Source organism: Macrotis lagotis, chromosome 7, assembly GCF_037893015.1.
Source record: "Macrotis lagotis isolate mMagLag1 chromosome 7, bilby.v1.9.chrom.fasta, whole genome shotgun sequence".
Classification (NCBI taxonomy): Eukaryota; Metazoa; Chordata; class Mammalia; order Peramelemorphia; family Peramelidae; genus Macrotis; species Macrotis lagotis.
This window is the reverse complement of record NC_133664.1, coordinates 215,719,495-215,848,553: the sequence shown is the minus strand read 5'-3', so window position 1 is coordinate 215,848,553 and position 129,059 is coordinate 215,719,495. Positions and strand designations below refer to the sequence as shown.

The 129,059-nt window shown below is 33.9% G+C and overlaps 1 protein-coding gene across 1 annotated transcript; it reads right to left on the bottom strand.

The window, feature by feature from the left end:
• Nucleotides 1-35,795: 35,795 nt before the first annotated feature.
• Nucleotides 35,796-127,672, bottom strand: SYT10 (synaptotagmin 10). The gene is given in 7 exon segments (XM_074195333.1): nucleotides 35,796-35,919; nucleotides 50,344-50,473; nucleotides 56,224-56,351; nucleotides 56,354-56,397; nucleotides 60,906-61,026; nucleotides 93,681-94,248; nucleotides 127,260-127,672. Coding segments are annotated over 7 exon segments (1,479 nt in total). The 3' UTR covers nucleotides 35,796-35,844.
• Nucleotides 127,673-129,059: the final 1,387 nt, after the last annotated feature.

Here is a 129,059-nt window from a genome sequence, read left to right as displayed (position 1 = left end):
CCATAATCCAGAGGAAAATACTGTGGAGTCAGATTGTAGATAAAAGCATACTATTTTCACTTATTAATACTTGTTATTTTATTTTTTCTCATGTTTTTTTTCCCTTTAGCTCTGATTCTTCTTTAATAACATGACTATTCCAGAGATATGTTAAACATGATTATAAATGCATAGCCTGTATTTCTTTGCTGTCATGGGAAGGAGAAAGGGAAAGAAGGAAGACAGAAAAATGTGGAACTCAAAAACTTAAAAATAGATGGTTGCAATAGATGCACCTTTGCATGCAATTGAAAAAACAAACTAACATTCAGAAAATAAAATTCTACTATTAGTGGAATTACATAAATGAATGTATTTCAGACTCTTTATCTAGTGATCTTCTGTCTACACATCAAGATAAATCAAGGGGCGGCTAGGTGGCACAGTGGATAGAGCACTGACCCTGGAGTCAGGAGTATCTGAGTTCAAATCCAGCCTCAGACACTTAATAATTACCCAGCTGTGTGGCCTTGGAAAAGCCAGTTAACCCCATTTGCCTTGCAAAAACCTTAAAAAAAAAAGATAATCCAAGACTCCTTAGAAGATGCAAAAACTAAAATAACCTTGTTATATTTTTTGGTTCAATTAAGAATTGTCTCCCTAAATTTATAGTAAGAATGATTTCCTTTGTATAAAACATTTACTGAAAGAGAAGATCTTTCTTAGACAAAGAAACCCTAATGAAACCTAAATGTACTTAATGCATTGATGATGGGGTTGGGCTAGGGGAGAGGGCAATGGTTTCCATTTTCTGGGGATTTACAATTTACTTGGGAAACATGTATGCCTGTAGAGCTCTGGCTTAGTTTTAACCATTCATTTCCATTGAGTTTAATAGGGATAGGTGAGTCTTTTCCTAAATGTCATTTAGAAGGATGTTGGGAAGTTTAAAATCCCTATGTAGTCTACTAGAATGAAACAGTTTCAGTTTCAGTACATTAGGATATTGCTTGACAGAGATTTTTATATTCCTCATTCATTAGAATATTACGTGAGCTGGGGTCTTTACATAGAAATGAGCATTCCTCATCCTTTACCCAAAAGAACTATCACAAATCTGTTTGTTTGGGTTTTTTTTTTGAGGAATACATTCTTGAAAAGAATAAGCATATTCAAGTTGAAATAAAGTAGTTGACATGGAACTCAATGATTTCATTCCAATTGGAATAAATTCCCGTGGACATGACTGCTGGTATAAGAAAGTACCTCTTCTTAGGTGACTTTTTCACTTTAACCAGATTAATTAATAAATAAATACCCTGAATCACAGCCTCTTTGTGGAATGGTTTCCATATATAGGGAAACCTTATATTCCTGTAGAGCACTAACCTTTTCTCAGTGGAAAGGAAGGTACAAGACTGATTCATTTATACTGAGAAGTATTGCATTAGGTGAGTCTTTTTCTATACATCACAATATAGACTTAAAAGAAAACCTTCAAGAAGAACCCTATCTAGTCTACTGGAAATCAAGCAATGACTTCAGATTATTAGCATATTACTTTAATAAAGGCACTTTTGCTAAAATCTTTATGGTTTAGTATATTTTGCTTTGTCTCAACTTAATTCAGTGAATCATTAAGTAGAATGCAAGTAGATCTTAAAAAGGTTGTCCATGATCCTTTAAACAGTAGGATCGTAGCTAGTCTATTCGGTTTTATTGAACACATTCTTGAAGAGGTTTCACATGTTCAAGCTGAAGTAAACTTAGAATCCCTGAATCACACCAAAATCTCTCTCTCTCTCTCTGTAGAATGACTTTCATTTATAGGGAAATCTTGTATCTCTGTAGAACACTGTTTTTTTTTTTTTTAAGAAAAAGCAAGATACAGAACTCCTATGCTGCAATTCAATATTAGGGGAGGTTAAATCTCTATATGCCACACTGCTACATAAAAAGAAAATTGCACACCCCAAAGAAGATAAGGTCTTGTAGTATTCCTTGGCAAAGAGACTTTTACTATTAATCCTCATGGTTCAGTGCATTTTGGTTGTGATTCAACTACATTCAATAGATTCCTGTAAACATTCTAGAAAACAGAAACCACAAGAAAAGTAAATTCAGCTACCAAATAAGGTACAAGCAATAAGATAAATGAGCTCAGAAAAAAGGAGAAAAAACAACAAAATAATATAATAAAAACTGACCTTTTTTCTACCATTTTGGTTCTGTTTCTCAAATTTTAGAAAGGAATTTCTTAAAACCCATGAAAGGTTGAATTGAAATAATTTTCCAGCTAAAGACAACTTAAAATGTCATCAGGAAAAGTGTTGCACCAGGGTGAGAATGGAGCTCAGACCAGTACCAGCACAGACCAGGTCCTGGCAAATGAGAAGTAGGCCTTGGGAGTGACTGAATCAGAAGCATCTGATGCTGCTTCCAGATCTCTCAATCCACAGACAATAAAGGGAATGAACAAATGGTCAGAAGGAAATTACAGGGGTCTCTGCTAGCACTGGAAAAGCAGAACTCTTGCTTTGCCCATACTTAGGTCCAGATCACAGTCTTGCATGACAGAGCTAGGGCAAGGAAAAACAGTACACCAGAGTTTACAGCCATAGAGGATCAGGGCAGAAAGGAGTACTTATGATCTCTCACAGACCAGATTAAAGACCATGAGAGAAGTAAAGATACCTCTTATTGGAAGACCAGAAGCAAAGGCCTGAGAGGAGTAAAAACATCTCTTATTGGAAGAACTGAAAACTTACAGGTACCTAGATTTAGCTCTGAAAACAATTGCTTGAAGCTTGTGGCAGTGCACCTTCCACCCGAGAAGTAGAGCCCTATTTTAGCAAAAATTTTGAAGTGTATAAATAGACTGGAAATCAAACAGAAAAATATTCTGATGCTAGAAAGTTACTAAGGTAACAAGGAAGATCAAAATATGACAGTAAAGTTAAAACTTACGCATCCAAAGCATCCAAGAAAAATTCATATTGTTCTCAGGTCTTAGATGAACTCAAAAAAGGATTTTGAAAATCAAGAGAGGTGGAGTAAAAATTAGGAAGAGAAATTAGATTGATAAAAGAAAGTCATGGAAAAACAAGTCAACATCTTGTTAAAGGAGGTACAAAAAAATTCTGAAGTAATGAACACTTAAAAAAACACAATAGTTCAAGTGGTAAAAATCTAAAAATCCAATGAGAAGAATGCCTGAAAAATAGAATTGGTCAATTGTGAATAAAGGCAAAAAAGCTCACTGAAGAATAATTCCTTAAAAGTTAGATTTAGGCAAGTGGAAGTTAAGGATTTTATAAGACATCAAGAAACAAAACAAAATAAAAATAATGAAAAAATAGAAGAAAATGTGAAATAGCTCATTGGAAAAAAAATTGTCCTAGAGGAAGGATAATTTAAGAGTCATTGGATTGCCTGAAAAATCAGAATAAAAAAAAGACATCATCTTTAAAGAAATTATCCAGAAATTGGAGGGTAAAGAAGAAATTGAAAAAATCCACCAATCACCTCCTGAAAGAAATCCCCAGAAGAAAACTCCCAGGAATATTACAGCCAAATTTCAGTGCTTAAATTCTCTAAGGAAAAAATACTGCAAGTATCCAGAAGGAAAGAATTCAAGTATCATGGAGTCAACAGTACTATAACACAAGATTTGATAGGTTCTACCTTAAAGGATTGGTAGGCTTGGAATGTGCTTTAGAAATGGGCAAAGGAGCTAAGATTGCAACCAAGAATTCAGTAAAAGTGAGTATAATTCTTCAGGGGGAAAAAAGGAATATTCAATGAAATACTTTTTGAGTATTCCTGATGAAAAATCCAATGCTGAATAGCCTTGTTAGGAAAGAAGAATCAGAACAAAAGGGGAAAATCACAAGGAAAAAAACCAATTTTAAAAAGTGAAAATAGTATTCTTTGATCTGCATCAGACTCCATAGTTTGTCCTTTGGATGTGGATAGTATTTTCATCATAAGTCTTTTAGAATTGTCATTGTTGTATTGCTAAGAAGAGTTAAGTCTAGCATAATTGATACTCACAGTGTTGCTGTTAGTGTATACAGTGCTCTCCTGAGTCTGCTTACTTCACTCAGCATCAGTTAATGTGGGCTTTTACAGGTTTTTCTGAAAACTATTGGTTTATCATTTCTTACAGAACCATAACATTTATTACTTTCACTTCCATTTCCAATTTTTTGTCACCACAAAAAAAAAAACCGGCTATGAATATATAGAAGACTGGGTCAAATTTATCAAAATAAGAGGCAGTTTTCAGATGAAGTAATTAAAGCTATCTATAACTGCTTGGAAAAAATGCTCCAAAATACTTTTGATTAGAGAAATGCACATCAAAGCAATTCTGAGTTACTACCTCACACCTATTAGGCTAAAAGGACAGAAAATGAAATGACAGGAGAGGATATGGGAAAATTGAGAGATCAATTCACTGTTGGTGGAGTTGTGAACTAATTCAACCATTCTTTGGGACTATGCCCAAAAAGATTATGAAATATGCATACCCTTTAACCCAGCAATACCACTCTAAGGCCTATACAATAATAGGGAAGTTTGGAAGGGAAAATTTTGTGTGGAAAGTGAACTGAGTTTGGGACATATTAAGATTAAGATGTCTATAGGATATATAGCTCAACAATCAGTTGGAATTCAAGTCTAAAAATCAGCAGATATGTAGAGGTAGTTAAGTAGATTTGAGAATCATCAGCATAGAGATGGACATTCAGTCCAGGTAAACTGATGAAATCAAGTAAAAGAGGCAAAAGTAAAATAAAGGAAGAGTGATGGAGAATGAGAAGAAATGAATAGATAAATAGGAAGAGAACCAGGTCCTGAGTGGTGATGAAGATTAAGGGTTTAGAAAAGGAAATTATAGGTGGCAATTAAGAGATCAGTAGTAACTTTGGAGAAAGAATTTTCTTCTTCAATTCAAAGCCAAATTGCAAAAAGTTAAGAAGAGAGTGAGAAGAAAGGAAATGACAATAGATGGCCTTCTCAAAGTATTCAGGCAGAAAAGAGAAGAAAACTAGGAGATATGAGGGGGTTTTTTGTTTGTTTTTTGAAAATGGTAGACATGGGCTTGTTTATTTAGAGTAGTCACTGGCAGAAAGGGAAAATTGAAGATAAATAAAAGATGCTCTTGAAGGTCACTGGCAACTGTTTTTGCCCCATTCACAGATCCAGGACAGACTGAGGAGACTAAAGAACTAGTGCTGGCTCTAAGAGTTGTACCAAGAAAAGAGTAAGTCCAAAAATCAGGCAGCCTTATTTTTACTATATCTCAGAAGCAAAGCAATGGTCAATCTATTAGAGCTTCCCAGTTAGGTGATTAAATCCAATGTTATGTTGTTGAAATCCAATCCCAGGTCAGAAATTGACAAAGCTCAAATCTGGGGGTGGAATCAGACATTTTTAAGAATTGAAAATTTGCAGATCCTCAGCCTAAACTATTCCTTAGATCCTGGAAAAGCACAAATTTCAAGTCCTAAAAATTGCACCAACATGCACTGACCATGTGGGGGTTATACCAAGAATATAGGGCTGCTTCAACATTAGGAAAACTACCAGCATAATTAACCATATCAATAACAAAATCAACAGAAATAAGTATTATTTTAGTAGATACAGAAAAGCCTTTGAGAAAAATACAACATTCATTACTATTCACTAGAAAGCAAAGGAATAAAAGTTTACTATAAAATCTAAAACTACTAGCAAACAGTATCTGTAATGGGAATAAACTTTCAAGTAAAATCAAGGGTGAATCAAGGATACCCATTATCACCACTATCGTTCAATATTGTACTGGAAGTGCTAGCTAGAACAGTAAGAGAAGAAAAAGAAATTTGAAGGCAGTAATGAGGAAACAAGACTATCAAACAATAATTGATGGTATACTAAGAAAACCCAAGAGAATCAAGTAAAAAAATTAGTGGAAATAATTAAGTTAGAAAAGTTATAAGATACAAAATAAATCCAAATAAGGCACCTGCATTTATATATATATATATATATATATATATATATATATATATTGTCAAAAATATTCAGCAATAAGTAATAGGAATAGAAATTCCATTTAAAATAACCGAAGACAATATAAAATACTTAGGAATCATCCTGCCAAGACAAGGTTAGGAACTATGTGAATACAATTAAAAACATTTTTCAAAGTCAGATCTAAACAATGTAAAAATATTAATTGCTCATGGGGGGACTAAATTGAGAAGTGAAAGAAAAATGAAGAATGAGACCCCCACAAAAACACACATGCATACATATAAAATCTCTATATAGCTATAAGTGAATGTATTTGTCCTTTGGACTTGGTCAATGTGGAAATTTGTTTTCCTTAACTTTGTCATTTGTTTTAAAAAAGGAGTGAAAGGGGAAAGGATCTGATAAAAGAGAGAGTAGAGTGAGGAAAACAGAGGTCAAAAGAAAAATATTGGTGAAGAGGGTAAAGGAGAAAGTAGAGAGTAAACAAGGGGAAGATACAGAAGAAAGAAAAGTCAGTAATCATAACTGAATGGGAATGGGATGAACTCTCCCATAAAAAAAGAAGCAGATAGGAGAGTAGATTAAAAACCAGAATCCTACAATATATTGTTTACAAGAAACACATCTGAAGCAAAGAGATGCACATAGGGTAAATGTAAAAGGGTGGAGTAGAATACATTATATTTCAGCTAAAGTAAAAAAAAAACAGCAATCTTGATCTCAAAGGAAACACAAAAATAAATCTAAATAAAAGGGATAAAGAAGAAAATTACATTTCCTAAAAGTTACCATACACAATGAAGTAATATCAATTTTAAGCATATATGTTCCAGGAGTCTTAGAGAAGAAGCTGAGTTATAGGAAAGCATAGACAGCAAAGGGAACCTCAACATCCCTCCCTCAGTATTAGTTAAATTTAATTTAAAATAAACAAGAAAGAAATTAAGGAAGTCAATAGAATTTGTAATATTCTTTCATCAAGAGTCATTTGCTGTTATCCCTGCTATTCTGTTTATATTGAAAAGGTATTCTTTTCAAGAAATAACATATTCTTAGTAGAATTAGATGGAAAACAATGAAGTCACTGGGACATATTCAAACCTTACAAATCATAGAATGTGTTGTTTAATTTGAGTATTAAAGAGAATGATTTGAAGAATAGCTTGTGCAGTTTCATTCCTTTTTGTAGTTTTTCTGCTGAAATAAGCCTATCTAGAATTTCTTCAATATGAACACTTAAAGTGGGAAGAACACTATTAGCTCAAGATGTGTTTATTCCAAAATATTCCATGAATTTCCATACATAGAACCTTTCAGTGTTTTCCTTTGATCCTTGCCTATTGAATATATTTCTCATACATTGCCATAAAATATTTCCATTACTAATACCATTACTGAAAGCTATCACTTATTTGAAGAAAGAAAGAAGAAAGAAAAGAGTCCCTAAAGAGTCTATTTAGTCTTAACCTAATACAATGAATAGACTAGTCAGATTTTGGAAAGTCAAAGAATTTCTCTAAATACTGCACAATGCTGTAGATTTCTCAGGGGAATGTTTCATAAGGAAACATTGTCTGCTTGTAGAGCTTTAGAGTAGCTTGAAAGGAAAACCAGATATTCAAATGACATTGAGGCTTAGGCAAATTGGACTATATCTGTCTTATAGAGTAAATCAACCAGCAGCTATCCCAAATAGTATTGGAATGCTTTCAAGATGAGACCTAAACAAATCTCACCAATAAAAGAGTGAAACAAGTTCTTAACTCAAAATAGAGTGGAAGATCCATAAAAATTTGTCCTTTTGGGGGTCAAGGGGAAATATGACCCAGTATTGGAGGGAGAATAGGAAGGCCAGCCAGAGGCTCTTAGTCACAGTACATCTCAGGTCCTGGCTCAGCAAGTCAGCTTGAAAACAAGCCAGCAAAAAGGATCACAACCCCAGACAAAGTATGAGCCCTGGGAACTCTGAGGCAACAAGCAGGACTGGGTTGGGAGTAAACCATTGCACAGGCAAAGCCTAAGCAAAAAAGGAGGAAAGAAACCTCTGCTTAGGCAACACCTGGGTTGCTTAGTCAACACCTTGGCAAGTAATAAGCCAGGGACCAGATCCTGGTTCCAGCACAAATAACTTGGGATTATACTCCCTATAACTCAGGAATAGAGATCAATTATTAAAATGAGCAAAAATATTCAAAAAGAGTGCTAACTATAGAAAGTTACTATTCAGATAGGACTGATAAAAATGTTATCTTAGAAGAAGAAACCAGTGACATTGTCTACAAATGAAATCTCAAAGAGTTTCTGAATTGGTTTCAAATGCAAAATGTTATGGAAGAGTTTAAAAAGCATTTTTAAAAATAGAGAAGAGAGGAAGAAAAAATGAAAAAAATAAATGAGTTATGCAGGAGAATTATGAAAAATTGACTTAAAGATTCACTTAAAAATTGACTTTAAAAGTAAAAATGGTCAACTGGAAAAAGAATGTAACTCATTAGAAAATAAAATTGAAGAACTGGAAAAGAAAACCACTCATTTAAAGTAAATTTATCCACCTGGAAAAGGAAACACAAAAGCTAATTAAAACCTTAAAAATTAGAATCATACAAATAGAAACTAATGTCTCCATAAATCACCAGGATTTCATCAAGCAAACTCAAAGGCTCTAAAAATTTAAGAAATGTATAGTAATTTTTAGGAAAAACAAATGACTTGGAAAATAATGTCTATTTCTCCCTGAAATTCATTAAAAGTTTTCACTTAGTGTTTGGATGTTATGACATTTAGTGACTTCATAAATAGTATTAATATTAATAAATTATTTATGGAACATTTCATTAAAATGTAGCTTCTTTATTTCTTTTCTTTTTGCTGTTACTTTGAGATCATGATTACTATCTCTTCCTTTTTTAAAAAAAAATCAGAATATAAAAATTTTGCTCCAGAATTTTAGAATATTATATGTAACCTTTTCCCTGTAAATTGTATTCTGTTCTCTAATCCATATTACTAGCTTCTTTCATTTCCATTTATCCTAAATTTATATACTCTTCTTTCTCTTTATTTTTTTGCTTTAAAATTGTTTCTTCCCTAAATCTACCTCCCTTTTATTTTTCTTCTCCTTCTTCTCCTTGCCTTTTCTTACTCTTCATTGCTATCTGAAATTTATTCATTTAATCCAACTCTGTGTTTATTCCATTCTTTAATCAATTTACCTGCCAAAATGCATACAAGAATTATATGAACAAAATTATAAAACACTTTTCTCTCAAATAAAAATAGACCTTAACAATTAGAGAAACTTTAATTTTCCATCAGCCTCCATGAGTAGTCTGAGAATAAAATAAAAATGACAATGCTATCTAAATTACTTTACTTATTCAGTGTCATATCAAAGTAGCAAAAATTATTTTAAAGAGCTAGAAGAAATAGTAATCAATTGGAGGAACAAAAAGTCAAGAATATCAATGGAATTGATTTTTCAAAATGAAGAAAGGTGACCTTGTAGTGACAGATCTCAAACTATTATATAAAGCACTAATCAATCATCAAAACAATCTGGTACTGCATAAGAAATAAAGTAGTTGATCAATAGGATCAATACACAGAATTCACATACACAGAGGATATGACCATAGTAACTTAGTCTTTGATAAATTCAATGAACCAGACTGTTGGGGCAAGAACTCACTAGTCAATTAAAAGAAACTTCTAGGAAAACTGTAAAGCATTCTGACAGAAACTAAGAATAGATCAACATCTCATATCATGTACCTAGATAAATTCAAAATGAATACATGATTTAAACATAAACATTTACATAAATAAATTTGGGGGAAATTATCTGTCAAATCTATTAACAAGGATAGAGTTCATAACCAAATAAGAAATAGAGAGGATCAAAGGAAGTAAAATGAATAATTTTGATTGAATTACAGTGTTTTTCATTTTTAACTAACAAAACAAGTGCAAATATAGTTAGAAGTAGAATATTATTTAAAAATTGTAAGTTTTTTTGAAAAAAAAGTCAAATTTCTTAAATATACACAGGAAACTGAACTAAATTTATAAAGTTAAGAGCCATCTCTCAACTGACAAATGTACAAATGATATGAACAGGCAAATTTCGAAAAACCAAAAGTATCAAGTCACATTAAAAATGCTCTGAATCACTAATAATTAGAGAAACACAAAGTAAGCCAATTCTGAGGCACCATCTCATACCCACAAGGCTGACTAACCTGAGAGAAAAAGACAATGATAAATTCTAGAGGAGATGTGGGAAAATGGGTACACAAATGCTTGTTGGTAGAGTAGGGAGCTGGTCCAACCCTTCTAGAGAACAGTGCCCAAAGGGCTATAAAACTGTGTGCTCCTTGACCTAGTAATTTAACTATTAGGTTTGCATCCCAAAGAGATCAAAGTACCCATCTATATAAAAATGTTTATTGCAGCTCTTTTTGTGATAGCAAAAAATTGGAAATTGAAGAAATGCCCATCAATTGGGGAATAGTTGAATGAGTTGTATATGTTTGTGATGGAATATTATCATGTTGGAAGAAATGAATGAAAGGAAAGACTTCAGAAAAACCTTGTATGTACTAACTCAAAGTGGAGTAAGCAGAACATTGTCCATAATATCAACTATAAAAGTAGCACCAATCAACTGTGAGAGATTTGGCTACTCTTAACAAAATACTGATTCACAATAATTCCAAAGGACTCATTATGAGAAATGCTGGAGCTGATGATAACAAAGACATCAGGGAGGTGATGCCATGACAAACACATGAACTGGATTTGAGTGAGGGTTGCTGTGCTGTCACCAGTCTCACTTTCTCTTCCAGAACCAATGTATCAGTGGCCAAATATGGATCAGGACAACTGGAGATGTGAAGAAATTAGGGATAAGTGATTTGCCCAAGGTCACACAACTAGGATGTGTCAAATTTCTAAGGCTGGAATTGAACTCCCATACTTCTGACTGCAGGGCCAGTACTCTATCCACTCCACCACCAAGCTGTCACTCCTTGGGATGGCTAGGCTTTGAGGTGTAGGATGGCTGCCATGGTGGACTTGGTAACCTAGGGTGCAAGACTAGGTGGAGCCACTGCTGGTGCATATCTTGGTGGTAGTAGCAAATATTCAAATGAGAACTTTGAAGGCTGAAGAGGAGAAGGGTTCCATGTGAATATCAATTGAACATGGGTCAGTCCATCCTGAGTCCATTCCAAAGGGATGAGAGATGGCTTCCATTACCCTCAGTCAATCAAAAGGGAGTTGGGTTCAGATCCCTGAATCTGGAGAGGCATAGATGGCACAGAGAAGCATCCAGTATGGTGGTGCAACCAATCCCAAAGAAGCTGGTGGTTGCCCCAGGGGGAGTTCTTTGGAAAGCATCATGTTTCAGGAGGCATCTGGTGGACAAAGATGGAAATTCTGAGAAGAATGTACTGACAATTAACCTATAGATATAGGTTAGGATATGGAAGGTTGTCACATATTAACATCACAAAGCACAGATTAGTGTTTTGACCAGCAAAGCTGATGTGCTGGGGTGGCCTCATTGATAGAGAGAAATTGAAACCATTTAAGGCCAAGAGACTCTCACAGTAGCAAGATCTTTTTCAATAATCCTAGTTCCTAAAGATTGGACCCTGGGATGAAATGATTCTGGTAAAGGTAAGTAAGAAAGATGCCTTACAAAGCATACCCCTCCCTATGATAAACATAATTGTGTAACTCATGCCTCCAATTATTTGGTTGATTGATGTGGTCATCTTTATTATAAAGGACTGTAAATAGTTTATACTTGGACTTCCAGCCAGGATGGTGGAGAGAAGACAGGCAGAGTTCTAAAGTCCATCTTTCCCCATCAATGATATGAAACAAACCTCTTAACAGAAATCTGATCCACAAAACCCTGAAAGAAAAGGCAAGAGGAAGAACATCTACCTCAGGATTTGCTTTCTGTGGTCCTGGGTGAGTCCAGGGTGCAGAGGGCAGAGTAGCTGCAGATCAGCCTGATTAGCAGTGGGGTTGGAGCCCCAGGAGCCTGAGGGCCCAAAAGCCGGACCTGATTGATCAGAGGGGCTAGAGCCTGGTCAACCACTTGGGCAGGGTGGGGGGGGGCTTGGATCAACTAGGGAGCAGAGGCATTGGTGTTGGTGCGGACCATCTGGAGCTTGCTGACGGGGCTGGGAAGAGAGTTCCAGTACAGGAGAGCTGCAGACATCATCCCTGGGCTTCTCTGGTTGGAGGAACTCTGAGTCCATGCCTCCATTACTACTGAAGTCCCTTCACAGAACAAACACAGTTACAAACTACTTCTGCCCCAGGCACAGGTTTGTGAGTGGAAGAACCAACTCAGCTGACAATAGGGAGAGGGATGACCTCACCCCAGGGTAAAGCCCACCACAGATTGAAGACAAAAGGATTTAACACCTTCAATCACTCACTCCAGAATAAGGGAGTAGACCTCAAACAAAGTCACAGAAACTCCAGAGAAAGCAACCAGCACCTCCTGCTGGCTGGCTGAGGGTATTGCACTCAGTGAGTAAAGCCTCAAGGGATCCCAACACCAAACCTCTGTGGACCAGCCCCTCCCCAATTCAAGGTCTTAGCAAAATGAAGAAAGGTCAGCGGAAAGGAGGATCCATAGAAAAATTCTTGGAAGGAATAGACCCTAACTCAGAGAGACCTAGAACCTCTGAGGAGAGGTCTCCAGCACAGAAAGACTTCCTTGAAGAAATAAGGAAGGAGTTTAAAAATCAATTGGAAAATCTGGGAAAAGAAACCCAAGAGAAGATTGACACCTTGCAACAAGAATACAAGTCATTGGAAAATACAATTGGACAAATTCAAAATGAGAATATTTCTCTCAGATCCTCAATTGGGCAAATGCAAAAAGAAAATAATTCTCACAAAACCTCAGTTGGTCAAATGGAAAGCTCTTTCAAAAATAGAATCAACTGGACTTCCGGCCAAGATAGCGGAGAGAAGACAGGCACAGTTCTAAAGTCTCCTGATCTCTTCCCCATCTATCACATGAAACAAACCTCTTAAAAGAAATCTGACCCACAAAACCCAGAAAGAAAAGCCAGGAGAAAGAACATCTACCTTAGGATTTGTCTCTGGCAGCAGCTTTGGCCGAATTCAGGTAGGTGAGTCTGGTCTCAGAGGGAGGATCAGCCCAGGATCAGCCAGATTAACAGCTGAATTGGAACCAGGAGTTGGAGGGCCCGAGAGCCAGACCTGCTGGATCAGAGGTGGGGCTGGACAACAGGGGCTTGGGTTGGTGGGGGAGCAGAGCCGCTGGTGTTGGTGCTGTCCCCCTGGAGCTTGGGGACAAGGCTGGGGGGAGAGTTCTGGTGCAGGATAGCTGCAGACACCATCCCTGGGCTCCTTGGGTCTGAGGAACTCTGAGTCCATGCCTCCATTGCTGCTGAGGCCTCTTCCCAAACAAACAAATGCAAAATACTTTTGCCTCAGGCCCAGGTGTGTGAGCAGAAGAACCAGCCCAGTGAGGAATGACCTTAGGCCAGGGTAAAGCCCACCATTGATTGAAGGCAAAAGAATTCAATAGCTCTAATTCCCTCCCTCAAGCAAAGTGAGAAGGCCTCGCAACCAAGGTCACAGACACCCCAGAGAGGGCAACCAGCACCTCCTACTGGCCAGCCAGAGAAACTGCACTCAGTAAAGCCTTTAGAGATCCCAAGCTCAGGTGAACCAGCCCCACCCCCAACTCAAAGTCTTACCAAAATGAAGAAGGGTCAGCAGAAAGGTGGATCCATAGAAAAATTCCTGGAAGGGAAAGACCCTAACTCAGAGAGACCTGGAACCTCTGAGGAGAATACAATCTGGTCTCCAGCACAGAAAGACTTCCTTGAAGAAATAATGAAGGAGCTTAAAAATTTGGGAGAGACAATTAATACCTTGCAACAAGAAAACAAAACCTTAGAAAGTACAATTGGACAAATACAAAAGGAGAATAAATCTCTCAGATCATCAATTGGACAATTACAAAATCAGAATAATTCTCTCAGATCCTCAAATGAGCAAATGCAAAAAGAAATTAACTCTCTCAAAACCTCAATTGGTCAAATGGAAAGCTCTTTCAAAAGTGGAATTGACCAATTGGAAAAGGAGTTGCAAAAGGTTAATGAAGAAAACTCCTCCCCCCAAAAAAGAATGGAGTCTACAGAAACTAATGGTTCCACGAGACAGCGGCTAGAGTTTTTCTGAATCTTTGAATATCAGAGTGCCAGATCTTTAGGATCCTCTAAAGTATCTCAGCAAGGATGCAAAGGATCTCAGAGCCTTAGGGTATCCTAATCCATGTTAGTTTTACACTGATACTGTGACCACATTGACTTTTGCTCCTACCTAAGGCTTTTAGTGATCCTCTATGGGTTTGTAACTACTGTGGAGATTTCTTTGGGAACAGTTTTGCTCTCTCTGGACAGTGAGTCCTACAGGATACATGTGTTTCTGATCCTTGTCTGTTTAAAGTGGGAGATTTATTTTGTTGTACTTGTACAAATGTAGGTTCCTGGCTCATTTTTGCATGGAATTTGGGGATGGATGAAGATATTGTGTTTTTAAATTATATTTCTTTTATTTCTTGGTGTTATGTGAGTTTCAATATTTTGTTGGAGTAGATTTAGAAGAACTGGGCATTCTGTGTTCATTCTGGAAGCTATCTTGGCCAGAAATCCTAAACAGGTTTAGTTCTAATATCGCTCCAGAGCATCATAAAATCTTTTGGCATGTAACTTATTCCAGATTGTCCTTATTACAATGGAACTGGAGCAAGTTATTATTTATCTTTACTCAGTATTATCATTATCATATATATATATATATACATATATATATGTATATATATATATATATATATATATATATATATATATATATAAAATTATAAAACTAGATCCTATCTCCTTGAATAATGGTTGAGATTTTAGGAGTATGAATCATACTGATCCATAATAACTCTAAAAAGCTTAGGAGTTGGCTTATTCAGCCTCCAGAATAAGAAGAGTCTTTAGGTAAAAAGCAAAAACAGCATTATATCTAACAGTAATAACAGCTAGTTGATACAAAATTAACTCCATGGATTGCCATCATCTAATTTTTTTTTTTCCGCAAGGCAATGGGGTTAAGTGGCTTGCCGAAGGCCACACAGCTAGATAATTATTAAGTGTCTGAGGCTGGATTTGAATTCAGGTACTCCTGACTCCAGGGCTAGTGCTCTATCCACTGTGCCACCTAGCCAGCCCCATTATCTACTTCTAATGGAAAATTTTGTATTACAATAGCTAAATTGGCTTTAAATAATGTCATCTGGAGTTTTTCTGGGTCTGCTCACTTCACTCAGCATCAATTCATACAAGTCTTTCCAGGCTTTTCTGAAGTCTCATCCTTCATGGTTTCTAACAGAAAAAGAGTACTCCATCTCATTCATAATAGGCTCACTCATTCCCCAATTGATGGATCTTCTCTAAATTTCCATTATTTTGACCACCACAAAAAAGAGCTGTTACAAATATTTTTGTACATGTGGGTTTTTTTTACCTTTTTTGTGATCTCTTTGAGATCTAGTAGTGTGGTATTGTTGGATTAAAGGCCATGCCATTCTAACATAGTTCCAAATAGTGCTCTAGAATGGTTAGATAAGTTCACAAATCTACCAACAATGTGTTAGTGTTCCAGTTTTTCAATATCCCCTGCAACATTGAACAGTTACCTTTTTTGTCAAATTGGCCTATCTGTTAGGTATGAGGTTTGCGTTTCTCTAATCAATAATGATTTACAGCATTTTAATAAGACTATAGATAATTTTCATTGATTTATCTGAAAATTAACTTCATATCCTTTAACCATTTATCAGTTGAGAAATAACTTGTATTCTTATGCATTTTACTCTGTTCTCCATAAATTTTAGAGATGAGTCTTTTATCAGAAAACTTAACTGTAAAAATTGTTTCCCAACTTATTGCATTCCATATCATCTTGGATGCTCAGTATTATTTGTGCAAAACCATTTCAATTTAATGTAATTAAAATTATCCATTTTGTCTTTTATAATGTTCTCTATCTTTTCTTTGTTTTAAACTGTCCCCCTTTCCATAGATCTGTCAGTTATAGTATCACTTTTTATGTCTAGATTCTATACCCATTTTATCCTTCTCTTGGTATAGGATATGAGATTTTGGTCTATGCCAGCATGCAATCTTCCAGTTTTCCCAGTAGATTTTATTAAGGTGGAATACTTATCCCATAAGTTGATCTTTGGGTTCATCTAACCATAGATTATTATAGTCATTTACTACTGTTTCTTTTGTACCTAATCTCTTCCACTAATCCACCCTTCTGTTTCTTAGAGAGTACAAAACAGTTTTGATGACTGATGCTTTATAATTTAATTTTAGATCTGATATGAATAGGCCATCTTCTTTTGCAATTTTTCATGAATTCTTTGATATTCTTCAACTTTTATTCCTCCATAAGAATTTAATTACTATTTTTTAATCCAATAAAGTAATTTTTTGGTAGTTTGATTGGCATGGTGCTGAATAAGTAATTTAATTTAAGAAGAATTGTCATTTTAAATAATAGCTCAACCTATCCACCAGCAATTGACATTTGTCCAATTATTTAGATCTTATTTATTTGTGTGAAAAGTGTTTTATGATTATTTTCATATAGTTTTTGGGTTTGTCTTGGTAGTTAGACTCCCAAGTATTTTATGTTGTCTACAGTTACTTTAAATACAATTTCTCTATAATTTTGCAGTTGTATCTTTTGGTAATATATAGAAATACTGATGATTTATGTGGTTTATTTTGTTTCTTGCTACTTTGTTAAAGTTGTTGTTTCAAGTAGTTTTTTTAAGTGATTCTCTAGGTATGCCATCCTGTCATCTGCAAAGAGTAAGAGTTTTATTTCTTCATTATTTATTTTAATCCCTTTAATCCCTTTTTTTCTTATTGTTAGAGTTAACATTTCTAATACTATTTTGAATAACAGTGATGATCCTTGTTACTCTGATCTTACTGGGAATGCTTCTAGCTTATCCTCATTAACTATAATGCTTGTAGATGGTTTTAGATAGATACTGCTTATGATTTTAAGGAAAGCTTTATTTATTCCTATGCTTTCTAATGTTTTTAAAAGAAATGGGTCCTGTATATTTTTAAAAGTTTTTTCAGCATCTATTGAAATAATAATATGATTTCTGTTAGTTTTGTTACTGATATGGTCAGTTATGCTGATAGTTTTCCTAATATTGAACCAACCCTGCATTACTGATAAAACTTCTGTCTGATTATATGTCATCCTAGTGATAACTTGCTGCAAGATCTTAGGTAATATTTTATTTAAAATTTTTACATCAATATTCATTATGGAAATTGGTCTATAATTTCTTTCTCTGTTTTGACTCTTCCTGGTTTAGGTATCAGCACCATATTGGTGTCGCTGAAGGATTTTGGCAGAACTCCACTTAGTTTTTCGAATAATTTATATAGAATTAAAATTAACTGTTCTTTAAATGTTTGGTAAAATATCAAACAGTTATAAACAACACATTGTAGGATTATGGTTTTTAATCTACTCTTCCATTTATATGCATTTTATGGGAGAGTTCATCCCATTCATATTCACAGTTATAATATTTTTACTTTACTACCCTTAATCCTATCTCCCCTCCATTTGAAATTCTCTTTCTCCTTTCTCCATATCCTTCTTCACCAGTGAGATGAATACTGCCTCTTTCAATATCCCCCCTTCTATCATTCTTACTCCCTTGTCTTTCCTTTCCCCCCCTTCTTCCTTCCTTCTCTTCTATCAGTCCCTCCTTTCCTTCATCCCCCTTTCCCCTTTTAATTCATGTAGCTAAATTTCTAAATTCAACAGTATATATGCATCCCCTCCTTGAGCCAAATCCAATGAGAGTAAGATTAAGGCAATTCTACTTCCATCCTTTCTTTCCCTATACTGTAACAGATCCTTTGTGTGTCTCTTTTTTTAAATTTATTTTTATTTTTATTTGAATTTTACAATTTTCCCCCTAATCTCACTTCCACCCCACACAGGAGGCAGTCTGATAGTCTTCTTTACATTGTTTCCATGCTATACATTGATCAAAATTGAATGTTTTAAGAGAGAAATCAGATCTTTAAGGAAAAAATAAAATATAAGAGATAGTAAAATTACATAAGATAACTTTTTTAAAAAACTAAAAGTCTTTGGTCATTGTTTAAACTCCACAATTCTTTCTTTGGAAATAGATAGTATTCTCCATTGTAGATGCCCTAAAATTGTCCCTGATTGTTGCACTGATGAAATTAACAAGTCTATTAAGATTGATCATCACCCCCATGTTGCTGTTATGGTATACAATGTTCTTTTGGTTCTGCTCATCTTGCTCAGTATCAGTTCATGCAAATCCTTCCAGGTTTCTCTGAATTCCCATCCTTCATGGTTTCTAATAGAACAATAATGTTCCATAACATACATATACCACAATTTGCTTAGCCATTCCCCCATTGTTGAACATTCACTCAATTGCCAGTTCTTTGCCACCACAAACAGAGCTGCAATGAATATTTTTGTACAAGTGATGTTTTTACCCTTTTTCATCATCTCATCAGAGTATAGACCCAGTAGTGGTATTGCTATATCAAAGGGTACACACATTTTTGTTGCCCTTTGGGCGTAATTCCAAATTGCTCTTCAGAAAGGTTGAATAAGTTCACAGTTCCACCAACAATATATTAGTGTCCCAGATTTCCCACATCCCTTCCAACATTGATCATTGTCCTTTCTGGCCATATTGGCCAGTCTGAGAGGTATGAGGTGGTACCTCAGAGATGTTTTAATTTGCATTTATCTAATCAGCAAGGATTTAGAGCTATTATTCATATGACTGTGGATTGCTTTGATTTTCTCATCTGTAAATTGCCTCAGTATATCCTCTGGCCAATTATCAGTTGGGGTATAGCTTGGTTTTTTAATAAATTTGACAGAGTTCTCTATATATTTTAGAAATGATTCCTTTCTCAGAGGTAGTAGTTGTAAAAATGCTTTCCCAATTTACTACATTTCTTTTATCTTGGATACAGTGGTTTGTTTGTGCAAAACTTTTTAAATTTAATGTAATCCAAATTGTGTTAATTCAATTGATTTAATTTATTAAATTAAATGTATGAAACTAAATAAATAAATTAAATAATTAATTGATTAATTTAATGTAATCAAAATTATCTAGTTTGTTTTTAATGATGTTCTTCATCTCTTTCTTGGTCCTAAACTGTCCTTTTCCATAGATCTGAGAGGTAAACTATTCCTTGATCTCCTAGTTTGCTTAAAATACTGTCTTTAATCTTTAAATCTTTACCTATCTTGATCATATCTTGGTATAGGGGTATAGACCAATATGAGATGCTGGTCTAATCCAAGTTTCTGTCATACTAACTTCCAATTTTCCCAACAGTTTTTAATCAAAGAGAGAGTTTTTATCCCAGAAGCTAGGCTCTTTAGATTTATCAAGTAGCAGATTACTGTAATATATTGCTATAATAATTTCCTGTTATCTCTTTTGCACCCAGTCTATTCCTCTGATCCATCACACTATTTCTTAGCTATTCCAGACAGTTTTGATGTCTGATGCTTTATGATATAATTTTAGATCTGGTAGTACTAAGCCATGTTCTTTTCCATTTTTTTTTTCACTAAATCCCTGGAAATTCTTGACTTATTTCTCCATATGAATTTACTTACTTTTTTCCTAACTCATTAAAGTAACTTTTTGGAATTTTGATTGGTAGGACATTGAATAAGTAGTTTAATGTAGGTAGAATTGTCATTTCTATAATATTAGTTCGGCCTATCCATGAGTACTTGGTATTTGCCCAGTTATTTAAAGCCGATTTTGTGTGAGAAATATTTTGTAGTTGTTTTCATAGAATTTCTGAGCCTGCCTTGGAAGGTAAATTCCCAAGAATTTTATATTGTCTGAAATAATTTTCAATGGGATTTCTCTTTCTAGTTGTTGCTGCTGTATCTTGCTAGTAATATATAGAAATGCTGAAAATTTATGAGGGTTTATTTTTATATCCTGCAACTTTGTTAAAGTTGCTAATTATTTCTAGTAGTTGTTAAGATGATTTTTTAGTATTCTCTAGGTATGCCATCATGTCATCTGCAAAGAGTGAGAGGTTTGTTTCTTCCTTCCCAATTCTAATTTCTTTGATTTCTTGTTCTCTTATTGCTGAAGTTAATATTTCTAACACAATATTGAATAGTCATGGTGATAATGGGCATTCTTGTTTCACCCCTGATCTTACTGGGAATGTCTCTAGCTTATCCCTATTGCACATAATTTGTTTGATGGTTTCAGATAGATACTGCTAATCATTTGAAGGAACAATTCATTTATACCTATGTTCTCTAGAGGTTTTAGTAGAAATGGGTGCTGTATTTTGTCAAAGGCTTTTGTCAAAGGCTTTTTCATCATGATTTGTGATAGGTTTTGTTATTGATATAGTTAATTAAACTATCAGTTTTCCTAATATTGAGCCAACCCTGCATTCCTGGAATAAATCCTGCTTGGTCATAGTGTATTATCCTAGTGACAACTGGCAGTAATCACTTTGCTAAGATTTTATTAAGATTTTTGCATTTATATTCATTGGGGAGATAGGTCAATATTTTTCTTTCTCTTCCTGGTTTAAGTATCAGCACCATATTGGTGTCATAGAAAGAGTTAGGCAGAGTTCCATCTTCACCTATTTTTCCAGAGTTTATATAGAATTGTAACCAATTATTCCTTAAATGCTTGATATAATTCACTTCTGAATCCATCTTGTCCCGGATATTTATTTTATTTTTTTTTAGTTTTTGCAAGGCAATGGGGTTAAGTGGCTTGCCCAAGGCCACATGGCTAGGTAATTAGTTAAGTGTCTGAGGCTGGATTTGAACTCAGGTACTCCTTGACTCCAAGGCCAGTGCTCTATCCACTGTGCCACCTAGCCACCCCTCCCGGATATTTTTTCTTAAGAAGTTCAATAATGGCTTGTTGAATTTCTTTTTTCTGAGATAGGGTTGTTTAGGTATTTAATCTCCTCTTCATTTAACCTGGGCAACTTATATTTTTGTAAATATTCATTAGATTGTCAAATGTATTGGCATAGAGTTGGGCAAAATAATTCCAAATTGTTATTTTAATTTCCTCTTCGTTGGTGGTGAGTTTACCTTTTATGATACTAGCAATTTGGTTTTCTTCTTTCTTTTTTTGTAATCAAATTGACCAGAGGTTTATCAATTTTGTTAGTTTTTTTCATTAAACGAGCTCTTGGTTTTATTTTTTAGTTCAATAGTTTTCTTGTTTTCAGTTTTTTAATTTCTCCTTTAATTCTTAGAATTTCTAATTTGTATTTAATTGGGGCTTTTTAATTTGTTCTTTCTCTAATTTTTTAGTTGCATGTTTAGTTCATTGATTTCCTCTTTCTCTAATTTATTCATGTAAGTATTTAAAGATATAATATATATCCTCTGATAACTTTCTTAGCTGTATCTCATAAGTTTTGGTATATTCTCTCATTATTGTCATTATCTAGGATGAAATCATTAATCCTTTCTATAATTTGTTGTTTGATCCACTCATTCTTTAAAATGAGGTTATTTAGTTTCCAAATGAGGTTATTTTAGTTTTACTTCTATCTCTCCATGGCCCATTATTGCATTGTGATCTGAGAAGGAAGTATTCACTATTTTTGTTTTTCAGTGTTTAATTATAAGGTTTTTATGCTCTAGTACATGGTCAATTTTTGTATAAGTGCCATGTACTACAGAAAAAAAGTATATTCCCTTCTATCCCCATTCAGGTTTCTCCAAAGGTCTTTCATGTCTAGGTTTTCTAATATTCTATTTGCCTCCTTAACTTCCTTCTTGTTTATTTTATGGTTAGATCTATGTAAATCTGAGAGCAGGAACTTGAGGTCTCCTATCAGTAGAATTTTGCTGTAGAATTTTGCTGACTATGTCTTCCTGTAACTCATTCAACTTCTCCTCTAAGAATTTGGATGCCATACCACTTGGTGCATACATATTTAATACTGAAATGCTTCTTTGTCTATGGTACCTTTTAGAATGATATAGTTTCCTTCTTTATCTCTTTTAATTAGATATATTTTTGCAGCTGCTTTTTTTTGAGATAATGATTGCTACCCTTTATTTTTCCACTTCAGCTGAAGTAAAATTTTGTTTTTACCTTTTACCTTTTACCTTTACTCTATATATATCTCTCTTCATCAATGGAGTTTCTTGTAAGAAGCATATTGTAGCATCCTGATTTTTAATCCACTCTTCTTTTTGCTTGCATTTTATGGGAGAGTTCATCAAATTCACATTCAAAAAATAATTCTTTATTGCTCTCCATGCTATCTTTCCTCTGTATTTTCCTCTTTTTTTCACTTTATCTATCCCCAGTATTTTGTTTTTGAATACCACCACCTTGTATCCAATACCCCTCCCCTTTCTTTCCCCTTTTCCTTTGCCCCTTCTTCCTTCCCTTCCTTCTGTTAGTTTCTCTTTTCCTCCCCTCTCCCCCCTTTCCCCTCTTAATACTTGAAAGGTAAGGTAAGTTTCTTAACTGTGTGTATCTTCCCTTTAAGCCAAATCTGATGAGAGTAAGATTCAGGTGGTTCTCACCTCCTCCCTTCTTCCCTTCTATTGCAATAGGTCCTTTGTACCTCTTAATGTAATTTGATTTACCCAATTCAATCTCCTCCATCCTCCCATCTCTTTACTGCCCCCCCCCATTTAAGGAAATTTCTTTTTTAAATTATTCTAACAGAGTCACAGATAAGACAATAAGAGGATGAGTGCTCATTATTTCTGGCTAAGTATATTCTCTCTAACTGAGTTACACTTCTGGAGAGTTATGTGAATCTTTCTCCCAGGTGGGGATATAGCCAGTTTCATCTTACTGGATATCAGTTTTTTTCCCCTTTACCCATTTTTTTACCTTTTCTTGTGTCTCTTGAGTTTCCTATTTGATGTCCAAATATTCTATTTAGCTCTGGTCTTTTCATCAGGAAAAATTGGAAGTCTCCTATTTTGTTAAATGTTCATCTTTTCCCCTGAAAGAGAAGGCTCAGTTTTGCTGGGTAGTGAATTTTTGACTGCATTCCATGCTCCCTTGCTTTTCAGAATATTGCATTCCAGGCCCCTCAATCCCTTCATGTTGATGCAGCCAGGTCTTGTGTAATCCTTACTGTGGCTCCTTGGTATCTAAATTGTTTCTTTCTGTCCACATTCAGGATTTTCTCTTTTATCTGATAGTTCTGAAACTTTGCCACAATATTCCTTGGCTTTTCATTTTGTGATATCTTCCAGGAAGGGATTGATGTATTCATTTGGCCCTCTGGTTCTGTGATATTAAGATAATTTTCTATCACTAAATCCCATAATATTGAATCCAGTTTTTTTCTCTTCAATGTTTTCAGGAAGCCCAATGATTCTTAAGGTGTTTCAGCCAGATCTATTCTCAAGGTCAGTGGTTGTGCTTATAAGGTATTTTACAATTTCTGCTATTTTTTTTGGCTTTGTTTAATAGATTCTTTTTTTCAGTGAAGGATTTAGATTTATTTATTTTATATTATTAAAGTAGTTTTTGTTTCCCTATCATAAGTCCACCAGAGAAGTTGCTTCAATATTGTTCCCACAGTTGCTGTTACTAACTGTACCTCGTTATTTCTCTCCACTCTCATTTATTGTGTTCTCTCTCTCTCCTTTCATCCTGGCCCTATCCAAAAGTGTGGTGAATCTGAGTACCCTCTCCCTCGATCTTCTCTCTCCTATAACCTATTCCTCTTTTCCCTCTCCTCATTCCCCTTTATCTCATCCCTTTCTTCTTATTTTTCTCTAGGGTAAGATAAATTTCTATACCCTATCTGTTATTTCCTCTCTGAGCCATTTCTGATGAGAATGAAGGCTAACTCATTCCCCCTTGCCTTCCCTCTTTCCACTCCATTGAAAAAACTTTTTCTTGACTCTTATGTGAAATTTCTTAGCTTCTTCTTCTTCTTCATCTCCTTTTCCTTCCTCCCAGTACTTTCCATTATCACCCATTGACTCCATCTTTTTACTACATTATAGCATTATATTCTGCTTCTTTCTATGTCCTGTCTATATATGCTCCTTCTAACAGTTCTTATAAATGAGAAAGTTCATATGAGTTATCAACATCTTCTTCCTATGTAGGAATACAAACAGTTCAATATCATTAAGTTCCTCATAGCTAGTTCTTCTCTTCCACTCCCTCTAAGGTTCACCAGAGTCCTGTATTTGGAGATAAAACTTTCTGTTCAGTTCTTGTTGTTTCAATAGGAAAGTTTGAAAGTCCCATGTTTCATTGAAAGTACATCTTTTTTCCCTGAAAGAGGATGTTCAGTTTTTCTGGGTAGTTGATTCTCGGTTGTAAACCAAGATCTTTTGCCTTGCAGAATATCATATTCCAATCCCTACGAGCCCTTAATGAAGATGCTGCTGAGTCTTGTGTAATTCTGACTATGGAGCCTCAGTAGTTGAATTGTTTGTTTCTGGCAGCTTTGAGAATTTTCTCTTTGATTTGGGAATTTTGGAATTTGGCTATAATATTCCTGGAGGTTTTTCTTTTTGGATCTCTTTCAGGAGGTCACTGGTGAATTCTCTCAATTTCTATTTTATCCTCTGCTTCTAGGATCTTACTGCAATTTTGCTGTCTTATTTCTTGAAAAATGAAGTCCAGACTCTTCTGATCATGGCTTTTAGATAGCCCAATAATTTTTAAATTATTTCTTCTGGATTTGTTTTTGAGGTCAGTTGTTTTTGAGATATTTTACATTTTCTTCTAATTTTTGCCTTTTTTTGGGAAGAGTTTCATTTCTTCCTGATTTCTTTTTTTTAGGTTTTTTTTTTTTTTGCAAGGCAAATGGGGTTAAGTGGCTTGCCCAAGGCCACACAACTAGGTAATTAGTGTCTGAGACCGGATTTGAACCCAGGTACTCCTGACTCCAAGGCCAGTGCTTTATCCACTACACCACTTAGCCGCCCCTCTTCCTGATTTCTTGCAAAGTCATCAGTTTCCTTTAGTTCCATTCTGCATTTGAAGGAGTTATTTTCTTCAGAGAGCTTTTTTATCTCCTTTTCCAGCTGGCCAATTCTGCTTTTTAAGGCATTCTTCTCCTCATTTGCATTTTTTCTTTTTCAATTAGGCCTAAACTGGCTTTTAACATATTATTTTCTTCGTTATTATTTTTTTTTTGCATATCTTTCACCAGGCTATTGATTTGGTTTTCATGATGTTTCTGCATTGCTGTCATTTCACCTCCCAATTTTCCCTCCATCACCCTTAATTGCTTTTCAAAGACGTTTTGAGCTCATCCATAGTCTGAGCCCATTTTCTATTTCTCTTGGAGGTTTTGGATATGGAAGCTTCGATTTTGTCATCATCTGAGTATATGTTTTTATCTTCGTGGGACTAAAGTCATTCTCTATGGTCAGATTCTTCTCTTTCTGTTGTTTACTCATTTCCTCACCCCAAGACCATTCTTCAAAGGCTTTGGGTTTTTTTGGGGGGTGGGGCACACCACTGGGACCTTTATTCCTCCAAGGTCTTATTCTCTCTTGCCTGTGCTTTGATATGTAGATGGACTCCGTACTTCCCCCTGCCCAGGAGCTATAAGGGATATCCTGTTATCCTAGTATGGAAGCCTAAACTGCAACCTTGATCTGAGTGTAGGCAAACAGCAGAGTCCTACCCTGAGGGAGAGCAGAGAAATCTCTGCAGTCTTCCCTGACCCCTTACCCTCTCTGGGGATACAGACTGTTTTCTCCAGATTCTCACTGCAGATTCTGTGGCTTGTGCTCCCTCATTCCACACTCATTCTGGTGTAGCAGAGTTCTCTCACTACTCCTTTGAGCTGTTGGCAGTGGTCTCTGGACTGGGCTGCACTGTACTGTGGCCTTGGCTTTTTTTCCAACCCCTGGTCCTGGTGAAACACACCTTTCCTGTGGAACTGTTATCTTGGACTGGGAAAATGTATCACTCAGTCTTTCTGTGGGTTCTGTCCCTCTTAATTTTGACTAGAGTCATCATTTGTTGGTTTTTGGAGTTTGGAGGGGAAGGAGTTCCTGGGTAATGCTGCCTTCATACTGCCAGAAACTCCTTCCTGATTTCTTTTAAGAAGTTTTCTGGGCTGGAAGCCAATTCATATTCTCCTCAGAAGTCCTAGATCTCTCTGAGTTAGGATATTTTCCTTCACGGTTGTTTTTTTTTTAAGGTTTTTTTTTTGCAAGGCAAATGGAGTTAAGTGGCTTGCCCAAGGCTACACAGCTAGGTAATTATTAAGTGTCTAAGACTGGATTTGAACCCAGGTACTCCTGACTCCATGGCCAGTGCTTCATCCACTGCACCACCTAGCCACCCCTCAAGGTTGTTTTCTATGGACCCCCCTTTCCACTTTCTTCATTTTCCTAAAATCTTGTGTTGGGGGAGGGGCTGGTTCAGAGATCTTTGTTGTTGAAAATCCTAGAGGCTTAGCTCACTGGGCCAGCAAACAGGTGGTGCTGGTTGCTTTCTCTGGTGTGTTTGTGACCTTGATTTGAGGCCTTATCCCTTGGCCTGGAGGTGGTGGGAAGGTGCATCTGGATACTGTTATACTTGAAAAATTTGGGCTGGGCCTTGCAGCTAGCTAGTTAATCTCCCTATTCTGCTGAGGGAACTCTGATGCCTATGCCTGAGCCTGGGTATGAGGTGGGGGTGGGGGGGCTGTTACTGTATTTGTTTTTGGAAGAGGGCTCCATTGAAAACATGGAGGCCATGGCCCCAACCCTAGCAGATTGTTGTCCAGCAGCATTCTGCAACTCTCTGTGATGGAACTTCCCCTCCAGCCAGGGGCTGGACCTCTCTGGACCTCTGCTCCCACAGTCAAAGCATCTGTGGCTGATCTTAGGTTGGCTCTCTGCTTCACTGCACTGCCCCTGGGCTGGCTCTCTGCTCTCTGCCCCTGGCTCACTCATGCTCCCCTGAGAGAGACATTTTGGTGGAAAAGGTAGAAAAGTTTCCATTTAGTTCTGGTCTTTTTGTTACGAAGTCTTCAGTTAATTAAATGTCCATTTTTTTTTTCTATTTAGGATTATACATTTTTACTCTTTGAAGAATAATGTCCCCAGTATCTTTTAACTCTAGTGTCTTCTCAGTTGTTATCATTTCCTGTTTATCATGTATATAATTTGCTTTGTATACCTGGGAATCTACCTGTCAAGGCAGACTCAAAAGCTTTTTAAAAACAATTGCAAAACACTTCTCACACAAATAAAATCGGACTTAAATAACTGGGCAAATATCAACTGCTCATGGATAGGCCAAGCAAATATAGTAAAAATTACAGTTCTACCAAAATTAAACTACTTGTTTAGCCTTACCAATCAAAATTCCAAAAAATTACTTTAATGAGTTAGAAAAAATTGTGAGTAAATTCATAAGGAGAAATAAAAAATATAGAATCTCCAATGATTTAATGAAAAAAAGTGCAAAAGAAGGTGGCAGTCTGCTGTTTTATAAACCCAGAGTCCAGATATTGGGATAAAAACCTCTGTCTTTGATAAAACTTTTGGGATAATTGGAAGTTAGTATGGAAGAAATTTGGATTAGACCAACGCCTCACACCCTATACCAAGATAAGATCCAAATGGATACAAGATCTAGACATAAAAACAATAATATAAGCAAACTAGAAGGTCAAGGGGGTAGTTTACCTGTCAGATCTATGGAAAGGGAAGCAGTTTATGACCAAGGAAGAGATGGAGAACATCATTAAAAACAAACTAGATAATTTTGATTACATAAATTAACAAGGTTTTGCACAGAGAAAACCACTGTTACCAAGATCAAAAGAAATTTAGTAAATTGAGAAACAATTTTTGCAACTAGTGCTTCTGACAAAGGACTCATCTCTAAAATATACAGAGAACTGAGTCAATTTTCTTTTAAAAAAAGACAAGCCATTTCCCAATAGACAAATGGTCAAAGGATATGCAAATGCAATTTAAAGATGAAGAAATCAAAGCAATCCATAATCATATGAAAAATTGCTCTAAATCACTAATTATTAGAGAAATGCAAATTAAAACATCTCTGAGGTACTACCTCACACCTTTCAGACTGGCCAATATGACCAGAAAGGACAATGATCAATGTTGGAAAGGATGTGGGAAATCTGGGACACTAATACATTGTTGGTGGAGTTGTGAATTCATCCAACGTTTCTGGAGAACAATTTGGAATTATGCCCAAAGGGCAATAAAAATGTGCATGCCCTTTGATCCAGTAATACCACTACTGGATCTATACCCTGAAGAGATCATGAAAAAGGATAAAAACATCACCTCTACAAAAATGTTCTTAGTAGCTCTGTTTGTGGTGGCAAAGAAATGGAAACTGAGGGAATGTCCTTCAATTGGGGAATGGCTTAAAAAACTGTGGTATATGTATATGATGGAACACTAATGTTCTATTAGAACCCAGGAGGGATGGACATTCAGGGAAGCCTGGAAGGATTTGCATGAACTGATACTGAGTGAGATGAGCAGAACCAGAAGAACACTGTACATCCTAACAGCAACATGGGAGTGATGATCAACCTTAATGGACTTGCTCATATCAACAGGGCAACAATCAGGCACAATTTTGGGGTATCTGTGATGGAGAATGCCATCTGTATCCTGAAAAAGAATTGTGGAGTTTGAACAAAGACCAAGGATTATTACCTTTAAAAATAAAATGATGTCTTATTATATAATTCTGCTATATCTCATAGTATATATTTATTCTTGAAGGATATGATTTCTTTCTCATCACATTTAACTTAGATCAAATGTATGCTATAGGAATGATGTAAAGAATAGCAAACTGCCTTCTGTGCGGGGGGGGAATGAGATTGAGAGAAAAATTGTAAAACTCAAAATAAATAAAACCTTTATAAAATTAAAAAAATTACTTTGTACAAATTTGTTTGTTGCCTTCTCCAGTGAATTCCTTTTGGACAGAAATTGTCTTTTGCCCCTTTTTATAGCTCCAGCTTTTAGCACAATACCTGACACACTGTAGACACTTAATAAGTATTGGTTGCTCAAATGACAGAATGAATACCAAAGAATAACATGGTCCTACAGGAATGATGACTTATTTGCTAAAATTCACACCAAACTGATGAAGATGCCTAGGATATCAAAGCAGATGGTTTTAGTTCTGAGTCAAACCTCAGAGGCACAAAAGAAATTTGCCTTGGATATTCAGAAAATCTACCTACTATCATAAGCCAACAAAATCATTAGAATAAATCATTAGAATAGCTAGCACAATTTGAAAATTCTTTCCTTGGACAAGTTGTGGTTATGTTTTGGCTATGATGTGAGGAAAGAGATGGAGGGGGTGAGGAGATGAAAGGAAATGATGTAGAATTTGGAGAACTCTAATTTTCCTTTGCTTCTGTTTTCTCCATCAGAGAGGTCTTCAGTTTGTAAAAGGATAGAACAAAAATTAAAAAGATACTGAAATTAAAGAAAGTAAGGAGATCATAAGATCATAGTGAGAAAATTTCCTCACTTGAGAAATATAGAAGCAATAAGTTCATAAAGGGACTTTAGAGACCATGAAGGGGATTAAAATAGCTATAAGTGAGAGATCATATGTCCAGTTATTTAAGAGCTCTAGTCCAAATCCTTCTTTTTATGATGAGAAAAATCAAAGTCTAGGCAGTTTAATTAACTTAAGTTCTACAGGAAATAAGCCTCAGGGGCCTCTGACCTATAATTCAAAGTAGGTTCCTTCAAGCTAACTGGCCAGATGAATTTGAATGCATTGACTTAAAAGAAATATGTAGGATGTGAAATCTATTGTAGAACTGGAGACAAGACAATATCATGATTTTTAAAATTGAAAAGAAGACCTTCAATTCATAGCCTTATGAACTTAAGTTCATTTCCAGGAAAAATTCTAGAATGAATTAAAAAAGCAATAGTTTATAAACATATGACCCAGAAGAAGGGGCTAGGTGGATATTGAAGATAGGGCCATGGAAGTCTAAAACAGAGCTCTCAACATTGACTTTTAGAAAACACAGTACAAGTCATTGCTTCAGGGACTCCTTCAGTTTCTTTTTAGACTTCTGCAACTCCTATCTGTAGAAAAGAGTCTGCCCACAGCTAATTCCCTCAGGGCAATGAGCCACTGTACTATTGCTGTTAGAAGTGAAGAGATAAATTGGGACTTTCTAAAACACCAATGGAAATTCCCCAGTCTTTGCTTCAAAGCAGGAAGTCATTAAGATAAAGTGACTTCCATAGTTTGAGACACCCACCCAGTCTGAGAGTCCAGAGTACGCATAACTTGGTCTTTTTATTGACCCTAGTTAAGTAAGATGAGTCAGAGAAGACCAATCAAGTTTTATTGGGAAAGGAAACTTCATCAGGGAAGTTGAAACCAAAGGAAGTTGTGTGGGGCCCCCTTTCCACAATAATTTCCCTCCTTAATAATGGCTGTGGTTAGAGTCTGGTGGTTTGTTATTCTCAAGGCTCTTGTATTCTCTGAGGGAAGATGGTAGTCAAGGCCGTGGTGACAGTTTGACCTGCTTATTGTCTCTGCTGAATATCCAGCTGTTTTAGCTAGTATCAGAGATGACAAGTTATGGCCTTGTGAAGTTTGAAAAAGTATATCCAAGGTATACAGTTAAGAGTTTTAAACAGCTGGGAAAAGTAAATTTGATTTATGTGAAACTTAGATGCATCTTCCAAATTATCTGTTTGTTAGCAGCCACCTAATTTTTTAATAATATAAAAAATCCAACTAAATCATGTCTCATTTCAATAATGGTCAAATTAGATTAGGCTTTCACCTTGAAAATTATATTATGAATCTTTTAGGGGAGGATTTGAGTAGATATTATTTGGCTATTAAGGAAACTCAACCTCAGTAAATAAGAAAGTTTCTCCCCACCTCAAAAAGAAGTAAATAGTAAGAGTGAAACTGTATTTATTTTTTTTCAGATGCAGAGTTCTGAAGTAAGAATAAAAATGAATTCCTAAAAATGTAAATTATAAGCAATTTGACAATAAATATAGGGTGAAAAGTCATTCATTATGAAAAAAAGGAGCTCAAATAAGTTTACTTTTTTCTAAAACATTGGTTCAGAAAGTGATCAATGGAATTTTATACAATTATAAAATAATTACACAATTTTAAAAGAATGTGGATTCATAACTTATCTGTAAATTTAGTCCTGCAATATGATATAATGTAGTGACATGACATCACATCTCTATATACAAAAGTATCAGAAATTTAATTCTGATGAAATTACCTTGTAAAAAATTAAAACTCCAAAGGAAAAAACTCTTCAGGAAGCCTATGGAATAAACTATTCAGATATTTGAGTTACTAAAGTTTATTGAATAAAGTATTCGGTAACTGTCCCTGAAAACTAAAACTAAACACTTTCAGCATTCTTTTTCTGATATAATTTACTCATTCCTTCCCCCACCCCCACCTCTTTTTCCTTGACACATGTTGATAGTGACTCAGAGGCTTAAAAATGAACAACATATCCTATCATTTTAATTATGTGCCCTCTTCCTTCTTCAGCTTTAAGTATCCAAATGAATCTATCCCTGAAATTAGGTATATAATCAATTTACCTATAATATATATATATATATATATATATACATATATATGTATGTATAAAATGCATCTATGCTGTTGTTTACATTCTGCATCTATTTTTCATCCTTGTTAAGGAAATGACCTGACTTTAAATCTTGATTTGAGCCTCTGCAATGTAACTTTCCTTTCAAGTGGAAGAAGTAATTATAGCTAGGGAATGTGTATGTGAGTATCTATGCATAATCACATACATATATATTTAAGATGGCACCTTATATCATGGCACCATTATGCTTCTGAATTAAAATATTATTTGTCCGACCATGTTATAAAAATCTGACACTGGAGTTTCTTCTTCATTGTCTTCCAAAGTATGAACTGTTCTCAAAATATTGTTCATTTTTTCTTATCTTTCTTTCTGAACTTTCTGACCATCTTAGATCTAACTTATTATAGAAAGAATTAACTTGTGCATAGTGATTAGTGTAAAGTTGATGTGGGGGATGTTTTTTTAATACTAGGAACAGAGAAACAAGTGCCTGCTTATGGCAAAAACCGGTCATGCCAACAATTATTTTTATCTTCATACAACACCCAGCATTGTGCCTTGCATAAAATATTTACTTCATAAATTATGTTGAATTGAATATAATTTATAGATGATAAAGAAATTGAACCAGAATAGAAATAAATGATTAGATTGTTTTCCATCAGAAAGGAGGGGAAAGGGGCAGCTAGGTGGCATAGTGGATAAAGTACCAGCCTTGGAGTCAAGAGTACCTGGGTTCAAATCCGATCTCAGACACTTAATAATTACCTAGCTGTGTGGCCTTGGGCAAGCCGCTTAGCTCTGTTTGCCTTGCAAAAACCTAAAAAAAAAAAAGAAAAAAAAGAAAGGAGGGGAGAGGGAAGATAGTGAGGGAGAAAAATGTGAAACTCAAAACCTTGAAAAAATGATTGTTGAAAACCATTGTATGTAGTTGGGAGACTAAATAGATAAATAAAATATTAAAAAATAATCAAACCTAAAAAAAGGAATAGGAATAATGAAATGAAAAAGAATGGGAAGTAAAATGGCTGAACTCCCAAGAATTAAGATTTTAAGTTTCTTCAAGGAATTCTTTCTTTGCTGGAGACCAGATCATATTATCCTCAGAGGTTCTAGGTCTCTCTGAGTTAAGGTCTTTTCCTTCTAGGAATTTTTCTATGGAGCCCCTTTCTCCTGGCCTTTCTTCATTTTACTAAGACCTTATGTTCTTAGGTTGGCGAGGGGCTGGTTCATAGAGGTTTAGTAGTGAGATTCCTAGAGCCTTTACTCACTGGGTTTAGTAACTCCAAGAGGGCTGGCCAGAAGGCCATGTTGTTTGTTTTCTCTGGAGTGTCTGTGACCTTAATTTGAGGCCTCTCCCTTAACTTGGAGGGCGTGGATGAAGTTGTTGAGTATTTTTATCTTTGATCAATGATGGATTTTATCCTTGGGCAAGGTAATTGCTCTCCCTATTCACAGCTGAGGAAAGTCTTCTGATCAGAGCCTGGGGCAGAGGTGGGCTGTAATGGTGTTTGTTCTGGGAAGAGATTTCAGCTGAAATGAAGCACTTGGCACTCTCCCTCCAGCTCTGCCAGCACCTTCAGTGCCACAACCAATGCCTCTGCTCCCTAGTTGGCCGATCAGGCTTACCTTGATTTTAGGCTTTCAGGCTCTAGTCCATCCTGCTGATCAGGATAGTTGAGCTCTCAGACTCTCGCCCACCCCATCTCCGATCAGACAGGTCATGCTTTCAGGGTCTCAGGATCTCTCAGTATCTTGCCTGCCCCACTGCTGATCAGGCTATTCAACTTCTCAGGCTCTGAGTCTGTTCTGTGGTTCTGGCAGAGCCCAGCTCACCCATGATCCAGGAGGACAAACCTTGAGGTAATCTTCTCCTGGTTTCTCTTTTTGGGTTTTGTGGATCAGATTTCTGTTAAGAGGTTTGTTTCATATTATTTATGAGGGAAGTTCAGGAGATTAGCATTGTGCCTGTCTCCTCTCGGCCATCTTGGCCAGAAGTCCTTTTTGCCAATTTAAAATATTTGTTTCACACACAAAAAAGGTTTCTAAATGTAAACATTATGTAAACATTAGACTCAATCACTGTGACTACACAAAATGCTGTTTTAGCGTCTACAAGTTAGTCAAGTATTTTGAATATTTTTTATTTTGAATAAGAAAACTGAAGGGAACATATTTATACAATATATATATATGTATTAGGCCAGCACAACAATTTTCAATGTTTTATTGGCAAAACTAAGGTCATAATTCAAAGACTATTTTTAATGCATATAGTTATATATGTATATAAATATGTATGTGTATAAATATATATGTGTGTATATATGTACATGTGTATACTACACACACATACATATATATATATATATACATATATACACACATATATTTCTATAATCATACTTTCCAATATATAGATGTATTCTAAGTGAACTGGTCAGGGAATATATCAAGGCAATTTCAAGGTGTGTGTGTGTATGTGTGTGTGTTGGGGGGAATGTGTGTGTGTATGTCTATGTGTGTATTAATGCTTAGAAAATATTTTATCTTTATTATGGGTAAGACTCAGTTCTTCTGGCTTACATTAGTTAGTTGAATCATGCTTTTCCTCATTTTTTTACTATTTGTTTCTTCTTCCAATCAATTTGTAGTAGTGAAAATTCAATATTTGTGATGATCATGAAATATTATATTTATTGAACACATCTGAAAAATATTATGAGAGTACTACTCCTTAGGCCCCAGATATCAAAGAAACATCATTGGTAGCCAAATTCATGTTCTTCATATAGTTAAAATAACCACCATGAAAGGACCATAGAACTGGGGCCTGTATAGTTACTCTTTTTTTTCCTTTTTTTTGATACTGATGGTCCATTTCTATAATGTATTTTAAAAAGTTACTTTCTTCATAACAAAGAAGAAAAGTACATAGTTCATTTGCTGTTTTGGTATTAAAAATCACCATCATCATTTGTACATTCATAGAAAAGAGAGGGTACAGACAGCATTGTGAGAACTTTGTTCTAAAATTATATCCTATATACCCATAGATATGTAGTTATATTACAAAAAAATTCACATTAAATTCAATGAGCACTTTAAAAGAGTGATTTAAAAGGCAAATAATTTTTTATTTAATTCGGCAGCAAAAATATTAATCTTAAATTTATATCTTGCTAGTTCTTTTTAAAAAAATCTTCAAATACCTTCATTTCTTGTTATCAAGTAATAATCTTAAAGTCAGCTTTCTAGCTGAAACAGAACCAAACTCCACAAGAAATTAAAAAATTTCTACAGAATGGATGAATTTTTTAGTATAATAGTATAATGACAGAAAAACTGCAGGAGATAATCTTTTTTTTCTAAGGCAATGGGGTTAAGTGACTTGCCCAAGGTCACACTGCTAGGTAATTAAGTGTCTGAGGCCAGATTTGAACTTGGGTCCTCCTGCTCCAGGAGATAACTATCTTGAAAATTTCCCAATAGACTCCAAGCTTCCATTATTTATTAGTGGAGAGAAAACAAAATGAGAATATATGACATCAGAAGTAGAAAGGACTATAATGAAGAATTTTCTCTTAAAACTTGAAGGACAAGGGAACATGCATATATAAGAAAGTTTAAGTGACTTGTCTATGTTCACTCAATGAACATTGTCCATAAAATTGCAGAATCTAGAAATCTAACTTTTATACTACTTTTAACAATAACAATATTAGTTATGTATTATACTAAATGAGAATTTATTATTTGCATTTGATATACATTTGGTGTACATTCAAGGATAACTTCTAGAAGGATAAGTTCTAGAAATACCATTTAGACTAAGGATATGATTCTTTAACAATAATAATAACATAGTAATAAACATAATAAGGAAGTTTTTCTATCTCTATATGAAATATTAAAATATTATAATCAGCAAGACAAAGGTAAAATAGAAAGAGAAACAACATTATTTTAATCCAAAACTATGCATATGGTTCAGATGAGGATGCCAAACCAACTGTTTTTGTGATTTGATGAAAATATTCTCTTGGGTACTGACAATGTTAACTTTATCTTGAAGATACTAAGATGTGGAAGGTGATTTTTTGAGAGATGAACAGGATCCATGACTATCAAAGCTAGTAGCCTGCCCAGGTAACTGAAAGATAGAAAATTCAAATAACTTGACAATATTCTGAAATATAGTTATTAGATTTTGCTATTGTTAGATACTGATTTTTTACCTTAAATCTGATACTATGTATACATGCAACATGGCCCTCTAGGAACTTTTAGTTTGAAGTACATTAGGTACATATATACCATAATTTAGAATACACAAAAAGCACAAATAACAAGATAGAACACTGACCCTGGAGTCAGGAGGAAAGGAGTACAAATTCAACCCTAGACACTTAACATTTCCTAGCTGTGGGGCCCTTGGCAAGTCATGTAAACCCAACTGCCTCACAAAAAAGCGCTAAAAATTGGTGCAGATATGGTGCTTGGTATGAATTTTTCTCATATTTTATAAATAGTTTTTTTACTCAGAGTAGTTACTATGGAAAGAAAATTGCTTAGAATGAAGTTTGATAGGAAAAAAGTGGACAAGTAAGTGAGTCAATAAATGCTTGCTAATTGATTGATAGTATCAAAATATCTGCATATAGTCACTTCTGAGTGATTAATTTTTGTCCTTGGCCATAATATTGTAACAATTAATAAAAGTGATAAACTGTGATAATAAACACAAATATAATGAACAATTTTAATAGTTCAAAACTTTTCAAGATTCCATAAGATATCTTTGGGAAAAGAAGCAACATAACATGTAGAACTTTATATTTTATCTCTCTGCCTTTCCCTCAGAGACTCATCTCATGAGTAGATAGTATTTTTAGAGAAGAGGAAAAATCAGAAAAGCTGGTTGATACACAAAAAAGGCTCCCCAAATATGTGTAATGCATAAGGTTTCTGACCTCTACAAAGAGGTGACTTGGGGTATCTTATCTTAAATATTCATTGGTGTCTCTCTAGAGCTTTATAATTTTGTTACATTTACTTTTGATTTTTTTGATGTGTTATTCTTTCCATTTGTCTTGTTTTAGTTAATGTGTTTATTATTTTCCTAATTCACTTTGCATAAGTTCATATAGATATTCTATGCTTCTTCATAGTCATTGCATACATCATTAAAACAGCAATATTCTATTACAACTATGTACTGTAATTTATTTAGGTATTCCCCACTTAATTGGCATCTCCTTTGTTTTTAATTCTTAGCTGTCACAGAATGTGCTATTATAAATAATTTGAAGTAAATTTTCTTATTAATGGTTTCAGTGCAAGATCTAAAAACCACATTACAAAGCAATAAAAGAATGAGCAATAGAAAAGACTGGGTACTCAGTATTTAAAAGTATATGTATGACCACAGTAATCCAACTACTGGGGCTAGAACTCATTATTTATGGAAAAGTGATTAGAAAACTAGAAAGCATTCCGACTAAAACTAGGCATAGATCACAAATACAATATATACCAAGTGAAAGCTAAAATGGGTATATGATTTAGAAATATATGTAATATCATAAGACAATTAGAATAGCATGGAAAAAGTATCTATCTATGCATTTATCTATGCATAAAAGAAGTATTCATGATCATATAAGAGAAAGACTCATGGGAAGCTAAATGGATAATTTTAATTACATTAAATTTGAAAGGTTTTGTACTAACAAAACAATATGGCCCAAATAAGAAGGAAAACACAATACAGGAGAAAATATTTATAACATTTCTTTGATAAAGGTGACATTTCTCAAATTTATAGGGAATTGAGCTAAATTTGTGACAATTAAAAACTATTTACCAAATGATAAATGGTTAAAAGATATGAACAGATATGAAGAAATAAAAATATCTATAGTCACATAAAATGCTTTGAATCATTAATAATTAGAGAAATGCAAAGTAAAACAACTCTGAGGTACCACTTCACACTCATCTGTTTGACTAACAAGAAAGAAAAGGAAATTGACAAATGCTAAAGGATATATAGGAAAATGGGTATACTATTGCAGGATTCATGGAGCTATGAAGTGGTCTAAACATGCGGGAAGAATAATTTGGAACTATACTCAATTGACTACAAACTTGTACCATAACTCATTACCAGGTATATATTTTAAAAGATCAAGAAAACAAAAAGGAGCCATTTATAAACAAAAATATTTATAATGCTCTTTTTGTGATGCCAACTGAGAAAATGCCCACCAGTTGGGGAATGAATAATTGTAGTATATTCTTGTGATGGAATACTCTTGGACTGTCAGAAATGATGAAGGGGATGGTTTCAGAAACACCTAGGAAGACATATAATCTGATGAAAAATGATGTTAACACAACAAGAGCAATAAGTAACAATAATCAACTGTGAAGCGTTTAGCTACTCTGATCAAAAAACAAGTGACAATTCCAAAGGACTCATGATGGAAAACACTACCCCCTACCAGAGGGTGTACTGATAAACATGGAGCATAGAGCAAAATTCTTTGAATTTTTTCTTCTTTTAAATTTTTATTTTCCTCAGTTTCACAGAAATAAAAAATAACATTCATTTTAAACATTTTATAATTTATTGCCAACAAGCCCAGCAGTAAGAGAGACAGAAAGAGAAATTCCATTTAAAATAACTGCAGACAATATGAAATACTTATAAGTCATCATACCAACCCAAATTCACATAAAGTAAGAGTTCATCAAATGGAAAATATCAGTGATTCATGGGAGGCCAACCCAGTATGATAAAAATGACAATTCTACTTAAACTTTTATTTCAGTGCCATACCAAACAATCTTCCAAAAATTATTTTATAGAGCTAATAAAAATAATAATAATTCATTTGAAGAAAAAAATTCAGGAATATTAGAGGAATTAATAAAGGTAAATACAAAGGAAGGTGGCCTAGCCATATCAAATTTCAGACCATATTATAAAGTGGTAATCATCAACTTTCTTTGATTAAGAAAGATAATGGGAAATGCGTGGAACAATTAGGTACATAAGACAGAGTAATATATGACCATAGTAATCTAGTATTTGGTAAATCCAAACTGCTGGGGAAACAAGAAAATAGTATGTCAGAAACAAAGTATAGATCTACATCTTATACCACACACACACACACACACACACACACACACACACACACACACCCCTATAGAGTTCAAAATGGGCTCATGATTTACATAAAAAGTGTGATGCCATAAGCAAATTATGAGGAAATGAAACAATTTAGTTGACAGAACTATAAATAAAGAAAGAACTTATAACAAAACAAACAAAAAGAGCATTATGAGCTTTAAAATGAATAATTTTGAATATATTCAGTTACAAAGTTTTTTGCACATACAAAAACAATGCAAGCACAATCAGAAGGAAAGCAGAAAACTGCAAAACAATTTTTATAGCAAGTGGAAAAACTTTATTTCTAGGAAATGGAAACAAATTTATAAGAATGTAAGTCACTCCCCAACTGCTAAATGGTCACATTTCAGAAAAAAGAAATCAAAGTTATCTATAGACATATACTCATATAAAAATGTTCTAGAGCACTATTGGTTAAAGAAATGCAAATTAAAACAACTCTGAGATGTCATCTCATTTATCAAATTATCTAATATAATAGAAAAAAAACTGATAAATGTTGAAGTGGAGGTGGGGGAAAGGGACACTAATGCACTCTTGTTAGAGTTATGAACTGATTCAACTATTCTGTAGAGCAATTTGAAAGTATAACCAGTTTGGAACTTTCTGTTCATTTAAGAATTCTCTTTTCTTAAAAAAAAAAGATCCATCCTACTCATCATTTCTTATAGCACAAAAGTATTCCATCACAATGATATACCACAACCTGTTTAGTCATTCTGCCTCTGATGAACATTCCTTCAATTTCCAATTCTTTATCAACACAAAGAGCTGGTATGAACTTTTGGTAAAAATAGGTCTTTTCCCCTTTTCTTTGATTTCTTTGGGATACAGATCTCATTAGAAGTAATGCTAGGTCAAAGGGTTATGCAGAAGTTTATAACAGTTTGCTCTCTAGAGTGCTGGATCAATTCACAACTCCACCAATAGTTCATGTCTGTCTCTATTTTTTTATATCTCACCCCAATATTTGTCTTCTACTTTTCTGTCCTATTAGCTAATTTTACAGGTATGAGGTGGAGCCTCAGAGTTGTTGTAATCTGCATTTCTCTCATCATGACCATCTGGTATCTCATGACTATCTGAAACTGTTTGTAACTTAATTATCAATTAGGGAATGACTCATGTTCTTACAAATTTGATTCAATTCTTCATATTTTTGAGAAATGAGAGTTTTATCAGAGAAACTTCTTGTAAACCCCCCCATTACCTGATTTCCTTCTAATCTTGATTACATTGTTTTATTTGTGCAAAACCTTTTTAATTTAATATAATCCAAACTATCCATTTATACCTGTTAATACCAATCCATCTACTTCTTCTTTGGTCATAAATTCTTCCCAGATCCACAAATTTGGCAGGTAAACCATTCCATGCTCCTCTAATTTGCTTATGATATCACCTTTTATGTGCAATGAATGTATTTTTTTTTATCATACCATTACATGTTTGAAATATTGGGTTTTGTCAAACTGTTTTCTGGTTTTTACAACAATTTTTTCTCAAATAATTTCTTGTATAAAAATCTAGTATCCTGGAAGCTTGCAAATAATAGATTACTATAGATTTACTACTTAGTATTCTGTAGATATCCAGTACTCCGTTTCTTAGCCAGGACTAGATTACTTGATAATGAACACTTTGTTTAAGCTTAAGATTAGGTATTGCTTAACTACCTCCCTTTACATTTTTTACCCCACTGGTTCCCTATTTTATAAAATAATTTTTTGAAAATAATTAATTTTGGAAATATTATCATTTTTATTATATTGGTTCAGCCATTCCATGAGCAACTGATATTTCTCCAATTGTTTAAATTTAACTTTATTTGCAGGAAGTATTTATAATTCTGTTCAAATAATTTATGACACTGTTTTGTGGGTGAGCTCCCAAGTATTTTATATTGTCTGCAGTTAGTTTAAATGAAATTTCTCTATTTCTTTCTGTTGGATCTTAAAGGATACAAATATATCAATATATCTTTGTGTCTGTCCTTCACTTTCTTTTCTGTTTATTTAGTTTATATTTTACAATAATCTTCTTGTGAGAGTAATCATAGACTCCCTCCCCCCCCCAAAATGTGAAACCTCAAGAATAGAGAGAAAAAAAATAAAAAAGTGTACTTCAGTCTGTGTTCAGATTCCAATGGCTCTGTCTCTGGGATGAGTTGCCTTTCCCATCACAGCCTCCAGAGAAGTTGCTTCAAAATTTTTCCCACAGTTGTTATCACTAACTGTATTTCCCTCTACTCTATTCCTCCCCACTCTCATCTATTCCATTCTCTCTCTCCTTTCATCTTGGCCATGTCCAAAAGTGTATTGTATCTGAGTACTTTCTCCCACAATTTTCCCTCTTTTCTATCACCTACTCTTCCCTTCCCTCCCCCCATTCCCCCTTATCCCATCCCTTTCCTCTCCTTTTTCTCTAGGGTAAGATAGATTTCTATACTCTATTAAGTGTGTATGTTATTTCCTCTCTGAGCCATTTCTGATGAGGATGTAGGTTCACTCATTCCCCCTCACCTTCCCCTGTTCCACTCCATTGTCAAAGTTTTATTTTGATCTTATATGAAATATCTTAGACCCTTCTTCATCTCCTTTTATCTTCCTCCTCGTACTTTCCTTTATCATGCATTGACTCCATTTTTATTATACCATTATATTCAGCTCCTTCTTGTGCCCTGTCTATATATGCTCCTTCTAGCTGCTCTTATGAATAAGAAAGTTCATATAAGATATCAGTATCTTCCTCCTATGCAGGAATACAAACAGTTCAACATCATTAAGTTCCTCATAATTAGTCCTCCTCATCCACCCCTTCTATAGTTCACTTGAGTCCTACTTGGAGATCAAATTTTCTGTTCAGCTCTGATTGTTTCATTAGGAAAGTTTGAAAGTCCCCTGTTTCATTGAAAGTCCATTTTTTCCCCTGAAAGAGGATGTTTAGTTTTGCTGGGTAATTGATTATCAGCTGTAAATCAAGATCTTTTGCCTTTCAGAATATCATATTCCAAAACCCCTATGAGCCAGATCCTGTATAATCCTGACTATAGAGCCATGGTAGTTGAATTGCTTGTTTGTGGCAGTTTTTAGTATTTTCTCTTTGACTTGGGAGTTTGGGAGTTTGGCTATAATATTCCTGGAAGTTTTTCTTTTGGAATCTCCTTCAGGAGGTGATTGGTGAATTCACACAGTTTCTATTTTATCCTCTCCTTTTAGGATCTCAGGGCAATTTTGCTGTATTGCTTGAAAAATGAAGTCTAGGCTCTTTTCCTGGTCATGACTTTCAGGTAGTCCAATAATTTTTGCATTATTTCTCTTGGATCTGTTTTCAAAGTCAGTTGTTTTTCCAATGAGTTATTTCACATTTTCTTCTAATTTTTTTTATTCAGTTTTATTTATTCCTGCATTCTCACAAAATCATTGATTTCATTTAGTTTCATTCTGCATTTGAAGGAGTTATTTTCTTCAGAGAACTTTTTTATCTCCTTTTCCATCTGGTGAGTTCTGCTTTTTTAAGGCATTCTTCTCATCATTTGCTTATTTGTGTTGCTTTTTCCATTTGGCCCAAACTGGTTTTTAACATATCATTTTTTCAGTATTTTTTTGTATTTCTTTCACCAAGTTGCTGACTTGGTTTTTATTATTTATCTGCATTGCTCCCATTTCTCTTCCCAATTTTTCCTCTACCTCCCTTAATTGCTTTTCAAAGTCTTTTTTGAGCTCATTCATAGCCTGTGCTCAGTTTCAATTTCTCTTGGAGCTTTGATTATGTCATCATCTGAGTATGTATTTTGGTCCTCTGATGGGATTAAAGTAATTTTCTATAGTCTGATTCTTCTTTTTCTGTTGTTTGCTCATTTCCTCAGCCTGTGACTGAGTTACCACACTTCCAAGGCTTTTGGGGGGTTTTGGGGACAACCCACAGGGATCTTAATTCCTCCAAGGTCTTATGAGAGACTCTCTTGCTTGTGTTCAGGCCCTCCCCTCTACCCTGGAGCTGTGAGGATGGTCCCTTCTTGGCTATGGTGATTGGGAGGCCCAAACTGAAACCTGTATCTGCGTGTGGGCAAACAGCTGAGTCCTGCCCCAGGGAGAGCAGAGAGATATCTGCAGTCTTCCCCAACCCCCTTACCATCTATGGTCTGAGAGCTTTGGACCTGCTGGGTGGCTCTGGCATCTCCTGCTGCAGGTTCTCACTCCAGGGCTGCTCTGAGGTGGCAGTTCTACCCTGCACTCACTCTGGTGTGACAGAGTTCTTTCACTACTCCTTCCAGCTATTCCCGATGATAAAACTTCCCCCTCTGCCACAGACCCAGGCACCTGATCCAGTTATTTTGTGCTGTGGCTATGACTGTGCTGCAGCTTTTCCCAACCCCCAGTCCTGGTGGAACAGTCCTGTCCTGGAGATATTCTAAATTGTCTTGGTCTGGGAAATTGTATTACTCAGTCTTTCTGTGGGTTCTACCCCTCTAGATTTTGGCTAGAGTCATAATTTGATGGTTTTTGGAGTTTTTTGAGGATTGAGTTTCCAGGAATTCCTGCCTTCACACTGCCATCTTGGCTCTGCCCCCTGTTCTTCATTTTCAAAGATTATGACATCAAGGAGTTGATGCCATGACATGCATATGAATTGGATTTGAGTGAAGGGGTGGCTGTGCTAAGTCACCAATATCACTTTCTCCTCCAGAGCCATCTGGTTCCAGTGGCCAGATATGGATCAGGATGACTAGAGATGGCCCTGGGATGTGAGGCAATCAGGGTAAAGTGACTTGTCCAAGGTCACACAACTAGTATAAGTCAAGGGTCTGAGGTTGATTCAAACTCCTGTCCTCCTGACTCCAAGGCCAATGCTCTATCCATTGTATCATCTAGCTATCCTTTATATCTATACAGATTTATATGACTATATATATATATATATATATATATATATATATATATATATGTAGAGAGAGAGAGAGAGAGAGAGAGAGAGAGAGAGAGAGAGAGAGAGAGAAAGATAAGTGCTAATGAATTAGGTGGGTTTGTAGACCTAGCAGAATACTATATGGTTTTGATATATACATATATATATATATTATAGTTTATATACATATATATATATATACATATATATATATATATATATATATATATATATATATTATAGTTTGAGGTCTGGAAGTGCCACTTTCCCTTTTTCCTTATTTCTTCCTATCATTTCACTTGAAATTTTAGATCTCTTGAATATTTGATAGAATTCTGTCACGATTTTAACAAATTTTATGAAGTATCTTTTTGGTAATTTTATTGGTATAACATTAAAATTTAAATTAATTTTCATAGTATTGTCATTTTAATTACAATAGCACAACCTAGCTATGAGGAATGAATATTACCCCAATATTTTTTTAACTTTCTTTAAACAGTGCTAATTTATACAGATTTCTTGAGTGTATTAGAAAACTGATCCCTAGATATTTTATGCTTTTGTAGTTATTTGGAAGGGGATTTTTCTTTCTATTATCACTTATATTTTGTTGCCACTATATAGATAGGCTGTTAATTTTTGAGGATTTATTTTACAACTTTTCTTTGTATAAGTCTTTTTGTTGAATCCATAAGGAAATCTAAGTAAACCATTATATGATCAGCAAATAAGTATAGTTTTATCTCCTCTTTATTTTTATTCCTTAAATCTCTTCTCTGTTGTTATTGTCATTGATAATGTTTCCAAAACAAAATCAAATAATAGGAAGACAACATAATTGGTCATATTAAAACCTCAAACATCCAAAATGAAAATCAGGATGTTTTTAGAAAACCTGGACAGACAGACATAAACTGTTTTGAAGTGAAAAAAGCAGAACCAGGAGAACACTGCACACAGAAACAGTAATAGTAGAGGATGACAGCTATTTCAATGAATGCAAGAAAAGCATTTGACAAAGTACAAATCTTTTATACTTTTAAAGAATCATAACCCAAAACTACAAATATCAGTATGTAGGAAACTTTTTTTTTAAATCATAAAAGCATCTATCTATAACCAAAGGCAAGTATTTTATGTACCACTGTTATTTGGGAGATTTTTGGGGGGAAGGGGTTTTTTCAATTTTTTAGAATAATTTCTGAAATATAGGAATCAATTGATTTTAAAGTTTGATAAAATTCTCCTGTCAATCCATCTAGACCAGATTCTTTTTCCTTTGAAAGTTCCTTTATAGTTAGATCAATTTTCTTTTTGGAAATTGAGTTAATTAAGTTCTTCACCTGGTTTTCTGATAGTTTGGATATTTTATATTGTTTAAGATATTCCTCCCTTGGGAGGCTAGGTGGCACCAGTGGATAGAGCTCTGGCCCTGGAGTCAGGAGTAACTGAGTTCAAATCTAGCCTCAGACACTTAATAATTACCTAGCTGTGTGACCTTGGGCAAGCCACTTAACCCCATTGCCTTGCAAAAAAATGCTAATAAAAAAAGATATTCCTCTCTTTATTTTGTGTTCTGTTTTGCTAGTATATATATATATATATATATATATATATATATATATATATATATATATATATGTATAACCACAAAAGTCACTTTCCCTTCATTGCTAGTCCTTATTTGACCCCAAAACATTATTTCTTCTGGTCTTTCTGAGAATTAGTCTTACCATACTGAAGAGTTATGGTTTTAAAAAACTATGTATATTTCTTGACACAGCAACATCACTACTACTAGGTCTGTTCCCTAAAGAGATTAGAGGGAAAAAAAAGAAAAAGGATTTATGTATACATAAATGTTATAGAAGCACTTTTTTGTGGTGGTAAAAAAAAAATGGGAAATTGACCAGCATATTCATCAATTGGGGAATTACTGAAGAAGCTGATTGTGTTGGAGCACTATTGTGCTATAAGAAAAGATGATCAGGGGGCAGCTAGGTGGTGCAGTGGATAGAGCACCAGCCTCTGAAGTCAGGCCATCACTTCGGACCTCAGTTCAAATCCCAGCTGAGACACTTCATAATCCCCTAGCTGTGTGACTTTGGGCGAGTCACTTAACCCCATTGCCTACAATGTCAAAAATAAATGAAGTTTTTACTTCTTTCAGGAGATGATCAATGGTTTTGGACTATCAAGACAATTTTCCTTCTTGATTTCCTAAAAGATGATATCTTGGTTCTTTTTTCCCCATGACTCCCAGTTAGTTCAATAATCTTAATGTTATCTGTCCTGGATCAATGTTCTGGTTCAGTTGTTTTTCCAATGAGATACTTCACATTTTCTTCTAGATTTTCATTCTTTTTGTTTTATTTTATTTTAAAAGTAAAATTAAACAACTGGAAAATAAAATTAACTGACTGGAAAAGGAAACAAAAATGCTAACTGAAGGAAATAAAAACCAAAATACTAGAATTGGACAAATTGAAATGAATGTCTGTGAGACACAAAGATTTCATCAAACAACACCGAAAGGCTGAAAAAAAACAAGAAAATATGAAGTATCTTTTGGGAAAAATGTCTGACCTGGTAAATAGATCCAGAAGTGATAATTTGTGAATTATTGGTCTACCTGGAAGCAATGATCCGAAAAAGAGCCTGGACAATATTAATGCAGGAAATATCATGGGAAAACTGTCCTAATACCCTAGATTAAGAAGATAAATTAGTCCTTGGAAGAATTCAAAGATCACCGCCAGAAAGAGACCCCCAAAAATAAAAATTCCAAGGAATATTATAGCCAAATTCCAAAATTCTCAAGAAAAGAAGAAGAAGGATTGGAGGGCCTAGAATATAATATTTTGGAGAGCAAAGGAGCTTGGATTACAGCCAAGAATCAATTACCCTGAAAAATTCAACATTCTTCTGTGATTTTATGGGGGGAAAAATGGCTTTTCAGTGTAATAGAGGATTTTCAAACTTACCTGATAAAAAGAACAGAACTGAACAGAAAATTTGACCTTCAAATACAAGACTCAAGAGATGCATAAAAAAATAAATAGAAAGGGGGGAATGTTAGTTAACTCTTGAGAACTGTAATTCTTTTAGGACAAAGAGTGTGGGTATAAACTGTTTATGATGTGATTATACATTTAGCTCTTGAGTGATTTTGCTTTACAGGATACTTTAGCTCATGAAGATTTTATTTCTATAGAGGATACTAGAAAGAGGCTGGGACATAAATTGATTACAATTTGATGATACATATGGCTTTTGAGAGCTGCATTTTTATTGAGTCAGTGTACTTGGACAAAGTATAATTGGGTATAGGATGTGGAATGTTTCTTACAAATCAATCAATCAATCAACCCATGGGAATTATTTTTCTATAAGGACAACATAAAAGGAGTATATAGGATGTGGGTGCAAAACAGGTTTAAAACAATCAAGACGTGAAAAAAAGGATCATACTAGGAGAAGGCAAGGCATTAGAGGATAAATAATATCACAAGGAGAGGCACAAAAAGCTATTAAAGTAGAGGGAAAGGAGGGTGTGAGCACTGAGTAAATCTTACATTCAATATATTTGGCCTGAAGAGGAAATGATATACATTCCCAATCGAGTTTAAAATTAATCCTACTTTTTAGGGGAAAGGGGGTGGGAAGTAATGAGAAAAGGGAAGAAGAGACTAATAAAAGGGGGGGCAAAAGTAAAAGTAAAGGTAAAGATAAAGATAATAGTTAAAGGGGAAAGGGAGAAAGAAAGGGAAAAGGGATGATCAAGAGTAAGCAATCAGAAGTAAAACCTTGGTAAGGAAGGATAAGGGGAAAGGAAAGAAAAGTATAAGTAGGGGAAGATAGCAAGGAGGGAAATAGAGTTAATAATAACTGTAAATGTGAATGGGATTTTTTTTCCTTTCTCATGGTTTTCCTCCCTTTATTCTAATTCCTCTTTCTCAACGTGAATAATATGGAAATATATTAAACAGAGATCCCACTGCTAATCATATACACCAGGAAGGTCAACTATGCAAAATAAAATTCCTTAACACAAAAAATATTTACATCAGTTCTTTTTGTAGTATCAATTTGTCTTACCCTATTTATTATAAATGTACCATTTATGAATGTATCATTGTTTCTTACCCTCTGAATAATTAAAATTATTCTTGTAGTTTTACTTTCAAAGATAAATAAATTTCTATACATCATAAGAATCCATCAATTAATGAAATTTAAGTTTTCCTTGAGTAAATCAAATTTATTATAATGGAATTAACATATCAAAATTTAATTCACAGCAAATCCACAAACTTAAGGATTCTAAAGTGTAATATATAGTATCAGCTTTGTAATGCCAGAAAAAATTAAAAATAATTAAAAACATATATTAAACATGTATGTACATATGCAACTTTTACCAGATTGTTTGTTGCCATGGGGAAGAGGGAATGAAGGGAAGTGTAGGAAAATATGGAACTCATAAACTTGCAAATGGATGAATGTTGAAAATCATCTTGGCATGTAATTGGAAAAATGAAAAGAAATACATCATAGGATTGAAACTTCAGAAAAGCCTGGAAAGACTTCTATGAACTGATGCTCAGTGAAGTGAACAGTCAGAAGAACACCATGCACACTAATAGCAACATTGTGTGATAATCAACTATGATGTACTTGCTCTCAGCAGTACAATAATCAAAGACAATTCTAAAAGACATGTGATAGAAAATGTTATCAACATTCAGAGAAAGAGCTATGGCAACTGAATGTTGACCAAAGCTTAATTTTTTTCAATTTTTAAAATTTGTTTTATATATTATTTTCCCTTTCATAGTTTTTTCCTTTTTGATTTTATTAACATGATTAACTACAACATGATTAATATGCATTTATATTTAACATAATTATAAAAATATTACCTATATTAGATTGATTTCTATCAGGGGAAGTAAGGAGGGGAGGGAGAGAGGGAGAAAAGTATGAAACTCAAAACCTTATAAAAACGATAGTTGAAAACTATCTTTGCAAGTAATTGGAAATATAAATAAGTACAATATTAAAAAAGAATTATACTAAGAAAAGAACTAAAATATCTTTATTTTTTCTCAAAAAACCTACTACTTAGAATATGTACCAAGAAGGTTAACTATGGAAAATAAAATTCCTTACACACAATAATATTTATAGCAATGCTTTTTTACAGTATTCAAATCACTGGAAACAAAGTAGATACCCCTCCCATAGGGAATGACTAAACAACTTTTTTTGTACATGAAACATAATGGAGTAATATTTTGAAATCAGAGACAATGGGGTAGCTAGATGAAACAGTGAATAGAATGCTGACCCAAGAGACAAGAGGACCTGAGTTCAAATTCAACCTCAGGTATTTACTAGCAGTGGGACTCTGGAGAACACTTAAATCTGTTTGTCTCAGTTTTTTCCACTGTGAAATGAATAGTACATATTTATAACATTTGCTACTGAAGAGAATTAATCTGGGGGATCACTTAAACTCAGGAATTAATTTTGAGGGCAAATAGAACTAAATCCAATTGGATGTCTGTCCTGTCTTCCATCAATACAGTGAGCTCCTGAGATTTGGGGGAACCACCAATTCATCTAAGGAAGGTTAAACCAGATCAGGTCATAAATGCAACTGCTTGAAATTTCTGGGCCAATCAACAAATATATCAAGTCTGTATGTGGTGTCTGTAGTGTACTTTGAACCGGTAAAGATAGGAAGATCCAATCTCAACACACAGAAGGAAACATTTTTCTACCACCTTTGCTTCCTTCCTTCCTTTTTCCTCAAGGTAACAAACAATCTGGTAAAAATTGCACATGTACATTTATGTTTAATATATATTTTAAATTATGTTTAAATTTTTCTGGCATTAGAAAGCTGATACTATACGTTACATTTTAGAATCCTTAAAAAAAACAGAGAAGCATGGAAGAACTATATGGATTGATGCAAAGTGGACAATGTGCCAAGAAAACAATTGTAACGCATTGTAAATGGAAATAATAATAGTAATAAGGAAAATTGAATGATGCACAATTGTGATGATGAAGCTTGATCTCAAAGAAGGAAAGTGAGAATGCATTGATCTAATTTGCAGATGCTAGAGATTATGAATTTGGGATACTTATTACAATGTCAGACTTAGTAAACACACTGCTTAGTTTTGCTGAACTTTTTTCTGCTTTTAAATGATTTATTATAAAGAAATTGTTATAAAATAGAGAAAAATAGGAAATGCAGGAGATCTTTAAAAAAATTAACAATTTTAAAAAACAAAACCAGTAAGCATTCCCCCAAAAGGGAATGATATAAATATGTCTAAACAAATTTTATTTAATCTCATTGCATAATTCCACAAAAATTCAACAATAGGTATTACCAAAAAAAAAAAAAAGAAACCACACAGATTAGAGTCTTAAAAGTAGACTTACTTCTAGCAATAGATGCCAGTGAGTTATTGGTTTTCTTTGATAGGTGAGCATTTCATTCCAATGATCTCGTCCAAGACCTTCAGCATCCAGTCCCGTCCTACATACTCCAATTACTTCATTGTGTCCTACCCTATGGATAATTAAGATTATGCTTTTAGTTTTATTTTCAAAGGTGAATGTACAAATCAATTAATAAAAACTAAAATTTTGTTTTACTAAGCCTAGTTTATTGTAATAGTATTGCTTTATTAAAATTTATTAATTTTTGATTAATACCAAATCCACAAACTTAAGGATTCTAAAATGAAATATACTATCTACTTTGTAATGCCAGAAAAATCATTAATGAGTAATATATTATACACACATCCTTGTACTTTTACCTAAATTATGTATACTTTCAAAAATTTATGAGAAATGCAAGCACATAATATAAGAATCCTCAAAATTATTTCCCTGGAAAAGATATTAGTGAGTTTAATGATATAAATATAATCTGATTTCTTCCCATAGAAATAATGTTAGAAATTAATATGAATGCCACATTGAACAAATTTATTCACATTAAATAATATTTACATATTATTGCATATATGCTTGTATAAATGTATATCTATATTCATCTGCATAATTATCCCTTTCATATTGTGAGGGGTTGGGAGCACAGCATCCCCACAATCTGAATAATCCATGTAAATTTTTTTTTTGATCTTCCCTTTGCTCTAGAGGAGGAGTTTTGCTTTCTTTTTTCTTTTTTTTCTTTTTTCTTTTATGGGGTGTTAACAGTTTTTTATTATAAAATTAGGGTTAAGTATTTGGTCATAGGCTCTGTATCATATGCTGACCTCTGCAATTCTGTGGCTTCTGCAAAACTGCCTCAAAATTCTCATTTTATTTCTTATGCTGATCCATAATATATCAAAACTGTGATGAGTTAAGTTACAATGTGAAAGGAATAACTACGTTTCATATTTATATATATGCATATATTTTAAAATATGATACACAACATATACTATTGGTGTATATACAAGTATTATATTTTTATATTATATCTATATAAAATAAATTTCATAGAGATCAAATCAATCAGTCAAAGTCATGAAGGATCAAACCCATTTTATGCAATTTTATTTAATACAATAACATTTCACAGTAAACATATGTATGTTATATAATGGGAGCAGGAAAAAAGCAAAGCATTCTAAATAGGGGAAACACCATAAACAAAGGTACAGAGGTACCAGACCTTTTGGTGGACTGTAAGCAGGTCAATTTTTCTGGAATGGAGGGCAGTTTGTGTAGGAGAATCATGAAGCATCTGTTATGTTGACTTTAAAGGACCTTAAATTCTGGGCCAAAAAATATGTGTTTAATTTGCAAGTAGTGGTCTAAAGATAAACAAAATGACATTAAGGTGGGGCAGAGCCAAGATGGCAGCATGAGAACAGCCTTTCCTAGGAGCTCTCTCCAAAATATTTCAAAAACCTTAAAATTATGACTCTAACTAAATTTTTGAGAGAACCCACAGAAAGATCCAGTGAAGCAATTCTCCATCCCATGGTAACATGGAAGGTTGAGGGAAGGCTCTATTCTATGGGGTTGGAGGGGGCAGCAGCACAGCCAGGATCATCATGCTGAAGTGAAAGAGCTCTAGCCTTCTGGGAACAGCCTGTGGGGAGCCTAGATCCCTGGGAGTGCCAGCTCCTAGCAGCAGAAGCAGTCACCTGATCTGCCAAGCCAGGGAACACCAAGCCCAACTTGGAAGATCAGGAAGGAAACTTCTGCCAGAGTGAGTGGGAACCAGCATGGCCCTCAGCACAACCTCAGGGTAGGGGTAGCCCTCAGGGTAGCCCAGATCCCAGGAAATGGAAGCAGGCCCCTCAGAACCACCCAGCAGGGAGCTGCTGGGCAACTGCTCCCAGAGTGCAGCCCATGAAAGGTAAGGGTATGTGGAGAGACTATTTTGATCTCTTCTCTGTTTCTGGGACAAGACTCTGGTGCTTTGTCCATATTCAGACCTTGGTTGCAGTCTGGGGCCCCCATTGCCATAGAGCAGGGATCTTCCTCACAGCTCCAGGGCAGGGGGTGTGCTTGTGGTCATCCACAGAGCAAAGCATAGGCCAGGAGAGCAGACCTTGGAGAAACTGAGATCCTTGTGGGGATGTCCCAATAAAACTGAAAAGCTCAGGAAGCACCCCCCCCCCCCAAATTAGGGCACAGGCTGGGGCAATGTATAAACAGAAAAAAAGGAACCTGACCATAGACAGTTACTTTGGCCCCATGGAAGATCAAAACACACATTGGGAAGATGACAAAGTCCAAGCTTCTGTATCCCAAACCTCCAAGAAATATAGGAGTTGGGCTCAGGATATGACAGAATTCAAATCAGATTTTGAAAATAAAGTGAGGGAGATAGAGGAAAAATTAAGAAGAGAAATGAGGGAGTTGCAGGAAAAAAAACATGAAAACCAAATCAGCAGCTTAGTCAAGGAGATCCCCCAAAAATGCTGAAAAAGAATAATATGTTAAAAATGAGTTTAGGTCAAATGGAAAAAGCAGTCCAAAAAGTTAATGAGGAGAATAATGCCTTAAAAAGAAGAATTGGTCAGATGGAAAAGAAGATAGGAAAGCTCTTTGAAACAACTCCTTCAAATGTAAAATAAAGCTAAAGGAAGCTGATGACTTTGAGAGGAATCAAGAAACAATAAAACAATTACAAAGAGTGAAAAACTAGAAGAAAACATGAAATATCTCATTGAAAAAACAATTGATCTGTAATATAGATCCAGAAAAGACAATTTAAAAATTATTGAAATACCTGAAAGTCATGATCAGGAAAAAAGCCTTGACTTCATTTTTAAAGAATTTATACAGGAAAATAGCCCTCATAGTCTAGAAGCAGAGGGCAAAATAGAAATTGAGACAATCCCTTGATTTCCTGAAATAAATCCCCACCCCCAAATAACCCTCAGAAATATTATAGCCAAGTTCCCCAGAACTCCTAAGTTAAAGAGAATATTACAAGCAGCCAGAAGGAAACAGTTCAAATATTGTGGAGCTACAGTCAGGATTACACAGGAGTTAGCCGTGTCTATTAAGGGCTTGTAGGGCTTGGAATACAATATTACAAAAGGCAAAAAAAGCTTGGAATGCAACCAAGAATCAACTATACAGCAAAACTGAACATCCTCTTCCAGGGGAAAAGATGGACTTTCAGGGAAAGAGGGGAATTTCAAATGTTCCTGCTGAAGTGGCCAGAGTTGAACAGAAAGTTTGATCTTTAAGTACAGGACTCAGGTGAAGCATAGAAAGGGTAGGTGAGAAAGGTAAATGATAGGGATTTAAAGATGAACTCTGTGTTTTCCTGCATGGGAAGATTATACTAATAACTCATTAAACTTTTCATTTATTAGAGTAGTTAGAAGGTGCTTTTTATAGATGAGGCACAGGAGGAAGCTCCATTTTAAAAATGGAGTCAATGGGTGAAAAGGAAATGTACTGGGGGGAAAAAGGGAAAGGAGAGGTAGAATAGACTAAGATATTTCATGTAAAAGAGTCAAGAAATGTGGTATGGAAGGGGGAAGGTGAGGGAGAATGAGAGAGCCTACATTCTCATTGTAAATGACTCAGAGAGGAAACAACATACATACTTAATAGGGCATAGAAATCTAGAAGAAAAAAGAGAGAAAGGAGATGGAAGAAAGGGAACAGGAAGAAGGGAGGGGATTTTTGATGGTAGAGGAGAGGGTAGATCATGGGAGAGGATAGTCAGACATAATACATTTCATTTTTCACTTTATGCAAAGTGGTGGGACTGGGTGGTATGTCTGGGACCAAGGGGCTAGGTGGTTACTGGGTCTCTGGGGTAGGATGTAGGCTGGCAGCACTTTGACCCCAGGGCTGAAGCTCTGCCTGCTGTGCCACTCAGTTTTCCCACAACATACTTTTGAAGAATGACAGAGTGAAAGGAGAGAGAAAATAACAATAAGTGGGAGTGGGGAGGAATGGATGGAGGGAATTACCATCAGCAACAGCAACTGTGGAAAAATATGGAAGTAACTTCCCTGATGGATCTCTGATAAAGAATGTAATACACCCCAGAGATAGACTTGATGGTATTGGAAAACAGACTGAAGCACATTTTCCTCTTTCTTTCACTTTATTTCTCATGAGGTTTTTTATTTTTGTGGGGGAAGGGGAGGATCATGTTTACTCTTACAACAAGACTATTTTAGTAATGTGTAAATAAATAAAAATGTAAATTAAAAAATTTTAAATTTTAAAAAATGGCATTAAGGTTAGTTTGGCAGTTTATAGAATGAATTAAAGTCTTATTCCTACTACTTACTTTTTGTTCCTTATTGTCAGAGAGGATTTGTGTTTATGACCTCATTTTGCAGAGCAGAAAAAATAAACTCCAAGGGAAGTAACTTGGCTCAACATATAACTATGAGGTAGCTTCTAGCACAGTGCTTTCCCCAGTCACCAATATGGTCTAGAATTACTGCTGTTAGTTTTCTTTCTTTTTTTGGGAGGGGAGGGGAGGGCAAGGCAATGGGATTCAGTAACTTGTAGATAATTATTAAGTGTCTGAAGCTGGATTTGAATTAAGGTCCTCTGGATTCCAGAACTTGTACTCTATCTGCTATGCTCCAGTTGCCCCACTACCATTAGTTATTTTTAAAGTATGATTTTTGTTTATTTAGTTTATATTATAATTTTATTAGAAGAGTAAACATAAATCCCCCCCCAAGAATATGAGACACCTCAAGAATAGTAAGAGAGAGAGAAAAAAGGCTGCTGATTTGGTTTTCATGATTTTTCTGCATCACACTAATTTCTCCTCCCAGTTTTTCCTCTACCTCCCTTAATTGCTTTTCAAAGTATTTTTTGAGTTCATCCATAGTTTGAGCCCATTTTCTATTTCTCTTGGAGGTTTTGGATACAGAAGCTTCAATTTTGTTGTCATCTGAGTATGTGTTTTTATCTTCATGGGACTAAATTAATTTTCTATGGTCATATTCTTCTTTTTCTGTTGTTGACTCATTTCCTCAGCCCAAGACTAATTTACAGCACTTCCAAGGCTTTGGGCTTTTTTTGGGGGGGAACACCCTCCTGGGACCTTTATTCCTCCAAGGTATTATGTTTTCTTGCCTGTGCTTTGATATGTAGTTGACCACAGGCACTTCCCTTTGCCCTGGAGCTGTGAGGAGGGTCCCTGTTATCTTAGTATGGAAGGCCAAACTGAAAGCTGCATCTGAGTGTGGGTAAACTGCAAGGTCCTGCTCCAGGGAGAGCAGAGAGATGTCTGGAGTCTCTCCTGACCCCCTTAACAGCTGTGGGCTGTGCTCTGGAGATGCAGGCTGGTTTCTCCTGATTCTTGCTGCAGGTTCTGCCACTGGTGCTCCTCACTTCACACTCATTCTGGTGTAGCAGCGTTCTCTCACCACCCCTTCAAGCTGTTCCCGGTGATCCCTGGACTGGGCAGTGCTGGGCTGCACTGCAGCCAGGGCTTTTTTTCCAACTCCTGGTCCTGATGAATCAGACCTTTCCCACAGAGCTTCAGTCTTTCTGTGGGTTCTATCCCTCTAAATTTTGGCTAGAGTCATAATTTGATGGCTTTTGGAGTTTGAGGGTAAAAGAGTTCCCAGGAAATGCTGCCTTCATGCTGCCATCTTGAATCCTGCCCCACTGACATTAGTCTTCAAAAAAACTTTTGCATGTGTGCACATGTGTCTAATATTTCACTAAATATACTTACAATCGAAAACATTGTGATAATAGAAAATGAACCTAAAAATCCACATACCTAAATGCAAATAATGCATTTGAAATGATGCATCTGAAAAGACTGTTTACACAGTAAGATAAACTTACCTATCATAATCCATGACAGCAATCAAGAGGCTGACTTGGTCCACATTCTCAGGAGGAATGTCAAAAATGATGGCCTCATTATAAATGGGATTTAAGGTATTTTTTTTAGTGGTTGTTTTTTTTTTTTTTTCAATCTTCGACCCTCACACATTAAGGACACTTTTACATATGGATCTGAAAGTAAAAAAAAAAAATTGTTAAGCAGTTAGAAAATTCCAAATAAATTGCAGTTCAGAACTGTGAACATAAGTTAATATTTGCTAGAAAAGAATGTACTTCATCAAAAAACTTAGAATTTCTATTCTTATTGTCTATGAGATATAGTTGACCAAGTAAAGGTGGGTCTGAATCAGGAAATCCTGGACTTGAATCTGGCCACTAACACAGTAGTAACATTGGTAATGACTGAACAATAAAAATGACCAATATAACATATAAAGTTGCTTTGAGCAACTTTTTAATTCTGTAAGTTACGACCCAATTACTACCTGAATTATTAGAGGAAATTTCATACTAAGTTCTCCAGATTGAAAAATTTATAAGTCAGGCTGGGGTAAAATTGGTGGCAGTTATTTTAGGTTGGGGTAATTTATTATATGAAATATTTTAACTTTAATTAATCAGGTTTAATGGATCCTAGAATTTCTTTGATCTGGCTAGTTTTGACAAAGAGGGAAGAATATTTGTTTTTACCCAAGAAATGTATCTTGTAGCTGTTTTATTTTTTCTTTTTAGAAAATTTTGACTTCTGTAGGAACAGATTTTTGATCTAATAGTATGTTAATATGACAAAATTTATGAATTTATAAATAATATAAATTTAAAAATAAATTTATAAATAAACTTATAAAATTATTATAATTATTTAATTTGTTACTTGGTTATTTCATTTGACCTTCATTTTCAAAGAAGACAATTTAATTCTCAGAAGATGTAATCTGAATATAGATGCATGTGGCACTACTCTCTCTGGGGGGGGCAATTGCATATAGGAAGAGGGAATGAGATAGAGATAAAAAGAGCAAGGGAGGGGCATAGGGGAAGAAAAATGCATGCATGGAGGAGAAGCCAGCTCTCTTAATGTTCCCGATTTCCAGTTCATCTCTCTAGAAATTTTGGTAAAATGATGAGATGATATGCCATCTTGTTCCCATTCTCTCTGTGTATTTCTGACATATTAAAAATCTATATAATTTCTCCAATTTCAGTTTGCTATATTTGCTTGGATGAATGGATTTATTTGCTATTCATCATTTGTGATAGTCTTGTTTTATAACCTGATCTAAATAGGAAAGGGGTAACCTGATAGATTTAAGTTGGAGGAAACTCTTCCCTCTGAGGGATAATAACTTAGGGTAGCTTTATTCTGAAACTATGTAGTCCTATAGCAGTAAAATTTAGGGGAATAGATATTATAGTATGCTAATCCTTATAGAGACTAGAAAAAGAACACAGGGGACTTAAGTCTTGAGGAATCTGGGATTTGCATCAACAACTATCATATTGACTCTCCTCTGCCCCTCAGCGACAGTCTAGACTCTGATTATTTCATCCGTGCATCATCATAGTTGTATGTTTATATATTTTTTTCTAATTTACATGGTAACATATTACTTATTTGTGGGACTTGTCCAGGTACACATGCCACATAACCCAATTTGAACCTGGTGGATAAAGTATGACCTATGAAGTATAATTGGAAATGAGTTCCTTCCAGTGCCACATACACTAATTTTAAAGTTTAACTACTTCTGGTCACATATTTTCCCTGTCCCTTTCAGCATGTTATATCAGTGATAAAAGAACTGACTCTGTAACATGAAGCACCGATCCTTTGGCCTCATGATAGCAGTAGAGGGAAGGGGCTTTATCATACATGTTTGGCCACAGAGGCACTAAGAACTGCAAGCTCCATAAATGTTAAAATGGTTGATACTACCTTCTGAAGTTTAATCTTTCACTCCCAGAAAAGTGTGGGACTTAACATTGGAGAGGGAGGATATTTTCTTTTTCTCCCTGACTCTTATAGTTATGATGCCTTTAAATCCAGTTGCTGCCTAGGTGAGTCTAACAGTGATCCTCTTCTATTTGAATTTTTGGGGAGCAGAACATATGAACTCCTGTATTACTTAATCACTGACAATCTGCAGTATAGGATTTGCCATCTATGGATACTATAATGCTTCTTCAAGAAAAAAGTGATCACTGATGGTGCTCTGCATTGCCAGAAGATATGGATCAAATGAAATAATAAAAGTAAAGCATTACTATATTAATTCTAAATATTTGTTGCTCCTCTATTTTCAAAGAGGGCTTAGGATATCATGAGGTGATTTCTTGATTTATACATGAATTAGATTTAAATGAGAAAAAGTTGCACAGTCATCAATCTCACTCTCTTCTAGTGTCATCACAGTCCAGTGGCAAAACAATATAATATATATTTATTATATATATATGCTGCTTTCATGACCACCAGGGGAAATCTTCACATGTTAAGTAGGCATCCTCAAAATTCACTGATGGGTTCAAGGCTTGTTGATTTCCCTCAAACTGGTTTAGCTGAAATAGTTTTACTGGGATAGGGCTACTGTATATATAACTTCTTGGGACCATAGATAGAGAGTTGGGTGACACCAAAATATGAGCAGCCCTGAAAAGGGTTTGATCATGTAGAGGTATTAGTTCTCATTCCCTAAACATCCTATATGTCATGTTAACTATTAAATGTATAATGTAATAGAGACAAGTCTCCATAAAATACCTCATGTTTTATTATTTTTAGAATCCACTTCCAGAAAAATATAATAGTAGTTATAAATTACAGTTTTGCATCTAAATCTTAGTAATAGGTGCTTATGAATTTTATATATTTGTTTTGTGTGACAGAAATGCATAATTATACTATATCTTGAGTAACTTTCTATTCTCTTTTGAGGAAATTCTTAACATAAGCCAGTAAAACCTAAACATAAGTTCTCCCTAGGGCTATAAGGTGGGATATAATGAACCAGAAAATGAGAATAAGAGCCTCTAAACAAAGAGGTCAAGCTTTTTTAAGAATGAGCCTAATCTTTAAAATGAGTCCAGAGATGAGATTAGAGATTATCTGGGGGAAGAGAGTCCAGCACTCAAATTGCCAAATCATTCAACTTTGAACCCTTCAGATTGGACCAGAACAAAGATGTCGCCAGAAAAATGTTCGGTTCCTTTTTTCTTTTTAGGAGTCAGCCTCTCCTGGAACTGATCCCAATCTGTGTGGATGAGTTCAGAATGTGATAGAACATTCTAGTAGTGGTTCAGTGTGGTTACATTTGGACTTTCTCTCAAGTCTGGGAGAGTACTGTAATTCTTCTCAGTTCAAATTTCTACACTTGAGACTAGCTATTAAGCTGATTCATGAGTGCATTATGAGAATTAATGAGTCAGTGCCTGCAAAACTAGAATATCTCTTATGAAAAGAATTATGTTTTATTCTTAATTATAATTGTTGTATTGTTTGCTTGTCTCAAAAGGAGTAGAATAATTCACAGATCCCCAAAAGTAATATTCAATGTTTCCTTTAGTGTTTCAATACTATTATGATTTCTTCTTCAAATAAACTTAGATATGCATGGGAATTATGATTTTATATATGGATAATCAGGGGAAATTATTAAAATTATTATTCTAAAATTATTAACATTACAATATTCTTTTTCTCATTTAATCTCCAAAGTAAAAGATTTCTATTTCCATGCTGCCATTTATCATTTCAAACAAATTTCTATGTTTAGCTGCTACTACTACTACTACTACTACTACTACTACTACTACTACTACTGCTATTGTTATTACCATTATTACTACCAGCCCTTTGTTATCAAAGAAGAACTCACCAACCAACCAAGTGATCTGTGACATGAGTTGTACAATTTATGTTTATTATAGTGAAGTATATGCTGTGCAAGGCATACTTCTCACTTCCTTTTACCAGAATCATTCCTCCCAATGACCTGTTTGATAGGAAACAGACCTATTGGAGATGGTCTGGATGCTACGGGAGTCTCTTTGTCTTAAATTGGTTTCACTTCCTCCTGTATCATTGAGACACCATGATACATTATCAGCACTGGGAAAATACCAGCATGTGATATCTGGCAACAGAATGTGACAACCTGGTACATCCTAACTTGTTTCTTAATGGACTAATCATCAGTTTGGATTTAACATATTTTCCAACTTTTTATGCATATATGTGTAGCTGCATGCATATATGTACATACATTTGTATGTATTGTATGTGAGTATATACAGAGAGGCATCTTATAATGAAGAAAAAGCCAATCTAGGAGTTAGATTCAAGTCCTGTCTGACACACACTGGCTGATAATTTAGATAAAAGAAATAAATGCATTCTAAGTATGTTGTCAAGAGGTTCTTACTTTTCTAGATAACAATGTAAATCAAGAATTAAGAAGATTCATTTTCAGGCAATTAGAAGTTCTTTTGTCTTAAAGTATTTCTTCCTGAGATTTTACTAAACCACAAGTATAGAATGAGAACTATAGAGCTGAAGTTGATGATTTTCATTTAAACACAATATTTCAATCTTCAGTTTCTTTCATTACTTTTATTCTGCTTCAGAAAAAGAATATGTACTTTTGAAGCAGGAATCTTGATTTAATATTAGATGTACACACCTGATGAACCTGTGATATCCATTGCTTTGAGATTTCTGCACTTGATGACTGTTAATGTCAAACGCCCAGCCGTAGGTAAATAGCAAAGGGAAAACATGATTTCACCCAGATCTATGCTTTCCTAGAAAGGAAAAATAATTTTTTTCAAACATATCAATGTTTGGAACATCAGATACTGGAAAAAATTAAATTCATTTAATGGAGATTTTTATAATAATATTTGTATCATTTAAAAATACTACTAATTTAAAAGCACTATGAGAAGTTTTTTTAAAAAGAAGTTGTTCTGCTCAGATTCAAAGGAAGTAACCATCCAAAAGTAGAAGAAATGAAAATTTGGTTGAAATAGTACCATAATATTCTTCTCTCAAAACTGACTAAGTTTTCTTAATATCTAAAGGAATAAATTGTCAATAAGAGATCTCAATAAAATTTAAACCAAATTGACTATTTCACCACCAGTTCTTTTTTGTTTGTTATATATGATTATATAAAACATACAATTATACAATTTGACATAGTTGAATAACTATATATAAAAAAGATATCTCATATGTTATGTATGTCATATATTAGATATAAAATATAAAAGTCATATATTTAATTTACATGTTTTATAATATGTAATTACATCATAAGTTTATAATTTTGTTTTTAAAGTGTTAATTTTTTAAAATTATAAAATTATGAATAATTGATGTTAACAAAATGAATTCAATAAACATAGGAGGAAACAAAGGTCAAAGTCTTACCCTCAAAGTGTTAGACTTAAATGAAGCAAAATCAGACTAATAAATATACAGCAAAGAAAAATACTTTTGTCTTGGTATTTTCCAGGATCCCTTGAAGATTTGTCCTCTTTAGACCTATTTATTTTTATTCTTTTAAAAAATAGTTTGAAACTAGTGTAACAATTCTTTTATAGTTCCTTTCTGCATATATATAAATAATAAATGTGTAGTATATAATACTACACATTTATTATTTATTGGAATAATTTACTTCTCTCTTTTCTATTTTAAATGAATATCAGATATTTCCATTTTTTCTAATATCATTATATTAGCCATGAATAGTTTGGACTGACAATTCCATTTTATGAGGTTTTGTGATAAAGTTCTAACTAATAAATGACTGGGTTGAAAGATATCAGATTTGCAGTTCTATTGCATATTGTCATTAACTCTCCAAGATGTTTATACCATTCTTTGGTTCCAAAACTAGTGTCCATTTCTTGACAGTTCCACTGGCATTGAATTTTATATTTTGTAAAATACATACATACATATATACATATACATATATATATGTGTGTGTGTGTGTGTGTGTGTGTGTGTGTGTGTGTGTGTGTGTGTGTATTTGTTGAGGGAGTTGGAGCCAAATGTGAGGGCAGGAGTTCCTAGAAAGTCTTCCCCCAAAAGCTCCAAAAGCTGTTGAATTATGACTCTAGCCATATATTAGAGGGACAGAACCCATAGATAGACTGAATGAAGCAATTTTCCAGTCCAAGACAACTTGATAGATCCATGGGAAAGGTCTGTTTCATCAGACTTGGGGGTTGGAAAAAGCTCCAGTGCAGTCAGACTGCAGGCTATGCCAGGGCAAACCAGCTCCAGCCATCTAGGAATAATCCCTGGGGTGCCTGGATCCCTGGGGATTCCTGGATCTGTGGAAGCAGGAATGGATTCCAGAGCTCTTGGCCTGGGATCACCAAAATAGCTTGGAGGGTCCTGAGAAAACTCTGCCCACCCAGAATGAGTGGCTGAGCCCAGAGCAGCACCAGCCTCAGGGCAGCCTGCCCTGGGAACCTGCAGAGCCACCCAGCAATTGCTTCCAGAGTGCTCAGGCCACAGATAGTAAGGAGGTGGGGAGAAACTGAAAAAGTCTCTCTGCTATGCCTGGGACAGGACTCTACTGTTTTGCCCATACTCAGAAAAATCATGAAAACCCAGTCAGCAGCTTGGTGAAGGAGATACAAGAAAATAGTGAAGAGGGTGGCTAGGTGGCACAGTGAATAGAGCACTGGCCTTGGAGTTAGGAGTACCTGGGTTCAAATCTGACTTCAGAAACTTAATAATAACCTAGCTGTGTGGCCTTGGGCAAGCCACTTAACCCCATTGTCTTGAAAAATCTAAAAAAAAAATAGTGAAGAAAAGAATACCTTAAAAACCAATTTAGGTCAAATGGAAGAAGCAGTCCAAAAGGCAAATGAGAAGAATACCTTAAAAAGCAGAATTTGTCAGTTGGAAAAGGAGATAAAAAAGTTCCCTAAAAAAAAAAACTCCTTCAAATGTATAATGGAGCTAAAGGAAGTTGATGTCTTTGCGAGAAATCAAGAAATAATAACACAGAACCAAAAGAATGAAAAACTAGAAAATGTGAAATATCTCCTTGGAAAAAATAACTGACCTGGAAAACAGATCCAAGAGAAATAATTTTAAAATGATTGGGCTACCTGAAAGTCATGATCAGGAAAGAGCCTAGACTTCATTTTTCAAGAAATAATCCAACAATATTGCCTTGACAAATTAACAGCAGAGGATAAAATAGAAATTGAGGGAATCCACTAATCATCTCTGAAAGAGATCTCTTCAATACTCCTAAGAATAATAAAACCAAATTCCAAAACTCCCAAGTCAAAAAGAAAATACGACAAACAGTCAGAAAGTAAAAAAATTCAATTACCATATGCTACAGTCAGGATTACACAGGATTTAGCAATGTCTACATTAAGGGTTTTGCAGGTCATCGAATACGATATACCAGAAGACAAAAGAGCTTGTTTTACAACTGAGAATCAACTAACTAGCAAAAATGAACATCCTTTTTCAGGGGATGAGCATTCAATGAAATAGGAGACTTTTGACTTTCCTGTTGAAATGGTCAGAGTTTGATCTCCAAATATAGGACTCAGAGGAAACATAGAGGTGGTGGACAGGAAGGACTAATTATGAGGAACTTAATGATGCTAAACTGTGTGTATTTCTGCATGGAAAGAAGATACTGATAACTCATGAACCTTCTCATTTATAAGAGCTGAATATAATGGTATAATACAGTATAAAGATGGTGTCAATGGGTAATAAAGAAAAGTACTGGGAGAAAGGGAAAGGAGAGGTAGAATGGGCTAAGATATTTCACTTAAAAGAGTCAAGAAAATGTTTTTTTACAATGCAGTGGAAGGGGGGAAGGTGAGAAAGAATGAGTGATACTTCATTCTCATCAGAAATGGCTCAGAGAGGAAATAACATACACACTCAATAGGGTATAGAAATCTATCTTACATTAGAGAAAAATGAGCAAAAAGGGATGGGATATGGGGGAAAAGGGGAGGGGATGGGGAGTAAGTGATAGAAAAGAGGGAACATTGGGGAGAGGGTAGTCAGATACAATGCACTTCTGAGGAGGGACAAAGTAAAAGGAGAGAGTGAATAAAATACATGAGAGTGGGGAGGAATAGAAAGAAGGGCAACAATAGCAACTATGGGATAGGATATTGAAGCAATTTCTCTGATAGACTTATGATAAAAATGCAGCCTATCCCAGAGACAGAGCCAATGGTATCCTAACAAAGATTGAAGTACAATTTTTTTCTCACTTCATTTCTCTTGAGGTTTCTCTATCTTTTCTGGGAGTGGGGGGGTTATGTTTACTTTCACAGCAAGAGTATTGTAATAATGTGAAAATAAATAAATAAATCCTAAAATTGTCTTGGTGGAGAAAAAGCTTTTGTCAAAATATACACTGATTCCTATCAAAAACAATAAAAAGAAGTATAGGGTATAGAAATCTCTCTCACCCTAGAGTAAAAAAGGAGAGGAAAGGGATGGGATAAGGGGGACAGGGAGAGGAGAAGGGGGGGGAATAGGTGATAGAAGAGAGATAAGATTATGGGAGAGGGTAGTTAGATATAATACACTTCTGAAGAGGCACAGGTTAAGAGGCGAGAGAAAGGAGAGAGAGATTAGAATAAATGGGAGTGGGGAGGAATAGAATGTAGGGTATTACAGTTACCAATAGCAGCTGTGGGAAAAGATATTGAAGCAATTTCTCTGATGGATTTATGATAAAGAATGCAACTCATTCCAGAGACAGAGCCAATGATATCTGAACACAGACTTTTATCTGGAGGGGGGGGGGGTGTTATGCTAATTTCACAAGATTATTGTAATAATGTGAAAATAAAATAAATAAATAAAATACAAACATATTTTTATCATACTAATAGTTATATAGGGAATATGCTAAGGCCATCTTGACTTTTTATTTGTTTATCATGAGATACTTGAGCATCTTTCATGTAGTTATTAATAGTTTCAATTCTCTCCTTTGTAAATTTCTAATCATTTAAAAAAATTTTCCTAATTATTTACCCAGCACAAAAGAGACTTGAAGTTGTTATGTCCCTATTTTTATAAAGTCAGATCATGACTTTCAAATCCATGCCCCATAGAAAATTATTTTTTCTGTAAAGAAAATTAATTTTTGTGTGCATTTATAACCTGTTCCTTCCTCTTCCTCTCCCCATCATCTAATCAAAAAGAAAAAAGATATAAAATTTATGCTTGAAAATGTATGTTTTTTTCTGTTCATCTGTTCATATTCTGATCATCACCTTTATGGCAGGAGATAAGGGTCGGGTTTCATCTGCAGTCTTCTGGATGTGATTCTTGATATCTGAACTGGTTTTCTTTACTTTACCCCTTATCAGTTCATAGAGGTCTTCCTAGTTTTATCTCAGTCTGTTCATTTTATAGCTTTTATGGTACAATATTATTTTGTTGGATTCATTTTGCCCACAGCACCCATTTGGGGACTATTCCACCAGTTTTCAATTTAGCGCCATCACAATATGAGCTGCTATAAATATTTTTGATATTCTGTGTTTGTTTGTTTGTTTCTTATTTTATTTTATTTTCCCCTGGTTACATGCAAAAACAAGTTTCAACATTCACTTTTAAAGCCGTGAGTTTGGAATTCTCTCCTTTCATCTTACTCCAATCCCCATCATTGAGAAAGCAAATTATCTGATAAAAATTAAAAATATGCTCTTGTGAAAAACATTACCACAATAGTCATTTTGTAAAAGTAACTTTAATCCCCCCCCAAAAAAAGAAATCTCAAGAAAAATAAAGTTAAAAAAGTATGTTTCAATCTATATTCAGACACCATGAATTCTGTCTTTGGGATGGATAATATTTCTTAATGTAAGTTTTTTAGAGTTCTCTTGGGTCACTGCATTGCTAAGAAAAGTAAGTCATTCATTGTTGATCATTGTACAACATTTGGATCTAATGCATTTCCCATTGCATCTGATCTGAGAGCATCCTGTTCATCATTTCTTTTTTTCTTTGTTTTTTTAGGTTTTTTCTTTTTTGCAAGGCAATGGGATTAAGTGGCTTGCCCAAGGCCACACAGCTAGGCAATTATTAAGTGTCTGAGGTCAGATTTGAACTCAGGTACTCCTGACTCCAGGGCCGGTGCTCTATCCACTGTGCCACCTAGCTGCCCCTAGCCCCCATCATTTCTTATAGAAGAATGGTATTTCATCTTAATCATATACCACAATTTGTCCAACCATTCCCCAATGATGGACATTTCCTCAATTTCCAGTTCCTTGCCACCAGAAAAGAACTGCTACAAATATTATTATTTGCCATAGGTGGTCTTCCTTCTTGCTTTTCATCTCTTCTGGAATGTAGAGTTGGTAGTGGCATTACTAAGTCAAAATGTTTTTATAGCCCTCTGGGCATAGCTCCAAATTGCTTTACAGAATTGTTGAATTCATACACAACTCCTCCAACAATGCATTAATGTCTCATTTTCCCTACATTCCCTCCAACATTCATGTTCTCTTTCTGAAGCCAATGGCCATTTTAAAACAATACCTTGGAATTGTTCCAATCTGCATTTCTCCTGTCAATAGTGAGTTAGGACTTTTTAAAAAAAAATGATTTAAATATATAGCTTTGATAGCCTCATCTGAAAACTGTTCATATCTTTTGATCTTTTATCATTTGAGGAATAGCTCTTATAGTTCCTTGTGTTTATGAAATGAGAAACTTGTTTCAATATTTTCTCCCTATGGTTGCTAAACTGAATTTCCCTCCATTCTTTTCCCCTCACTCCCATTTATTCTATTCTCTCTCTCTCTCTCTCTCTCTCTCTCTCTCTCTCTCTCTCTCTCTCTCTCTCTCTTTTCACACATTCCCTCTTCAAAAGTGTTCTGCATCTTACTACCCCCCTCTCAAAATCTTCCCTACCTTCTACCACCTACCCCCCACCCCATCCCCATTCTCTCATCCCTTTCTTCTCCCACTTTTCTCTGAGGTAAGATACATTTTTATACCCAACTGAGTATATATGTTATTCTCTTTGTGAGCCAACTGAAATGAGAGTAAGGCTCACTCATTTCCCCTCACCTCTCTCCTCTTCCATTCTACTATAAAAGCTTTTTCTTGCATCTTTTTGTAAAATCTTCCTCCCCCTTTGCCTTTCTCCCAATATATTTCTCTCTTACCTATTAACTTCATCATTTTAATATATTATTCCTTCAAATTCAATTCCCACTGTGCCTTAATCTATATATGTTCTTTCTAACTGCCCTAATAAACTCACATGAGTTTCCAGTATCATGTTCTCATGCAGGAATATAGACAGTTCAACATCATTAAGTCCTTTCTTGTTTACTTTTTTATGCTTCCCTTGAATTTTGCATTTGAAGATCAAATTTTCTGTTTAGCTCTGATCATTTCATCAGATAAGTTTGAAGGTCTCCATTTCATTGAATAATCATTTTCCCCCCTGAAAAAAAAGTATGTTTAGTTTTGCTGGGTAGTTGATTGTTGGTTGTAATCTGAGCTTTTTTCTTTCTGGAATAGCATATTCCAAACCCTATGAGCCTTTAATGTAGAAGCTGCTAAATCTTGTGTTATCCTAGCTATCACTCCATGATATTTGACTTGTTTCTTTCTGGCTGCTTTCAATATTTTCTCCTTGCCTTGGGAGTTCTGAAATTTGACAGGAGGTGATTAGTGGATTATTTCAATTTCTTTTTTTTTCTTTTTTTTTGCAAGGCAGTGGGGTTAAGTGATTTGTCCAAGGTCACACAGCTAAGTAATTATTAAGTGTCTGAGGCCGGATTTGAATTCAGGTCCTCCTGACTCCAGGGCCAGTGCTGTATTCACTGTTCTGTTTAGCTGCACTTTCAATTTCTATTTTACCCACTTCTTCTAGAATATCAGGGCAGTTTTTCTGGTTAATTTCTTGAAAAATGACATCTAGGCTATTTTTTTATCATGTAGTTCAGGAATTTTAAAATAATCCCTTCTGGGTCTGTTTTCCAGGTCAGTTTCTTTTTTCAATGAGATATTTCACATTTTTTCCCTAATTTTTCATTCTTTTGGTTTTGTTTCTTGATTACTCACAAAGTCATCAACTTCCCTTTGCTCCATTCTATCTTCTCTTCATTGATTTTTTTGGATCTCCTTTTCCCTTTGATCCAGTCTGGTTTTTAAGCTGTGATATTTTTTAATCTCCCTTACAAGTTGCTAACTGGGCTTTCATGATTTTCTTGCATTTCTCTCATATCTATTACAATTTTTTTCTTTACCTCCCTTTTTTGATTTTCAAAATTCTTTTTGATCATAGTTTTGGCTCAATCAATATTTTTCTTCGAGGCTTTGGATGTAGAAACTCTGACTTTGTTATCTTCTTTTGAGTGTGTATTTTGAGTTTCCATATGACCATATTAACTGTTTAGAGTCAGATTTTTTTTTTCCTTCTGTTGCTTTCTCATTTCCCCAGCATATGACTTGATTTTACCTCTTTGTTAAGGTGGGGCTTTGCTTCCAGGGTGAAGGACATCCTGTCCCAGGCTTTTAAGGGTTTTTTGCAACTGTTTTTAGGGATACTGCTAGGGATCTGCAAGTTCTCAATTCCTTCATGTTTTATGAGAGGCTGTGACTCCTGGCTTGTGCTCTGGTCTGTGGATGGCCACAAGTACACTCCTCTGCCCTGAAGCTGTGAGGAGGGTCCCTGCTCTGCTGCATCAGTAAGTTCTGTTGAGCTTCAGATCCTCTGCCTGGAACTGGGACCCCAGACTGTGACCCAGATCTGAGTATGGGCAAAGCAACAAAGAATAACCTCAGGGATAGCAAAGAGACCCCTGTAATTCCCTTATCATCTTGGGGCTGAGAGGTTCGGTTGCTATGGATGATTCAGTGACTCCCCAGACTTGCTCCTGATCTGCTCCCATTTTTCATCTCCATTTCCCATTCTCCCAATACATTCCTGTTTCTCGCTCATCTTCTTTGTGTGAGTGAAGCATGTGTGTAGATACATATCCATATACACAATTGAGTATAGAAATTCATCTTACATAATATAGAAATATGAGGAGTAAGAAATAAAAAAGGGTGGGAGGAAGATAAGAAGGGTAGATTAAGGGTAGGTAGTGGTCAGAAGCAAGGGTGCTTGAGGAAAGAATTGGGTAAACAAGAGAATAAATATAAGAATAGGATGGAGGCTAATGCAGAGAAAGCAATCCTAACTGAATATGTTTTATTTTTTTTTATTTTTTTTGCAAGGCAAATGGGATTAAGTGGCTTGCCCAAGGCCACACAGCTAGGTTAATTATTGTCTGGGGCCGTATTTGAACTCAGGTACTCCTGACTCCAGGGTTGGTGCTCTAGCCACTGTGTCACCTAGCTGCACCCCTAACTGAATATGAATGGAATTGACTCATCGATAAAAAAGGATAGCAGAATAGATTAGTAACTGAATCCAAGAAATGTGTTTTTCCCTCTATTTTATCTTGTCAATTTTTCTTTGATACCACCCCCTCCCTTTACAAATAAGTGGTAAAAGAGAGGAAATTTGCCAGATAATTGTGACCTATCATTGAGATGACTCTTCTGATTTCCTGTTTTTGCTTTCTTCTCTTTTCATCCCTCCTTCAAGTTCCTGGCTCTAGTGCTTAAATTTGTTTTGTTTATGACTATTCCTTAACTTTTCTGTGCTTCCTCTTCAACTCTTTTCTATCTATTCTTTCCTATTTCCCTTTTGAGTGTAATGTATTTCTCTCTCAAAATTTAGATGTTTGAGATAGGAATATGAGGCAGTAATAATTTTTTCATTCATCCTCCATCTACTTTAGAAAAATTGATTTTCTTTCTTTTTAAAATTTTTTCCAATTACATGTAGAGATAGTTTTCATCATTCATTCTTTTGCAAACTTTTGAATTCCACATTTTTCTACCACCCTTCCTTCTCTCCTCATGGGAGTGAACAATCCAAGATAGACTGTATATGTAAAATCGTGTTTAATACATTTCCATATTAGTCATGCCATGAAAGAAGACATAAAAAACATGTGAAATAAAAAAACATAAAAGACATTTTAAAAAGTGAACATAGTATGTTTCGCTCTGTATTCAGACTCCATAGTTTTTTCTCTGGATGTGGATGGTACTTTCCACAGTGGGTCTTATAGAATTGCCCTTGATCACTGAATTGCTGAGAGGAACTGCATCCTTCACATTAGATAATTCCACAATATTGCTGTTGATGTGTACAGTGTTCTCCTGTTTCTGACTTCTTCACTCAGCATTAGTAGAAGAAATGATTTCCATAAGATGCCTATCCCTTAACTCTTTCCTCCATTTATATTTCCTTTATCTTATATTTCTCTCATATAATATAGTGATTTACCTGTCTCTACTCATTTTTTTTTCAAATATAGGTCTTTGATCCTCTTGATGTAGGGCTGAGAGTATTTTCCCTATAGGCTGTACCTGGGGTTCATTCTCCTTCTGTTGGGGTCAGGGGTTACTTTCCTATATTGGACCCCTTTCATAAGTTTTGGAGATATCCCTGGTTTGTTGATTTCTATGGCTTTTCTTCTATCCTTGGTGTTTTGGTCACAGGTATGGCACTGAAATCCCACATGGAACTCCCTTGGAATGTTTTCTCTTGCTTGACTCTTGTAACCACAGACTTCGCGGATGCAGTGAACTCATCTTTACCTAAGGCTTTTCTTCTCCCACTGAGTTCAGATCACATAAGACCCATCCCTTTCCACCTATTATCTTGTCTAACTTCAGATTTCTGAGTAGATCCTAGATTATTTGAAGGATTCCAAAAGTGAATCTTACTTACTTTTAGTTGATCAATTTTTAAGTTCTGTTGTATTTGTGGAAAACTGGACTTCTTTAAGTTCTATCTTCCCACACCCTGCTAATGTTGAATGAAGCTGACCAATCCCTCACAAAAGTTTGTTGCTGTTAATTCAAAACTCTTTCCCCTCTATTACAATTAAATCCCTTGACCAATAAAAGATTTTTCTATCTCCAAGATTAGGATACAGAGATATTTGTAGACTAACAAGCTATCTTTTATTCTCCAAGTATCCATTGTGTATATTTGCATCAAACACATCAAGCATGTAATCAAAAAAGAGTGGAGGAAGAGATGTGATAATTAAAATAGTTACAACACTGGGTTTGTTTCTAATTTTTCTCTTATATGATTTTCTCTTATTATTTTTCTTAGTACTAATCTTTGTCAGATTCATAATGTGGGGAAAACCTATAAGAGTGAAGAGTACTATTTACTCTTGCCCAATATGGGAATCTTCTATGCATATAGATTGACTTATATCCTGAAATGTTGTTGTATAGTAGGCATATATTCAGTATATGTTGAAGCCCATCTCTATATGAAAGCAGATAAAAATACAAAAAAAGAGACTTTAAGAATATTCCTTCATAGATCTGGAACTCTATTTATTTATTACAAAAGAAATATATACATACATATATATATATATATATATATATATATATATATATATATATATATATATATATATATAAAGGAACAAACTGTAAAAGAAAATCTGCAAAGAACTACAGATCCAATAACAATTTCACTGCCTCTAAAACTTTAGGAGCAAAATGGATTTAAATTAACTTAATTAAATTAAATTAAATTAATGCAATGTTTTTTCCCATGTGGCTTATGCATATAAGCACCTTCACCAAGAGAAAGACTGGCCTTATTATACAAATTAAAGGGGGGACCAATTCTCTGATCTAAAAAAGTTGATGATATTGTCTTAAGGCAATAATGAAATCAGTCCAAGCTAGGTAATATAGAGATATGCACTGCCTTGCCCAAAGATTCTGAGGAACCCTGCTACCTTATTTATTCCAGTGATTAGGAAAATTGGACTTCTTTAAGTTCTATCTATCCATCTGAAAGCCTCTCAGTACAACCTACCTATTATCCCATTGTAAAGGTTTGTAATAAGCTCTCTTCACTATATGGTAAAGAACCTTTTGTGAAGGAATTTGTATTGATATTGCATACATGTTCCTACTCCTAAGGAGTATAGATGAACTTTGAGATTTTTGATAACAATTTTATCCCTTTTCAGAAACCTAAGTCTGAACAATTGATGGGCTGTGCACATGGATCTTTCCACAAGGATGGGAGAAATGCTACTTCATTCCACTCCTTTACTTCATTATACATTAGAGAGTTTGCAAGTCCTAGTTAGCAAAAGGAGGTCTTTATATCTGGGCAAACTCACCAAACATATTAGTCACATACAAATAAACAGTTGTTGGTTATATGAAGAATCCAAACAAGGAGAGGATTTGTTCAGTTGTTTGGGTAACTGATTAATTCTCAAGAAACGTGAAGGTTTTTCTCTTAGTTGCGTTAGTATTCATAGGAGTTGTTTGGTCATAGTTGCTTAGGTACTAAGCAACCTATTTGTCCTCTACATTGCAAAAGAAAATCTATTTCAAAGTTTTTTTTTTATATCTACAAAGACATTCTGATTATCTAAGAGAAGTTAGCTACTCATGCTGACATATCATCCCTGGAATGATGGGATGGAATTATTTCCTTTTGAACCAAAACCTGGATATATATCTTATTTGGCTGTGATTCTAAAATACTTACATTAATATAAACGTTCCTAGGTAGACTAAGTACTGTTAATCTGGAGAAATTAAAATAAAATACATTCCCATAAGAAAGCATGGTGTCTCTAGGAAGAATAACAGATAAATATCCTCTCAATTCTTTTACTGCTTGTTCCTGGATTGTGTTAAGCTTCTTTCATTGCCTTGATTGTACTTCCTCCTCCCAGGCATTATATTTGTATTCCAACTTTGGTCAATCATGCTCAGATAGATGAAGAGCAATGCTATGACATGACTATTGACTTATTATGAAAACACTATTACAGAGGCAAAAAAAAAATAATACTGACTTTAACCTGGAGGAACAAAGGGTCAAGAATATCAAGAGGAAAAATGAAAAAAAAAAGATGAAAGATTTAAAAATAAATAGAAAGGTCACTCAATAGAATAGATATACTAAAGACAGAAGCAAAATAAAATCGTACATTGATAAACTCAAAGAGTTTACTATTTGAATCAAGACTAAACATTAGACAACAAATGCTGGAAAAACTGGAATAAAGTCTGACAGAAGTTAGATTTAGACCAGCATATCACACCATAAGCCAAAATAAATCACACTATAGTAGCATAAAATAGCTATAAAAATTCTCATTATAAACAAATTATAATGAAGAAAGTAAGATGGGGAAGAGTTCATGTCAATTATAATACATAAAAGGAACAATTCTGATTATCAAAATTGAAGGTTTTAGCACAAATGAAATCAATGCAGTGCAAATTAGAAGAAAAAACTAACTGGGTAATGTCGGGAAATTTCACTGATAAAAAGTTTCATGTCAAAAGAATGGATTAAATTTCTTCCTTATTTAATTGATATTGACTAATCCTAGATTTTTAAAAAATAACAAAAAATAAGCATTTCTATATAGAAACACAAAATATGAATGCATATGAATATATTAACTTTTAAGTATATAATAAAATCAAGCCATTGTTTTCAAAAGTTTCTATTTAGTTTGTGCTTCCTTTTGACTTATGTCACGTACTCCTTTGTATACTTCTTAAATGTTTGAAACTTCTCCTCATTGTTCTATTTCTCCTCCTTCCCTCCTATTTCTTCCAATTATTATTGTATCCTCTCTCTCCCCCTGACCTGAATCCTAATTAAAGACAGCAAAAAAGGAAAAGTCACTTGTAACAAAACCAAATTAGTCTCCAAGTATCCATATCCATACCTTGAGTCTCAGATGTTATCGAGAAATTCTTTAAATCTTCACTTTGCTCTCTGATTCTAGTAGGTGAGTAATTTTCACCTATGATTTGATTAAAGATCAGGTCCATGCTTTTGAAAAAAAATACTTCACAGTTTTAATGATTTTTATGAGTTTCAGATCATTTTTCTTTGATCTGTTTTATTGGATGGTGGTTTTTTGAGTGCAGATACCTCATATTTTCTTCTATTTCCATTAAATGGAGCTTTTGTTTTCTATTTAGTCATTTTAGTTTTCAGGAAGTCTGCTACTTTATTAAAATTTACCATTTTAAATTCACCTTTAAATAATTGTCTCCATGAATTTTATTTCTTTTTTATCATCTCTTGATTAATTTTCACTTTGATATTCATAAAGTCCCTGTGAAAAATCTAATTTTTCTTTTTAGTCTTTGCTTGCAGGTGTTATGGTTGTATTCTGTTCTTCAAAGTCATATTTTGGGGACATCTTTTGATCTGATGCAATATATCTTTGGTTTATTCATTTTTCCATCATGAATTAATAAATTGGAGATTTGAACTAACAAGGCTCAGTTTCCATGCTGAAATATTAGGTGCTTTTCTTGGTCTTAATTTGCTTCACAAGAATTCTTGAACTGATCTCCATTTCTGAGAATTAGAGTCATTTTTGAAGTACAGAATACTAATTTTTTAAAAATTTTACTTTTCAAATTTATTTTAAACATATACAAAATAAGAAAAGAAATGTAAAACACTGCCTGTGCAGAGCAGAACATGAGAGGATTCAATGTAAAGCAATAAATTTCCATTTCAAAAAACCTATATTACAAATACTGCATATTGTGTTCAAAAGTTGTCCATCTTTTTCTTTACTTCCTTGTAGGTTTTGATTTGTTATCTTTCTACTAGACATTGTTTAATTTTATTTTTGTTCCCTTTCTCCCTCCACCCAAGAGGGTCACAAATAAGCTACAACATACACACACGCACACATACACATGCATGTATACAAATACATGCTTATACACATACATACATGAACAAACATACCTATAAGCAGATGTAATACACATACATTAATATGCAAATGTTCTTATTTCCCCCATCATCTGTTACTTAGGTGGATAGTGTCTTCCTTCATAAGTTCAAGTCTTTCCATCTTTTTTTCTAAATTCATCAACTCACTTTTTCTTTTACTTTAAATTGTTTAGTTATTATAGCTAATTCTAAAACAATATTCATTAATATGACTGACACAGAGTATAGTTTCGCTACTTTTGTCTTTTGATTAAATCTATTTTATTTTTAACTTTGTCTGAGATCATGATCATTATCCTGCTTTTTTATATTATAAAGTTTATTCTTTATATATAATCATATGAAAAATGCTCCAAGTCATTATTGATTAAAGAAATATGAATTAAAACAACAAAGAGATATCACCTCAAACCTATCAGATTGGCCAGATGAGAAAAAGGGAAAAAAAATCAATGTTGGAGAGGTTGTGAGAAGACTGTGACATTGATGTATTGCTGGTGGTTGTGAATAGATCCAACCATTCTGTTTTTTTTTTTTTTTTTTTTTTTTTTTTTTTTAGATTTTTGCAAGGCAATGGGGTTAAGTGGCTTGCCCAAGGCCACACAGCTAGGTAGTTAAGCGTCTGAGGCTAGATTTGAACTCAGGTACTCCTGACTCCAGGGCTGGTGCTCTATCCACTGTGCCACCTAGCCACCCCAATCCAACCATTCTGGAGAGGAATATGAACCATGCCCAAGAAAAATAAAAATGTTCATTCCCTTTGACCCAGAAATTCCAATTAAAGGCTTATATCCAGGAGAAATCATAAAAAATGGGAAAAAATCCAATGTGTTCCAAAATATTCATAGCAGCTCTTTTTGTAGTGGCAAAGAATTGGAAATAGAGGGGATTCCTTTCCATTGGGGAATGAGTGGCTGAACAAGTACATGAATGCTATGGAATATTATTGTTGTATAAGAAATCATAAATGATTGGAGTCTAGGGAAGCATGGAATGAGTTATAGGATTTGATGGTGAGGGAAGGGAACAAAACCAAGAGAACAATGTACACATTAACAGTAACATTGTGAGTTGATCACCCTTGATGGTAGCAGCTCCTCTTAGCAGTTCAGAGAGGTAGAACAACCATGTTAGACCAGCTATGGACAATGTTATCCCCATCCAGAGGAAGAAAAACAAAACAAAAGAAACAACAAACAAAAAACAACCCTTTAGAATCTGATGAACACTTTATAAAAATTATCTCTTATGTATCTCTTTCCCTTAATCCTAATTCCTCATATTGAAAATGACTGTCATTTTATGTACGTACAATACTAACCTGACTGTTTGCCACTGAGGTAAAGGGGGTGGGAAGGGAGGATGGAAGGAAATTTTGTATCTTAAAAATGTACATGTGTATATGGATGAAAAATATATTTTTTTAAAAAATAAAGTCTACTCTTGACCTTTTATTTTATGTCTGAGTGCATCCCTCATTTTTATTGCATTGCTTGAAAGCAATATATTAGTGAATTCAAATTTTTATTCTGTTGTTTCTATTTTATGGATGAATTCATCCCATTTGCTTTCTGATATATAATTACTTGTTGCCTTTTTTCTTCAATATCCTTTTGCTTTATGTCCTGCCACTACCTTGCCCTCCTATTCTTAAACCCAAGAATCCCTTCCTGATTCTCCCCCCTCCCTGTCCTCTTGCCCTTCTGTTTCTGTATGAATTTAGATCTTGTACACTTCCAAATATACTCTTCCCTCTTTAACTCATTCCTGTTAATCTACAAACCCTTTTGTATTCCCTCAATCTCTTATTTCTTTACACATTTAGAAAACTTCTATACCCTTCTAAATGTATATATTCTTGTTCTCCCTTTAATGCAGATCTGATGTGAATAGTTTGCTCTAAAAATTCCTCCCTTATCCTCTTCCTCCCCAGTCCCTATACCCAACTACCATCTCTATTCCCCATCTAATTACTCTTTATCATTTTCCCTTTTGCCTATCATTTGATTGAGATTATTACTTTTTTGCCATTTCCTATAGCATTTTATTCTATAGAATCATATCACACTCAGCTCTACCCTAATCTTTCTTTCACCCTAATCTTTCTTTAACAATGATAATTTTAGACTTATGGTTTGCATATCTGTATTTAAAAATTATTTGTCCTTATTGAGTCCCTTGTAATTAGTTTTTGATGTAATCTTTATATTTCTCTTTATTTTTGAATATTGAATTTTCTATTTAGTTCAGGTCTTTTAGCAACAAAATACTGACAATCTGTCAATTTATTGAACATTCATTTTTTTTTCATTCAGGATTATATTTAACTATGATAATGATATTTTTGGCCACAACTTCAGTTATGTGACTGTTTGATGTACAGTGTTCCAAGATCAGTAGTATTTTAGTATAGTTACTGCTTGGGGTTTTGGAATTTGATCATGATATTCCTGTTGGTTTTTTCTCCTATCTCCTTCAGGTGATGATCAGTGGATTAAAAAAAATTCTACTTTCCCCTCTTGTTCTAATATTTCAGGACAATTTTCTTCAATATTTTCTTTGTATTATTGTATCAAGATTCTTTTTTTTTTGATTATAGCTTTTAGCTAGTCTGATTAATCTTATGTTTTCTCTTCTTTATCTGTTCTCCAAATGAGCCTTTTTTCCTTATGAGATTTTCACATTCTCTTCTATTTTCCATTCTTTTTATTTTGTTTTCTTATTTATTGGTTTCTTATAACTACATTGGTTTTTCCTTTCCTTCTAATTTTCAAGGACTCACTTTGTTCCCTAAGATTATGGATTTCCTTTTACAGTTGTTGACTTTTTTTTAGTTTTTGCAAGGCAATGGTGTTAAGTGGCTTGCCCAAACCCACACAGCTAGGTAATTATTAAGTGCCTGAGGCTGGATTTGAACTTAGGTACTCCTGACTCCAGGGCCAGCTCTCTATCCACTGCACCACCTAGCCACCCCCTTGTTGACTTTCTTTTAATAATCTTTTTGTTTTTCTGAGATTGTTATTTTAAAAAGATTTATCCTTAATCTCTATTTGATTTTTTCCAAATAGATATTTTATACAATTTTTCCAATTACATGTTATGAAAATTTTTCAACATTCATCCATATGGATATTTATAAATTACATAATTTTCTTTCACCCTCCCTTCCCACTCTCCTCCCCTCAGCAAGTAATAGTCTAGTGAACATTTTACATATTCATTTGTATTTAACATGTTTATATATTAGCCATTTTCTGTATGAGAAATTAGGACAGAGGTAAAAGAAACAAAACCATGGGAAAGGAAGTAAAAACACAAGAGAAACTTTTTAAAAAAGTGAGTACAGTGTTCATTCAGATCCTTTAGGATTTTTTTTTGTTCATTTGTTTTGTTTTGTTTTGTTTTTTCTTCATCTGGATGTGGTTAGCATTGTTGCTAAGAGGTCTCCCAGTGTTGTCCTAGATCTCTGAATTGCTGGGAGGAGCTGCATCATCAAAGATGCTAATGTGTACAATGTTCTCTTGATTCTGCTCAGCATCAGTTCCTATAATTCTTTCCATGCTTCTCTAGAGTCTGATCAGTCATGGTTTCCAAAAGAACTATAGTACTCCATAACATTCATATATCATTACTTCTTAAGTCATTCCCCCATTGATGGTCACCCCTTTAAGAAATAGTTCTTTGCCACTAAAGAAAGAGCAACTATGAATATTTAGGAATATATGTGACTTTTCCCCACTTTTTTTATGATTTCTTCTCGTTATACACCTAGATATAGGTACTCTTTGGTCAAAAAGTCAGTTTTATTGTTCTTTGGGCATACTTCCAAATTGCTCTCCAAAATGATCGAATCTTAGCCAGTCTGATAGGTTGAGGTTGTATCTCATTGTTTTGATTTGCATTTCTCTAATCAGTAATTATTTAGAGCATATTTTTCCATATGATTATATATAACTTTAATTTCTTCATTGGAAACCTGCCTGTTCATATACTTTGACCATTTATCAATTGGGAATGACTTATAAAATATAAATTTGATTCAATTCCCTATATATTTTTGAGTTGAGACCTTTATTAGAACTCCTTGCTGTGAAAATTGTTTACCAGCTTACTGTTTTCCTGCTAATCTAGGCAGCATTTGTTTTATTAGGGCAAAAAGTTTTTTATTTACTTTAGTCAAAATCATCCATTTTGCAAATTATAATGTACTCTATTTCTTGTTTGTCATAAACAAATGGAATATTTCTCAATCTGTTAGCTGATCTATAATATCATCCTTTATGCCTAAATACTGTACCCATTTTGGCCTTATTTTGGTATAAAGTGTGAGATGTGGGTCTATACCTAGCTTATGCCATACTATTTTCCAGTTTTCCCAACAATATTTGTCAAATAGTAAATTTTTATCCGAGAAGCTATTGTCTTTGAGTTTGTCAAATAATAGATTACAAGTCATTTACTACTGTTTCTTTTGTATCTATCCTAATCCCTACGGTTCATTACTCTATTTCTTAATTGTCTGGTAACTGCTGCTTTATTGTACAGTTTTAGATCTGGTAGAGCCAGACCACCTTCCTTTACCATTTTTTTTTGTTCCCTTGATATAATTGACCTTTTGTTGCTCCAGATGAATTTTGTTACTATTTTTTCCTAGCTGAGTAAAATAGTTATTTGGTAATTTGACTGGTATGACACTGAATAAGTAATTTAATTTGGGTAGAATTGTAATTTTTATTATATTAAGTTTGATTTAACTATGAGAAATTGACATTTTTCTGATTGTTTATATCTGACTTTATTTGTGTGAAAAGTAATTGTATTCATACAATTTCTGGTTTTTTCTTGGAAGGTAAATTCCCAAGTATTTTATATTGTCTGCAGTTTCTTTAAATGGAATTTCTCTTTCTATCTCTTGCCCTTGGATTTTCTTATTCATATATAAAAATACTAATGATTTAATGGCTTTATTTTATAGCCTACCACTTTGCTGAAGCTGTTGATTGTTTCAAGCAGGTTTTTAGATTATTTTCTAGGGTTCTCTAAGTATGCCATTACATCATCTGCAAAGAGTGGAAGTTTTGCTTCTTCATTGCCAATTCTAATTCTTCAATTTCTTTTTCTTCTCTTATATATTGCTAAAGCTAACATTTTTAACATTATTTTGAGTAGATAATGGGCATCTTTATTTCACCCCAATCTGATTTGAAATGCTCCTAGTTTATCTTCATTACATATACTTGTTGATGGTTTTAGATAGAAATTATTATTTTGTCATTTATTATATATTATTTATTATTTTCTTGATAATTTCATTTATTCCTATGCTCTAGTGTTTTTAGTAAGAATGGAGGTTGTATTTTGTCAAAGATTTTTTCAGCATCTATTGATATAATTATATTTCTGTTGGTTTTGTTATTAATATGTTCAACTATTTTGAGTGTTTTCCTAATATTGAACCATCCTTGCCTATCTGTTATAAATACTACCTGATCATGGTGTACTATTCTAGTAATAATTTGTTGTAATCTCTTTGTTAAAATTTTATTTAAGGTTTTAACAACAATGTTCATTAGGAAGCTTGGTCTATAATTTTCTTTGTTCTGGTTGGACTCTTCCTGATTTGGGTACCAGTACCATATTGATGTCATAAAAGAATTTTGGCAGAAATCTTTCTTCTCATATTTTAAAAAATGTTTTATGTAGAACTGGAATTAATTGTTCCTTATATGTTTGACAGAATTTACTTTTAAATCCATCTGGCCCTGGAGACTTTTTCTTAAGGAGTTTATTAATGGTATCTTCAATATCTTTTTTTCTGAAATGGGGTTATTTAAATATTTTATTTCCTCTTCTGTTAATCTGAGTAGTTTGTATTTTTGTAAATATTTATCCATTTCACTTAGGTTATAAAATTTATTGGCATACAGTTGGGCAAAATAGTTCTGAATTATTTCTTTATTTCTTCCTCACTGGTGATGAGTTCACCCTTTTCATTTTTGATACTGGTAATCTGGTATTCTTTCTTTTTTAAAGTAGATTAACCAATGTTTTACCTATTTATTTTATTGATTTTTTTTCATGAAACCAACTCTTAGTTTTATTTATTAGATCAATGATTTTCTTACTTTCTATTAATTTCTCCCTTGATTTCAGAATTTGATATTTAATTGGTCAAAGAATATAAACAGGCAATTTTCAAAAAAAATCAAAGTCATTTGAAATCATATGTAAAAGTCATTCAAATGGCTATTGATGAGAGAAAAGTAAATTAAAATTATTCTGATGTGCCATTTCACACTTATCAGAAATGAAAATTTCCGGAAAGGATGAGGAAAATATGGACATCTTGTTAGCTGTTGGTGAAGTATTGAACTGCTCCAATCATTGTGAAGAACAATTTGGAACTATGCCTAAATAGCTATAAAACTGTGCATATACCCAACAATTTTATTAAGACTATGTTCCAAAGAAATCAAAGGAAAAGAACATTTGTAATAAATAAAACTAATTATAGCAGTTCTTTCTGTGATGGCAAAGATTTGGAAATTGAGGAAATGTACATCAATTATAAAATGGCTAAATGAGTTGTTATATATGATTGGAAAAGAGTATTATTGTTATAAGAAATGACAAGGGTGTTGGGTTCAGAAAGACATATCTGAACTGATGCAAAAGTGAAGTGAGAAGAATCAGTTCACCCTGCACAGTAACAACGTGGTAAGGATGATCAATTGTGAAAGACTTTGCCAAGCTGATCTATATAGTGATCTAAGACAATTCTGAAGTATTCATGATTAAAAAATGCTGTCTTTGGGGGCAGCTAGGTGGCACAGTGGATAGAGCACCAGCCCTAGAGTCAGGAGTACCTGAGTTCAAATCTGTCCTCAGACACTTAATAATTGCCTAGCTGTGTGGCCTTGGGCAAGCCACTTAACCCCATTTGCCTTGCAAAAAAAAAAAACCTGAAGAGAAAGAGCTGATGAATTCTGAACTAAAATTGAAGTATAATTTTCTCACTTTTTCATTTTTCTTGCTATTCTTTTGAAATATAGATAATATGGAAATTTGTTTTACATGTTTCACATGTATAATTGATATGTTGATTGACTTCTCAGTGGGTGGGAAAGGTGTTAGGAGGGAGGAAGAGAATTTGGAACTCAAAATTTAAAAAGAAAAGATTGTCAAAAATTTTTAAACAAATTTAAAAAAATTATTTATTTAAGGCAATGGAGTCAAATTATTTGCCTAAAGTCACACAACTAGGCAATTATTAAGTATCTGAGGTCACATTTGAACTCAGGTCCTCCTGACTCCAGGACTGGTACTCTATCCACTGTGCCACCTTAAATAAAGCTGCCCATTAAATAAATTTTTAACTGACCTTTTGAAAACAGATTAAAAAGTAATTACAGGGGGCAGCTAGGTGGTGTAGTGGATAAAGCACCAGCCCTGGAGTCTGGAGTACTTGGATTCAAATCCGGTCTCAGACACTTAATAATTACCTAGCTGTGTGGCCTTGGGCAAGCCACTTAACACCATTTGCCTTGCAAAAAACCTTAAAAAAATAAAAAAACAAAAAAAAAACTAATTACAAATTAATTTAATCCTAAAGACTTAGAAGGCCAAAGAACAAATCATATAAAATAATTTTAATATTAATATTTTCATTAAATCAATACTTTTATTAAAGATAACAATATGAAATGGGATAATATCTCAATATCTGTGGGATGAAGCCAGAGCATGACTTAGGGGAAAATTATATTACCTAATATTTATATCAATGAAAAAGAGAAAGACTAGAACTAAAAAAGTAAAAACAACAACAACAAAAAAAAAAAATTAGAAAAGCAACCAATTTAAAATACCTAATTAAACACATAAAAAGTAATTCCAAAAGTAAAAGGAAAGATTAATAAAGTTAATAGAAAAAAACAAGTTAACAAATAACACTAGGAGCTAGTTTAAGGGAAAAATCATTAAAATATATATCAAACACTGGCTAATTTGACTTTTTAAAGAAAAAAATCCAAATTCCTTGTATCAAAAATGAAAATCTTTGGGAGTTTACTTGCCAAGATACATAGAAACTATTTGAATACAATCATATGAAGAAAACACTTTTCACACAATTCTTTAATAGATCAAAACAACTGAAGAAATATTGATTACTTATGATATTATTACTTATGGATAACTAACCGAAATAATAAAAATGAAAATTCTACCTGTTAATCTGCTATACTAATAAAACCACCAAAGATTTATTTTTATAGAGTCTGAAAAAATAACAACAAAATTCATCTGAAAAAACAGTCAAGAATAACAAGAATCAATGAAAAAAAGTGAAGGTACCAGATTAAAGTATTACCTCAAAGAATATGCCATCAAAAGAGTTCTATCTATTTTTCACATCCCCTCTGGTATTTATCATAATCAATCTGATGGATGAGTTTTTAATTTGAATTTTGTAATTTTAATGCTTTATAGCATTTTAAAAAATTTGATATTTTATATTATTACATTAATCTTGTTGTGAGAGTAAACATAAGCCTACCTCTCCCCCAGAAAGATGAGAAACCTCAAGAATTTAGTGAGAGAGAAAAAAAAAAGTGTACTTCAGTCTGTGTTCGATTCCAACAGCTCTGTCTCTGGGATGAGTTGCCTTCTTTATCATAAGTCCACCAGAGAAACTGCTTCAATATTTTTTCCCACAGTTGCTATTACTAGCTGTATTTTCCTCGCTTTGTAACTTTTGATAATTTTAATTTCTTCTTCTGAAAACTTCCCGGCTTCTTATTTTTATAAATTGACTCAGTTACTTATGTATTTGAGAAAAGAGACTTTATCATAGATAACTGAATCAAATTTATAAAAATAAGGACCAGACAGTTAGAGGGAATGTGGAAAAACAGATAAACTAATGTAATTATTGATGGAGTTGTGAACCAATCTAACTATATTTAAAGGGTCATAAATCTACATGTACCCTATGAACCAGTAAGACTAGTAAGACCAGAACTGAGCAAATAATATATGTGAATATATATATATATATCCCAGAAAAAGCAAGAAAAGGAAGAAAAGGAAAAGTACTGATTGTAGCTGTTTTTGTGGGAGCAATGAACTGAAAATTGAGGGGATGGTTATCAATTGGGGAATGTCTAAACAAGTTATGACATATGAATGTGATAAAATATTACAGTATTAGAAATGATGAAGCTGTTTCTGAAAAATGTAGAAAAATTCAAATGAACTGATGTAATATGAAGTAAGAATAACAAAGAATAGCAATGTACACAGTAACAGCAATATTGTAATGATAATCAACTGTGAAAGACTGCAACTCTGAATAATATAGTAATTCATAATAGTTCCAAAAATTCATGATGAAAAATACTATCCCTCAAGAGAGAGAGAAAATTGATGGTCTCTGAATATAGATTGATTCTTTTCTTGTATTTTGGGGAGAAGGAGGTATTTGGGTAATGAGGTATTGTTTTGCATAACTTCTTATGTATGATGGACCTTGTCACTGGATAGGAAGGGGTAGAGAGAGAATTTGAAGTTGAAAATTTAAAAAAAAAGAAAATCAAATCTGGAGAGATGTATTTGTTTCTCAAGCAACACAAGTAAAAAGGATGTGAACAGTATCAAGGATCAGCAACAGCACTGACCTAGTAAAAATATTTTTTTCCCCTAAATGTACTCAAAGAAATAGGAATTAAAGGGAAAATCATGTGAAGGGGCTGAGAGAAATGCAAACCTGAGACATTATGGACTATATACTTCATGGGGGCCTTGCCTAAGGTGAATCAAACTTTTTTAATGGAAAGAAATAAAAAAATAAGTGGGTGCATGGAAGAGGAGAAGAGGATAAAGAGGAGTGCCCTTGCTAAGTCTAGAGCTAGCAATGAGGGGAAAATTACTCCTGTACCATAAGGAAAAGAGGTTATATGAAAGAGGGAACAGAGGCAGGAGGAGAGGCTAATGAAGTAAAGAAAGGGATGGGTCTGTTTTGGTGGTAGAAGAGGATGCCACTGATGATGCTTCTATGGGTGAAGAAAGATGCTCTATGAAGGGTGATGGGAATCTTTCTCAGAAATTTGATGCTTGGGAAAAAACTATTCACCCTGCCTGGGAAATTGGGGGAAGCTGAAGATCCTGGGGTCAGCTGGTGCCTAGAAGAATGGGTTTGGACAGAGGCTGGATATTTTGGGTCAAATGGGGAAAAGAACCTGCTTGACTGAGAAGATAAAAAAAAAGGGGAAGAATTAAAAAGATAAAAGCAGGAAAAAGGATTATTAAGCAAAACATCAGAGGGAAAGGAGTAACAAATGGAGTTGGAAGAGCTCAAAAATGAGAAAAAAGAGTCATTGTGAATAAAACCACCATAAAAAGAATAAATTATGAGTGCCTATGTGGTGCAGCATATAGAACACTGGCCCTGGAGTCAGGAGGATGTGAGTTCAAATCCCTCCTCTAACACTTAATTACCTAGCTGTGTGACCTTGGGCAAGTCACTTAAACCTATTGACTTGCAAAAAATCCAAAACAAAACAAAGAATAAATTAAAGTAATTAAAGTGATACTGTATGACATTTACAAAGGAAGAGAGGAGAAATCATAACTTAAAAATAATATTGGAAACAGATGAAGTAATATGTAAACATAACTCATAATTTTAAATGTCACTGGTAAAATAATCCAACAAAATGAAAAAGAATGATAGACTGGGTAAGAAAACAAAAATCATAGAATTTGTTGCTTATAAGAAACAAAAATCATTAAAAACACAAACATAAAACTAGGGGATTAGAAAATATCACAGAAAATAAAAGTAAACATTAAAAACATAAACAAGGAAATTATATTATCCTGAAAGGAACCACAAACAGACAATAATATTAAACTTATACACTCCAAATATATGACTACAGAGACAGAAACACATGCAGGACACTTTGGTGACTGTTCAGTTATGGATAAGTCTAACAGAAAGATAAACAAAAAGTTTAATATGCATGACCAAGCAGCTAAGGAAACTAAAAAAAAAAAAAACAATTCAGACTGTAAGTCTGTAAATCAGTCTTTTACAGAATACTTATTTCTTAAGACTACATGGAAATTTTATAAAACCTGACCATGAACTGAGGCACAGAGATACTGAAAACAAATAGTAGAAATAACTCACACACCATAGAGCAATTTAAAACAGTCATTTATTCTGGGGACACAAAGCATTTTATTTTATGATATTTTTTGGATTTTTTTGCAAGACACAGGGGTTAAGTGACTTGCCCAAGGTAACAGCTAAGTAAGTATTAAGTGTCTGAGGTGGAATTTGAACTGAGGTACTCCTGACTTCAGGACAGGTGCTCTATCCACTTCACTACTAAGCCGCCTCAATTAGTATATTTTCTGATTCTCTAGGATTTTCTAAGTGTACCATCATATCATTGCCAAATAAAGATAGTTTTATATCTTTACCTATCTTTATGCCTTTAATATTTTTTCTCTTGTTTTATTGTTGTGGTTATATATATATATAATATATATATTATATATATGTATACATATGTATGTTGATTGTCCTTTGGTTTTAAATATTTTTGTGATATTAAGAGAGATCCCTCTAAGCCTATACAATAGTCATCTGCATTGGAATGATTTAATATTATTTGCTATCTTGATTGTTTTCCTAATGTTGAATCATCCTTCTACCTTTGGCAAAAATCCAACATTCATCTATAAAGAATGGTTTTTTTTTTGATAAATTGCTGTAGTTTTTTTTAGAAAGAATTTTGTTTATATTTTTGACTGAATATTGATGATGATTTTGGCAATTTTCCCTCTGTGTTTCTTCCTTTAGTAGTTTAGAAAATAGAACTCTATTTGTATCATAAAATGATTTTGGGGTGTTTTCTTCATTTTTTGAGAATAAACAAGGCCACCCCCATCTTCATTTGAATTTATCCATTCCTCTTTCTGCTTCTATTGGCATGTATCTGATTCTGTCTTCTGAAACCTCTCTTCTTCCTGAGAGTAATTTTTACCTCATTAGACTTGACAAAGACACCACCCACATTCCTCTTTATCTTCTTCCTTCCCCTTTTCCATTTTGATTTTAAAAATTTAGTTTCATTTAAAAAATCTATCAGGACCAGGAATTTTTTTCTTTGTCAAGTTCCTTTAAACTAGTTCTATTTCCTTTTCTATGAATGGATTATTTAACATTTCTGTCTATCTTCTGGTGGTTTGGGTATTTTATATTTTTGAATATATTCCTATATTTTTTGTTTTTTTATTTTTTAGCATATGATTGAATAATGTTCTGAGCATTCTTTTTATTTCCTTCTGATTTTGTTGCGATTTCACCTTGCTCATTTGCTATTTTATTGGTTTGCTCTTTTGTTTTCTTGTTTTAAAGTAGATTACCTAAAAATTTATCAATTTTATCCATCTATTAATAACCATCTTTTATTTTATTATAATTTCTATGGGATTTTTTGTTTCCTATTTTCCTATTTCTCATCCTGTTTTTATGATCTCCTTTTTGTACTTCTTTAGTGGATTTCTAAGTTTTAAATGTAAATTCAGTTCATTAAACCTTTCTTGATCTATTTTGCTAATGTATATTTTTAGTAATATGATTTCTCCCTGAGAATTGATACAACTGCATTCCAGATATTATGGCATGTTGTTTCATTATTATAATTTTCTTCCACATAATTATCCATTGTTTCTATGATTGGTTCTCTGACCCAGTTATTACTTATTATATTGTTAAATATCCATTTAAAATACTTTGTGTGGGGCAGCTAGGTGGTATAATGGATAGAGCACTGGCCCTGGAGTCAGGAGTACCTGAGTTCAAATTTAGCCTCAGATACAATACTTACTTAGCTGTGTGACCTTGGACAAATCACTTAACCCCAATGCCTTGCACCCCCCCCCCCCCAAAGAGCATAAAACAAAATGCTTTTGTGCCCCCAGAATAAATGAATATTTTAAATTCCTTTATTGTATGTGAGCTATTTCTACCTTTTTACATTTGTTTTCAGTATCTCTGTGCCTCAATTCATGGTCAGGTTTTATAAAATTTCCATGTGGTCTTAAGAAATAATTATTCTGTAAAAGACTGGTTTACAGACTTACAATCTGAACTGTAAGTCTTTTCTAGTTTCCTTAGCAGTTTGTTCATGCATATTAACTTTGTTTATCTTTCTATTAGATTTATCCATAACTGAGTAGACACCAAAGTGTCCTGTCATATAATTCTGTCTATGTAGTCATATAGTTCAGTTAATGTTTCATTTATGAAATTGGATGATATTTGGAGTGGATAAATTTAGTATTATTATGTTTGTGGTTCCTTTCAGGATACTATAATTTCCTTGCTTATGTTTTAAGGTTTACTTTTATTTTCTGAGATAATTTGATTGCAATTTTCCAATCCCCTAGTTTTATGTTTTTGTTTTTAATGTTTTTTGTTTCTTATAAGCAACAAATTCTATGGTTTTGTTTTCTTACCCAGTCTGTCACTCTTTTTCATTTTGTTGGATTATTTTATCAATCACATTTAAAGTTATGTTATGTTTATATATATATTCCTTCATCTGTTTCCAATATTATTGTTAGGTTATGATTTCTCCCCTCTTCCTTTGTAAATATCATATAGTATCTCATTTATTCTTTTTATGATGGTTTTATTTACAATGACTCTTTTTTTCCTCATTTCTGGGCTCTCCCAAATCCATTTGTTACTCCTTTCCCTTTGATGTTTTGCTTAATAATCCTTTTTCCTGCTTTTATCTTTCGAATTCTTCCCCTTTTTTATCTTCCCAGTAAAATAGGTTCTTCTTTTCTCTCTTCCGGAGTCTGGAGGACCTGAATTTAAATAGGGCCTCAGACATTTTACCTAGCTCTGTGTGACCTTGGACAGGTCATTTAATCCTCCCATTGGCTTGCAAAAAAAGCAATGAAAAAATTATAATATAAAAATAAATGTTAAAAATAAGTCCTCAAAAATCAACTACATTTTTATATAATAATAACAATAACTAAAAAGTGAAAACAGAAAAGAAAATCCCATTTTAAATAATTATAAAATGCATAAAGTATTTGGGGATCAATCTACTAAAGAACATAAAAGACACTGCTTCAATTACAAAGTGCTCCTTAAAGAAATAAAGAACTTAAATAACTGGAAGAATGTTCAGTGCTTACACCATGTCAATCAAATTCCCAAGGAATACTTTTTTAGAACTTGATAATATAATAACAAAATTAATTTAGAAAAAAACAAAAGTTCTAGAATATCAAGGGAAATGAGGAAAAAAAGAGGTAATAGCACTTCCAGATCTTAAGCTATACCGTAAAACAGTAGTCATTAAAACCAACCAGCATTGTTTTTTTAAAACAGAGAAATAGAATAAGAAACAATGACTCTTCCCTTGTAGAGACTAAGTGGTAAAATGAAATGGTAAATAGAGATAAAGACTGAGAGTAAAGATAAGAGCTTTATTTTGTTAATTTTTCTTTTGTTTTTTAAATTCTCATCAATTATTCACAGAGGATGCAGGAACTTAGCTAAGAACTTCAAATCATGTTAAATAAACAGAGTACTTTACAAATATCATCTCATTTGATTCTCAAAACACAGTGATGTAGATGCTTTTATTAAACCTTTTTAAGATATGGAAATGAGTCTGAGGGAGTTTAAGTTATTTATCCAGATTCACACAGCCAGTAAATTTATGAGATTAGACTTCAGGGAAAGTCTCCTTGAATCTAGGTCTAGTTCTCTATCCACTGTACCACTAAGCAACCTCTGGTAATAAGTAATAGAAAGGGAAGTAGGCAAAACATTCCCAGGTATTAAAAAAGAGAGGAACTGAAATGCTCTCCTTATCCTCATAATCCTCTGTCCTTAACTCATGTTCTCCTCCATTCACCATTTTTACTTCATGTCACTCTACATCACTCCCTTCAGCCTTGCTGAAGTCACTTTGACATGGAGGAATATTTGCTTCTACTTCCTGGTAGGAAGATGAGGTTTCTAATTCGAATCATCTTCTTTCTTCTTTTCTTTTATGATCATACAATGTGAGTTCTGGTCTCATCACTTAGTTGAAAATGCTCTCTCCCAAATTACCCATGATCTCAAAATGATCAAATATCTAAATTCAATAATCAATGATCAAATGCCAGGCAATGTGCTAAACATTGAAGATAGAAAGAGCTCATATACAAACAATTATGTGTACACAAGGCATGCAGTCAGTGAATCAAAAATTCTTCATTAAGCACCTTATACAGGTCAGGCACTGTGCTCAAGACTAGGATCCTGTTCTTAAGGAGATCACAGCATGATAGAAGAGACAACACATAAATAACTATCAACAAGCTATATGGAGGAAGGATTAGAATTAAGAGAATTGGGAAAAGCTTCTAAGCCTAGAAGGTTAAATTTTAGCTGGGACTTTAAGGAACTAAGGAAAGCTAGGAGACAGAGCTAAGAGGGAGAATATTCCAAGAATGAGGGACAGTGAGAGAAAATGTTCAGAGCTCAGAGATGAATGTCTTGTTCAATGAGGTCAGTATCACTGAATTAAAAGTATATAGAAGAGACTAAGGGAATAATCATAATCATAATCTAATAAGAATTCTGACTGAAAAAGTCTGCAAATATTCAAAAATATTATTCAGTCTTTAGTATTGTAAAAATATATATACTCCATTGACATATATTATTTATTTCTGCAAGATTATGGATATGCAATAGACTTCAGATTGATATTGTATATGGAAGTAATATATAATTGAAGAAGATACTCAACTCTTAATATTTAAATAAATCCATTTATGAATACCTAAAAGGATATACTTTTTAAAAATGACTTAAAAAGCATTTTTCCTAAGTCTATATGAATTTCTTTTCTTTTTTTTTTTTTAGATTTTTCAAGTCAATGGGGTTAAGTGGCTTGCCCAAGGCCACACAGCTAGGTAATTATTAAGTGTCTGAGGCCGGATTTGAACCCAGGTATTCCTGACTCCAGGGCTGGTGCTTTATCCACCTATCCACCTATGCCACCTAGCTGCCCCCTAAGTCTATATGAATTTCATTGTAAAAAGTACGTGATTCAAAAGCCCCTCTGTTTAAGAAATGTGATCACTTTCCATAATTCTCCTCCATATCTTAATCTCTCATTATAAAAATTAAAACAAGAAATTTCAACAATAACTCAAAACTTGATAATAACACAAAAAGTTCCTAGGAATTAACTACAACACATTTATGCTGTTTATACTAAAATAATAAATATTGAATGCAAATATAATAAAGAAACACCTTTCAAAGAAATTTCAGGTAAAAAAATTTTTGGTTTCTTTGTTCTTTTTTCTTTATTATTTTCAAACTCAATAAGATTACATTATCATTTTTGGATTATCATTTTATTTTATTTTATTTCAATAGTATTTAATTTTCTTAAATATATGCAAAGACAAATTTTAATAATCATTTAAAAAATTTAGTTCTGAAATTTTCTCCCTCCTTTCCTCTATCACCTCCCTACTTTCTAAGATAGTAAGCAATTTGACATAGGTTATATATGTACATCATATAAAACCTATTTCCATATTAGTAATTTGTAAAAGGAGAAATAGACAAAAAGCATACAAAAACAGTAAGGTAAAAATATTATGCTTTGATTTACATTCAGACTTCATCAGTTCTTTCTCTGGATTTTTTCATCATGAGTTCTTGGATTGGGGCAGCTAGGTGGCACAGTGGCTAGAGTACCAACCCTGGAGTCAGGAGTACCTAAGTTCAAATATGGCCTCAGACACTTAATAATTACCTAGCTGTGTGGCCTTGGGCAAGCCACTTAACCCCGTTTGCCTTTCCAAAATCTAAAAAAAAAAGAATAAAGAAAAAGAAATTGTCTTGGATCTATGTATAACCTAAATCAGATCGCTAGTCTTCTCAGGGAGGTAGGGAAAAGGAAGAGAAAGAGGGAGAGAATTTAGAACTAAAATTTTTTTAAAAATAAATGTTAAATAACTGGGGGAATAAAATATTAATTTTTAAAGAAATAAATTATCCTGAATCACAGTATTAGTGAGAATAACCAAATCATTCATCATACAACCTTGCTGTTACTGTATGCAATGTCTCCTAGTTCTGCTCACTTTCCTTTTCAAGCAGTTCATGTAAGTCTTTCCAAAGTCTTTTGCTTTTCATTTCTTATAACACAATGGTATTCAATTACATTCATTATACCTCAACTATTCCATATTTAATGTGAATTCTCTCAATTTCCAATTCTTTGCCACCAAAGAAAAGTTGCTATAAATATTTTTTGTGTAAGTAGATCCTCCCCACCTCCATTTTTTATTTCTTTGGGAGACAGACCTAGAAGTTATATTGCTGAAACAAAGGGTATGCAAGTTTTGTAGTCCTTTGGGCAAAGGATGAGTATGATTACATGATTTTTAAGTATATCTACTTAACTATAAAAGTTAAAATCAACAATAAAAGTCTCTCTCTATATATATCTATATCTATATCTACACACACACACACACACACACACACACACACACACACACACACACACACACACATATATTTAAATGTCAAGTTAATTCATATATTTCTCCTCCATGGAAACTTTTTAAGGAAATTACTTTCCCTAAAAGGGTTCAGAAAGCCTGGAAGCTCGCTCTAGCCCTCATAAAATGGCTACTAACCAGTTCTTTCTGGAGATCTCATTTTAATAGAGAACATTGGGACCACCCATGACTTGATTCTTTTCAAGACATGCCTTGTGATTCTCTTTCCCTATTTTTTCTACAGTGCCTTCTAGCTGAGCATTCTAGGGCCCCCTTTTCCCTTTTAGCTTCCTTATGTCCTGGTCTTCTCCAATAGAATACACATTTTAAAATGACAGGGATTATTTTTCTTTCTACTTGTATTTGTATTCCTAATGCTCTTCATAGTGCCTTGCACATCTTATGTACTTAAATAGTTGTTGATTGACTTTTTATTTTGATACATTATTAAAAAGTAGCAAGGTTCTTAAGCCAAAACCAAGACCATAAGTTTTAAAAATTGTTAGCTACATTGTACCATAAAATTACTATTGGTTTAAATCAGTGTATAATTTTTCATGAATTTTAATGTTCTTTGGTACTATATATAAATTATAGCTAAATGTACAGTTAAATTATGTTGTACAGCTAAATTCAATGCTGTGCATCTCTTTTTGGTTATACTGAGTGAGATCCAAGGTTCATAAAAAAAGTGTTACATTTTATGTTAGGGACCTAATTTTACTATCACGATTATCTCATTAGATGCCCACATAAGAACTCTCACTGAATAGATTCCTAAAAATTCAAAATATTCTCTCTCTCTCTCTCTCTCTCTCTCTCTCTCTCTCTCTCTCTCTCTCTCCCCATATATTAGAGGTATATATGTAAGAACTATTTTAGGAATGTGCTCTGGCATTGCAATGAAACATTTTCCTGGAAATAAATATATTTAAGGAAATCATTACTCACCGTAGTTGCACAATGAATATCTTTCCACACTGTAGCTTCCCTGGAAAGATCAGAAACTTCAAAAATATTATCCAGAATCACTTCTCCAATCATGTCATGTCTAGAAAATCTGTCAAAATCATATATACTCAAATGTAGTTTTCTGTTGCTCAGTTGGTCATAGGCTACAGGAAATTGAAAGATTTCTTCAAATAAGGGATTTAAAGTCCTTCTGTGCACCCGGGTCTGAAACTTCTTTTTCCTATCTGGAAGAAGATATATTTTCACATAGGGGTCAGATGTTCCTGTGAAGTCTTTTGCAGGTAAATCTAAGGCTTTGATAATATTAACAACAAGTAGTTCATTTTCATAATCATATTGAAGAGTAAAATTAAGTTTCCCACAAATTTTGACATCTTCCTTCCTGCTGCCCTCAGAGTCAACTGACCTCTGTTTATAGAGTTCAGGTTTTATTCTCCCAATGCTGGTAGTTGTCTCTCCCCTCCATAAAACTGGTTCTGTGCCCATAGGAAAATCAACACTGGACACTTGTTTTTGCCTTGGTAGATGCCTCTTGAAGGAAGTATGCCTGCATGTACACACAAAGATATATACATACAGACGCACACATACACACACACACACACACACACACACACACACACACACACACACAGACACATTGCTTAGGTTAGTTAGAGTAAAGAGTACACAAATATAACTTTTCCCCACCTATTTAATAATTAGCTAGTTTTTTTTAAAAAGTAGAACTATGAAAAACTAACAATCTTGAAAGAAATCCACCTAGAGTTTTGTTTTGTTTTTTTTTTTAGAAACCAGACCCAAAATGATGTATTTTTCTACAAATTTTTGGCACATTGTATAACAATTCTCAAAAGGAACTTTACCATTCAAATGTGTAGGATTCAAATTAAATATTCAGCTTTGAAGCTTTATATCTGAATATATCTAAAGATAGATTCTGAGGACTAGGAAGGTCCCCCAAGGAATGTCTACTTGAGGTTGGTCTTACTTTCTGGGTCTATATTCCCCAAAATTATATTTTGTGAACCTTTATTTACATATCTTTTAATACCTTTAATAAGAGAATTAGAGAAAACAAGTAGTTCAAATAAAAGATATTTAATAAGAAATGTAGCAACAAACCATTTTCCCCATAAACTCACATTCTTTTTTCTTTTTCAATTTTTTTTTTATTTTGTCCAACCACATGTAAAGATAGTTTTCAACAATCTTCCTTTTGCAAACTGTGGATTTCTACATTTTTCAACCTCTCCCCTTCCCTCCCTCCATGGAGCAAATAGTTTGATTTAGGTTGCACATATACCATCATATTTAACATATTTCCATATTATGTATGTTGTAAAAGAAGAATTAAAACTGGGGAAAAAGTGATCATGAGATTATCCTTTCCCCATTTCCTTCCTCACCAATGTTTTGCTTCTGACTGCTGCCTGTCTCATACTGTCCTTTCCTTTTTTCCCTCCTACTTTCCTGTAGGATAGGATAAATTTTTAAACCAATTGGGAATGCATATCATTCCTTCTTTGAACCAAATCTGTTTAGTGTAAAATTTACCCAGTGTTTTTACTCTTTCATCTTTCCCTCTACTATAATAGTCTTTGTGTCTTCTCATGTGGCATTATCTTCTAATGCCTCCACCTTCTCCCAGTAAAATCATTTTGTCATGTTTTGTTTTTATTTGTTTTATTGTATTATATCTGTCTTCCATCCCCATCCTCTGTCAAAGTATACTCCTTTGGACTATCCTAATGGAAGTATAGTTCTCAAGAGCCATAAGTACTATCACCATCATGATAAATTTTGTAAAAGCACCTTCAGTTCGAGTAGACTCCCTCCAACATACCAGTAGAAATATAAGCCTTATGAGCTAAAAAACTATTACATCATGATCAATTTATATCCACACTCTCTGTCTGAGTATCATCCCTTCAAACTGTTTTAATAGGAATACAACCCCATGAGCTAAAGTAAATCATCACAGCATTATGAATTTATAACTCATACCCTCTGTCTAATTATGTTCTCTTCAACTGTATTAAGATAAATACAATTCTATAGAGCGGCTAGGTGGTGCAGTGGATAAAGCATTGGCCCTGGAGTCAGGAGTACCTAGGTTCAAATCTGGTCTCAGACACTTAATAATTACCTAGCTGTGTGGCCTTGGGCAAGCCACTTAACCTAAAAAAACCCCTGCAAAAACCTTAAAAAAAAGATAAATACAATCTCAAGGTATTGTCTTCCCATTGATTAACTTATTGACTAACTATTTTCTTGGTCTCATTGGCTAAATTCTTTTTCTTTCCATCCCCCTTATTATTCATCTCTTAAGAGAGTCTTATATTTGAAAATCAAATTTTCTGTTCTGCTCTGGTCTCAGATATTAGGGTAGTTTTCTATGATAATTTCATGCAAGGCATTGTCCAGATTCTTTTTCTGATCATGGATTTCAGGTAGATGAATAGTTTGTAAATTATCTCTTCTGCATATGTTTTCCAGGTCAATCACTTTTCCTAAGAGGTACTTTAAATTTTCTCCTAATTTTTCAGTCTTGGTTTTTTAATATTGGAGTCTCTGATAGAGTCATTAATTTCCATTTGTACATTTCTAATTTTAGGGCTTTGTTTACTTCTTAGCTTTTGCTTTTCCTTTTCCAACTGGTTAATTTTTTTTAAAGAAGTTATTTTCTTTTTCCATTTGGTCAATTTTACTTTTAAATGTATTGTTTTCTTCATCCAATTTTTTATAATAATTCTCCAATATGACTGATTTCTTTTCTCCATTTTTCTTCTCCTTTTCTTCTTTGATTTTTTTTAAATTTTTTTTTTTTTTAGGTTTTTGCAAGGCAAATGGGGTTAAGTGGCTTGCCCAAGGCCATACAGCTAGGTAATTATTAAGTGTCTGAGGCCAAATTTGAACTCAGGTACTCTTGACTTCAGGGCCGGTGCTCTATCCACTGTGCCACCTAGCCACCCCCCTTCTTTGATTTTTAAAACCCTCTTTAAGCTCTTGGATTTAAGACCAATTCAAAAACCCCTTTGAGGCTTCACATTTTGAAATTTGTTACTGCTTTTATCTTCTGAGATGGTATTTTTTATTGTCCTTTATCAGAATAGTAACATTTTATGGTTAGTCCTTTTTTTGTTTTTGCTCATTTTGATAGTTGAGCTCTACTCCTGTGGCAAAGGTGGCCCATTGCTAAACTTTTTGTGTTGGGGCTGGGAGTCTGATGCTGGCTTCCTGCTTGCCTATGGCATTTCAAGTGCTAGTGGTTTGTTCTCTGAATTATAGTCCCTCTTATTACACTTGTTTTCTTAGGGATTGAACTTTGTTTTCTGAGCTGGGGTTGGAATCCTTACTGCAGTCCTACTGCACAGTGGTGCAAGCCAGTGGACTTGCTGAGCCCATACCTGAGCTGCCCTATGGCTGGGTGTCCTGCTGACTTTCTAGCTCTCCTAAGCTGAGCTATACTTTTCTTTTCTGCACATGAGATAGACCTTTGTTGAAATTTCTCCATGATATCTTGAGTTGAGAACTTGTTTCACTCTTAGTTTTTGTGGATTCTGTCACTTTAGGGTATGCTTAGAGGCTCCATTTGAAGTTGTCTGGAGAAAAACGAATGCATTCTTCAACAAATATTTATATTAATGGGAAGAATGGGTATATATAAGGAGCACTTGTGGTGCTATATAAGGATGTTTGTGTAGAAAGCATACAGGACCAACTATGATCATAGCACACATATGAAAGGGCAATGTACAGCTTCAGGTGAAGAGCCTTTATGTTTCTCTTCATTCCAGTGTTTAAATTTTAGAATTTCTCTACAACTTCAATCTTTTCATCTGAAAAAATTAGAAGTCCTCTATTTCAATAAAGATCTATATTTTCCCACTCTAACAAGTTTTGCTAGGAAAATTAATCTTGGCCATAAGTCCATATCCTTTTTTTATGGAATAATATAATCCATCCTGTTGTTGTAATGTCATTATTGTCACTTCCAGTGGACATTTCGCACTGGTAGATGTTAATAGATGTTTTAATACTAGTCATTTATATGTGTGTGTGTATATATATATATATATATATATATATATATATATATATATATATATATATATGAATTATTTATTTATTTATTTAAGGCAATGGGGTTAAGTGACTTGCCCATGGTCACATAGCTAGGCAACTATTAAGTGTCCGAGGCTGGCTTTGAACTCAAGTCCTCCTGGCTCCAGGGTCAGTGCTCTATCCACTGCACCACTTAGCTGCCCCATAAATGTTGCTTTTAATCTAGAAAATGTCACATCAGATATAATTTGCTGGATATTGTTTGGCTAGAATCCTATCTTGAACTTCTGGTTTAAATGGTGATGATGATGATGATGAATAATGATGATAATGATGATGGTGGTGGTGGTATTAAATATTTTTATAAGAGGAATTAGAATTTGAGGAAAAAGAAATGGGAACTATAGAAGAAAGAATTGGAAATTAGAATGGACCAAACAGTAACCTAAGTGACTTCTTTAAACAGCAAGTAATATTAAAACAAAGTCAAAGTCTAAAAAGAGAAGGAAAATATGAAGTATCCCATAGTAAAAACAAATGACTCAGAAAATAGATTGAAGAGGAAAAATTTGAGAATCATTGGACTACAGAATATATATTTCTAAAAAAGAGAATAGACATTACATTCCAAGAAACTGAAGAGCAAATCATCCACATTTCTAAAAGCAAGATGGAAATGGAAAGAATCCATTCATCACCATCTAAAAAAAAAACAAAATAGAAACTCAAAGGACACAAAAGTAAACTCTGAATCTTCTAGATCAAAAAAAAATTCTACAAACAGAAAGAAAGAAAGAATTCAGATAACATGGAGCCATGGTCAGGGTCACTCACAACCTAGCAGCTACTACTAAAAAGAAGAGGAAAAGATTTATTCCATAAAGAAAAGAATATGGGTTTATGTCTAAGATTAATTTTCGTAGCAAAACTTGTTACAGTGGAAAAATATAGACCTTTATTGAAATAGAGGACTTCAAATTGTTTCAGATGAGAAGACCAGAGTTGTAGAGAAATTCTAAAATTTAAACCCTGGAGTGAAGAGGACCATAAAAAATTAAACATGAATGAACAATGATAATGGATTAAACAGACATAAATTGCTTATGCTCAAATATTAGAAGAAGAATCCTCCCTGAACTCTACTATCATCAGCAGCCAATTAGATAAGATCTTGGTGTACTTCTATTGTTTCTTGATGAACTTAAGAATGAAGTGGGGGAATAGGAATGCATTAGGAGGAGAAGGAAGAAGAGAAAAGAAGGTTAGGGAACAGTCAATAGTAGACATGCATACAAACAAAGAGGATGTGAAGGGGAACAGTCAATACTTGAACCTCAAATTCAACTGAATTGATCAAAAGAAGGAATACATAGACACAAAGACACACACACAGAGAATAGAACACAGAAATACATTTCATTTAAGAGAGAAAGGGGAGAAGGAATGAAGTGATTTATAAATTTATGAAATTATGAAATACAGGCAGAAACCATAAATGGCAATGGAAAACAGGGCATCAATCACTCTTTAATGGCTGAATATTGAATGTAAGAACAAACAGCAAAGGAAATATAAAGATGAGCAATGAAAAATGGGAATTTTTCCACAGAGGTATATGATATGGGAATTTGGGAAACAGAATGATGGAGACTGGCAGTATGAGGAAGAGGGACAGAGAGCAGATAGATGTATCTGTGGATTGGATTTGGGACCACTCAAGCAGCATGGACTCTTAGGAGATGGAAGAGTATTCGGGGGTGGGGGCAAGAGTTTGAAGTCTAATTTGAATAGGCTTTGGGAAATAGTAAATCAACTCTTATCTATGCCACCTTAAAGTTAGTTCATTAACATATCCAAATTATCTCAAAGTCATCAGTAAAACTTTAAAGTTACATTTCAAACTAATCTACAACTTTTTGATGTTCTGCTCATTGGGGCTGTGGAAGTCTGGATTTTGACTGAAATTTGTATATTATAGAACTAGAACTTTGACAAGCAGTAACTGAATGATTTCTCCTGAGTTGGCAGATATTACTAAAATTTCAATTTTGGTTAATACATGATACAATTTGCAAATTATGCTTCTATGATCTTTGGAATAGTTTGTATGCGACTTTTAGGTTTCCCTTGGTAATTCCATTTCTGCTAATACCCCTTTTACTGGCTATCCAAAAAAATTACTAAACTTATTAAGAGGTGGAAGAGGGAGATTGAGAGACCAGAATAAGATACAATTTCTTAACACAATTTAAATCCTGGCTCTCTGACCAGCATCATATACTACCATTTCTACAGAGTAATATAAATTAAATCATAGTAAACACAATAACCTCAATGGATTCTAGTGGGAATTGTGTCTATTTCCCTGGGAAAATCCAGGAAAAAAATCAGTGAAAACCCTCAAAGACTCTGGCAATGTGATGATAAGCTCAATAGTCTTTATTTCTTCTATCTGTCACAGAGGCTATTTCTCCTGAGGGGTAAATCAAAATAAGGAGTTGACAAAACTATAAACTTTTCCTTGACTTCTTAACACCTACTCTAAGGTCAGATGGTAGTCCATCACCATAACTCCCAAAGTATATTGTCTTTCAACTAATTTGTCAAGTTCTCTGACAGTATCTCAAATTAGTCCTTTACTTGCTCTGCAATAGTCACAAATACAGTGTTCAATATTCTGTGGAACTTCTTCCGTAACACCCTAGGGTACAAGTCCTGTAAAGATTTCTTGATCTATTGAGACATGTCCCACTGCACCCTGGTCACAGTAAAAGATGTGGGGGATAGTATTGTTGGAGTATTTTTTTCCTATTATATTTTATTTTATTTGTCCAATTACATGTTATGAAAGTTTTTCAAGATTCATCCACTTGCGTATTTATGTTACACAGTTTTGTTCCACACTCCTTTCCCATCCCACTCCCCTCAACAGTGAACAATCTAGAAAAGTTGTACATGTACACATTCAGGCATATTTACATATTGGTCTTTTACTTTGAGGAATTAGAAATAAGGGAAAAGAAAGAAAGCCTTGCATAGGAAGGAAAAGCAAAGGAAAAAAATTTTTAAAGTGAACATAGTGTTCATTCATATTCTGTGTGTGTGTGTGTGTGTGTGTGTGTGTGTGTGTGTGTGTGTGTGTGTGTTCCTCTGGATGTGAATGGCATTGTCAATAATAACCAATAACAGGGTTGTCCTAGATCTCTGAATTGCTGAGAGGAGCTGCATCCATCATAGTTGATCAACTCACAGTGTTGTTATTAAGGTGTATAATGTTCTCTTGTTTCTGTTCCCCTCACTCACCATCAATTTGTGTCATTTTTTCCATGCTTCTCTAGAGTTCAATCATTCATGTTTTCTTATAAAACAATAGTACTCCATCATATACATATACCACAACTTGTTCAGTCATACCTCAGTTGATGGTTTTGATACTGGTAATTTGGTATTCTTTCCTTTTTAAAACCAGATTAACCAAAGATTTATCTATTTTTTCATAAAAAACAAGTCTTAATTATTTTTATTAAACCTATGGTTTTCTTACTTAGTATTTTATTAATTTCTTCTTTGGTTTTCAGAATTTCTAATTTAGTATTTAATTAAAAACATTTAATTTGATCTTTTTCTAACTTTTTAAATTGCATGCTTGATTCATTGATCTCCTTTTTCTCCATTTTATTCACATAAGCATTTTGAGATATAAGATTTACACTAAAACTGCTTAGACTGTATCCCATAAATTTTAGTATGATGCCTCATTGTTATTTTTTTGCATGAAATGATTGATTAATTCTCTTATTTATTGTTTGATTCATTCATTATTTTAAATTAGTTTCCAATTAATTTTTGGTTTATCTTTCCATATTCCTTTATTATATGTAATTTTCATTGTATCACGATCTGAGAAGTATACAGCTCTGCCTTTCTGCATTTGATTGTAAGATTTTTAAACCCATGGTATATTTTGGTATAGGTGTCATGTACTACAGAGAAAAAGATATATTCCTTTCTATCCCTATTTAATTTTTTCCAGATGTCTATCCTATCTAAATTTTCTAAGATTTTATTCATCTTCTTAACTTCCTTCTTGTTTATTTTGTGGTGAGATGTATCTAAATCTGAGAGAGGGGGGTTGAAATCATCCATAATTATAGTTTTGCTATGTCTCCTTGTAATTTCTTCAGCTTCTCCTCTAAGAATTTGGATGCTACACCACTTGGTGCATATATGTTTAATAATGATATAATTTCATTGCCTATAGTGCCTTTTAAGAAAATGTAGTTTCCTTCCTAATATCTTTTAATGAATGCATTTTTTATTTTTGCTTTATCTGAGATAAGGATTGCTACCCCTGAAGTTTTTATCTTCTTCCTTTAAATCATAAGCTTTTTACCTTCTCCCTGTGTGTATCTCTTTGCCTCAAATGTATTTCTTGTAAACAACATATTGTAGGATTTTGTTTTTTTACACATTTCATTTTATGGGAGAATTCATTGCATTCACATTTACAGTTAAGATTACTGGGGCAGCTAGGTGGCACAGTGGATAGGGTACAAAACCCGGAGTCAGGAGGACCTGAAAAAGATGATTAATTCTGTATTTTCCTCTATGTTATCCTTTCCCATTTACACTTTTCTTTTTCCTCCCTCCTCATCAAGGTTTTGCTCCCTTTCCCCTTTAACACTTCTTTTCAATTTAAATTTTACTTTTATTTTTTTCTTTTACCTTCCCTTTTATCAGTCTCTTCTTTCCCTTTCCTTCCCTTTTACTCCTTACTTTCTTGTAGGGTGAGATAAATTTTTAGACACAATTGGGAATATTTGCTATTTCCTCTTCAGGCCAAATCTATTGAGAATAGGATTTACTCATGTTCACACCCTCCTTACTTTCCCTCTTCTTCAATAGGTCTTTGTGCTTCTTCACCTGGTGTTATTTATCCACTAATGTCTAACTTTTTTCATAGTATAGTCCTTTTTATGTCTTTATGCTTTAACCCTGTTTTGTACCTAAACCCATTTATCAAAATGTACTCCTTTTATTTGTCCTAACAGAAATGCCATTCTTAAAGGATGATTGATTGATTTCTTGATAGACATTGTCTCATATTCCCAAAGTACATTCCTCTCTATTGTCAAATTAGAAATACACTTCTAAAGAGTCATAAATCTCATCAAATTATAATTTATTTATACCAGCTCCTCTTTTAAACTACCCTCCATGGACACAAAATTTTCATGAGCCAAAGCACCATGCAAAGTAAAATCATTTCATGAACTGTTTATAACTCTGCCTCACCAAACATACTCCCTCCAATTGTAGCCAAAACATCAAGCAAAGCAAAATTACTTCATTGTCCTATAAATGTACTCTCTGTCTCTCTCTCTCTGTCTCTCTGTCTCTGTCTCTGTCTCTGTCTCTCTCTCTGTCTCTCTCTCTCTGTAGAACCTCAACCCTCCCCAACCAAAGTATTGGGTACACTCGCTCCCTCTTTCCCTTTAGCTCTCCAACTATAGCATTATAACCCTTGTTTACTAAAGTTTATTTTTTTAGACAAGATCTTATTTATGGTCAACTCTTCTAAGTAGGTTTCCATTCACTGTCTCAATTGTACTACAATCCTCCTTAGCTATGTATCCAATAAAGTAAGGTCACTTTGTAATTTATGTTTAGAACCTTTAAGTACTTTTCCTCCCTCTGTCTCAGTAGAAAATACCACTCTCATAATCAATAGTGTATTCATATATCATTTTTTTATCCATATCCTTTAAGTACAATCCCTTCAAGTTTATTCTACTCTTTAACTAGCCTAAGAAAAATACAATTCTCAAGAATTACTGGTGTTATCTTCCCTTGTAGTATGTATATGGTATATGTTGTTACCAACTTCAGCCTTGCTCCTCACTTCCATTTACTTTTTTATGCATCTCTCGAGTTTTGTATTTGAAGATCAAATTTTCTGTTCAGCTCTGGTCTTTTTTTTCTAGAAAATTTTAGAAACCCTCTATTTCATTGAAAATACATCCCTTTCCCTGACAGAATATGCTGAATTTTGCAGGAGTAAATTCTTGGTTGTAATCAAGGTCATTTGCTCTCTGAAATATCATATTTCAGGCACTTTGATCCTTTAACATTGAAGCTAATAAGTCCTGTGCAATTCTGATTGAACTTCTTTTGTATTTAAATTACTTTTTTTTTTTTTGGGCTTGCAGTATTTTCTCCTTTGGTTGAGAATTCTGAAATTTGGCTATAATAACACTTGGAGGTTTTCTTTGTTGTTCTTTATTTGTTTGTTTTTTTCAAGGAAATGGGCAGTTAAGTGACTTGCCCAAAGCCAACACAACTAGGACATTATGACATGTCTGAGGCTGAATTTGAACTCAGGTCTCCTGACTCCAGGGCTGGTGTTCTATTCACTGTATCACCTAGCTGCCCTGGACAGTTTTTATTCTGGGGTTTCTTTCTGTGTATTCTTTCAAGACTATTTTGACTAATTGATCTAGTATTTTGGACAATTTTCCATGATAATTTCCTAAAAGATATTTTCTAAGCTCTTTTTTAAAATCTAGGCTTTCAATAATTCATAAATTATTTCTCCTGGATGTATTTTCCAAGTTGTTTATTATTCCTAAAAGTCTCTATGTTTTCTACAATTTTTTTCTGCCTTTTGCTTTTGTTTGATGGAATCTTAGTGTCTCCTAGATTCATTGGTTTCTAGGTTAGTTAGTTAGTTTTTAAGGTTTGATTTTCTTCAGTTTCCTTTTCCAGTTGACTAATTTCATTTTTGATGAGTTCCACTCCTTTTCTATTTAGTTGATTTGACTTTCCCAGCTCATGCCCATTAATGTATTGTTGGTGTAATTGTGAACTGATTCAACCATTATGTAGAATAATTTTGAAATATATCCCAATAGTTATAAAACCAGGCATACTCTTTGACCCATCATTAAGCTACTAATTCTCTAACTTAAAAGAAATAAGAAACAAAAAGAAAAAGGAATCATGCAATCAAAACTATTTGTAAATAGGAAATTGAGAGAATACTCATTAATTGGGGATGGCTGAACATGTAGTACATGATTGTGATGGAATACTACTATACCAGGAGAAATAATGAGCAAAATGCTCTTAGGAAAACCTGAAAAGACTTATATGAACTGATGCAAAATGAAATGTAGTGATCATTTTAATTAAATTAATACATTATCATTCATTTAAATTCACTTGGCACCCAAGGTATTAATGTTTAATTTTCAATCATCTGTTTGATCACATTTAGTTTACCTAGGTTCATAGATCTTACAATCCAGGTTCTTTTGTTTTTTCATCAAGTATATTATTAAGTAACAAAATTGCCTTCCTCCCTCCCTTCCCACCCCCCCTCCCCTCAGCAGTGAACAGTCAGGTTAGCATTGTACATACATATTTTTGATAAATATGTTTACAGATTAGTCATTTTCAGGATGAGGAATTAGGATTAAAGGAAAGAGATTCATAAGAGATAATTTTTATAAATTGTTCATCAGATTCTGAAGAGTTGTTTTTGTTTTGTTTTGTTTTGTTTTGTTTTGTTTTTCTTCCTCTGGATGGGGGAAAACATTGTCCATAGCCATCTAATATGGTTATAACTATTGAGAGGAACTGAATGCATCAGGGTTGATCATCTCACAATGCTGTTAATGTATACATTGTTCTCTTGGTTCTGTTCCCTTTGCTCAGCATCAGACCATGCTTCTCTAAAGTCCGACCATTTATGGTTTCTTATAGAACAATAATTTTCCATAGTATTTATCTACCATAACTTGTTTAACCATTTCCCAATTGATGGGCATCCCCTCAATGTCCAATTCTTTGCCACCTGAAAAAGAGCTGCTATAAATATTTTGGAACACGTAGGACTTTTCCCATTTTTTATGATTTCTTCTGGATACAGGCCTAGAATTGGAATTGCTGGGTAAATGGAATGAACATTTTTATTGCTCTTTGGACATAGTTCTAAATTGTTCTCCAAAAATGGTTGGATTCCTTCACAACTCAACTAGCAATGCATCATTGTCCCAATTCTCTCACAACCTCTCCAACATTGATCATTTTCCCTTTTTTTCAACTTGACCAATCTGATAGGTATAATAGTTTTAATTTGCATTTCTCTGATCAATAATAATGTGGAACATTTTTTCATATGACTATATATAGCTTTGATTTCTTCATTTGAAAACTGTCTATTCATATCCTCTGACATTTAACAATTGGGCAATGACTTATAACCTTAAAATTTTGATGCAATTCACTATATATTTTAGAAGTGAGACCTTTATCAGAACTCTTAGTTGTGAAGATTGTTTCCCAACTTTCTGCTTTCCTTCTAATTTTGGCAACATTGATTTTATTAGTGCAAAAACTTTTTAATATAGTAAAAATCTTTCATTTTTCAGTTTATTATGTAGTCTAACTCTTATTTGGTCATAAATTTATCTCCTTTCCATAGATCTGATAGATAATTTCTTGGTCTATTAATTTATCTATATCACCCTTTATGTTTAAATCCTGTACCCATTTTGACCTTATTTTGGTATAGGGTATAGAGATGTGGGTCTATACCTAATTTTTGCCATACTATTTTCCAGTTTTCCCAACAACTGTTGTTTGTGAGAATTATCTCTATATCTTACATATTAGATCTTTAACAAGTATATTTAGTGCCAAAAATATTTTTCCAATTTTCTATTTCTCATTTGGTCCTAGCTCTTTTTATTTTGTTGGAGCAAAAGCTCTTCAATTTTATATAATAAAAATGACCTATTTTATCTCTGATAATATCTCCTTCCCATTTGCTTAGGAATCCTCTCCTTATCTATCTGCCCAACTATTTTCCAGTTTTTCTCACAGTTCTTTGGATTGTTTTATTTTGGTTTTTCAAGAATTTATTATCTTTATAATTATTTGTCCTTATACTACTTTGATGACTATTTATTTCCTATTGGTTCAACTCTCACCAACCCTATTCTCATTTGCTTACAGTATCCTAAGCTCTTTACTTTTACTTAAATTGTTTAATTTTCTTCTTTTTATTTATTTATAATAAAGTATCTAGGCTGAATCCAGGTCTTCTTGACTCCATTCCAGGACCCTACCTGTTCTTTATCTATCTCCACCCCCCTCCCCCTTTGTTCTTTTTCCTTTCCCTTACAGTTAAGGGCTTAATTTAGATTATTCTTTCCTTTTTAACTCTAATATCTTATTTTTTTTTGTTACTTTTTTCATATTCATTATTTTCTACTCTTCTCTCATTTTTTTTGTAACTTAAAGAGAATAATCTTTCTTTCACAGTTGAAGGTCTTTTTCTGGGTGCTTGAATTTTTTCCTGTGGGGGGCAGAGGTATTGAAATTGTTAAATTTGACCACTATCTGTATTGGAGTTTGAATTGCCCTTTGTTTTTCCTAAAGTCTATCTGTAGATTCTCTTAGTCAGTACTTTACTGCCCATATCATACATAATAAATGTTTATTCCTTTCCTTTTGAATTCAGAAGTTCTAGACATTGTATTATTTTTCCCTGTTAAATTTATATTGTTCTGAGAGAGATCTACAATTCTTAAGTTAACTCTAACATCATGTCTTCAATGTCAGTACTCTGACTTATATAGTATTTGCTTTCCTTTAATGCTGCTACCTTTTTCTTTTTTTTTACCAAATTTTCCTGCACTTTAATATATTTGTATTCCAAAAATGTTAATCTCTAATTTAGAGATTCTTTCAAATAGATTTCATTTTTCCTAGTCTGTTGATTGTGACTGAATTGAACACTATTTTCCATACTGAAAGTGCTTAATTACTGACCTAAATTCATTCTTATTTTCTTCCTTTATGAATTCTGTTTTTTTGTGTCATTCTGTGATTTATTATTGTCATTATCATTTTTATCATTTTTATCATTATTATCATCATCATTATTATTATTATTATAATTTGGTTGCCCAGAGAATTTTTTCTTTCATCAGGGACTACTGGTTCATTTTACTTCATATTATAATATCTAGTAATGACGTTTTGATTTTACTTTATGATTTTGCTCATTTTTACTTGATTTTTGAAATGTTGATAATTTTATTAGTTTTTTTCTAGCTTTGATGTTTAGCATTTTTTTCCTTATCACCTTCTTTGTTGCTCCAACCCTTCCTAATCAATCTCCTCAGATGACAGATATAAGGTTCTTTGTTTTGAATCTCTGTCCTCAGCAATCTCTAGAATGTCAGCCTGATCTCAGCTCAATTTAAAGTCAGGTCCAAAGTAATTGCAGCTCTATTTTTAGTATACACACTCCCCTTCATTTTCTTCCTTTTTTCTTTTTTTTTCAATCTCATGTAACTGATCACAGTACAAGTTTTCTGCTTCTTGTGCCATAAAAAGAGCAGAGTGGAGATTAAAATTCAAGTCCTTTGTATACAAAACCAGTGTTGACCATTTCTCTAAACTGGAAATCACTTCTAGCTATTCCAAGTTGGCTATTTATTTTGATATTAGGGCCATATATGTCACTATATAGTTGTTAAATATAAAAGCTAGATGGAACCAGGATGGTGATTTAAAGTTAGGAAGCTCCCTGGATTTTTTTTCCCTAACCAGTTTTAAATGAAGCTTCTAAACACATCTTAAAGAACCCACAAATACAAGAGTGAAACACATTCTCAACTTAAGATATCAAGGAAGAACTTCAGTTAAGATCTATCTTATGTGGGGAAAGGGGAATAAAGCCCAGTCTAAGCAAGAGAGTTGGAAAACCAGCAGGAGACTCTTAGCCACAGCACAGCTTAGGTTCTGGTTCAGCAGGTCAATAGTGCAGCAGACCAGCAGTGACAGTTCTAACCACAGTTGGGAAAACAAAGTTCAAGCCTTGGGAACTCTGGTGCAATAGGTGGGACTGAGTTAGGCTACCCTAACCAAGGGAACAAATTGAAAGATAGACAAGTGGTAAGCCAGGGATCAGACCCCAGCTCCATCACAAAAACCTAGGTACTGTACATGAGCAAAAAGTTGAAAAAAAAACACTAACCATTAAAAAACTACTATTCTGATGAGGATAATAAAAATGCCATCTCAGAAGAGAAAAATAGTGACAAAAATGCCTTCAAATAAAAAAAATACATCTTGGAAGAGCTCAAAAAGGATTTTAACAAACCAAAGAAAAGAGGAAAAAGAAAAATGGAAAGGAGAAACAAGAGTCATGCAGGAGAATTATGAAAAAAACTGAAAAAGCAATACTTGTCAAAGCAAAAAAGGAAAAAGAAATCAACTCCTTTAAAAGTAAAAGTGTTCAACTGGAAAAAGGAATGAAATTCATCAAACAGTAAAATTGACCAACTGGAAAAGGAAACACAAAAGCTAATTGATGAAAGTAAAATCCTAAACACTAGAATTGGACAAATGGAATTGAATGACTCTATTAGACATCAAGATTCTATCAAACAAACCAAAAGGGTGAAAAAAAAATAGAAGAAAATTTAAAATATCTCGTAGGAAAAATGACCTAGAAAACATATTGGAGAGAGATAATTTACAAATTATCGGCTACCTGAAAGCCACAATCAGAAAAAAACAAGATGTGAAAAAATTGAAAGGAGCATTCTTAGATAGAAAATGTGAATATAAATTGCTTGTGATGCAATCAAACTTTTAACTTTTGAGGGTTGTATTTCTATTGGGACAGATAAAGGGAGGGTATTTGGAAGGGGGTATGGGATTAAATTGCTTATATTTTGATGATTCTTATGAGTTTTGAGAATCATATTTCTAATGGGTCAGTTGAGGGCAGAATACTTGGACATAGGGTTTTGGTATGAAGTGACTATGATGTGATGAAGCTTATCAATCAATCAGTCAACCAATCCTGAGAATTGTACTTCTATCAGGATAGATAAAAGGAGTATACTAAGACAGAGGGTGGGGGTGCAAGACAGGTATAAAACAATTAAGATATGAAAAAGAGGATTCTATTGGATGAAGAAGACATTAGATCACTTGATGAGGCACAAAGGACTTATTATAGTAAAGGGATAGGAGGGAGGGTATGAGTTGAATAATTCTTACTCACCAGATTTTGGTTCAAAAAGGGAATATCATATATTCCCAATTGGGTTTAGAAATGTATCCCACCCAGTGGTGAAGTGGTGGGGGTGGGGGGTGGGGGGGGCAGGAAGAGGGGAAATAAAAGGGAAGGTGAGGCAGATAAAAGAGAAGGGGGAAATAAAAGTAAAGTTATAGTAAAGTAAACTTTTTTTTAAAAAGTAAAATAAAAGGGTAAAGGGAAAGGTAGAAGAAAAGGTAGAAGGGAGGACAGTTTGAGAGAGGCAACAATTAAAAGCAAAACACTGGTGAGGAGGGCTAAGGGAAAGGAGGGAGAAAAGATAAGATACAGGGAAATAAGAATTAGTAATCTTAACTATGAGTGCTATGAACTATTCCATAGAAAGAAAGCAGATAGCAAAGTGGACTAAAAACCAGAATACTACAATATGTTTTATATTAGACACATTTGAATCAAAGAGACATATACAGGGTAAAGGTAAAAAGACTGAGCAGAGTACATTATACTTCAGCAGAAAAAAAAAGCAGAGGTAGCAATCCTGATCTCAGACAAAATAAAAGTAAAAATAAAGCTAATTAAAAAGGATGAGAAAGGAAAAAGACATTGTTAGACTAACTAATAGTTTTATTTGTGAAATAGTGTGAACTATTCTTTATAATGCCCATCAAATGGGGAATGGTTGACCAAGCCATGATATATGAATGTTATGGAGTATTAATGATCTGTAAGAAATCATGAGCGGGGGCGGCTAGGTGGTGTAGTGGATAAAGCACAGGCCTTGGAGTCAGGACTACCTGGTTTCAAATCCGGTCTCAGACACTTAATAATTACCTAGCTGTGTGGCCTTGGGCAAGTCACTTAACACCATTTGCCTTACAAAAAAAAACCCTAAAAAAAAAGAAATCATGAGTGGATTGACTTCAGGTAAGCATGGAAAGATTTGCATGAACTGATGAACCAAGAGAACATTGTGCACATTAACAGCAACGTTGTGAGATAATCATCTGTGAAGGAAGTAACTTCAATGATCAAGGATCATTGAGTGATCAAAGACAGTCCTTAGAGAACTGTTAAGAAAAATGCCATCCACATCTAGAGAAGAAATTATGAATTTTGAATGCAAAGCATACTGTTCACATTTTAAAACTTCTTTTATGTCTTTTCCTTCTTTCTCATGTTTCCCCCTTAGTTATAATACTTTCACAACCTAATATGCAAATATATTAATTTATTAATATTATCAATACTATTATTGATATATTAATATTTGTTAATATATAAATATATTAAACATGATTATACATGTGCAACCTATTTCAAATTGTTTGCTGCCATGGGGAAGAGGGAGGGAAGGGATGGTGGTAGAAAAATGTGGAACACAAAAGCTTGCACATAATTGGAAAATTAATTAATTAATTAAAAAATAAAAACTTGGGAAAATATATGTCCTATTCATAACTTCCCTTTTCCCAGAAATTTACCGTCTCAAACTGTCTATAAATTTTATGTTTCTACAGTGATAAATTTACAAGACATTTATTTAAAACAACCTGGTGAAGGAGGGATGGGAATTCAGAGAAGCCTGTAAGGATTTGCATGAACTGAGCGAAATGAGGAGAACCAGAAGAACATTGTACACCGTAACAGCAACATGGGGTTGATGATCAGTCTTAATGGACTTGCTCATTCCATCAGTGCAACAATCAGGAACAATTTTGGGGTATCTGCAATGGAGAATACAATATGTACCCAGAGAAAGAATTGTGGAGTTTGATCAAAAACCAAAGATTCTTACCTTTAATTAAAAAAAAAAACTGTTATCTTATTATGTAATTTTGCTATCACTTATATTTTTTTTTCCTTAAGGATATGATTTCTCTCTCAACACATTCAGTTGAGATCAATGTATAGCATGGAAACAATGTAAAGACTAACAGATTGCCTTCTGTGGGTGGTGGGGGAGGAAGCGAGATTAGGGGAAAAATTGTAAAATTCAAAAATAAATAAATAAATTAAAAAAACACCCTGGTGAATTAGGCAGTGGAAGTAGTGGTGTCCTCAGTTTACAGATGGAAGTTGTTGACTCAAGTTTACACAGATAGTAGCGGAAATAATAAAAATCCTCTGCAAGTATTTTTATTCCCACTACCTCTATAATTCAAAGTATCTTTAGATGTAATTCTTTTCAACAAAACCATTAATTGCTTCTGAATACTTCTGTATGTAATAGTGCAGCTGTACATCCTTTCCTACTGGGAATCAAAGTATAGTAAAAATGTTATTCTAGTGGAGCCCATGCCCTAATTATACAGTACTTAAGATACATCCTAAGTCACCAGTTTAGTGTGTCAGTTAACAGAAGCTTTAATTATTACAGAGCTTAACCATTTCCATGACAACACATCCTGCTGGTTAGTAATGACAAAGATATTACTCTTGTTCAAATGAAATATAAGCCAATCAAAATGCAATGAGTTATACCATTACAATTCTCTCCTATTGTTGGATCCTGATAAAACACAAGTCAAGCACTCTTTCCATTACAGAAAGGAGAAAGAAGAAAAGCTTTGCTTCTTTTACCATCTTGTTATCTTTGAGATAGCTAAATTTTTTTTTACAAGGCTATGGGATTAAGTGGCTTGCCCAAGGCCACACAGCTAGCTAATTATTAAATGTTTGAGACTGGATTTGAACTCAGGTACTCCTGACTCCAGGGCCAGAGCTCTATGCACTGCATCACCTAGCCACCCGGGGATAGCTAGATTTCATGAAAATTGCTTGGCCATAATTAGGAACCATCTTGCACCCTGGATGCACACATTATACTTTCAGCTAGGCTCTAAGGATGGAGAGAAAAAAATCAGTAAGAAGCTTTTTATGACCTCAGCTGAAAGAACAACCCCCAACTGAATTCCAATTGGGAGAAATATGAACAGTGAAAGGGTACCTCACTAAAGAAATACATCTGCAATTTCCCATAGAATGAAAGAATTCAGAGATAAAATAGGTCAAAGTGAAGTTAACTTGTTTCTCTTTTCTCTCTGCACTTCCTTCCTGACAAAAACTGCAAAGTAATAGCAGGAACTAAGTATAGATATACATTTCATATCACAGATGAAGATAAACACCAAACATACACAGTAACATATTTAACATATTAGATAGTAGGAAGAAATTACCTTACAGATACAAAAGTCGTTGAAGGGGCAGTTTTAAAGCAAGAATCCTCCTAGTGTAGGTTCAGTGTTAAGACAAATGAGGTCATACGCAGTCATTGAACATAGGAGTTTTACTTTGTTCAAACACAGTAACTATACATACAACAAAGCTGCAGTGGTATTGAACCTCTCTTTTGATTCCAATTGAAACAAATATGTTCACTCATTATAATATGGCAAATCATATGGTTTTAGGCATCCACTGACTGATAGGCCCAAACTATGCTTAACTGGGATTTTTTATGCCCCAATTACAGGAAGCTATGTCAAGGAAGCTAGGGCCAATCAGGTTACATGGGAGGAAGTTAGAAACCCTGAATCAAGAAAACACTGCATGCACTGATACAATCAACAATTTTGTTTAGATAAAAATAAGTTATACAATAATTAGAAAACTGCAAACAAAGCAACAAAAGATTAGCAAAACTTGCAAGAAAAAGGAAAATAACAAATTCAAGTGTATAGTTGGTTTAGGTGTAAATTAGTCCAACCATTCCGGAAAATAATTTGAATGTGTGTCAAAAGTAATTGAACAGTGCATATTTTTTAGCCTAGCAATAGCACCACCAGGTCACTACCACAAAGTGGTCAAAGAAAAAGAAAAAGGACAATATGTTCAAAAATATCAATTCTTTTTTTTGTAGAGGCAAAAAAACTGTATAAGAGATGAGTAAACAAATTATGGTACATAGTTGTAATGAAATTTTATTGTGGTTGAAATAAATAAAAGAATAATTTCAGTGAAAACTGGCAAGATTTGTATAAATAGATATAGAATGAAGTGAATAAAATAAAGATAATTTATAAAACAACAATAACACTGTAAAAACAAACAACTGTTAAAGACTTAATAACTCTTTTCAGCACAATGAACAAACATGTTATGAACCTCTTTAGAGGTTTAGACTGTGGGTACAGAATTTGGACAAAGTCAGTTTAAGAATTTGTTTAGTTAGACTGCAGATTTGTTACAAGTGTTCTCTTGTTTTTTTTTTCTTTTTCTTTTCCATTGGCAAAGGATGGGGGGATAAGAGGTAAAGAACAGAAATTTGTTCATTGGGAGGTTTGCGGAAAGGGTGGGAAAGAGTTTTGGAGGGGTAAGTGAATGGGGAGGAGAGAGTGAGGAAAGATGATCAAGGAACAGGGATAGAGTAAAAAAAGAGAAGCTGAGAAAGAAAATAGTGAATAAAAATAAAATGGATGTAAATTCACAAATAGTAATTATAACTTTGAATGGGAATAAGATATTTATATCAGCCCTCTTTATAGAAGTGACAAAAAACTGGAAATTGCAGGGAATCTCTATCTATTGGGGAATGGCTAAATAAAGTATATAGTTGTGATGGAATATTACCATGCTGTAAAAATAATGACCTCAGTGATCTTAAAAATGCATGGAAAGACTTGGATGAAATAATGAAATGTGAAGTGAGCAGAACCAAGTAGGTAATTATTAAAAATCTGAGGTCAGATCTGAACTCAGATTCTCCTGACTTTAGAGCTGCCACTCTATTCACTGTGACACCTAGCTGCCCCTTAATAATTCCTTTGAGCAAGTAAGTCATTTTGATATTACAAATACATAAATTAAAAATAAAAGGCATGAAGAAAGATACTACCTATATCTGGAGAAAGAGCTGATAAATATAAGTATATACAGAATAATTTTACATATACACATGAATATATACACAGTTTTGGGGTCTAATGTTAGCCATCTCTAGAGTGGAATTGGGAGGAGGGAAGAAAAAAGGATAAAAACAAAGAAATTTACATAATGACTTTTTAGTTATATTTGGAGGGAATAGCAAGTATTATGTTATGGAAATGCTTGTTTTGTTCTATAAATAAAAATTAAACAATTTTTTAAATATGTATTTTATATATTTTTCTAGCCACCTACAAAGGGTGATTTTTACCAATCTTTTTTTTGCAAGACTGAGTTTTACTATTTTTCTCCCTTCCTCCATTTCCTCCTCCCCAACAGAAAGCAATCTGATATAGTCTTTACATTTTAACAGTGATAAACATAGCTTGAAATTGAACATGTGAGAGAAGATCTGATATAGGCTATACATTTATAACCATTATAAACAATAGATTCATATTGATCATATTGTGAGGGAAGAATCAAATCCAAATGGAAGAAAGAATAACAAAATTACAGAATGCACAATACATAAGACAACTTTTTAAAACTGAAAACAATAAGCTTGGAACTTCATTTAAACTCCACAGCTCCTTCTCTGGATATGGACGATATTTTCCATCATAAGAATCTTAAAATTGTCTCTGATTATTATACTGCTGAAATGAACAAGTCCATTATGCTTGATCATCACCCAGTGTTGTTGTTAGTGTGTATAATGATCTGGTTCGTTACATTTTACTCAGCATCAATTCATGCAAATCTTTTCACTACATTCAATTTAATCTTGGTTGCAGTGGGCAAACATTTTCTAATTTAATGTAATCAAAATTGTCCAGTTTGCTTTTTATAATATTCTCTATCTCTTCTTTGGTCATAAACCGCTCCCCTTTCCTTAGATCTGACAGGTAAACTATTCCTTGTTCTCTTAAATGACTTATATTATCTTTTAGGTCTAAATTCTGCACTCAAAATGTTATTGGGTGTGAGATATTGATCTATTCCTAGTTTCCACTATGCTATCTTCCAGTTTTCCCAACAGTTTTTATTGAAGAGTGAGTTCTTATCCCAGAAGCGGCCGTTTTTGGATTTATCGAACAGTAAATACTGTAGTCCTTTATTGTGTCTCTTTTGCACCTAATCTGTTTCACTGATCCACCACTCTATTTCTTAGTCAGTACCAGACAAAACTTTTGATGACTCATAATTCATAATATAGTTTTAGATATGGTATGACTATGTCTCTTCCTGTGTATTTTTCCCCTTGATACTCTTGACCTTTTGTATTGCCATATGAATTTAGTTACTATTTTTTCTAGCTTACTAAATTAATTTTTTGGAAGTTTGAGTGGTATGGCACTATTGCTATTTTTATTATATTAGCATGGTCTATCTATGAGCAATTGATATTTGCCCAGTTATATAAATCTGATTTAATAAAAAAAATTTGGGGGGGGGGTTTGCAAGGTAGTGGGATTAAAGTGACTTGCCCAGGGTCACATAGCCAGGTAATTATTAAGAATCTGAGAACTCAGATCCTCTTGACTCCAGGGCTGGTGCTGTATCCACTGTACCACCTAGCTGCCTATAAAATAAAATTTTAAAAAGTACTTAGAAACCCCTTTATTTTACAAATGAAGAAATTGAGGCTCAGAAGATACATAAATGGCTTTATTTAAATGCAATGAAAGGTGGTACAGAAGAAACAGTAGTAAATTACTATAGTAATCTACTGTTTGATAAAGAACTCATTATTTGACAAAAATTACTGAGAAAATAGCATGACCAAAACTAAGCAATGATACTGAGTGAAATGAGCAGAAGCAGAAGAACATTATACACACTAACAATATGGGGTGATGATCAACCATATGGATCTGTTCATTTCAGCAGTACTAAAGCCAAAGACAATTTTAAGATCTAACCTTTCTGGATGATATCATAAGTCAATTAAGAGAACAAGGAATAGTCTGTTAGATCTATAGAATGGACATTTATTTTATTTTTTAATATAAATTTTTTATGTGTTTTCAAATTATATACATTAGTAGTTTTTACCTATCATTTTTGTAAGGTTTTGAATTTTCCCCCCCCACCCTCCCTTCCTTCCCCCCACTCCCCCACGGAAGGCAATCTGACAGTCTTTACATTGTTTCCATGCTATACACTGATCAAAATTAAATGTGTTGAGAGAAAAATCATAGCCTTGAGGAGAAAATGAAATAATACAGATAGCAAAATTATGTTGTACATATGACACTTTTTGAAAAAAAATGAAAGTAATAGACTTTTATCTTTGTCTAAGCCCCACAATTGTTTCTTTGGGTAGAGATTATCCCTGGAAGATTAATGCATTCTTGTTGGAGTTGAAAACTTATTTAACCATTGCTCTTTGGAACTATGGAAAAGGACATATCCTTTGATCCAGCAATACCACTACTAGGTTTATATTCCAAAGAGATCATAAAAAGTGGGAAAGGAGTCACATGTACAAAAATATTTATAGCAACTCTTTTTATAGTGACAAAGAATTGAAAATTAAGGAATTTCCATTAATTAGAGAATGACTAAAGAAGCTATTATATATAAATGTTATAGACTAATTGTAAGAAATCATGAGCATCCAGACTTCAGAAAAGCATGGAAAGATTGAAGGAACAGATGCTAAATGAAGTGAACAGAACCAGAACATTATACACACAGCAACATTTTAAGTCTCCTCCTTTCTGAATATTTCACAATGTATTCTTTTTTTTAAATTTATTTTTTATTTATTTAAGGCAATGGGGTTAAGTGACTTCTCCAAGGCCACACAGCTAGGCAATTATTAAATGTCTGAGGCAGATTTGAACTCAGGTCCTTCTGACTCCAGGGCTGGTGCTCTATCCACTGTGCCACCTGATTGCCTGTCCTGATAGAAGTACATTTCTCAAAAACCATAACCATCACTTGCTCATTCCATCAGTGCAACAATCAGGGACAATTAGGGGCTATCTGCGATGGAGAATACCATCTGTATCCAGAGAAAGAATTGTGGAGTCAAAGACCAAGGACTATAAAAACTGATATCTTATTGTCTGATCTTGCTATCTCTTATACTTTATATTTCTTCCTTAAGGAAATGATTTCTCTCTCATCACATTCAGTTTGGATCAAGGTATAGCATGGAAACAATGTAAAGACTGGCAAATTCCCTTCTGGGGGGGGGGAAGTAAGATTAGGGGAAAAATTATAAAACTGAAAATAAATAAAAACCTTTTTAAAAAACCCCATAACCATTCTTACATCTGTCCCCATACTTTCTGTTTTCTTTTAAAGCACCTCTTGAACCATACATTTGAAGACCAAATTTTCTGTTCAATTCTGGTCAGGTAAGTTTGAAAGTCCTTTATTTCATTGAAAATCTTTTCCCTTAAAAAAAATTTGTTGAATTTTGTAGATTAGTTGATTGTTGGTTGTAGTACAAGGTCCTTTGCTCTCCAGAATATCATAATCCAGACCCTTTGATTCTTTTGCATAATATCGACTGTAACTCCCTGATATTTAAATTGCTTCTTTTTGACTGCTTGCAGTATTTTTTCCTTTAGCTGAGAATACTGAAATGATGATAATGATGATGGTGGTAGTGGTGGTGGTTAAATATTTTTATAAGTAGAATTAGAGAATCTGAGGGAAATGAAATGAGAACAACAGAAGAAAGAATTGGAAAAGATATAAAATCTCGCCCAATTAACAAGCTCTCTGAAAATTAGAATGGACCAAACAAAATCAAAAATGTGAAAAGAGAAGAAAATGTAAAGTAAGCATAGTGTCTAATAGAGTCCTTTATTTCCAGTTGTGCAATCCTAGTTATTAGAGTTTTATTTTATTATTCTTTATTTTAAAGATTTTATTTATTTTGAGCTTTACAATTTTTACCCTAATCTTGCTTCCTTCCCCCTACCTCCCACAGAAGGCAATTTGCCAGTCTTTACATTGCTTCCATGGTATACATTGATCCAGATTGAATGTAATGAGACAGAATTCATATCTTAAGGAAGAAAATTAAATATAAGAGACAGCAAGATGACATAATAAGATATCAGGTTTTTTTCCCTAAATTACAAAAAGTTTCTGAGTCTACCTTGGCAGGTAGAATCCCAGGTATTTTATATTGTCTGCGGTGGCTTTGAATGGGATTTCTCTTTCTAGCTCTTCCTGCTGTATCTTGCTAGTCATATCTAGAAGAGTTGAGAATTTTTGAGGGTTTATTTTTTATCCTCAAACTTTACTAAAGTTGCTAATTGTTTCCAGTAGTTTTTTTAGATGATTTTTTTGGATTCTCCAGGTATACCATCATGTCATCTACAAAGGGTGAGAGTTTTGTCTCTTCCTTCACAATTCTACTTCCTTCAGTTCCTTTTTGTTCTCTTATTGCTAAAGTTAACATTTCTAATACAATATTGAATGGTAGTAGTGATAATGAACATCATCCCTGATCTTACTGGCAATGCCTACAGCCTATTCCTGTTGAATGTAATGCTTGCTGATGATTTCAGATAGATTCTGCTTATTATTCTAAGGAACAGTCCATTTATTCCTACACTCTCTAGTGTTTTTAATAGGAATGAGTATTGTATTTTGTCAAAAGCTTTTTCAGCATCTATTGATATAATCATATGATTTCTGATAGGTTTGTTATTGATATAATTAATTATACTAACAGTTTTCCTAATATTGAACCAGCCCTGCATTCCTGGGATAAATCTTACTTGATCATAATGTATTTTCCTGGTGATAACTTGTAATTGTTTTGCTAAGATTTTATTTAAGATTTTTGCAACTATATTAATCAGGGAGATAGGTCTATAATTTTCTTTCTCTGTTTTAACTCTTCCTGGTTTAGGTTATCAGCACCATATTGGTGTCATAGAAAGAGTTAAGCAGAATTCCATCTTCACCTATTTTTCCAAAGAGTTTGTAGAGAATTGGAACCAATTGTTCCTTAAATGCGTGATGTAATTCACTTGTGAATCCATCAGGCCCTGGAGATTTTTTTCTTATGGAGTTCAGTGATGGCTTGTTGAATTTCTTTTTCTGAGATAGGGTTGTCAAGGTATTTAATCACCTCTTCATTTAGCCTGGGCAACTTATATTTTTGTAAATATTCATTCAGTTTTATTTTCTTTAGATAGCTTTTGTGTTTCCTTGTTCAATTAGTTAAATTTACTTTTAGATGAGGTCATTTTCCTTTTCAGTTGGTCAATTTTAGTTTCCATTTGGACAATTTTACTTTTAAAGGCTTGGCAATCTTCAGTCAATTTTTCAAAATTCTCCTGCAAGATTCTTATTTCTTTTCTTCATTTTTCTCCTTCCTCTCTTTAGTTTTTCAAATCCTTTTTAAGCTCTTCCAAGAGATCTTTTTGAATTCATAAACCCCTTTGAGGTTTCATATGTAGGCATTTTTCACTGCTTTCCTTTTCTGAAATGGCATTTTTATTACAATCAGAATAGTAGCTGTCAATGGTTATTAGCATTTAGTTTGTTTAGTTTTGTTTCTTGTTCATTTTGTAGTTGAGTTTTACTCCTGTGGCATAGGGCATATGGACTCAGCTTTTTGTGTTAGAGGCTGGGGTCTACAGTTTGCTCCCTGTCCTGGGTTAGCCCAGTACTGCAGCAGTGTTCTGGGGGTTGAGCCTTACTATTCAAAATATGGTTTAGACCCTAATGGTTGGCTTCCTGAACCTGGGCCTGAGCTGTGCCTGAGACAACTGGGATCTGAGATGCACTGTGGCTTCCTAACTCTCCCACCTACACTGGGCTACAGAACCATTTTTTTTATGCTAACAAAGATTCACATTAAATTTTATTTCAGTTTCAAGGGTATAGACAAGAAATAAAGTAATAGGCATCAGTACAGTTACTGAGTTGGATGGCTATAGTTAGGTTGTGGACATGTTCCAGAGTACAGAACCATCTTACATACTTGAGCCAAATTTTTCCTGATATCTTGCTAAAGATATCTTGCTAAAAAGTTGTATCACTGTTTATTTGGAGAGGTGCTGTGGCTTTCAGATCTCTTTAGATTCTTGATCCAAAGTTGTTTTGGGAATGACTCCAGAAGCTTCCTAGTTTGACACTACCATCTTGGTTCCTCCATGGAAGTCCTCTGGGGAATACTTGCTTAGGGAGGTGGGATTTTAGTTGGGAATTAAGGAAGCCAGAAAAAGTAGGTAAAACTGAGGAGGAAAAGCACTACATCTGCCATGTTAAAATAAAAATAAATTTGAACTAATAAATAAAACTAGGAGCCAATTTTATGAAAAAAACCTATTTATTAATTTGATTTTAAGAAAGAAGAAAAACAAATTATCAATATCATAAATGAAAAGGGTGAGTGTACCATCAATGAAGATGAAATTAAAGAAATTATTGGGAGTTACTTTGTCCAATTATATGCCAGCAAAACTGACAACCTAATTGAGATAGATGGATATTTACAAAAATATGAACTGCCCAGATTAACAGAAGAGGAAATTTAATACTTAAATAGCCCTCTCTTAGAAAAAGAACTGGATCAATATTTATTCTTAGAACAAAAATGTTCTCTAGTTCCTCAAGAAAAATTCTCTGGACTAGATGTTTTTGCAAATGTATTCTGATAAACTTTTAAGTAACAATTCATTGCAATGTTATTAACTATTTGAAAAAAAATGATTGGTCCTTGTCCTTCATTGTTGAAGAAGACCAAAATGACATCACTATGCTTGAGACAAATTAAAATGTGCTTGACTGTGGTTGATAAACACAATAGGAGCTTGGAATGCTCTACCACAGGTTGGGTACAATTGTCCCTGTGAACACCTGAGGTGGATCTAAACTTACGTATGCCATGCTTCCTTTGAGCTGCTTCAATTCTGCCTTCCTCATAGAGCATAGTACCCTCACTGATAAGGACACAACATGCTGGATGGTCCTGTGCCAGTGTCTCCCATGCTGTACAATCAATTTCAAAGTTTTTAAGAGAGACCTTCAGGGTGTCCCCCAAAACATTTCTTCCAACTCCCTTGTGTGCACTTGCCCTGTGTGGCAAGAGTACTTTTGGCATTCTAATAACATGATCAGTTTGTCATAGTTGCACTCCCTGCAGTAATGTTGGAATGCTAGGCAATTTAGCTTGAGAAAGGACCTCACTGTCTGGCATCTCCTCCAACTAGGTGATATTCAGAATCTTCCCTAGATAATTTAAATGGGAATGATTCAGTTTCCTGATATAACACTAGTAGACTGTCCAGGTTTCACAGGCATTCGAGGTCAGCACAATGGCTCTGTCAACCTTCAATTTGGTAATCAGTCTGATTCCCCCCCCCCCACTTTCTTTCAGTCTCCCAAATACTGAGCTAGACCTGGCAATGTGTGTGTCAGCCATATCGTCAATGTGTACCTCCCTGGAAGGAACACTTCCAAGATAATTGAACTTGTCCAGAGAACTCACAACTTCTTCATTTCCTGTAATTGATGGTTCTACATATGGATGGTATAGTGCTGGCTGATGGAGCACCTGTGTTTTCTTGATGTTTATTGTTAGGCCAAAATTAGCACAAGCAGCAGAGAATCAATCCATACTTTGTTGCATCTCAGTTTCAGAGTCTATATTGAGTGCACAATCATCTGCAAACAGAAAACCATGCACCAATATTCCCTTTCCATTGGTCTTGGCTTGTCTCCTTTTCAAGTTAAAGAATTTGCCATCAGTGTGGTAGCTGGCCTTGAGGCCATATTCATCCTCAGTGAAGGCATTTGATAATATGACTGAAAACACAATGCTAAAAAAGCAGAAGAGCAAGAACACACCCTTGTTTCACTCCATTGGTTCCTGGAAAATCTCGAGAGCATTGTCCACTATCCAGAATCCAGGCATGCATGCCATCATGAAATTGATGTATAATACCATTGAAGAACTTCTCTGGGCAAACAAATTTTGACATAATTTTCCATAAACAACTGATGGTATCAGAGGCCTTGGTCAGTTTTACAAATGTTGTTGTATACAGACTTCTATTCTGTTCCTAGCATTTCCCTGGATTGTTGGACAGTAAATAACACATTGACTGTTTTCTCGACCCTTTCTGAAGCCACACTGGCTCTCAGGAAGGTGACCATCTTCCAAGTGAAGAATTGACCTATTGAGAAAGTCCTTCTCAATGGCAATTCTCTGGCAAAAATTTTACCAGCAATGACAATAGAGAAATACCCCTATGATTCTTGCAGGACAATCTACTCCCTTTACCTTTGTAGAGATGGACAATGGAGGCACCCTTGAATTCTTGAGGAATAACCTCTTCATGCTATATACCCTGGAAAATTTCCATTCCAACCTTGTAGCTCTCAGCTGGAATAGAATCAGCACCAAGTCCTTTGCCACTTGAAATGAGCCTAATGGCATTTAAAACATCTTCTTCAGTTGGAACTTCAGCTAGGGACTGATTGACTTCAACTTGAGGTAAACAGTTATTGACCTCAATATTGATTGATGATGATCTGTTAAGGACACTATGGAAGTGTTCAGCCCATCTCTCTAGGATCATGTCCTTATCATTAATCAAATCAGGCAAAGCAAGAACAGAGAGAACTATATCAATTTCCTTAATGAATATTAATGCAAAAATTTTAAATGAAATACTTACAAAGACATTACTACAATAAATTTCAAACTGGGCAGGGGACAGAGAGAGATTTATATCAGAAATGCAGGTTTGTCTCAATATTAAGAAAACAATCAGTATAACTGACTATATAAATAACAACAATTAGAAAACAAAAATCATACGATTATATTAATAAATGCAGAGAAAGTCTCTGACAAAATATAACACTCATTCTTATTAAAAACACTTAGAGTGGTCTGCAATGGAGAATACCATCTGTATCCCAAGAAAGAACTGTGGAGTTTGAACAAAGACCAAGGACTATTGCCTTTAATTCAGAAAACAAAACTGATATCTTATTGTCTGATCTTTCTATCTCTTATACTTTATGTTTCTTCCTTAAGGATATGATTTTGCTCTCATCACATTCAATTTGGATCAATGTATACCATGGAAACAATGTAAAGACTGGCAAATTACCTTCTGTGGGGGGGGAAGGGAAGCAAAATTAGGGGAAAAATTGTAAAACTCAAAATAAAAATCTTTAAGACCAAAAAACCCCCAAAACACTAGAGCACTTAGAAATAGAGGCTTTCTTAAAATGCTAAGTATCATCTATCCAAAAACCAAGATCAAGCATTAACTGTAATAGAAATAATCTTGAACCCTTCCCAATAAGATCAGAGATGAAAAGTTAGCTTTAGCAATGACAAGAAAAGGAATTTGAAGGGATAAAAATAGGTACTCAAGAAACAAAGCTATCATTCTTTGCAGATAATATGATAGTATACTTACATAATCCTACATAATCAATTAAAACCTAGTTGAAACAATTAAGAACTTCAACAGATTTGCAGAATATAAAATGAACCCACATAAATCATCAGTATTTCTAGATATTACTAACAAAACACAGTAGGAGAAGATAACAAGAGAAATTCCATTTGATATAACTGTAAACAATATAAAATACCTGAAAGTCTACTTGCCAAAACAAACAGGGATTATATAAGCACAATTACAAAACATTTTTCAGACAAAAAGATAGATCTAAATAATATGAGAAATGTTAATTGCTCATGAACAGACTGAACAAATACAATAAAATGACAATTTTACCCATGTTAATTTACTCATTCGTTACTGCCATGTCAATTAAAACTACCAAATAATTATTTTATAGAGCTAAAAAAAATAACAACAAAATTCATCTGGAAGAACAAAAGATCAAGATTGTCAAGGGAGTCGATGAAAAAATGTGAACAAATGTAACAATACCAGATATCAAACTATGTTACAAAGTGGTAATCATCAAAACAATCTAGCACTTGCTAAGAAATAGAACAATGGATCAGTGGAATTGATTAGTACATAATTCATAGTAATACAAGACTATAGTAATCTGTTGATAAATCCAAAATTCCAAGCTATTCACCATTTGAAAAAGTTGTTGGGAAAACTGGAAAGCAGTTTGATAGAAACTAGGCACATATCAACATCTCATACATGCCAAGGTAAGGTCAGAATGCATAAATTATTTAGATATGAAGGGTGATCTCATAAGAAAATTAGAGGAGCAAGGAAAAAAATGTGCCTGTTAGATTTATGGATAAGGGAAAAGGTCATGTCTGAAAAAGAGATAGAATAGATCACAGAAAGAAAAATAGAAAATGTTATTAAATTCTATTAAGTTTTATTAAATTAAATTCTATTAAAACTTGCATAAACAAAATTAATACAGTAAAAATTTTAAAAAGTAGGAAATTAAGAAAATTTAAAGCAAGTTTCTCTGATAAAGTTTTCATTTCTCAAATATATAGACTTCTGAATAAAAAAATATCAACACGAAATCAATCACCATGAAAAGAAGTGTTTTAAATCACTACTTATTAGAGAAATGCAAATTAAATGTAAATTAAACTAATTCTGAGGTACTACTTCACACATCATATTGACTAGAATGAGAAAAAAGAAAAATGACAAACATTGAAGGACTTGTTCAGGGAAGACTAGTACCTCTGTTGTGATGGTTGCTTTCCACCTTTGATCTTTACCTGATTGACCCAACTCTCACCTATGGCTCCAAGAAGCTGTAGTATTCACAGAAGGCAAACCATGGCAAACCTATTTGGTAGATGGGTTAAACCAGTTGAGGGTAACTAAAGGGTCTCAAATTCATAATAGAGTTAGCAGGATGTCTGCTTCAAGCATGTGAAGACTTTCCCTAATGTAAGAGTAGATGAAAACAATTTGCTCAAAAGACCATGAAGGTAGCTAAAGCAGGCACTCTGGGAAGTCATCCACTGCATTTTTGAGCCATCACTTGATTCTATCTTGTCATTGGATTGCCATGACTAGAAGAGATAGGTGAATGACTTTATGCAACTCTGCCTCATTTAAATCCAATTTGCACCCCCCCTATCAAAAGAGTATATCATTTTATCATTTTTTAATCTATCTCAAATTCCTGTGGTGACAGGCAAATGGTGAAGCAAGAAACACTGGAAACTGTAGTCATAACCCTGCACACAAGTGGACCAGGCTAGGATCATCTTCTCACTGGAAGTGGCAGTGGGATTCAACCTTCACCTGAACAACCTTTTAAGGATTTTTGTGCTCACCTTCCGGGGTGCCTTAAACATTGTCTCTTTACCTAGCCTTGGGTGGATTACCATGACAGGCAGGGAACCTACCCTACAGTCAAAACACAAATAAAGTACAAAAACTTCTTCAAACAAGAATGGAATGCACACTCATTCATGGAAAATACAAAATCCAGTAGATCTGAAAGATGAATAGCTCTTTTTGCAAGAGAACTAAGCATACCTGAGTGAAACAAGGCTACCAAATAAATGTTAACTTATAGAAAACAGACATGGATACACAATTTTCTGGAGTGAAGACAGTGAAGGGGAGTGTTGTGAAGCTGGTGCAATTAAAATTAATCTAGTCAACAAGCTTGTATATCTATCAAAATGAGTATGTCTATCAAAACAGTCTCATGCAATGTGATTGCCTCTTGCAGGAAAATATCATCATAACTGTCTGTGTTCCAACAATGATGAATCCTAATGAAGTCAAAGAAAAATTTTGTGAAGACCTAATGTAGTATGCATTAATGTGACAAAATGGTACAAGTTTATTATCCTGCGTGACTTCAATACTAGAGTAGCTCAGACATGGCAGAAGGTCCTTGGGAGGAATGGCATTGAAAAACAGCAACAGCAATGCTCATTTATTATAGAAGATTTGCACATCTCATGACTTCTCACCACTAAGGCTGTCTTCCTTTTATATAAATGCAACAAAACTTCATGGATGCATCCTCTCAGCAAACACTGACAAAATAATAGAATATGTGATTTTAAGGAGAAAAGACAGATATAATGTGAAGGTGACAAAAGCAACATGTGGCACAGAATGCAGAACTGATCATAAACATTCTTCACATTCAGTGAAAGCAACAGTTCCCCCAAAAATGACTACCAGAAGAATTAATGACAAGAGATTAGGGGTTGGCAATAGTGGAGCAGAAAAGGAGTGGGCAGTTTCAGAGATTTGGTGTTACACAACTTTGCTCATTTGTTCATCTGGATCTGAATACCTGCAAACATCAAGACTGGTTTGATGAAAATTATGGAGAAATACAAAGCTGCTAAATGAAGAATGAGAATTCCACAGGTGTAATGACAAGATAGTTCATTTTTTGTAATTCTTAAAGAATTTTTGCATTTTTGCATTTTGCATTTTTCCTTTCTACCCTTTTCTCTCTTTGTATGTTTGTCCAACTTTTATGTTGACCTTTCTCATTTCCCATCAGTTTGTACTTTTTTGCACTCTTTACCTCAGCTCTATCCTGTGAAGAAACCCTTATAAATTACTATTAAAGTAGTTATATATTTGGATTTTCCTTACCGGGATGAAGATGTGGGTTCAGTGGTCTGTCTCTGGATATGTCCATGTTTGATGAGATGTTCTTTCAAAGCATTCTGCACCTCAGTGGGTATGTCTGGGGAAGTATGGCTGATTTTCATGGCAGACTCAATTAGGGGAGACAGCTTCTCATTTTCTTTTTTCTCCTCATTTTCCTCAATCTCAAAGACTGGAATACTTGAGATGCTCTGTGGCAGGGTACTGCCATTGGAGGTAAGAGGTTTGTTTCTCCAAACTGGCCAACAGAACTTCCAGAAGACAAACAGTGAGACCACCAGCAAGACCAGTCCACAAAAGCTGACTACTATGGCTAAAAGATGAACAGAGATATCTGTAAATAATAAAGGGGAGAAAATTAACTCATAGTAATGAGTCAATAAATATATATTTAGCATCTAAATAGTTAGACACTTTGTAAGAGAAGAAATTTTGAAATAATGGAACACACAGCTTTTTGCAATTTCATTTTCAACCTTTTCACTCACTTAGAAACTACTCTCTCCAAAATTATCCTCCACCTCTAAATTGTCAAATCAGAAAATGTTTCCATAAGCTTATCTTTCTTGACCTCTCCTGCATATGGCACACTCCCTTTTTTGATACTCTCTCCTCCCTGGGTTTTCATGACTACTCTCTCCTGATATTCCTCCTGTTGTCACCTCACTCTCTTTTACTATCTATATCTATATCTATATCTATATCTATATCTATATCTATATCTATATCTATATCTATATCTATATCTATATCTATATCTATATCTATATCTATATCTATATCTATATCCATATCTATATCCATATCTATATCTATATCTATATCTATATTCATATCTATCTCAAGAATCTGTCATTTGTTCTCTTCTGCTCTCTTTACCTACTTTTTTCACTTCCATAATCTTAACATCTTTATTCATATATTCTCAAATCTATATACTAGATCTACACTCTCTCTCTCTCTCTCTCTCTCTCTCTCTCTCATGAATTCTGGTTACACATCTTCAGTTGCCTATTGGATATTTCAAACTATTTATCTCATAGATATCACAAACTCATTATGTTTAAAACTGAACTCACTCCATTTCCTTAAACTCACTCATCTTCCCAATTCATATAGAGCACATCCTCATTCTTTGAGACAACCAGGTTCACAAATTTGATGTTATCCTTAATTCATCACCCTCATATTTAATGTAATCAATTAGTTGCCTAATTCTGTCATTGCCACCTTCCCAATATTTCTTCCTCTTCTTTCTACTCAAATGACCATTACCTACATAACTTTTCACCAGTACTAGAGCCATAAACTCCTAGTTGGTCACCCTGTTTTCAAATCTTTCCAGAATTATTTCCAAGATATCTTCCCTAGAAATAACAAAGTACACTAAAGTACACATATTACTGCACTCCCTAACTAAAAAACTTCTTAATGTAATAAAAATCTAAGTTCTCTTCTTTGTCTCCAGGATCAATTACACCTATATTTGGTATACTTTTAATATTTTAAAGTCCTTCATAAACTAATAGCACCCTGATTTTCTAATCTTATGATATAATTTTCCCATCATTATACTCAAATTTCAATCAGACTTTATTACTGATTGTCATAAATGACAGTACATGTTAATGTTGGCAAATAGTTGCTCAGAATTGTTGAGTAGAACCTGTTTTATGTCTATCTCTTAGAATTTCTTACTTCTTTCAAGATTCTGCTCAAGCATTACTTTGTACATGAAATCTTTCCTTATGGTCCCAGCTGATAATGCCTTCAATGGAAACAAAA